This window comes from Ammospiza nelsoni, chromosome 2 (genome assembly GCF_027579445.1).
Source record: "Ammospiza nelsoni isolate bAmmNel1 chromosome 2, bAmmNel1.pri, whole genome shotgun sequence".
In the NCBI taxonomy this organism is placed as follows: domain Eukaryota; kingdom Metazoa; phylum Chordata; class Aves; order Passeriformes; family Passerellidae; genus Ammospiza; species Ammospiza nelsoni.
The window spans coordinates 2,504,996-2,649,174 of record NC_080634.1 but is presented as its reverse complement, the minus strand read 5'-3'; the positions used below and the strand labels follow the sequence as shown (position 1 = coordinate 2,649,174).

Genomic DNA, 144,179 nt, shown 5'->3' with positions numbered 1-144,179 from the left:
TGGAGAGGAGACCAACATACACCTCACCACAATTTTTTTCCAGGTAGTCATAAGATTGTTCTGAGTCTACTTTGCCTCAAAGGACAGCACAAAAGCAGCAGCTGGTTCTGGCATTGTGAGATCTATTAAATACATCAGTCCTTTTTTTTGTTTGTTTCTTTAATCGAGACATGAAATGCAGCTATGGAGCCCATGTATCCATGTGGATGCATGATGGTGACAACAATATTTTAGCTTCACTGGCTATATGAAAACTTTAAAAAAACTTGCACTGTGTGTGAGAAACTGATGGAAAATCTGCATTAGCTGCAATGGGAACTCTTGTACTTTCTGCATTTCCTCTCTGTGAAGCTGAACACTCCTGGTTATGCATTATTTCCCTCAGCCTTAGTCATTCCCATGCCCTGCTGCAAACAGTGCAGTCTGTCATAACTTTATCCACACATCCAGACAAGATTTGGACCTTAAAATTCCATTTCTAATTGTAATAATGGTCAAAATAAAGGTGCAAAGATTTAGCAGCTGGGTCATCCTCTGCCTTCTGCTCACAGAACATGCAGGGAGAAGAAATTCCCTGTCTTTATTGGCAGTTCTGCTGCTGCCAGTGAAACAGGATCACCAAGAAATTTCAAAAAAAGAAGGGTGAGAGAATTTCAGTGAGGAAAACTTCATGCCTCACATAAATAATACCTGAGTTTTCTAAAACTTGAGAAATATCGAAAGAATTAAGGTTATTTACAAAATAGAGCAGTGTGTTCCCAGGGTGCAAAAGGACTTTTGAGACTCTGGTTACTATCACAGTTTAAATCTGCATGCTCACAGGTCAGCTGCACCACAAAATGCAAATACTATAAGAGATTCTGCACTGAAAAGAATTCAAATACATGCCCACTTCAGCAGTTCCCTATCCATGAAGAATAAACCATTCTTTTCTAATTTATTACTGTGATATAACAATTAAAAGCTCATCTCTCTTCCCCACAGCACGTGGATCTGACAAAAATTTTTTCATCCTGTTTTCAATATGAGTGTGCAAGACACTTTAAAAACTGTAGATCACTTTCTATTCTCACTATTAGATGATCTTATGATAATTATTGTGCTCCCCCTTCCTAGCTGTGACATTTAATACAAATCAGGACCTCTCTATTAACCAGCAGCTCCAAGTCAGCCAATCACAGAACAAGAGTGAACCTTGAATTTCAGCTCCCTTCTCATTAACTCCCAATCACTGCAAATATCAAACTGCAGGACATGGTGGGAAACAGAGGCTTTACACTTACACCAAGAAATCCAGATAGTATGGAATGGTATTTGGGAAAATTAGGTTTTGTAAATCTCTCTCCCTTGAAAAAGAAGGCACTGTGTGTCATGGACTCCAGAACACATCACCTCCAAATATCAAATAATTTCTGATTTGATCAAATATCAACAAGGCTGATGGCAACTGCAAGAAGAAAGGTCAAAATCAATGGCCTTGTGAGGTTTAGAGGGAAACAAGAGGGTGTTTGAGGGCTGAAGAAGTTGGTTATTCACTTTTCATTTAAGTGGGATGGGTAAAGAGTTATCTCACTGCTTTTCTTCGTGTTTACTTCAGGTACCAAGGCAACGCTTGAAGTGACCCAGACAAAATATGTGGGGTTTGTTTATTAGGGGGGTTATATTTGCAGTTTAGTCATTGACACTCCACATGAACTTAAAAAATAAATCACACTTTTCCATAACCAAGCATTTTATATGTAAGGACTTGCTGAAATTCCACACATTTTTTTCTATATTATTCTAAAAACGAAAGTTTTCCCCCATGAATACTTCTGAAAGCAACTTGCTGTCTGGAAAAATAATTAATGGAAACCCAAGTCTCCAAGAAGTGTGGAAAGATGTTCACAGAGTTCAACACTGGAAAATCTTCCCAAGGCTGCTCCACATTTTCACCTCTCTAACAACAGCAAACAAAGAATATTTGACTAGTGAGAGGGAAATCACGAGTGCTGAATTATCACCTACTCACACATCACACTGTACAGCAATAAAACAAATTAGGGTTGGTAAACAAAGACTCCTGTGAGCACAACAGTCAACTCAAAAAATGGCTTCATTCAGCATTAACTGGGACTCCATCCCTACACCAGAAAATACACATGTACTTGAAGAATGTCTTATTTCAGTGTCCTCAGAACCCTTCATAACAAATTGGCTAAAATGGCCACATCTATCCTTACTATGAGATGCATGAGGAAATTATTTTACTGCTTTAACTCATCTCAAAACACAGAAGAAACAAAAAATAAAAATCATAGGCATGTCATGTAGCAGATTAACTTAGGCATTAACTGCAGCCCATTGAGAAGAGAATGAGTAATTATCCTTAAATCATTGGTGATAATTCTGGTCTCCAGCTCTCCACTGCCTTCAGTCAAGAGCAATTCTGATCAAGTTAGTCAAATGGAATGAGTCAAAACCAGTGTGAGATCAATATCAAGTTCAAGAACTGATGAAACCTAGGAGAGAGTTTTGGTACAGTCCTTTTGTTTCCAAGGAGGAAGGGCATGGGGAAGAGGGAGTGGTTTAATGTCAGCATTTAAACCTTGGCTCAGGTTCTGTCCTTCTTTCCCCACAAAATACCAGTAGGAAAACTGAAGTCTCAAAGTACGAGTTTTTTTTTAGGGGACCTTGCTGAGATGTTGGGTTTCTTTGTCGGGGGGAAATGGCTGTGCAGTTATTTTTAGTAGAAACTCCAAAATTTCACATTTCATATTTTAAAAAAGAGACATTTTAAGAAAATGTTGTCTACCCTGAAGATTTAAATACAAAGTTATTGACAAAGCTTTTTATTGCATAATGTTATCTTTAAGACTTACTTCACTTCTCATTATTCCACTCTGATATTTTTTTCGTGATAAATTCAATTAACATCCCCAGGTTGAGTCTGTTTTGTCTGTGATGGTGTTTGGTGAGTGATCTCTCTTTGTCCTTAACCCACAGAGTTATATTTTGTTATATTTTCTCTCCCTTGTCCAGTTGCAGAGGGGAGGGATAGACTGCATTGTTTGTCTTTTTGTTGCTGTTGTTTGGGGTTTTTTAAAGTGAATAGCTTGCTACAATGGACACCTGAATCTCAAAACCCTACATGAGCACACATTTACTCCTCAAAATCCTGATGCCTGCTAACAAATTTTCAGGCTGACATTTTCAGAGAATACTTTTGCCTGTTAAAGCTGGCCCTTGAAGAACCTGAAATTTCAAATAGGCTAGAAAGTTTTTGTTTGCTTTTTAAATAAAATTCATTTTTAGCAAACACATTTGCACTCATCACAGAGGTATCACACAAAATTTACCCTTTGCCTATGAAGATTATCGCTTCCACTGTCCACCCTCTCTGCATAGAACTGTAATTTAATGTACAAATTACAATGGTATTTAAAACACTAACATTTATGCTAAGTGTATGTATAATCTCTTGCAAAATTAGATACTGATGTAGACAAGAAAAAGCAAATTAAAATGTTTCAGTTTTGTCTTTTACAACACTTGAAAACACAGATGAAATCACATTCTGCCTGAAAACATCAAGCAACCATACAGAAAAATCCTTCCAAAGGTGATGTGGTGATCACACCATGATCACTGCACACCTTTCTAAAAAAGCTCATTTTTCACAGCACGAGCCTGCTGTTTCATTTTTCAGCCTTGAAAGGACACACACATCTAAAAGTTCAATTTGCTCTGGTAAACCAACAACCAAACCACAAAAAAAGTCTCCCCAACAAAAAAGGCAAAAAACCTAAAACAAACAAACAAAAAAACCCAAAAAAACCCCCAAAAAACAAACAAATTAAAAAAAACCCAACCCACACCCTTACATCAAAGTCAGTGGGAAGAAGATAGAAATATAGACGTTAGGATGGAAATGTTATTTGTTTAAGCAGTCCTGGGGATATTCCCACGCTTACAATCCTGTTCCTTGAAGTGGTTTGACAAACCAGGCAGTGCTTCCAGCATGGGAAGTGTGACATGGCTCTGCTTACAGAGACAATTTCTGGCATGTGCAGAAATTCCTCAGGCTGCTGGACAGAGTCCTGCTTTCCTTGCGGTGGTGTCTCTGAAATACCCAGAGATTACCAGAGAAAGCTGGCATTTATCCTCGCAGAGCTGTTATCAAGTCCTGGTTTGCATCTCTTGCCCTTGTACAGAATGGGATCAACAGTTTTGGGGTTTTTTTTAACTTTCAAGGGAATTGTCATCCCATAGCTGGTGAAAGATAAATCTTGGACAAACACAGGCACACAAAACTTTGCAGTGCACACACATAGTTATTTTCACATTCCTATGCATGATATCTAAGAGAAAATCAAAATGCTTGTTCCTTGCTTCCCCATGAAAAAAAAAACACTGTACTTTCAACATCACATCACATTGCCATATGGGAATTTTTTTACCAGGCTCATACTTCCAAGTAGTCTGTACTAAGGTATATTCTTCAGAACTATGAGGTAGCACTGGGACAAGAAGGCAGAGAAAAAACTGCTTGTCTATTTAACCATTCCTGCATTCTTTTTGGTGTTCATAAGTCATAAAAGCCATCATAACATTTGGACCAAAAGTTTCTCAACAAACAGGTATGCAAAAACTGGTTTTTTTAAAAGAAAATGTGGTTTATTGCTGTGTTTTGTTGGCATTTTAAACAGGAAGAGAAGTGGAACTTTTTTCTCCTGTAATAGCAATAGAAGGTTTTACTTGTTGTTAATGGGAAACATTATCTTACCAGAAAGCTGAGTCTTCTCATTTTCATTTATATAGGAGATTGATTAACACTTAGCTAATTGGCACATGCAAATAAGGATTAGCTGGATTTGTTTTTCTTCACAGCTCAACGACTATAATTTAGATACTTATTTAGATTAAAATCTGTTATTTTTTTGAAGGTAATTATCTGCCTGTTGTCAAAAATAACACAGTAAAATATATTACTAATTGTATTTTACAAGTGTTTCAGAAAATAGTTAATTAACTTTACTAAAAAAGTAAGCACAAATAAAGCAAAGCTTCACAGTATTGGAACCAGGTCTCCTAATGAGAGAATAAAGACAATTTTTTTCCTAGTGAAGTGAGGTCAAGTAAGTAGAGGATAACTCCAGGTGCGAGCACATCTGAAACCATGAAGTTTTCCAGCAGAAAACATCCGCAATATAACTAGAAGTAGGTGAGAATGCAGACTGGCTTTTGAATCCCCACTCTAAATAGATTTTTCCAGCACTGATTTATAAGGAAGAAGTAAGGCTGTTTGGCTTTCTACTCACCTGCCCTTCCATATTATTCACTGCAAGGCCTATTTTCTAGAACAGCTTGAGGGTGACTGTGTGGTTGGATGGGACAGGGCAGTTGTTTCTGAGGCATTTTTTGAGGTTTGAATTTCTTTTTTGGATGTTTTGGGCTGAGTGAGAGCAGGTGGTCAGATGCGGGTGTTCAGCACAGCAGCAGCACAAGAGCAGAGACCTCACAGCAGCCACTGTGTGTGGCTCAGCTCATTTTATGGCTTAGGAAACAATGCAGCCTGACACAGAAATTCTTCCAAAAAACCCTCTCTCTTTGCTCTCTTCCTGCACTGCTACTGGAGGAGCTCATATAGATGTAAATAATTCATTTTACTACTTATTATCTCACATAACCAAAGCAGCTATATCATGTGCATGACACTACAAAGATTTGAAGTTCTATTATCATCTTCCAAGGTTTATTCTGTCACATGTATGAAAATATTTTAGTAGAACTTCTCACAAAGCACCAACAGACCAAAGGCAAGAGCTTACAGGACAATATTTAAAATTCAGAACAAGCACAATAAAGCTACAGTGACCCATAGGGCAGCAGCTGGAATTGTGAAATTCAGCCTCTCATACATAATTTGAATGTTTCTGTGAGGTGTAGTTATTATCTCTCCAATTTTTCCTACAGCAAGTTCAGTGTACAGCAGCCCCAAAACTTATTGAGGTTGTTGAGTTTATCCACCAGACAGTGAGTGGTGACCATAATCAAACAATTATGTAACTTGACTCAGCTTATTTCCTTCACACTTAATTCAATCCTCCCTTCCCACCTCAAATTTTAGAAAGCAGCACATCCACTAAAATTAATCTCCACAGATTCCCTCTTTGGGTAGCAGGACCCAGGTTCCAGGAAGGTGCCATGGGCACATTTCTGTCACAAAGAAGTGCATTTTGCATGATCAGTGCTCACACCCTGCACATCACAAAGCAGCAACCCCTTCATCTGTCCAGGCTTCATTTCTCACTCTCACTGCCTCGAGCTGGAAGCTCCTCAGAAAGCTAAGAGGGGGAAAAGCACTCCTTGGATGATCTCTGGGTGTTTGCCCACTTCCTCTGCTTTGGATCAAATCTGGCTAGCTTGGTTATTTTTCTCTTTAAGAAACAAGGGAAAGAACTGGATAATCATGTCCCACTTTGTGTGAAATAGCCCACCCAGAGCTATCTGGAGAGTCTCTCTTTCCTTTCTTACCCTCTAAAGACACAGGAGAGGTGACATCAGGGTTTTCTCCTGTCTGGCTGCATTCTGGATACCAGGAATGTGTGCACAGAAATGCCTGAGGTGCATCAAGGAGGACTCAGCCTGGCTGCAGCCACACAGACTTCATTTCTCTGTAGTCCCTGCAGAGTTTCTGTTCCATATACCCTAAATCTAGTGCACAGATTATTGGTATTCCATTGGGATACTGCAGGTACCTCTCCAACACCCTGCTAAAGTCAACTTTAAGAAAGACAACACCAAGATAACCAGCTTGAAGTTCCTCTCATGTCCAAGCACATCACTGACATCTGGCATCTAACTGAAACCTAATTGTACTTCCTGAAACAGCTTCTGGATTTCCTCCAGAGCTCAGCATGATCACTCCCTACAGTGATATTCCCACAGTTTAAAGGAGCTGTGATCATGTCACAAGATGGTGCTACCTCCAAACACTTTCACAAAATAAAATATTAAAACTGGGGGGCACATGCTCTAGGAGCAGAGAACTTCCCACTCAACCTCTGCACAGAACCAACAAGTGCCCAAGTTAAATTTAAAACTTCTAAGTTACAAGTGTACAGGGCAGATCAGAATCAAGCAAGCTCCACACCAAACAACTTGAAAACTTTGCCAGGAATGCATAAGAAATATGCACATTCTCCTTAAAGTCTAAAATAATTTAGAAGTTTTAAATAAAATGTCAGCATGTGTCAAGAAATATTAACTTATATAATACTGCACCATTTTACTTGCCAGATAATATTGTAGAAACTTGGCATTCTAAGTGTTTCATGCTTTTCTAAGTGTTCTTACATGGCTACAATAACTCAGCATGATTGAAACAGCAGTAAATCTTCCCCTGTTTAATTTTCACTTTCCATTTTATTCCACGACTGCTATGAGCACAGTTACATTTGGTTAAAATACCAAAGCTGTAATGACTTAGATTAAGGGTTCTTGTTTCCAAATACCCAGGCTAAACTGGTCTTTAAGGGGTTGAACACTTCAGCACCCATTTAATCAAATAGCTCATAATTCTACACTACTAACTTCTATATACATAATCTTATATAAACCTCTGCATCCCTGCATGCCTTGAAAAATAAACATTGACTCAACCACCTTTTTGAGGGGCTGAGTCCACAAGGACCTCACTTTGACAAACACCTATTATCACATCTAAGTTTTCAAAGGAACCAGCCCCAAGACCCTACAACATTTTTGGTGATTACTACAAGAATATTAAGACAGATTAGAGTCCTTTCCTTCAGCATAAATACAAGCTTGAGACATCTGGACCTTAAAACCTGGCAAGGAGTGGACAGAGTTTTATTTAGATTTAAGAAAGATGTTCCATAACACTAAGAATTTGTGAACTGGCTTTGATCTAGGCAAATAGAATATAATAAAGTTTTTTGTTTTGTTTTTTTTTTTTAATTTTCCAGACACCACATGGAGGTGCCTGCAGTTCTATAGCAGACAGTAAGAATGCCATACAGAATTACCCCACCCATTTGCAAGCATCCACTGCATTTTTAAGCGCACTTCATATGTTCCACTCAATGCCAGCTCTGAAATCTTTCCCTGTCTCGGAGATGAGATGAGTGGGAACTGGCAGAGCAGCACTGAGGACTAAAAGAAAGCTCTGTCCTAGAAGGCAGAGCTGGATTTCCACAAATGTCTGTGGTACAGACACCCAACTCCTAGTGGTTTACCAGGATGATCACTTGATACGTCATGCTCTTTAAACTTATTCATAATTTATGTCTGGTTTTTTTGGATCCTGGATCCTGTGCCTGCATTTTAGCTCTCATTAACTACTATAAATTAAATTAATAAATGAATAGTTAAATAACTTGCTGGAAAACCCTTAGGACCGCTAATCAGATATCAGGGTTTGTAACCTTTACTAAACCACTGGGAACAGAACACTAAATAACATTTTTATTATCTTTTGGTTGTTAGATATTTATTCAGCTTTAAAACAGTGACATTCTAAAGGGTGATAGCAAGCCAAAAAAGCACAGCCAGAGACAGCTGCATTCAATCCACATTTCAAAAATATACAGACTTAAATTCAATTGATTTTTTTTAAGTATTTTTAATCTTCCTTCCAAAATGTATCACATAATTAGATATTGTATATTTGAGTTTTTAATAGGAAACAGTGAATTGATAGCCTGACATAGAAATCAATATATTGCTTTCTGAATTTTGCTTTCAGGCTACCAACAAACAAGGGAAGACTGGAGATTCAGAAGGCAGAATTTCTTGGTGGCAGTGTTTTATTTACTGGTAGAGGCAAGGACAAGAAATTAGGGCTGGCAATTCCAGGAATGGGGGTAGGTAAGGTTGGGACTTTGGTTGGAATGAGATGTTCTCCAAGCTCCCTTCCAACCCAAACCATTATAAAATATAACCATTAACCAGAAATGTCATGGGATGGTGAAAAAGCCTAATTAATGAAAACCAATATTTTTTCACCCTCTTTTTTCCCCAGTTAAAAAATGCACATGTGTACGGCCCTGTAACTTTTCAATTCCAAACCAAAAACAAGTTTTTGAGCCAATGTGCTACAAATATCACACCTGGCTTTTTGGTACATGCACCAGCCAGAAGAGCCTAACTCATCAGCCTAGGTGTGAGTGCAGTGAAAACATGCCTCACCCACACCGGGTAATCCGAGGGGTTCAAATCCCATCCCATAAACATTCCTGACATCAGCTGTAAAGAGGGATAACCCTGACCTGGCACAACCAGCACATCTCCCCCAGAAAAGGCTCCCATTTTAAAGGCTCCACCAAAATCACACTGAATGAAAATATCACCAGTTGTGAACAACTTCAGGAAAAATCCACTCTTTTAAAATGGGACATTGTTGGTCATGTGCTGACCAGGTAAGTAAATCACACTGTATTGGAAGATCTGCTTGAAAACATGAGCAGCTTTTACAACCATATTTGTTTCAAATTTGCTTTGGATGAAGATATCTGTGCTAAATTTCAATTCAGAAAAAAATTCCAAAGCTATCATCTAGGTAGGAACAGTGGAAGGAAAACACCCTCCTGTTACAAAAATCTAAACTTGAATTTAAAATGCACACACATAAAAAACCCAACTAAACCTAAAAATTTAACCACACACAAAAAAAGCCCACCTCACATACACTTGGATAAAAAACTAGACACAAGATGATCACACAAAGATTTAATGCTGTCCCATAAATAGACACCACACAAGTCTAAAGTAGAGACTCAAGATGCTGGAATGTAGATTTCTCCCTGTGACACATGCATGTGAGTTCTGAATTTGAAAGCCAAGCTGAATTCTCTACACAGAAAATTCTCTGTTCAAATAATATCAGCCCTCTGTACTTTTTAGTGTTAATGTACAAGAAAAAGTAAAATATTTCCTACCAGAACTCCTATAAGGAAAGCTTGGGAGGGAACCACAATAAACTGTTGCCCATATATAATTTTCTTTTGTTTCTCAAGTAAGAGAGAAATGAGGAAAATCCAAGTAGCTTGGTAGAACTCGATCACAAGAAAGGGGAGGTGCAAATATAAACTTTGCAAGAAAAGCAAAAAACCACAGGGGAAAAACCAGAAAAGTTATATGTTCATGATTTTGAGAAGTCACAGCTACATCCCTTTGTGCAGAGAACAGTAAGAAGAGCAAAGTGTGACAATGCAACATCTCAGCAAACCTCTCTGAATAGTTTTTAAATATGAAGGGAAGATGAATTTGGATCTTTGCAGCTCTGGATCCATGGTGCTGAGGGAGGAGACTCAGCTTGGAGACCTCTTGCCTTGATCTTCATCATGTTTTTACCACAAGGGCATACTGCTGGCGTTCCTTTTACTCAGAATGGCAGTGAGACCCTTCCACCTTGCACTCCTCATTGCTATTCCACCACAAACAGAATTTTTCCTGCCCAGTCAATGCAGTTGTCTATGCATTCACCATGTCTAGCATGTAGCAGCAAGCAGAGTACCCTAAAAAATCATCTACTCTTGATTTTCATATCCTGCAGTTCACCTTCTATGCTGTTGTCAAATCCCAATGAAGTACCAGGCTGTCCTACCTGAAATTCTGCACTCAACTGAAAATGCAATTTCTTTTCTTTTTAATCTCACTTGGTTGTGTTGTTCCAGGGGAAAATTGGAAAAAAACATGATCTGGAACAGTGCTAGAAACCTACTCAAAGGATGAACAGAAACACAAGAGTCTCTTGTAGCTCCTGGACTCCAAACCCAGAACTGCTGAACCAGACTTCTGCTTGCTTACATCTGCTCAGGATTTATTTCACTTTTCATTTTTAGTCTACTTCATTTTTTTTAGCATCTTAATGTAAACATTCTCCTGGAAAGAGTGAAAACTACAGCTAGAGCCCAGGAGGATGCATGTGTGAGGCTAAGACAGCTGCAAAGCTGAGCAAACATTGCTTGTGAGAGCTCATGCAGATCACAGGAGCAGCAATCTGCTGAACCTGCACCCTTACGAGCCATGACACATTCTCCTGTGCCAGTAGATTTCCCTACAAGACAGATGAGTGTATGTAAATAGTTAATAGATCATGTCCCTTTCATAAAGGCAACTCATCTGACAATAATAAACAAAAACGTGCAAACACAGCACATGAGAAAATGCCTGAAGAGGGTCCAATTTACATTAAAGACAGATGTTGTGACCCTGAGCATATTGTCTTCCTAAGGATCTTAGTTTTTGTGTCAGTCTGTCAAGCATACCCATACATTTCACACAAAGTAAAAAATAAAAATTTAAAAAAACATTGGTATTACATTTTAAATCTTGTAAAACAGCAGGTAACTCTGCGGAAATCAGATTTCAGCTGAAGTTGGATTCTTCAAAGTTGTTGTTTTGAATGTAAAGACAATGACAACACTGCCACAAAGACAAATTTTACATGCTCATTTAAATGGGGAATTTCATTCTACTTATCTGTATTACCTCCTTCTTTCACCCAAATAAAGGTTTTGATTGGCAAAACCTTTCAAACTCGAACATTTAGTTCCAGACATATCTGGGGAGCCAGAGGGCAGGAAATAGGTCACTGGTTTTGCAAGACCTTTATTTACATTTTAGCCAAATAACATGTTTGGATGGGATTTTTTTGGTTCAGCTTTGTCATTTCCCATCACCCCTGCCAGACACCACACAGAGGGGAGGGAGCCTTGGTGTGTTCCCATGAAAGGCAGCCTGTGGCAGACACTGAAACCAGGAATGTGGCAGATGTTGGATGCTCCCCCTTCCCCTCCCCTGGCAGGGAATCTGCCCTTACAAATTCTGGAGCAGGAATGGGGTGAGCAGCTGCTCCTGGTGGCATCATTCCAGGTGGGAGCTCCTGCTCCTCTGCTCCTTTACCTTCCTCACAGCCCTTCACTCAAACCTGGATTTTGAGCAACCTGCTGCTGGAGCCCTCTCCTCTGTCTCTCTTCCTAGCAAGATGGATCTCGTACAAAACTTTCCCTGCCATTTTCATTAAGTCTCTGACTGCACCTCCTCTCTTGCCCCTTTCCCACTCACAGCACTCTGCAGCTCTAAGTGGAATGTGCCCTCACACAGCAGAAGCAGTCTCTGTTCACTACCTCCCCCTCAAAAAAGTCCTGATCAATAATAATCAAATAAAGGCTTTCAGGCTAAAATGTATCACAAAAGCTGCACTTTGGGCTCTAGAACAAGCAAAGGTTGGATATATGTGCTCTGAAGTTTTGGTTTTGGAGAAAAGAAGACAAGGGTTTTATCCCCCTGAGTGTGCAGCATAGCCCATGTCCCTGGGAGGCAGCCCCAAGGGAATGCTTGGTCCCAAAGAGAGATTCAGTGAATCCTTTGGACATTCATCCTACTTTTCCCCCATTTTAAGTAAACTGACTGCTCAGCAATTCAGCTCTGGTATGCCTGGTATCCTTCCTGCACTGTAATTTTAATTCCTGCATGGATTACCAGATAAAGTTTCCTCCAAAGTTTTTTCCCTTACAGAAAGATGAAAAATGTCATAACAAGTTTCAACTTTCACTCCCTTAAAATGGGTTAGCAGAAATTAATGTTATCTGGGTATGTTTTGTGATTAGGTCTCCAACATCTTTCCAGATAAAAGGAGTTTATCACTTCACACTTTAATAACAGCTGAGAGCATGAGCCTAAAGCTAAAAATGTCGTCATCATGCCAACAAGAAAATGATCCAGAACCATCTTAGACAAATATCTTAATAAGAAAAGCCAAACTTTTGCCCTCTCACTTCAGAAACAGAGATACACTAAATTACTCAGATCCTCATTACAGATTTATCCGGGAGGAAGGAGGGGAGGAAAAGAACCAAGGCAAAAAGTTGAAGCAGTTTTTCAAAGAAACTTCCAGCAGCAGATTAAAGCCTAAGGAACATCAGCCTTCTCTCCCATCTATAACACAGAAGTGCTGGTTCTGGGCTTGGATTTCAGAGATGACAAAAGACCACATATAATTCCAGTGGCATTACCAGGAGTTCACCTAGCCTAAAAAATTCTTGTGGGGGACAAGCACTCAAAATCCTGAGCTAAACCAGGAGCAAGTCTTAAATTTGCTGTAAATACACACAACAAATTCAGACACACTAAGTACTTCAAAAGTTCTGAAGGTGGGGGAACATGTAAATTAAAATAGGGGGGGAAGTCTGAAATTTGCAAGAGATGGGTTGTTTGAAGCACAAGAACATCAGAAAACTTCACAGTCTGCTTGGCTAGGAGCATGTCAACGGAGAGGAAGCAAAAATATTTCTGCTACTACTTTTTTTCTGATAAACTTGTTTCCGTGAGCTGAAATGCTGCTAATTGCTGCTGTGGAATCCCTCCCCCAAAAACTTCCCTTCAGCCCATTTTCAGCTTTGTTTAATGAACCAGCTTTATAGACTACATAGAAAGCGTTCCTAATGCCATTCATGTTCAAGTCTTTTTTCTTTTTTTAATCCCTGCTGAAGCCCTGTGTCATATTTTGCACAGGCCAAGGAGAAATCCATATGAAACATATGCAGTTATATAAATTGTGGTCAAAGACTTCCTGACATGGAGATCTATGAGGCTGTGGGATATTCTCCCAAAGGAAGTGGAGGAGACTCTAACAAGTGAGACCCTTAAAACATGTCCTAACAGGAGAATGGCAGATATTAACTCTGTAGGAACTACAGGAATATTGCTCAAAGTAGCTACTCCCAGAATTTCAAGTTTGTCATGGTTACTCTCAATAGAAAGGCCAATTAAACACTGTAAAATGCAACAAAAGACCATATAAATCTATTTGCATGGTTTCCTCAATCTTTAATAGGTTTTTGCAGCACAGGAACCAGATGTACTTTTATTGAACTGGGACCTTAAATATGGTGTAATCCATATGGCTAAAATCACTAGGTAATAACAGTGCATTTACTAGAGGACCATAATAATTATAGGATATTTCTCTTTATGATGTATAAGGAAAAGTTAACCACAAATGAAATTTATAAACTATTATTTTCACATATGAAATAAGCTACAGAGTAAGTGGCAGTGGGACTGCACAAAAAAAATTTCAGGAAGAAAAGACATTGAGTATGACTGTAGCTGGATCCTGTTTATCTCCCAACTGAATAGTAAGGAAAAGACCCCCCCCTCCAAGTACAGATTCCCTTCCCATCCAGAGGGAGGGAAAGAAACCCTCACCTCCCAGCATCATCCCTCCCCAAGGCTGGAGCTGCAGGAACCACTGCTGGGGATCTGCAGCCCAAGTGCTTCCAGGTTTCAGCCCAAGGAATGGAGCTCCTGACCACATCCAGGAAAGCCACACGCAGAGCTGCAGCCCTGGGCTGTTTCACAGAGCCCTGAAATCGTTCCCTCCCTCTCACATCGTCAGGGCAGGCTGGAGCCTTGCAGGCAGTTGGTGCTTGGTCTTTCATTCCTTCACGTATTTAATAAAAAATATTCCCAGCCACGCTTGCCTTGCTCCTCCCCGGACTCTTTTCCTTGCAGCTGCCCCAAATAGATGTTTCCAGAAAAAGTAAAAATAATCCCAATCCTGACTTCCATCCACTGCTCTCCATTATTTGTTGTGCAAAAGGCTGGTTGGGAAAATGCCACCCATGATTTTCTTAATTACCCCAGCAAGCATGATCCTTAAAAGAAAACTGTGCTAATACAAAGTTTCTAATCCAAAAGTAAAAGGACAATCTTTAAGCCTAATTGCTCCATTCTTTTATTTTGATGCAGACCAGGGCATAATATAAGGGCTGTTTTCAGTAAAAAGTAAAATTTTTATTTATGCTTTACCCTAGAGTAAGGGTACAAAGTGCTAGGACAGAGTTTCAACATTTCAAATTTAACCTCTTTCTTGAGATAACCCTACACTCAACATGGATTGCTTGTCTCATGTTTCCCAGGATCCATCCCAATTCAAAGTTTTCTGTTTGCTTTTCAAATTATCACTAAATGCTTTTAGGATTGAGGGTGTTTTGTTGCTTTGGGGGTTTCTGCTGTTTTGCTTTTCATGAAATTCAGCAGCAGGGAATGTACATTTCCAGCATCAGATTTTTTTCCTCAAATTTCATCCAGAAAAGTACACCTGAAAAATCCTTTGACAGCTTTCAATGAATTCATATTGCAATAATAAAAACAGTAATTTAAATTTCTCAACTGTACTTGAAACTAGATCTTGGAAATATCTCAGGCTCCTTCTCCCAAGAGTTTAGGTGGCCAAATTAGCCAACCAACCACAGTAAGACAAACTTTTAACTTCTTGTGAGGGTTTTAACTATGTAAAAATTTTATTAAATTGGTTCTGATGCTTCCAGATGTAGTGATAAACTAAAATGTTTCACTCTGTTACAAAGAGCAACATTAACAGGAAACAAAGATTTTTGCATTGTAGAGGGGAGAATAAGAGGAAGCATTTTTTATTATTTCACTTTAGTTTCATTGACTCAAATTATTGAATGACTGATTACAAAAATCCTTTGCAGTACTAACAACTTCTCAGATGATGTCTCTTGAAATGAATTAACACTGTTCCTTTCTGAAAAGCACAATTTAAAGCATATATAGATGTCATAAAAGGGGGCAAAACATGTTAACTTCTCGATTTAACCCCAGAGCAGAGGAGGGGCCATGGAGACCAGCACAAAAACCTTGTGGCAGAGTCTGTGTCCAGCCTTTGAGGCAAAGCTGAGAGCCCAAGCAGAGTCCTGCTGTGCTCCACCACAATTTTTAGGACACAGCTCCACACCCTCCAGGCAGGAGCTGTGCTGGCTCCCAACCAGGCCATCAGCAGCAGCTCCATGGCCTCAACAACTTGTCTGACTTCAGTGGCTGCAGGGGAAAGCTCTGCTCTCCATCACCCATCCCACACCACCTGCTCCTGCCAGCACCCAGCTATTCACTGTGCAGCACTCCAAACAAGAGCCTGCTTCTCTGCCACTGTTCACAATCAATCCTGCAAGAGCAAGCAGAGCTCATAAAGAACAGCTAATAATTAATTACACTCCAATGGTCTTCCAGAGAGCTCCCATACATCACAGGCTGTTGGATGCTTTTAATCAAAATGCTTCATTATCATATAGCCATGTATCACTTTTTCTTTCTTTTTTTCAAATAATAGATGACATTTTTATAGCAGTAACCTTAAACTTTCCAGCCACACATCTTGCTAGCAAAGAAATGCCAAGAACAACTACAAATATTACAGCAAAATATTCTTCCCTTTGGTACATGAAACGGCATTCATACACTTTGGGGATGTGGTGCGGAGAAAACAGTGGGTACAATATAATTTCAACAGAACAAATGTGTATGGAAGCTACTTTAAAATAACTTTACTCCTGCCCCTACCCAGCCAGAGCAGGTCCCTGTTCTGTCAGCAGAGAGAGGTACTGCTGAACTCCCTGGGGCAATGCTAAAAACCAATTTCTATTTGGCATCACTCCACATTCACCAATCTCATTCAATCCCTGACAAAAGTGGTCAAAGTTCTCAGATTCCTGCAAAATCCCTTCCTGAGGGGACACAGCACAGGGGAGAACACAAGACAGGAAACACAACTTGCAAATTTGGGTTATGAGACAGCCGCCAGTCATGAGGTAAGAATCCTGCCTGCTCACCTGAGCCATTTAGTTCTCCATTTTTAATTTCAAAGAATCCTTCCCCCACACGTTCATTATGGTACCAACAACTCTCTGAAATGCACAATAAATGTTGTTTTAATAAAGTCCCTCCTAAAGCATTCCCAGCAGTGGGCTTTCACCCTTCCCTGCCTCCACAAACATTTGTCTCTTTTCAAGGAGTTGGCCTCAAAAAATGTATCACAGAATAATTTAGGCTAGAAAAGACCTCCAAGATCCTTCCCTGGACACACTCCAGCCCCTCAATGTCTGTTTTGCTGTGACGGGCCCAGAACTGGACACAAAACTCAAGATGTGGCCTCATCAGTGCTCAACACAGGTGACAATCACTGCCCTGATCTTGCTGGCCACACTATTCCTGATCCTTGGCCTTCTTGGCCACCAGCACCCCCAGCTCCTTTTCCTCTGGGCAACTTCCCATAAAAATCTTTGCGGTGAGGTTTTTTCCCATTTATTTCTCCCCTGCTGTTAATCTGTGGGTAGTTAATACATATTTTTAATGGGAATTATACCTATTATGGAAACTTCATTTATTTTGAAGCATAGCAATAATCTGCTAACGCACTCCTGGAAAATTAATTGGCCACAAGCAAATACCTCTAGCCTGTCTGTTCAGAAGTCAAGGGTAAATGGCACACAAAATTCATATTCCAAGACCACATGGCTAGTTTCATGTTCATCACACCCTTCCAAACCTGTCTGGACTCCTAATGACAAAAATTTCTCACTAGAAAAATTGTGTGGAATGCAGCTTTAAAGATCTCAGACACTGTGGAAAGTAAAATAGATCTCAGGCTAGACAGATACAACTTATTAAAATAAAGTAAGTGATATAGAAATAATTCAACTGTTGTGCCATAGGACCTCCCTCTTTTCCTTTCCATGGAGACAGAAGGCACACACCATTTTTTCTACGTAGGACACCTACATGGCTTAAAAACTATGCTCTGAAGGTCAGTTTTTACCCAAGTGATGCATGGGTTCAAAAAACTATTTCTAGGGCACATGGCCTTTGCAGCATGGCCAGTGACTGCTCCTATCACAAAGCTGCCAAGGAACAGAAAATTGAGATATTGTGTCTGTCAGTTCCCACAATTTCATACAAGTTAGACCAAATCAAGGAGACTTTCACCAAATGTTAGCATGGAAATGGATGGTTTCCTTCAATTTGCATGGAAATGGATTGTTTCCTTCAATGTGCAATGCCTTGCAAGGAAAAACAAACAGTTCTCATCTCCAGAGCACTTTAAATAGTCTAAGTTAAGATGCCTTTCCTTACATAAAGCTCCTCTGGGCCTGAGCAGGCAGAGGATGGAAGTTTCTGCAGCACCATCCACTGTTGCTGGCACTTGGCCTCAATTCTTGGCTGCTTCTGATAGGAAAATGGGCATTCATCGTATCCAGGAGCAATCAAGATGTAAAATAAAGAGAGGTATTTTAAGGAAGCTTTCTGGTCTACTCTGTCCACTGTGAAATGAATTTTAAATTGCCCCTTTAGCAAAAAGGTTATTTTTACATATATGGGAATAGAAATGTAAGGAAAAAAATAGGCTAAGGCTGAAACAGTGGCACTAAAATTGATGTACTGAAAACATACACATTTTTACCTTTCATCTTAATAAAAAAAGTAATGGTGTTAGCATAAAAACCGATTGGAGAATCTGGAGTATTTTCTATTAACTCAATCACATTTCTTGCCTTATTAGTAATTGTTATCTGAGATCTGATAGCATTTGATTCTCAGACTATTTTTTCTGGAATATTTATAAAGTCTAGCTTCCTACAGCCATTCATAAATATGCTTTCCAATCAGAGATACTGAACAATGAACAATTAAGCTCAAAATCCTCGAGCTGCAGCGTCCAAGTGCTAGGGAACTGGAATGTGCTGCAGTTGGATGAGACAAACCTTGTAGATCGCTTCTAACTGAAAATATTCTGATTTTAAACAGCATCCATGGGGATGCAGGAAGGGCTGCAGGGGGTGCTGTCCATGGTCACAGCTGGCTCTTAGGAAATGAAGATAGGAATTCTCTCCCTAGAAAACCGGGGATGTGAGAACAGCCTTTCCTTAGGCAAGCACACATCCAGCACTGAAACATTAAATTGCCTCTTGAGCTGCCATTTCTCACCACAGTGCCTCCAGCTGATGGTGCCAAGCACACCAGGGAGGTGAGGGAATTCCTTTTCCTCTGTACAAACAAGAAACAAACCCTTGCCCTCTGATGCTGACTCCTAGACAGCTGTGCCCTCTCCACACTGACAGAAAAGGAGGGAAATGTTCGCTTCCTGCCACACAAGCACAATCATGGGACAAAGCTCCTGGGAAGGACTCCCATGACAGGCTAAAGCCTCAAATTTTGGTTCCTGGAAGCCCAGATCCGCTCCACATCTCCCAGCTCACACAGTTGCTGCCTATCCCCTGATCCACAGATTGTGCCCATGTGAGAGGCTTCATACTTGGGATTTAACTCCTTGTCACGGTTCCCTCACTGAGAGCCCTGAAACACCTCGATTTTAAGCAGCCCTTGGCAACTCTTGAAACACCATAATCACCTTTGGGTCCTCTTATTACAAATGTTTAAAAGCTAAAAAATGTTTATACAGGGTCCTGGGGATGCTCAGTGTGAAATGCCAACCTGGGCAATTCCAAGAGTCCTCACAGCAGCCCAGGTTCATTTACTGACAGGCTCTCAGACATTTCCACCCTAGGCAGAAGTGGGTCCATGGGGCATAACTCACCTGCTGAAAATTCCTTCCTTCAGATCTGCTATCTGCCAATTGAGAGATGTCATTATTCAAAACAACAAGCCTAAAGAGGTGGAAGGCAGGGGAATAATTCTGAATCAGGAGTATGAAGTTATTGCCACAAACGAAAGGTCATTTCACCAATTATCTCCTGCACATATTTTGTATTAAATCCTGCATTATTAGGTTCACTAGGCTTTATTCTGATTGCTATAAGGAGAACTGAATATTTATGTAGAGCAAAAGGTTAAATTATAAGTCATTGAAAAATTATGATGATGGACTTCAGTTTAATAAGCAGTGAAATAAGGAATAAAATATATATGCATATACATAAAGTAAATATACTGTGCTTAATTGATTGAAAAGGAAAAAACCTGCTTTCCTATTCTAGGTGATCTCCCACCCCTGCAAGGAAAGCAGCATCAGGAAAGGTTTCAGATTAAGCACTATCCCCTGCAGTGATTAGGTGCTCCACAGCAAGGCAGTTTAAAAGAGTTTAATTTCCTTCACAATTTACCATTCTGATTGATAAGCCTTTTGTAATTCCATTGTGTTAATATAAAACCACCTCCATTTCCAAATGCTGAAACAGAACAGAAGCCACATTTAAAGCAAGATTTTGTGGGTGTTTTTCCTCTCCCCTTGCCCACCTCTTTGAGAGCAGGTCCCTGGTTTTGCAGAGGAGCTGGAGGGCACCAGGCCCACCTGTGAGTGATGGGGCTGGGTGGGGGCCAGGCTGGAGCCCAGGCACAGATCCTGTGGGCTGGCAGTGACAGAGACAGATGCCTCTCTGTAGCTGTGCAGATGGCACCAGCAAGGCATCTCTGGCTCCTCCAACTAGGGAATGTTATCCCACCAAGAAGTGTCTCTGAGCAGAGATAAGAGGAGCAGGGGGGAAAGTATCAGCTTGCCTATCAAGTGGGAGAGATCTGCAGGCAGATTGAACAGCAGAGGATAACAAAATTGGAGTGTTCCAAAAGCAACAATCGGGCCCAGGGGGCTGAAATCTGGGGAGGTGATAAGGAGCTGTAATAGAGTCTATCAGAAGGAGCAGCAGCCTGACACTCAGGGAAACTCACTTGGATGTCTGTTCAGCAACCCTGGGAGCAGGGGAGAGAGGGAGAGAGGAGCAAATGAGAGCTCCAATACTTGAACCAGCACTAGTAGAGGCTTTTCTGAGCAAACTCTACAGCTGAGCACCACTCACTCTGTAGGAAGAACACAGGAACTGATTACATTAAATTCTAAGTGTAATTCAATGTGAAATGAGGAAAAAAGACCAAAAAAAGGAAAAATAAAGCGCCAAGGGTGATGTCACTATTTACTGTCACCAGATCTAAAGCAACCCAGAAAACAAGTCCTTGATGCACAGGGCAGGGAACTTCATCCAAGGATGTTGATAAAGCAGCACAGAGCCACACTGACCACTTGGAATTCACTGGGATAATCTCTGGATAAGTTCCCCTAACCACCTCCAGCTACCAAAAAAATAAATTTAGAGCAAGTACTAGAGAGGAGTTATTTCTGCTCCAGTCCTGACTAACAGGAGAATAGAAGAGAGGCAATTGAGAATCTGACATATGGGAGTAATAAATAACACTGTGGATTAAAGCAGTCCAAAAATAAAAAGCATGAGTATATACATACATAATTATTTTAAGCAAAACAGCTTTTCTTCTGATAGAGAGGAACAGAATGCATAGCAAGACTATCACTGCTGTGCCAGAAAGAAGCACTTGAAAACAGAAAGAAACATAAATCGTATGTCAAAAACAAGTTTACATGGCTGAGGAATACAAAAGAACCAACATTAATCACAGTGCATTAAAGACAAGACACAAAGCTAACTAGAACGGGACAAAATGCATCAGGAACAAATTGCCTCACATCTAACAAGAGGAAACAAAGGCAAGAAAGACATTGTCCCTACATAGAAGATGACGCATTTGCTCCCTTGTGCCAAGGAGTTCACCAAATGGGGAGGTGTCCCCCTCCTCCTGGGGTAACTAATGGGAGAGCAGCCCAAGGGCTTCCTTTTCCTCCCTCAGAAGGTCTCTGAAAGGATAAATAGACAGGTACTTCTCTGCAGTTCTCAGTGCCTCCTTGATCTCCATGGGAAGTTCTCCATTGATAGGGGATAATTAGGGAATTGCACACTGCTAGGATCAGTGGGAGCACACAGCTCTGTCTGTAGTGGTTACAGAGTGGTAGCTTGGCTCCAATAAAGCCTAAATTAAGGCAGCATTCCCCTATCATTATCTTTGATTTCTCTGGGAAACCAAATAGCAGAGAGGGAACACTGAGCTGTCCTCTCCAATCCAGCTGTGTTTGCACAACTGACAAGGACACAGAGACCAAACCCTGCTTGCCTCATAAACACACAGAAAAGAAGCAAACACACATCTGGAAAACAAGGAAATTTTAAACTGTGTTGGGGGCTACATTGCAACCAGTAACAGATCTTGAACACAAGCTGGTCCTGCAGGACATGTGAGAAAGCACATTTTGAGGCAGCAGAAGCTGCTTTTAATGTTGTATCTCACTGATGCCTTGTGTTGATACACTGTTGTGTTGATACTACAAACATTATCGGAGGATTTCTAAAAAGTTTCCTTAAATTTTAAACAAACATACTCTGGAAAATTAAACCAATGGAGGATTTCCCTATATTAGCATCGGCTTAAATCAGTTTTCATAGGAGAAGTACTCCAGGAAATACTAGATTAAGTTTATGTTTACAGAATGCTTAACAGTGCTCACTGCATAAGCAATGCCAGGAATGCACCAGAACCAAGTTTTCAACCATTCACAGTTTAATAAAAGCTGCATTTTGAATGGTTGTTATTGAAATGGTGGCTATAGCCTTCACATTGAAAGAATTTTCCATTTTGTGGAGGGAAAAAAGCAACTCTATCAGAGCTGTATCTCACAAACCCCAACTCCAAAAGCTTGCAACTGAAAATGGATTAATACCATCTGATCAGAAGTAGTAATGGAAGGAGAGGACTTTGGTTCAATGAAAGAGGCTGTAGACATGAGTCAGATTATTTCTACCTTGTGATAGGGCAGGTGGTCCACACATTAAAGGGCAGAGAAGCTTTCATTTGCATCAAAAGCCATAAGAACACATCTTAGGAAGGAACAGCACAGAAAACCAAGCGGCAGCCAAGGATATGATCAGTCAGGCATCCATCACAAATGACTTCAGTGTACTTGATGGCCCTCTGGTGCACTACTTTTTTTTCCAAGTTTCCTCTGCCTTTGTAGTTTGATCAGTCTTATCTCAAGATCTCCTAGAAATCAAGCATGAGATGCTGCTGCTGTAAATCACAATCAGGCACCAGAGTGGTGACATGGGGGAATTTGCTGTCATTATTTGATCTCCAATGATTTTCAATACTGCTTTGCTGTGGCAATAATTTGCATTCTTATTAAGATGAATTAAGATCATCATGTTGTATCATAACATACCCCATTAATTTAAAGCAGATTTGCAGCTTTATCAGTGAGATTCATTTTCCCCAAAAGCCCAACATCCTTGCACTAAAAAGCTTTTAATGTTGTTACCATTCTACTGCATGAACACAACAAATCCTTTCTGTGGCTTCCCTCTGTATTATAAAGTATTTCATGTACATTTTGCTCAGCATCTATTGGAAACACAAGAGTTGTGTCAATACTGCCCTTGTAATGCTCCTGGCTTTCATACCCAGAGATAACACAGTGCATTAACACACCCCACTGGATTTAGTTTAACAGCTGAGCAATGAGAAGATAACCATTTATAGAAGCTGATGTGATGCTGGAGGCATTTGGACCAGGACCAGGCATAGATGCTTTGTGTGATGGGGAACAGGAGACTTTTCCTCTACCCCCACACACTCTTACTTTGACTTGGGAACATGATATACTTTTAAATGCACTCTCTTCAAGTAGCATGGTGGAGAAATTTCCTCTCTAAAAAGCAGGAAGCTATTTTTCAAAGGCTACCTTTTAATTTTGAAAGAGACTGCATTCAAGCCAGAAAATCAGCTACCAATATTTTTTAAGTGATCTAAAGCATGACAAGCTTAGCCAGCAATAGAAAACCCATACAATCTATCCACTATTGTCTGAGGGTTAATATAGTTATACCAAGCCTATTACTTCTGAGCCTCCTAATGAAAAATGTTCTATTTAACAAAGTGAACATCAACATCCTGAAGAAGCTCTTCTGCTATCTGTCTTCTACCTTTAATTTTAATTAAGAAAACAAATGGACAGTAAATTTGAAGCAAAGAATCAACATTAATCTCTAAATCAAAACGATTTACATTGAGATTATAATTAATCATATGCATGAAATATCTTATTTAATAGGGTGATGCCCTCAGTTACTTTGTTTAATCACTAAAACAATTCAATTTCCAAAATTAGAATTTGGAACCATTCCAAACATAACCCATTAAGATTATCAATCCAGCAAGAACAGTGACACTGAACCTCTGAAAAATAAACTCTTCAAAACTTTTTATTCCTATGCTGAAGAAAGTAAAGTGGGCCCAAACAGAGCAAACCTCAATTAAAAATAGGGAAGGGTAATGCAACATCTAAACAAGGAGATGACCCCAAGACACTTGCACTTAAACTTGCTGGTGACATTACTCAATCCCCATTCAAATAAAGGCCACTAGGCCAGATTTTAACCTTCAATAAACAAATCAACTCCATAAAATTACTGGATTTACCTCCAGTTACAATGGGCATGGGTTTGGTTAATTAATTAAGGCAAGATTTTGTCAACATCTTTAATAACGAGCAGAAAGGACACAGTTTTAGCTTTGCAGTTGGGATCAGCAGCTGTAATGGGGGACGCTGCACAGAGATGAAGTGTTGGACAAAGGCACACACTGGCTCTCACCAAAATGTACCAGGGTACACCAGTGATGGCTTCTAAGCCTTCTATTCAGGTTAAACACTTAAAAATGTCTCTTCAGCCACCTTATCCAAAAACAGAGTTACCATCATCATGGTCCACACTCACCTGTTGTTAGGGAGAATCACACATCCCTCACAACAGTCTCCTGTTGTCCTCCAAAACAGGTGGAGGCAGGATTTGAGCAGGCAAACCAAAGCAGCCAGCTTTGATTTAGCCTGGCCATAATATTTCAGCCAGCACATCAAAACATGGCTGGAACACTTCATGGAGACATGAATTTACACACACACAGAGGTTTTTTACCTTCAGCCAAATGCCATAAGTCTTGAGATGCTGCCTCAGCAAGATTAACACAAGACTATTCATTACAGGGATCAATAAGCCTGTCCTCTCAGGAGCTCTTTTCCTCTTGCCCCACTTAGCTTTCCACTCTGTGGCAGGGTGGATTTACTTAAAGGATAAAAGTCTTCTTAGCTGAAGACTGCCCAATGATTTCTGTTCTTATCTTGTATTCTAGCACTATGTCTCCAAAACTAAAAAAAAAAAAAGGAGCAGGGAAGGGAATCAAGAAGAATCTGGGTCATGGTGCTCTGGACAGCCCAAAGTGTGTTTGTATGTCTTTGTGTCACATCTTAACAGAGAAAAGCAGTCACATTCTGCTTTCTTACTTAAATGCCACTTCTCATCTAAAAATTCATTTTTCAAGTAGATTTTCCTCGCTCTGCACGCTCAGAGTCACCCTGCCAGCAGAGGAGAACAAGTCCTTCTGGCTCCCTGCCCCCTCCACGTGCCAAATCTCCTCCAGTGGCACCTCAGCCACCTTCTCCTTTTCTCCCTCACACAGCTCCAGCCCCTCCCTGCTCTGCAAATCCACCAGAAGAGCCAGCCAAGCAAAAAGCACCCCCAGCTCAAAAGCCAGGGTTGGCACTGAGACCTACCCCAGCACATCCCCACCTTCACACAGGCCACCAAGACCCCTGCTATGAGACCTTGATCCACCTCAGCCAGGGACAACCCCAGTCACAAAAGACAATAAAATTCATTGTTACTCTTCAAATCACCAGCCCAGAAGGGGTGAGCAATGCCCCTCCATCCTCATCCTCAGGAAAAAACAAGTTTGCCCATTAGAGCAAGGTTCTTCATCCTACAAACTTCTAGAGGTAAAAATGTACTTTTTATGTCACACAACTCTCTCTGGCAGTTCTTTTTGAGAAGATGGTACATGGCTGGTTAGGGAACAGTCCTACCTCTAACTCTTATTTCTCCTTTGCTGGAAAACATTATTTTGTTACCTCCAGGGACACTACAGGCTTGCATTTGCCTGAATTGCTGATGTGTGTGGAGGAAGTACCTGTAGTTAATGCTAAAATGGGACAAGCTACTGGAGGGGGCACTATTTTATTTCCTTAATAAATAAATAAGTTCTTCTCAGCTTGTCTTCTTGACATATCAACTCCCATGTTGCCTTCAGGCAAGAAATAAAGGATATTAACCAACAAATCAAGTAAACTCATTTTGTGCGCTGCTTTCAGAACACAACCTGATAATGGGTTTCCTAAATAATTCTCACTTTTGCCAGTGCCAAACCAAAAGAAGGATAAATACAGCAGCAGCCCATCTCACCTCTTCAGAGGATGCAAAGGGATTGAAAGGGAGTCAGAAGCAAAGCATTGGACTGCTCTGTTCCATGAAACCCATGGAGAAAAGCTCAGCAAGACAACACAAACACCTGAAACCAAGGGGTGTGACAACAAAGTGACACCTCCTGAAGTGAAGGAGCACTTGTCCTGCCCAGAAGTGCTCATCCCCCTGGAAGCTGTGCCAGCTGCAGCTCCTCGGGGTAAGGACAAGGCCCTGTCCGCCACCGAGCCCATGCTCAGCTGGAGGAGACCCGGCCAGCCACAGCCACCCCACGGGGCTGGGCAGGCCTGATTGATCCCATTCATGGGGAAATGGAACACCTCGTGCTGGGGAATCCGATCCTGCTCGCTGGCAGGAGAGGCGAAGCTGGGCAGGGAGTGATTAATGGAGAAGAACTGATCCTCCCAGCCCTTGCCACGCAGCCTACTGCTGCCTCAGACAAAGAGGGCTATGTGGAATGCTACCAGGCAGCCACTCAAATCATGCCACAGCTTATAATGCCTCCCCATAGCTCCCCCCTTCCTTTTTAACAGCTACTTATGGGCTAAACAAACTCTTTTTCTACACGCTTTGAAGACTGACAGCAAAAAAACATCCCTGAGGTACTGCAGCCTTATCCAGCCAGCTGCCCCCAGATCACGTCTCCTTTTCACTCAGAAACAAGACCACGAGGAGTTTTCAGAAAAATCCAGAAAAGAAACTCTTCCAAAGAACAGAGACAGATGGAGGGACATTTTGTGAAGCTTCCTTGACGAGAGAGCCAACAGGTAAGGAAGGAACAGGAGCATGTGCAGAGCTTCCAGGGCTGAAGTATGCTCTGTCAAAACCCAGACTAGACACAATGAAGAATTATTGTTGCCTTTTGGCAGTATGCATCACATGGGGGAAAAAAAAAAAAAAATCACCAATCTTGATACATTTTTTCCCCTGAATTAATTCCATGGCATGGTGAGGCAGGAGAGTGGCACCAGCCCCACTGTGAAGGGCAGGAGCACACCTCTCCTTCAGGTTCGACCCTCAAATCTCATTAATTGCTGCAGCATCCTCAGGGCCCGATGTTTGCATGCGCCGCTCCCGAAAGAAGGGAGGGAGAGGAGATGAGCACACCCCACACGAACAGAAGGCTGACTGCTCCATCTGGCTCCCTTCCACCCTCTCCCTCACAGTCCCCGGGGCAAAGCTCTGCTAACAAAAAGGGGCTCTGCAAATACCACGCGAGATAAGCACGGTAGCATACACGCAGCTTTTGGCATCTGTTTATCATTAAAGATAACCTCACCTGGATGGCTGGGGAAATGGCCCACCTGCTCTTTAAAGATAGGTTTCATCTCTTCTCTCACAGCAATCTGCCTGTGCTGAGTGATGCTTTAAAAATATACCAAGACATGGTGCTAACACTGAAGCATTTCCTTACCCAGCCGGGCAGGGATAAGATCTGCATCTCACAAAAGGCCAACATATGGTGCTGATAGCTCCCTGATTATGTCAACATTTATTAGTTAAGTAAAAATCACCAGCCTTCTTTAAAGGAAGGAGCCCAGATGCCTGCAATTAATATTTCTCCACTCCACCGAAGAAACTGTAATGCAATTCCTAATGTCTCTACTTGAGAAGGCTCAAAACTCGCAAATTATGTCATTAGAAACTGCAACGGGGTAACGAGAGGCTCGGTATAATGTATTTTCATTAGCCGAGGCTAATTGGAGCCAAATGAGTAAAACAATGCAGGGAGGGCAAAGCAACAGAAATCCTTGGGTCTTTAGGAGCCGAAATAAATGAGGGTAATCAGTGGTGTATGCAGAATACTGCATGTTCAATTAATACAAATGGGAGAGCAGTCAACTGCGGCGCTCTGCCGGGGCACACGCGGGAGCTGGTGGGCAGCAGATGTCTCCTTGTGCTGTGCAAACACCAGCAGGATGCAGGATGAGACAGGGAGGATGCTCATGTCTGAGATACCCAAATCAACAGGATTTGGGGGTGAAAACACCCACAAGGTTTTCCTGAGCAGGGAAAGGAGCACAGACCTGGGGAGGAGATAGCTGCCTGCTTGGGCAACACCCAAAAAACCAGAAATCTAGGGTTGAAAACCCCCACGAATTACCACAAGAGGGATATCTGAGCAGGGAATGAAGCACAGACCTCAGGAGGAGATGGAAAATGGGAGGAGACAGACACCTGCTTGAGGGACACCCATAAAATAGGACTGGGGGTTAAAACCCCAAAAATTGTCAGAGCAGGGGAAGCTGAGCAGATAAACCAGCACAGACATCAGAGGAGAGGGAGAAAGGAGATAGCCAAATGCGTCACTCACGCTATGTGAGTGACACGCAAAAATCAGAACTAGGGGGTTGAAACCCCCAAAAATCACCAGATGAGGGAAATCTGAGCGGGGAAAGCAGCACAGACCTTGGGAGGAGATGGAAAAGGGGAGGAGATGGCCGCCTGTCACATTAGAGCAAAGGCAGTCGTGGCAGCTCTACCCTTGGCAGCTCCAACACTTGCCACCTGCACACACAGATATTTTGTGGGGGTGGATTCTCCGATCCATCCTCCTCCTCCATCTTTTCATCACGTCAGTTTAATTGTTACAGTAACCACAGTAAATTGATTTTGCAATTTAGCTTTCAGACCCTTCTGAAGCGAGAACAACCAACCTTGTCTTTCTCTTCAATCTTCTTCTCAATAAGATCAAGGCTGCTGTCCCTCAATTTTCTCCTCTTTTAGAAGAGAGAATAATGATGAGCTCCCTCTTCAGCATTTGCTTCTGGTCCAGTCTGTGGCAGAGCAACATTTTTTTTTATTGCCATTAGGCAAATCCCCTTTTTTCATATATGCTTTGGGACTTAAAGCTTTAGAGATTATGTTATTTCATAGCTCAAAAGCCACAAAATCCCTATGCTTTTTCAAGTAACTGGCATTTGTGTGGAATTCTTGATACCCTTCTTTTTTGCCCTTCCCAAAGAGGAATTGCCAATAAATTATTTTTCTCCAAGTACAAAGCTAAGAGGGTGACATACCTGTAAAACACTGAATTTCCCTGTACAAATTTCCTACTGAAATTAAGCAAATTATAGGAAAGTTTAGTGACCTACCAATCACTCACAGCCATAGATACCCTGCCTCTTTTTCCTATTCTGGAAAACAATAATAAGGTTCTGCATCCATTAATAAAATTGCAATTTCATGATCAAGTCTGCACTGACTAACCTTGTCTTTCATCACTTCTCATCAATAAATGATGCTCTGTGACTTAAGCACTGTATGATAAACATGTTTTCAGTCAAAGACCAATTTTATCTTAAAGCAATTAATCCATTTTTGTTTTAGCATTTGGTACACAGGTTTAAATTGGGGGTTGGTTTTAATTCCAAGATTCCCCTCCCTCCTTATTCACTCCCACAAAAAAATAGCTTTCACACTGAAGAAATCTGAGGGAAAAAAACAAATTAAATATTAGGAAGGTCAAAAAGCTTTATCACTGTATATGAAAATGAAGATGAGGCAGCGTTTCCTTTTGTGCCCTACTACACTGATTGTGCCTGAGGATTACGACAGACATCACACAGGAGACGTCCATGCCACACAGCCAGAATTAAAAAATAGCCAAACATACAAGATTGCACACCAGGAGTGGATTAGGAAAGAATTAAATAGAGAAGCAAAGAGGTAAAGCAATTATGGGTCCTAAGTCCTGCAAAAGTTACTGATGAGCAGCTGAACATTCATATCCAGGAGCTGTTAAAATACATTCCAAGTTCCTGAAGTGTGCCTAGACATTTTTCTCTTAGCTTGGTTTGTTGGTCCCAGAAATCCATCTATGTATATCAAATTAAAAAACCAAAGATTTTCTACTGCAAAATCAAACAGCCCTAATCCTGCAACAAGTCTTTGAAAGAGGTCTGATGCCCATTATCCCTTAAAACCCAAGTAGAGGTAAACTTCAGACGCTGCTAATGCCAAATCCAGAACAAGTACATGAAATTCACTGAAAAGAAAGAAATGAAGCTGAATTAACACAATTATCAGCTCCTCGGATCCCTTACAGATGCTACAAAAAAAGTTGGACTTAGATTTAAATTATTTTTTTCAGAGAAAAAAAAAACATTCTAGGGATATTTCCCTGTAACATATAGGAGAGGAAAAAAAAAAAAAACCAACAAACCAACAGATTACTAACGTCCATGCGATTTTGCAATTTTTTTTAAGTCCTAAAATTCTGCTCCCTTCCTCCCTCAGTGATATATGACAAGGAGAAAGGAAGAACATACAGATGCAAGAGGAGATTCAATAACTGTGTTTAAACATAAGGAAGAAGCTGTGAGGATAGACAAAACCCACATCGTTTATTTGAGATTAAATCCTGGTCCCTATTAAGACAGTGGGGAAACCTTCAAGAAGTTTATAAATTTGCCTCTTTTGTTTTAATATATTCCTCCCTCCATTTTTATGTAACTAAACACTGAAAAGGTTAAAAGAAAAAAAAAATCCTGAAGCATTCCTGTAAAACAGCCCTTCCCAAAAGAAAAAAACCTCAAACTCATAAAAAACCTCATACTCAATTAAAATAGTATTTTCCCCAAAAGAGTATGAATATGTAAAGCAACATTTAAAAATGCCTGTGTGAATAACTTGATGTGGAGAAACTCTGATGACATTTATTTCCATTTTAGAAATTAATCAAGATGAGTATTTCTATTAATAAATACATATTTTGAGGTAAGAATAATGTTCTAGAAGATGGCAGGAAAAACACAAGCCTAAAGGTGTTATTCCTAAGCATAGCATCCAAACCACCTTCCAAGTCAAATCCTACAGATTTTGCTATTTTAGCAATATTTGGCTTCCACATAAAAGAGTGGGAGAAAGGACAGGGGGATGGTCAGTGAGAATAAGCTGCACATTTTTCAGCACACATTTGTAAACACATGATATTAAAATATCTCAGTTAAGTCCTTACTGGGAAAATCCTAAAGGATCTGCTGAAGGTCAGGTGCCAGGCAGATTTCAGCTCCAGGAAGCCACAAACAGAACACAAACAATTCAGGTTTTCCAGACAAACAGAACTCAGTGAAGAATCTGTTTTCCCAAATGGTAGGGAAAAGTGTGTTCAGTGCAAAACCTGGTTCAGCTTTTACTATATAGGTCAGAGTATGTAGGGCAGGCAACCTGTGGGACACCAGAGGTGCCACTACACAGTCTACCTGCAGCAACTCATTTTTCCAGCAGCCAGCCCAAAGGTTTGTCTGATAGATTGCTTAGGTTAAGCTCCAGCACCCCAACTCATCTTAATGTTCATGTTTGGGCATCAGTGTCCAAATCCTCCCTGTTTCCCACCAACTCAGCATCCTTGCTTTTGTCCTTGCCCTATATTGCCTTTGGTATGGAGGAGAAAGGAAAAGGCTTTCAAAGATGATAACAGGAGAAGGCACAGTCATTGAAAATTACTCTCTCAGGCCTAGATATCAGACGTACAAACAAGAGCTGACCCAGTGACCTTCCCATCAACAGTAGCTAGAACAGAGGTCTTGTATTATTATTTTGTTCCTTGAAAAAACTAAGCTCAAAACACTGATGCTAAACCCACAGAGCCTCATGTCACTGTATAACAGAAGAGTATTTCATGTTGCATTTTACAGCATCAGCACTTCAAGGGCACAAAACCATCCATGAGCATTTCCACTGCACCAGAGACAGAGAAACCCACTGGATACTTCCCAGATTTATCTCGCAGCCAAATAAAATGAAGATTGTTCAGCTGATGTTTATTTGCCAGACTCTCAGCTGAGGGCTCCCCTCTGCAGTGCCCAGCTGAGCAGATTAGCAGGACACCAGTGAGTGTTCCTCTGCAGATGTTCTTTATTTGCCAAGCAGGAGCTGCAGCAGGGGAAGGCCTTTCTGCCATGACAGATCTCAGGCTTTTGGGACTCCTCACATGCCCTTCTTTGCCAGTGCACACAGACCTGGGGGTTGCTCCCTAGCAAGCAGGCTCCCAAAATCCTTGCTCTGGTCATCACTCAAGAGTCTTGCATCTTTTATTTCCAAAGAGGAATATTTATTTTCTCTCTCTCCACTTCCTGAAAACTACATCAATGCTTCACCTTTACACACCCCAAAAGAAAAACAGCTCTACCACATCCCTCCTGAAAACAATGTTATCCACAGTTCATTGCTTTGACATATTTAGGGTTTTCCCTCAGACAGCCAAGTTTTCTTTGGGGGCAGGGGGAGAACCTCAAACGCCAGGATATCCCATGCACACATCTTTCCTTACACAGCTCCTTGGACTCAGACAAGGAAGCAGCACTGCTGGCATCACAGGCATGAAGAAATCCTGAACAGAAAGTCACAGACAGGAGCAAAGGTTGGGGTTTTTTCTCCCCTCGTTGCCACTGAAATGCTGATGAAGTTGCACATCATTCCTGTGCTTTAAACATTAAAGTAGCAGGTAAAGGTCAGCATGGTTCCTATCTGCCCTGTTAGCATGCAAGTTTCAACTCTGATTTCTCTTTTGAAACAAGAAGTGATTCTCTGTCTTGCCTGCGTTTAAAAAAGATTTGCTCTTGAGCAATACCAATTCTAATTACAGTTACACAGAGAGTAGATAAACCAAGGTATGGGAGCAGCAGAGAGAAGAGAGCACCAGGACTTTTTGAAGACACTTATCAGAGACCAGACATAAGGCACTGAGGTTTTGCAGAAGGGTCACCACCTGTGCTAAAGCACTAACACAAACAGAGGCTATATTCACTTCCAAAAAAAGGCAGATAACAAAAAAAAAAAAAAAAAAAAACATGCCTCACACTCACAAACACTAAATAATTTCAGAATACCTTAGCTCAGGCCCATGAGCCCAACATAGGGAGAACAAAAGTTGCTACAGCTGTTGATTGTCAGGTCTCTTCTGAGAGAACTTTCACCACGATCATGAAGACCAAGCCAGCAAGGAGTAACTCCAGCCATCCATCCAACACCACCACCAGCTTTTATTTTCTACTCCAATACCCCACAAACAAACTCTTGTTCTAAAAATGACCAAACAGGCTCCTTCCAGCAATAATCTCCCTGGGCATCATTGCTGTTATCCTGTCAGTTTTGGATACCAGGCCCAGCTCACACAGACTGTTGGGGCGGCCACTGGGCCACACAAAAATATTCTCATCACCTGTTGCTTTCCCCCAGTCTCTGTATTCAATTCCCACAGACCACATGGGATGAGATTTTTGTACCACCTGAAGCAAGACAGAGTTGTTTAAGGGTTCTTGCAATGCTATTAATTTGTTATTCCACCTGATATCACTAGAAAACATTACAGAAATGAGAACTGTCACCAACCTTCTCTGCACAAAGGCAGGGGCACACCACGGTCAGCCAGAGGGTCCTTCTGCTGGGGGAAGAGCTCTCGCCACTCAAACAGGAAATCTTCTAAAACTTCCTCAAAGGAAAATCCCTTCCTGCTCCTGAAAAGAGGAAAAGCCAGCTTCCCTTACTGCCTAATTTTTATCTTACACTCCCAACAGCCCTTGCTATTGACAAGTCAGCTGTGATTAATCAGCCAAGATTCATGAACCGGGACACTCCACAAAACACAGATTAGGAGATTAGCATACACAGCTGACTCCGCCACCTCAGCAGCACTTTACAACCATTAACTAATCAGAGTTTCTTAAACTCCCTTCACCTGGCCCTCACCTGGCTCCCTCCTATCTCTTTCCCCTCCTCTTGCTTGCTTGCATGGAAGCTCCTTCCTCTCCCAGCTGTGAAAAATCTGTATTCTGCTCTACCCACACCTTACTTGCTCCCTCATCTTCTCTTTACCTCTTTTCACCCTCAGGCATCCTTGTTCCAATTAAAAACCCCAGATGGAGCAGCTGGAAGATGCCTAAATATCCTAATGAACAGTGAGATGCAGCAAAAGAGAAATTTAAGGCTTCACAAGGAGGTGCACAGCACAGAGGGAAGGAAATGTGAGTGACAGAAATGGGGTAAGGCACATTTGCCTAAAAATGAGGATAGCAGAGAGCTCAAAAAAGCAGAAAAAAAGCAGAAAAAAAGCAGAAAAAAAGCAGAAAAGAGGAAAAGAACCAAGCCCATTAGCATTTGTCTTTCCTTATCAAGAGGGTTTCAGGTGTGGTGAGTTTCTTGTTGCAAGCTGCCCATGGAGACACAGCACCATGTAAGCCTGTAGGAAAGAGCAGAAGCTGATGCTGACAGGTATTTAAAATGCACTGAAATTCAATAGCTCTGGTTTCATTCCCCATAAATTTCCAGATATCCACAGAATTGAAGTGAAATGTGAATAAAATTCACTTTGTGTTCCAGAAAAAAGAAAGGAAAATTACACAATAAATACCAAAGTTTCATTATAAGTCTTCTTTCTGTTCAGGATGACTTAGAAAAAATTAAAATTACAATAGAAATTTCAAGGAGAGAATAAATTATTTCATTTGAAGTCAATGTATGTACAAAATCCCATTGTAATAACTTCATGGAATCGTGGAATGGTTTGGCTGCTCCAAGTCCCATCCAGCCTGGCCTTGGGCACTGCCAGGGATCCAGGGGCAGCCACAGCTTCTCTGGGCACCCTGTGCCAGGGCCTTACCACCCTCACAGTCAAGAATTTCTTTCTAATATCCCCAAATCTATCTTATTTTAGTTTAAAACCATTTTCCATTGTCCTATCGCTGTCTGCCCATACAAAAGTCAATCTCCCTTTCATATATAAGCCCTTTTCAGGCACTGCAAGGGGCTCTGAGGTCCTCTTGTCTTCCATTTCCAAAGATCAGGTGCAGCACCTTGAACTTTATCACCTTCACTAATGCATGAATAAATTTTAAAGCAATCATTTGAAAGTTTCTAAGAAAACAGAACTTCTCAAAGCAAACAAGATGATGAGGAAACTGTGCTGCCATAGCTCCAGCCTGATAACCTGATGGAAATGGCTGTACAACAAAACACAGAGATCCATAGAGAAAAAGAAGTTCAGCTGGTGATGCCAGACCCCCAGAATCTCTGAGCAGGTTCAGAAGGGGTGAATCACTCTTACCTTCACCCTTGCTCATGCTGAAATAGTTCTGCACTGTCAGGTGCACTGTGAGAGTCCACCATGGACTGGATTCTTCCCTTGAGACACAACTTGCCTTTTCTAAGGAAATATCAAGGTTCCTGTGAGATGTTGCAGACATCAGACACCTCAGGTGGGAATTTGCAATATCATTTTGGTACTCAGTGCCTGATTGTCTGGTTTGGGGTAAGTAAGGTGAGACCAAGGGGTGCCTTTCTGTCTTTAACTTTATTTCACAAAAGTATGATTTAATTTCCTAGAAAAATCTGGGGATTTGCCATAGGCCAATCTCCAAAGACAGTCAAAATGCAGACCGGGACTGTACCTCAGAGCACACCTGCCTTGTTTGCACAGTGGAATCCTGATTAAACACCAACATGTAGGATGGCCGTGCTAGGAGTCTCTCTTGTTTTGCTGGAGATGGGGAACAAAAAAAAGCATTGTGGTAGAATGGCTCAATAAATTACGTGCAGCAGAGTTAATGCAGGTGTGCTTTCTTGGCCATGGAGCAGGCAAGGGACTCAAGAAGTGACTCTGAGGCAGGGAAATTTGAGACCAGCGGTGCTGCCTTCAGCAGAAAACTGGTTATTTGGAATTAATGATAATAAATCTAGCTTTCTTTTCCTATACCACTCCCCCTTCTCCCAGCCCTGCCACAAAGACGCTGCTGGCCGATGACAGTATCCAGCACAAAACAACCCCTTCCCCTTCCTTTGTGTCACGTATTTCCACTGATACAGAACCTTTGTGTCTCTTGCCTGGCTGACATGCCAGCCAGAGCCAGCAATCTTCACTTGGCAGCAATTTCCATGTGAAAGGGATATTTTGAAGAAAGCCTGTGGGCTGGAGCCAAGGTAAAAGCTCCTCACTCTCTCCAGCAAATGCTGCTTTTCCAGTGTGAAAGCATTGGGCCCCTGCCCTCCAAACCACTGTTCCCATGGATTTGCCCCAGGTTGGAGCCTGTCATCATCCCAGCAGGAGTAGGAAGAGTGTTTTTCAGTGGGATGGGGATAGCCAACAGCACAGACATTGTTTCTTCACAAAGGAAACAAACTTGAGCCCGAGGTTTTGGCCAGCAACACATCCCTAATGCAAACAGCCCTCGGTTCTATTGCTCTAGGAAGGGTGACTGGACCTGGCAGGCAGAGGAATAACCCCAGGCAGGGGCTGACAGCTAAATCCAGGTCATGGAAAATGAGAAGCACAGTACGCATTTTTAACAGCTATCCCCTGAAATGAACTGCCAGGGGATGAAGTTGGATGGTTTGGGTTTTGTTTAAATTTTTCAGGTCAAGATTAGGGTGCCCTCCCTGCATCACAAGTTATTGCAAACCTGAGCAAGACTTGTTGAGTTGCAAACACCCTTGCATGGAGCAAGCACTGCCAAAGCATGAAGCTTTGTAGAGCCAGGGTTTCAGCGAGAATGAAATGACCCTTATTGGTACTGCTGTTCTTCTAACTCCAGCCACAGACTGGATTTGGGCTTGCTCACAGTGTCCCTCAGGAGGGACAAGCCCTTCCCAGTCACCTCATCATCCAAACTCCTCTCCTGCCTTTCATCACTGCATGCCACCACCAGGTTTCCTGCCCCCTCCTCAGTGTGCCCATCACCTGCTGCTCAAGGAACGATGGCCGTACCCCAGGGAAATCCCATGCAAGGGTTTTCCCCAGACTCTGGGCCAAAAACGGTGGGGTTTTAGTCACTAAATCTGACTGCTGTAGCCACCCCCTCCGTGCAGGACCTCAGTGCCTCCCTGCTCTACGTGAGGCGAGGCAGGAGAGGAGGGCAGTGCCCTCACGGCTCCCTCAGCTCCGCGATGCTAAAACCAGCCCGGCACAGCTGCAGAGTCCAGGACAGGACCCACAGAGCCCCGGGACAGGGCCCACAGAGCCCCCGGGACAGGGCCCACGCAGACAGCCCCCGGTACAGGACCCACAGAGCCCCGGGACAGGACCCACAGAGCCCCCGGGACAGGGACACGCAGACAGCCCCGGGGACAGGGCACACGCAGACAGCCCCGGGACAGGGCCCACAGAGCCCCCGGGACAGGGCACACGCAGACAGCCCCGGGGACAGAGCACACGCAGACAGCCCCGGGACAGGGCCCACACAGACAGCCCCCGGGACAGGGCACACACAGCACCAGTGCCACCCGGCCGGGCCAGCGGCTGCCACCCGCACGGAAGATGCTCACAGCGCGCACGGGATGCTGCGCCAGGATCCCTCCCGTGCGGACGGAGCAGAGCACGGTATTCACGACTGATCCCGTGGCTATCGCCTGCGGAGCTCGTCCCCTCTTGCCGTGGCACGGGCAGGCTCTCTTTCCTGCCTTTTTCCCCTGCGGAGCGCGGCGGCCGCGCCGCCACCGCGGGGCAAGAGCTCCGCAACGCGGCCGCTGCGCGCACTGCGGATGGAGCGGGGCCGGGGGCTCTGCCCGCTCCTCCCGAGCCCTCCCGCCACGTTCATGGCTCAGGTACCTAAACCCTGGGTGAGCATCACCCTGAGCGGGGGGGCACCACTCCCGTCTCCATCCCGCTCTCTCCGAGCCACGCCTTGCTTTCTCATTCCAGCTGAAGTTTCTTATCCCAGCTTTAGCACTGCCAAGTTTTGTAATCCTGCTTGTTTTACTTCATTTGAACTAGAAGACTCCTGCCTGTAAAAGAAACGATTGCCACAAGGGTTCTGCAGGCTGTTACTCTTCCTATCCTCGAAGTGAATGTCTGTCATTGTTCTGTGCTGGTGGGCATGAACTATATGTGGCAGTGCATTGGCCCTGAAGGAGTTTCTCAGTTTTCTGTAATATGTGTAATTTTGAGCTGTCTTACTACTGTCTCTATAACTGCAGGAAAAATAAAAACTCACCAACAGCATTTTTCGTGTTGGAAAATCAAGGCATTACTTTATGCTGGCCAGGATATTGTTTTGGCCAGGATGTGCAACAGAAATAATTTCATCCACACAGGGCCCGAGCCGTGCAGAGGAAATCATTCCACCACACATCAATTTTACTAGATTTTTCACACACTTACAGAGTTAAAACCCATAGAAATTCATTGGTTCAGTGTTCATTGGCTCCAAGTCACACACTTCTCAGTATTTGGCTTCCTACTGGTTATCAATCTCTTCACCTTTGATGATAACTACGTTCTCATTCCCTGATTCTCTTACCAAGTTTTTTGGGACCAAGTTTCTCTGACCATGCCAGCGGTGGTTTTTGATCATTGATGGTTGTTATCCTTTGTGTACCTTCTGTGCTGTTCCCAGTCTGAGACATCAGGCCTTGAGGGCTGAAACAGTCCTTTGAAAAGAAAGTTAAAATTCCCTTCCCCAGGGGCAAGGGTGAACAAAACCCATGACCAAAGTGATATAAAAATATTTTGAACTACCACTTAACACTAAGGGCCTCCTGCTTGTAGGGCTTTTCCCTACTGACAGGCTGGAGCACACAGAGTATCCCACAAGGAAACACTGCTAGTACATCACACACACAGGGGTTTCCAGCAGCATTAAATCTGCCAGACAGGAGGCAATCCCACAAATACTCTGCACAGCATTCAGGGATAACACATTGCATGCATAAAGGTAAATTTCCCCACTGTGACCCCTGGAAGACCATTCCCTGTGCCTATTCCTGCACCCTCTACCTTCACCCTCCTTCCCCAGCCCCCCAGTGACTCTGCACCCTGTCCCCTTCACCCCCAGTAATCACCAGAGGACCCCTTATCTCTGTGATGATCTCTGGAAATGCCTTTTGTCTCCAACAGCTCATCTGCCCTGCCCCTCACCTGCTGAGATCAGCTGCTTTCCTACTGGGAGAAAAGAATAAAAAATGAACCCTGGGAATAATGAGGAGTTCTGAGAGCTTTCAAGTTCCCAAAATAAATAAATAAAGAGAAGGAGGAAGGGAGAATTGCATGCTTCTTTTGATTAATTCCCTTTCTTCCCACCCCCAAAGACCATGCAGTAAATAAAATGAAGTCCAGTCCTGACAGACACAAACCTTGACTGTCTGTTTATAGATGGTGTGAGTGCCAATATTCCAGCGGGACTGTGCAGAACGAGTCTGTCAGGGAATCGGAGCACATGTTACAGAGTGTGAAGGTACATGCTTCACATTAAAAACAAATCCTTCAGAAAGTGCAGAACACCCTAAATCTACATCTGCCACGCTGGTTATTCCTGTTGCGTTCTTAAAAATCACCCTGAATTTTATTTTCCACATCTTTCAAGTGCTAGATCTGCAAAGCAGCATTATAAGTGCAGCTGTTGTGAAGTTCAGCTCTGAATAGATATGGAGCTGAATGCTGGCTGGAATTTTGATTTTTACCTCTGAATATTTTTCCATCTTTTGGAAGCTGCCCAGTTTGAGAAAACCACCTCTTCTGCCTATGATCACCGATACCATCACATTTCAGGGTGCAATTTTTTCACATCTGACTCAACCCAGCTCTAACACCTTTTCCTAACTGCCTTGATTCCTCAGCACCAACTCCCTGTGCAGCTGCCTTTGCTTCTGTATTGCCATTACTGTGTCCCCAAGAGTCACATTCAGTGCCACTGATGTCATTGAAAATAATGTCAAGGAGCAGCAAGAAGCCTAGTAAATGACTAATTTATTTTTACTTTTTAATCCTTTGTCACCATCACCACCTCCTGACAAAGGAATCAGACTTGAGGAGGGTCTGTGCTGTACAGCAATTTGCAGTGTAAAAATTTTGAGCAAGGCCTTTGATCACACCAGAATTCAGTCATCTGCAAATACAACACAGAAACCTGCCCACTTCTGAGACATGGTTTAGTATCAGCTGATGACCCTATTGATTTATTTTGTATTTTTCATAATGAGCTATAGCTACATTATAGAGTTGCCAGCATTGGATTGCAATTTGATTTTCCAAGTGCCATTTCTCAGACGTGAGGTTTTTATAAAAGCTTTCCTCATAACAAAAGCCACTTTCAATTTAACAGAACAGTGTTGCAAGTTTGTATCTACAGTTCAACAACAAATAAAAACCTTTTTATTTTCACATAAACAGAACCTGGAGCACAGCAAAACAGGCCAGTGTGCTCCCTTTGATCCCATTTTTCCTTGGAGGTGGAGGAGAATAACACTACTTCTCCTCTGCTCCTACACATCAACACTGCTGGAACTTATCACCTCTCCCTGGCTGGACTTTGCCAATAAAAATAGAATAAAACATTCTAGCTCAAAGTTCCTAACTCAGAGCTCTTCCTATAGGACTTTGCCTGAAAAATCTGTTTCCTCAGCAAACAGTTCACCCCCTTCCCATCCTTCACCTGGAGCTAACATCAGACAACAAAGGCATCAGCATGACTTTGCCAGGTCTGAGTTGTGTCTCTGCAGACTGTGCAATGTCCTAACACAAAACAAAGTTTAAAAGAAGTGAAAAAAGAAGAAAAAAAAAGAAGAAAAAAAATCCTTCCACTCTTCTCCCACATGTTATGGATTTCAAACCTTGGTTCACATGTCAATTCAAAAATATTAAAAAAGCCACAGGGAGGGAAGAGCTGGAAAATATTATTTTCCCTAATTTCTCAAAATCAAGGTCCCAAGTACTTGCTGGAGTTTTTCATATGATTGCATGTTCTCCTCATGTGCAGACCAAACTCCCTGGCCCCTGCATTTCCCCAGGGCTCAGAGCAGAGGGAACATTTCCTCGCCCTCAGGTGGGTCACTGGCCCCATCACAATTATTCTGCCACTGTGTTTCCTTCAGGACATTCAGAGTGACCAACACACTGAACAAGCAGCCTGCCTTGGGTGCAAACAGAAAACATCCCTTTTTCTGCTCAGGAACAAGAACAGAGCTTCTTGTTCCATCCCAAAGCCTTCCTTCAAGGAAATACAGAGCTAATGGTGCTGTCAGAGCCCCCAAAGTTTTGTAACTCTTTGGGGACGGCACAATATTGGAAAGCGACTTGATTGGTATGAAATGTTATTTCAGCTGAGAAGGAAAAGAAACACTTCCGTCTGTGCATTAAATAGGAGAACAAATGCATACAGGTGTAACATTTGCCACAAGCAAGGCAGCAATCCCCAGCACTGCTCCAAGAGACAGCTTCCTTCTCCTTCTACTCACCTCAGGTTTTGGCATACACACAAGATTTAAAATGGGGGGAAAAAAAAAGACAAAAGAAAAAGAAGGAAAGAAGGATCCTAATGAGCTTGCAATATTCAACCAATTGTTCCTTCAGGGTATTTCCTAGTGTTCACTTGGTAGTTGAGAAAATACTGACAAGATATTCTCTCAAGAGGCCAGAACAGCTTTACTGGCACTTTAGAAAAACCAAGGGAGTTTGACAAAGGGTTTACCACAACATCCAGTCTACATAAAACACTTCTCAGGGCATTAACTTAGCCCATTCAACTTAGCAAACTTCAAGTCCATTTGATGTTAAGTTACTCAAAATGCTCCAAGAAGGGGGAAGAGGAAGACAGAGAGAGAGAGAGACAAGACAGAAGAGATAGAAAAGCACACAGGCCACATACCTTCAAAGAATACAAGATTTGAAATTAAAACATCCTGAATACCATTCAGGAGTACACAATTCATCAGACAACTTTTACCTGCAGAGATCAAATGACATCACAAAGAAAGTAGTTACAAATAAAAATCCAGTCCAGCAGCCCTTCACTTTTGACCTGGGATCTGTAACCATACTTTTCTGGCTCATTTTTACTTCTGTTTAAAAACTGGAATACTACAAAAAGCCTATCTACAGACAGTAGATCCAGGATTTCCCAGGTTAAAAATAGACATCGAAGGTGTTTTGATTAAACTTTTTTGTTTAAACTTTTGTTTAAGCAACCACTGGGACTGGGAGAAGGGGAACAACCTTCCAGCAGCATAGTTTTCCTTTGGCACACTGAAAATGTCAGGGATTTTCCAACATGTGTTACTATCTTGTGGGGACACTGAGAGCAGAAGGAATCTGGAAGTGAAGTGAGGAGCTCAGAATTTCAAAGTGAAAAGGGTGAAAGCTAAAAGACAAAAGAAGTAAAGCTAATTTTAAGCCCATTCCCTAATTTGTAACGCTCTAGTTGCTGCGAGCAGATATGGAAATACAAAACCTCTGATTCTCCCCAGCCCTGCCCAGCATGCAGGAGGCCAGGGGAAGCACACAGGGAGGTAGAACACATAGCTTCTGATGAAAAGTCCAGATTCAGGGCACTCCAAGTGAATTAGACAAAGGAACTGTGCCAGGTAACTCCATGCAACTAAAACATGGCATGGTTACTAATTAAACTTACACATTTATAGAATCCTTATGGCTCCCAAGACATGAGAAATCACAGCTGACATCCTGCAAGCAAGAGGCAGGACACTTGTGCTTAGCAGCTTCCCACATGTGCAGTCACAAGTCCCATTTTAGGCTAAGTAGACACTTTTACCTCTTCCCAGGTCGTGAGGAGGACAGGGTGGGTGGTCTTTTCCAAAGGGCTGCAGAGCTGTCTCCTTGTGTCACAGGACCACATCCACACACCAGCTTCTCCCCAAGGAGCCCACAGCCAGATCATTTCCATAGCAGGCTTTAAAAAAATCCTATCCATCATGCTTAGCAGTGTCAGCCTGCTGCCAAAGTTTGTCAGCTATAGCCTGGAAGCATCCAACTTTTCTAGGTTGGAATCCAAGCCCTCTGTTCCATATGTAAAAGTTTCAGGGCAAACACAGAGTTTGCACCCACAGTGCAAAATTTCTTGTGGGTGGTTTTCTCCCAGATGCAAAAACAATGAACAGTGTTTGAATTAGAATGTTTCTAACATGTTCATTTTATGATCTAATGGTTTTATTGTCACCACTGACACTGCTCATGCTTCCCAGACAGCTGTAAAGGGGTGGCATCCTGGGCTGAAGCAGGAGCTGCCTTGGCAGTGACAAACCAGGCTCCTTCAATACCTGGCAGATCCACAACACAATCCCAGTCTGGGTCAAAAACATGGAAGACCAACCAGCACTGAAATTCAGCTCACCTGGGGAAGAATTTGCCCTTCTGTTGCTCTGAAAGCTTTATCCTTGCTGTTAATCCCTCACTCAGCTCCAAGTAAATTGTGTGATGCCCTCCTGCCTCCAGCAGAGTCCTTGCCTTATATCTGGGGAAAGCAGCTGCTGGAGACAGCTGGAATGATACTTTTATGATTATTACAGTAGCTGCAAAGTCATCTGTGCCATGGTTAGCACTCAGATGTTTAGCAGTTTCTGTCACCAACACAAATTTTAATGTAGAAATGAATCTGCAGGCAGCCAGGAGACCCGCAGCACCCCATCCCAGCCATGTTTCCAGAGAGGGGCAGCTGGCAACCCCCTGGAAGATGCAGGAGACATGGCTGAGAGCTCATGGTTTGGTCCCTATCAGGATGCCACAGATGTGACATTGTAAACTGAAAATACTGAGATACTTTTAGTGTCATGAGATGCATTTCTAATGGTAGCACTTAAAGAGTTTGTGTCTCATAAGATGATGTTTCTAATTTCAGAGAAAAAAAGTCTGCTCATCTGAGCCTTTCAGATGCACATCAGCCAGCAAGTAATTGAAGACAAAGTGTTTTTCTGTAATAAACCTTCATAATGAAGCACCAGAGGAAAATCCTAAAGTTCAACTCAATAAATCACACTAATCTGCAGAATGGGATTTTCCTGCCACTAATCTTGTTAGAGCTGAGGCACTGTGCAAATATATCCAAACACATAATTACTGTAGAGATATTAAATGGATCGATTTATTTCAATAAAAAATGCAAACTTTGAGGAGAATTCATTAATACTCAAAATCCAGCCAGGCAATAAATAACACTAATGAACTGAGAAAAAGGAATAGATGAACAAGTACTGACATGATGTCTTATGCTTATTGCTGTTAAAGAGGAGCTGACAACTACTCCATTTGAAATATAAATCCTGCAAGGGAAATGCTAGAAAGTGAGCGAAAGACTTGTTAAAAACATGTATGTACATATATATATACACACATTTTAAGAAAGCATTAGGATGAAAACTAATTTAATTTCATCCTAAGGAGGCCATATTACCATTTTCATCACCCTTAAGCTGTGTTTACATTAGCAAACAGTGCTGTGCAACAGGAGCATGAAACAGCTGTTGCTGAGATGCTGCCAGCACAGCATCTCTACATGTGTTGGGGCTTTGCTGCCAGCCAGCTCCAGGGTGGTCCTGCAGCCTGAGTGCCTCACAGAGAGCAGGGCAGCCTGGCCACAGAGCTGCAGGAGCTCCCTGGTCCATTCTGTCCCAAGGGAATTCCAGGGAGAACGCTCTGAAATGTAAATCAGGTGACAAGGATGGTGGGTGTGGCAGCAAACACAGCATTTTCCTCAAAAGCAGCCTCCTGACTGGCACTGAAATGTTTCCTGCAGCAGAGGCACTCAGGGCACTGTAAAGGGCTCACACTAGGACAGCAGAGTGCAACACTCATCCACACAACCCAAACGACCCAGTGACAACCAGGGGTATCTAAAAGAGCCTTTTCAGTAAGGACTGTGAGAGCTTGTCAAGACAGAACCCAAGAACATGTTTTCCCTTGTGCCTGGGAGGTTCTGCAATTTGCCAAGAAGAAAAATCAAAACATTTGGTTTGGTGTTTTGGAATTATAACATGGTATTCAAACAGCACACTTGGAGTTATGCAGGCTGCTTCAGAGGACACTTACAGAGATTTTCTACAGATTCCTGAAAAAGAAGGAAGACATTGAGGGGGAGAGATGTGTCCAGAGAAGGAAACAGAGCTGGGGAAGGGTCTGGAGCACAAGTCTGATGTGGACCAGCTGAGGAAGCTGGGGTTGTTTAGCCAGAAGGCTCAGGGGACATTATCACTCTACAGCTACCTTAAAGGAGGGTGCAGTGAGGTTCTCTTTTCCCAGGGAACAAGACAGAAAGAGAGGGAATAGTCTCAAGTTGTCCCAGGGGAGGCTTAGACTAGATATTATGAAGAATTTCCTCACTGCAAGGGTGGTCAGGCTTTGGAACAGGCTGCTCAGGGAAGTGATGGAATCGCCAGCCCTGAAAGTGTCCGACAAGGTGCGGATGTGGCACCTGCTAGTTTTACTCAATCCCACAGTTCTTACAGCAAAGGACGTGCTGCCATCTGTCCTGGTGGAAGATCCCCAGATTATTCTTCATTCCTTACCTGAAAGCTGCTCCTGTTCATTATCTGGGACAAGAGACTTCGGTAGCTGAGCAGAAAGAAAGCTCAGATAACAAAGATGAGCCTGTTTCATTAAATCACAGACAGGTTATTAAAAATCACAGTCAAGTTATTAAAAATCACCATTTCCTTTCAACAGTCTTAAGTGGGAAAACGCTGGCAAAGCACCCAAATCTCATCTAGATGAGCAGCTCAGGCTTTTACTGGTTATAAAACGAGTGATTTATGTACAACATGATGTTATTTCCCTTGCAATTTATGCACTCAGAGGGAAAAGAAGAGGTAGCTGTGCAGGAACTACACATCCCCTGCTCCTTCCAGCAGATGCCTCTCTGCACAAACACCGCTTCCACAAAAATCTCTGCTTTGTTCTAACCCAGGTCTCTAAAGAGTTTCTGTAAGGGAACTACTACTGGCAACAAGCCAATAAATGTTGTATTTTTGTCATTTCTTTAAGTTTATCCCAGAAATATAAGAGGTTTCTTAGTTTTCATTCTGCTGAGGGATTTCCTTCAAGCTTTCCTTTAGATCAAGGCAAGGGGGAACCTGGCAATTTCAGGGCATTTTGTTGCCAGCAAGGAGTGGGATAAAGCAGCCTGTTCTGCACAGTCTCCTCGGGACTGCAGCTCCGGGCAAGTGATGAATCTGCCACCAGATGTCACCCAGAGGCCACTCCTGTCACCTGCTGAGACTCCAGCAAACCTCTGGATTTCCTGCAGGCAGCAGGGATGGTCACAGCACTCATCACTCCTGCAGTTACACCCACATTTAGCTTTAGATTTCCACTTTGTGCCCTTAAAAACGTAAAGAAACCTTCAAGCTGCAGTACATTTTCAAAGTGCTTTGTAAGCTGAAGTACACTGCAAGACCTAAAAGCAAAATGCTGCGGCTTTTGGCATCTTTACTGGAGACCTGTTTTTTCTCCTTTTACAGAATTTTATCACCCTGCAGAGTTCACCCTTATCCAGCTTTTAGGGGAAAAGGAACAAGCTACTGAGACAGATAATGCATTGCAAGAAAACAGCAAGCAAGAAGCATCTTGTGACAGGGGAACATAAAAGGTTTCCTGTCATAATAAAGACAATTATAACAGGAAAAACCCAAGCAGAATAAAAAATTAAAGAGATGAAGATTATTTGACACCTTTTACAAACTCCTGAATACACTTAAAACATTCATTTCATGGGCAGCATCCAAAGGAAGCACAGAGGGACACGATTTCCATTGCTTAACGTTCAGAAAGTTCCATGTACTTTGCTGCAAATCAGAATTTTGTTTTTTATCAAATTATTTACCAGAGAGAGATCTAGAAAGCACACATTTAGCATTGCAGCTTCAGTGGTAGTGATAGACATAAGAAACTGTTATTGAAAACATTTGTTGTGGTAAGAAACAGAGGAAAATGGATGACAACAGTTATGAAGAAATTTTTCTTCATTTTTTCAACCTCCTAAATACAACTAAAATATCCAGTGCTTCCAATGGTAAATCAACAATTAATTCCTTCAGCTCTGAACAGCAGCTTCTAAAAAGAGGGATGAAATCACTCCTGTAAAAATTTCAGCTTTTTGAAACTTGTCCAGCTCCATTTAAACAAGTCCTAACTTTTCCCTTAAAGTCAAGGTTAAGCCAAAACCTTTACCACACAGTCAATGTTCTTCTACTCTTAAAACATTCTGTCTGTGTCAATGACTTGAAAATTGAATTTGGAACTCTAAGTTTATTCTAAACAATAGAAAAATTAGAAGCCACAACTCAGTTGTTTATTGAGAAAGAACATCCCAACACAGTATATGAACTTTTGCTTAGAAAAGAAATTAATTTAAGGAGAAAGCAAGATTCTGACTGTTCACAAAGATCAGTTCTGTGCATACCCGAACCTTCTTGTTTCCTCTCACCCAGCCATACTTCACCAACACACACCTGGGAACAGTTCTTCTCCTTCTGCTAAAGTTATGGGGAATGTTTATGTTTTCAGAACTTTAAACAGTGAAGACAGAAAATTAAAACAAAATTCCCAAACAATCAAACAAGATGCAGAAAAAGAAGTTTTCACCTCACTTCACCTCTAATCCCCTATAAATAAACACAGCAAAAAAAAATCAAGTTTTACACTGGCAATAATTTAATAATTTCCTATTATTAAGTAGTAATTGGATAACTTTTCTTAGTGTGACCTATCACTGTAACCACCCAGTGGTAACAAATGGACTTTCAGTACCTGTAATAAAACAGCTCAGAGTAAACAAAATACTTATTTTGAGAAAACATACAAAAATCAAAACTATTACATTAAAAACTCTCTTGTAATTACATACAAAATAACTATCAGAGCATTTGGTTCATACAGTGTTGCTGCAAGTTTTGAAATCAAGTTGTTGATCCAACCCAGTCAGTGCTAGAAGTGGGCATCCATCTCAAGCCTGTCTGCTTGGGGACACAGACAGAAAAGATTCTGTGTGTTCAAGACAAAACTGGAACCATAAGGTAAAAGGATAGGAAGCAATCAGTGCAAAGAAGCTAAAAAAAAGACTCCAACAATGCCAAGTTCCCTGCACTGTCCCATTAAAACACATTTAGAACATCCACAGCAGCTGCCTCCATTCACAGTGTTTTGTTTTGGGTTTTCTATTGGTTTTCCTGGGACTCAGATGTCCATTTAAACACGTAGCCCTCCCAGATTTCCACAGCCAGATGCAATGACTTCCTGCTACAGCTCAGGCGAGAGTGTCAAATGGTGTCTTGAAGAGAATGGGCAGTTTGTGAACCCCTCATTACACATGGCTGCCAATCCATATTTAAATGCAACCATGAATAACCAAACTCCACTCTAATAACAGTGCAAAACCTGAAGGAATACCCATGAAATATTTGTTAGCTCTTGGAAAGTGCCTACAAGCATCACTTGTGTTAATACCCTGTATCTCAGCCTGCCACTTAGCAAATCTTACTCAGAGAAGAGAAACTGCATGGCAGCAACAACCCAGCCCCTCAGCCAGCTGTGACAAAATGCTCAGAATTTCTGAGGTTCAAACACAGTCAGTTCATTCCCATCATAGAACTCTCTCAGTTGGTTTGACTCATATTTTATGGAAGGTGGTTCCATTTGCATCCCAGGCTCCAGAGCGTTCTGCCCTACTATTTTAAGGTTCACCAGTTTTATCTTCCAGGTGTTATTCCTCATGGGGCAGCTGATGAGCCCAAAGATTTGCTCAAAGATACCCAAACAAGTGTTGTCTCTGTGAACTGTGCCAGCCACTGCCACCAGCACCAATCCATGAGGGGACATGGCACATTTCAGGCCACTGGAATGCAAATTTGGGTTGAAGAGGAGACATTCTTCTTTAACCAAGGACAGCAGGCGCAGGCTCACCATGTCTGCACCCACATATTGTTCCACGTTTTTTTCCAAAGTGTTGTAACAGAACTTCAGTTTGGCATCCTCCCAAAAGTGCTGTGGTCCCCATGTTGCTTCAGATTTTACTCCCAAAGGGTGCTGAGAGTTCAGGAGTTCAAAGTACCACTGGCAGAATTCTCCTCCTAGACCAACAATGTCATCTTGTGGTGACTTCTGTCCACTTCCATGACTCTGCAGTCAAGCAAATTTTTTTCGTTAGAACTGTTCAGCAAGATTATCATTTAGAAAAACATCAGATCATGCACATACTTAGATTAAACCTTTTAAGAGAGTGCCTGAAGAGAAATACCAAAGTAAAATCTCATTTATTTTTACCAACATGATCATCTAATGTAGAGAACCAGGACAGGTTCTTGGAATTACACCCAGAAAGTGCTTCACTGTCTTGGGCTCTTTACAAACAAAGAGGAAAATCCTGGTTCTACTGAAAAAGAGCAAGGAAAGGATGTAAATTGACATTTTTTGGAACTAAATGTACAGGAACTTGGTAGGTCTTCTCAGTATTTATGACTTGACAGCAAGACGTTTTTTAGAAATAAATCAAATATCAAGTTTGCTAACACCAAAGTCTGGTAAGTATTAAATTGTGTTATAAGCACTAAGCAATTAAGTCTGGAGAATTCTGTATAGAAATGCAGTATTTGCTTCACTACAAGTTGAAATTAATTTCCAATTCTGTTACATGGCTTAGGGCTTCCCATTTCTTCAAAGTGGTGAAGAGACAAGAATTAAGATAAAACAAATGCAAAGAAAGATGTGATAAATAACTCAACTGACTTTCTTTTAAATTTATGAATGTGTTTCAAGTATTTCATTTATGTACCATTAACCACAGAATTTTGTTAAGAGAAACCTTTCTTTTTTCTCTAATTATGCACACAGAAAATTGTTTTGAAAACAATTCACAGCTAAATGCTAACTGTCATCAGTTAATCCCTGAGTGAAAGCTCAGTGCAAGAGATTCTTAACAGGGACAGAGCTCTCACAGCCCAGGAGGTGGGGCTGCTGCCCATGAGGGTTCTGAACTACAGCAAGGGGGCCAACTAGAACCACAAATTAACTTCTTCAAGTTCATTACACCATGAGGATTTGCTAACTGGCAAAAGTTTTTACTTCCAAACAAGCTATTAACGCCAAAATACATTTCCTTACACTGTATTAAGTGTTACAAATTCATGGACAAATTTTGTTCAGCTCTTTCTGCCTCACATGGAATTCATTGCTGCAGCTCAAGAGAACAGCTCTTACTCAGCTGAATGTTTGTTGCTTTTCCTTCTGATCAAGAGACATCTGCATGGACATTTTTTAGATCTCAAAGAGGAAATAATCATCTAAAATACAGGGGTAAGGAACGTGTCTTCTGTTCCCACCAGTGTTCTGTTGTAGGTTTTCCAGATCTTGGGGGCAGGCATTCCTCACTACAGCTCTGAAGAGAGCTCACCATAACGATGAGTTCAGTTGTTTGGAAAAACAGGAAAATAAATGGTACTGACCTGCCACTGCTGGAAACAGCACATTTAATCAATATATAAACTCAGTAAAACCCCAAAGGCCCTTGCAGGATTTCTGTGCCATTCTTACTGTTTTCAGTTGCCCCTCAACTCACAAAACTACTTGTGAATAACTTCTATTTTAGTCTATAAGACAATCTAAAAACTCAAAGCATGGAGAAGACCCCTCACATTAGAGCTCAAACAGTGGGGAAAACAGAACAGACATCTTCACACGTTGTAATTTAAAACCCTACCAAACCCAACTGACACCAAACCAACCAAGAGTTAAAAAGGTTTGGGACCTTCCTACAGGTGCAGAGCCACATTTGCACTGCTCACCCTGTGGAGGCAGCGCTGAGCAGCCGGAGGGTTTCCAGGAGCAGCAGCACTCACCTGCGCAGGAGGTTTCCTGTGCCCTGGCTCCGGGGCTCGAGCCGTGAGCTGCCTGCTCCAGAGCTGCCTCACTCGCTCGATCAGGACGTGTTTCTCCGAGGAGGGAGGCACCGAGATTCCCTGCGCCGCCAAATACTTGAAGATGATTTCTCTGTAGACTTTCCTGCGCCTCAGAAGTTCCTCCACGTTTTGGCTGTACACCAGAATGGCATGAATGGCCTCTGCAAAGAAAGAAATTGAAGTTAGAGTTATCTTCTTTCACAATAAAAACCCAAACCTAAGCTATTTCTTAAACTCCTGAGCTCCAAACACAGCACAAGACAAGGGGGCAGGACATGAAGACAAAAGTTTGTAAACTGAAATCTGGCCTCGTCATCTCAGACACAGAATACACCCAAAAGCTTGCAAATATGCTTCCTGGACAGGAATTCCAGTGACTATTTCAGCAATGCACAGTAGTTTGAGAAAATGAAGCTCCACCTCCTTCCTCCTTCTTGAAGCCTGCTGGAAATGAAACTAAATCTGTTTTACTTCCACACTAATGTGATTACAACTCTCACATTCATAAGAATATGCATCCTAGCACAACAGTGCACTGAGTGGCAACAATAAACAAAATTCAGCTACAAGGCTCTGTGGCAGAAGAAGGAAACATGATAAAACTTAAATTCTCTTTAAAGCAGTTATAGCAGACAGTTCCCACCTGAACTGAGGCTAGCACTTAACAGGGGACCTATAAAACCCCTAAATCTAACCAGAAAGAAATAGCTAAAGCAAAACACAAAAATCTTTTCATTTAACTTACAAACACTGCAAAAAGTAGGGGAAAAAAGGTAAGAGGAAAAAAAAAAACCCAAAACCTACAGGCAAAAGACCTTCCAAAGACATGTATTGGGCAAATCTTACAGGTTTTAGTTACATCACATGAAATATACTCAAGGCTGAGTACAAGCACATATATATTACATATACATACTCATCAGGTGTGTGTATATATATACACACCTGAGGCCACTGGGCAAAAACCCAACAAACCCAGTGGCCACAGGTAACTCATAAAAAATTAATTCTTAGGAAACAAATCTCAACAAAGCAATGGAGGATGGTCACAACTGGAACTGTCCTGCAAAAAAAGTAAGTTCAACGGAGATTTGTATTTTACCCTTTCAAAACCTGAAAGCAAATGTGACTGACGCCACCAGCGAGAGACTCTAGAGCTTTCAATACTTCTAAGCACTAAGGGCCCGGCCGTGCTCGCAGCTCACTGCAGGGGTCTGACAGGACAGAGATGCTCGCGGAGCTGAAGCTTGGCTACGACCCCGTCGCCGTCGCAACCTCCTCGGCCTGAACAGCCCCAAGCTCCGAGCAGCCACCCCCCGGAGCTGCCGGGCCGCAGGAGACCGCTCCCGGCAGCGACCCCGAGCCCTGCGAGCCCCGGGGCAGCCGCAGCCGCCGGGCCCGGGGATGCGAACGCAGGGCCCGGCCCCGCTCGGAACGCCCTGGGCCGGCGGTGCCGGCGCTGCCCGCGCACCTTGGCGGCTCTCCGGGTGCACCAGGCGGTTGGTGACGGTGTCGGTGAGCGCCAGCAGCTCCTCGGTGCGCAGGAGCTCCAGCAGGTCCCAGCACCCCGCCCGCTCCCGCTCGCTCAGCCCCGGGCCCGCCATGGCTGCGCCTCGTGCAGCGCCGAGCGCCCGCCGGAAAGAACGGCCGGCACCGAGGTTCCGCTCGGAGAAACGGTCCGGGGGCGCACAGCGGCTGGAGGCGGGCTGAAATGTATAGATTGTGCGTGTTAAACTCAGTTTAGATCCGAGTCTGTCCTTCCCTTCCAGCCCGCACTGATGTCGTGCTGAGCTCTGGGGAGATGCCGGAGAGCAGCAGCATAGAAAGGGATGTTTGGGTACAGTGGATGGGAGCCGGCCCTGGAGCCAGGGGCACCATCCCTGTGCTGGGGACAGCTTGGACAGGGAGGCGATTGTCCTGGGGACAGCCAGGGGGATTGTCCTGCTCTGCTCTGGGCTGGGACAGCCTTACCTCCAGTCCTGGGGCCCCTCTGGGCACCACGGTTATAAAGCCATTAGAGAGCGTCCATGGGGAAGGGCCTTGAGGAGAAGACGTATGAGGAGGGCTTGGTCTCTTCAGCTGGACAAGAGGAAGACTCTTCTCTCCTGAAGGGAAGAGGAGGGACAGACACTGACCTCTCTGCGGTGACAGTGACCTGAAGTGTCAGGGAAGGTTGAGGCTGGGTATTAGAAAAAGGCTCTTCTCCCCAGCACTAGCCTGGCAGAGCTCAAACAACAGCACAACGGTGCTCGTAGCACAGGGTGTGGCTCTCAGGGTCCCGTGCAGGACCAGGAGTTGGACTCCGTGATCCCTGGGGGTCCCATCCAGATCAGGATATTCTCTGATGTCATCCTATGATTCCTACCACTGGTCACCTCACCTGGACTAAGCCAGAGTCCAATCCACTTGTGCCTGAGGCAAGAACTGCATGTGCCCAAGTGATGCATGGCCCCAGGACAGCATGGCACAGCATCTGTTTAAGGAAAAACAGTCCTATAAGCTAAAGATGCTTTTTGTTACTAAATAAATGCAAGCTCTCAACCTTGTGTTACTCTCCACTTGGCACTGTTTTCTCTGTCAGGGGCAGACAACCAGTGATAGACACTTCATAAAAGGGGAAAGATAGACAAAAGAGGGAGTAAAAGACAGTAGAAGCTTCCACTGAACTAAATATCATAAGCTACACGCTGAGAAAAATAAAGGTGCAAAGAGTGCTTGACCTCTCTGTGGCAGAAAAAGCCAACACTCTGCTCCACGCCATGCTTTAACAGGAATGTGTAAGGAGACCACCTTTTTGTGCTAAAGCTGTCTGTGATTTCAAACCTAGGAACACACAGATCCTGTAAAGACACTCAAAATAACTACATTTGAATTACTGATGATGCTTTTACACAAACAACTGAACTCATCATTTTGGTGGGCTCTGTTCAGAGCTGTAGTAAGGAACACCTGCCCCCAAGATGTGGTAAACCTACAACAGAACACTGCTGGGAACAGAGGACATTCCTTATATCCCTGTATTTTAGATGACTACTTCCTCTGAGATCTAAAAAAAGCCCATACAGATGTCCCAGGTTGATCAGAAGGAAAAGCAACAAACATTCAGCTGAGTAAGAGCTGTTCTCTTGAGCTGCAGCAATGAATTCCATGTCAGCCAGAAACAGCCGAACAAAATTGGCCCATGAATTTTAAATTCAGCATTCAGATAAAAACTCAATCTGGAAGCATCTGGAAAGCTTTAACAGAATAATGCTTATTGTCTGCTGTGCCAAGCTTCCCTTCATGTGCACAATGATTTAATATTCTTGATTAGTATCAATCCTGCAAACTACAAATTAGACAACTCATCTGAGAAATATAAATTACCTTAGCTTCATTTTGCTTATGTTTCAGTAAACCTTTATTTAGGTTTGCAACCTTCAAGGAGTAATGCCTATCCAAATCTTCTGGAATTCAGCAAAACAAAAAAAAACAACCCTCAAGATACCATTTTAAAAATTAGATTGAGATCTTTGCTCTGCTTTCAGTAAGAAATCAGGGGATGGGAGGGGAAGGCAGGGAGAGGTTTCCTCAGCATAGTCACATACCCATTAATCCTTAAGAGAGGAAAAGCACACTGGCATCAGAGATTAGAGACACTTTTCAATATTCAGGACTAATGTCTCCCCACAGTTCCTTTCCTGTTCTAAACCAAGACCAGCCCTGTCAGCAGGATTACCTATATTTACATTTTATCTTACTTTTTAAATCTTCCCCCTTTGGAGGCAATGGGGTGGAAAAGTGATAATCTCAGAAGTAGGTTTCCTTTTTTTCTCTCCTTCTCATAACTCAAAATTCCCTTTAGAGTTTTTATTCAAACTTTTAATTGACTTGAGCATTGAGCAGGAACTGGCATTCCCAAAGGGGAAGAAACAGGAAAATTATTAGCCTATATAAACCAAAAGGCAAACAGTACTCTTGTAACAATAAACTGCTGTCTTAATTCAAGGAGTTACTACAAGGACTGTCATTGTATTTTCTCCCTTCTGTCCATCTGAGGAGGAGCAAAGAAGTTTCTATTTGGTGTTGACATATTTAACAATATACTTATTAAATAGTTTATGTACACATAGCCATTTTGATAAATATTTTTGCTGGCAAAATGCACCTGAGATCCCTTACCCTTACACTGACACTTACTTTCCTCAGGCAAGGACCTCGTCAAAATTATCCACAGTAGAAAACAAAGGTAAGTTTGAAGTTACACACACACAAAAGTCACCATCCAATATTTTCCAAAAGACAGTCAAAACGCTGCAGTCAAAAAAACCTAGGAATTTACAGGGCTGTGAATAATAAATCTAAATTATCCAGTAACTTCAGGTGGCAGTGTTGAACTTTCTGAAGCAAAACAAAACAGCAGTTGCACTGCCTTGCTGTCTGAACTTGACCACCAACCAGAAGCAGAACTACCTTAAAACAGGGGTACCCTGACTTGTTTGTGGCCCCAAATTTGGATGTTGAGCCCTAGGAATTAACTGCTGCCCCCATTTCGAAGCTTGGTCTGTTCAAACCCAAATATGCACACACCTGGAACATCAGGACCTGGCATCTTCACACAGGTGCCACTCAACCATCACATACCAAACATAACACAGCAGCTCTAAACATGACAGCAGCATTTCCAGAGTGATTCTCCAAAAGACAAGATCAGTTTCTATCAACAACAAAGACAATGTTTTATTGAACAAATCTATGTACAGTAAAAAAGGTCTTTAAAATGAAACCCTACTGTCGATTTATTGCAGTTTGATGGCTCAGTTTTAATTTGTACTCTTATATAAAATGCAAAGTAAAATAATTTAACATTCAACAAGGAAGCACAAATTTCCTTTCTTGCTGAACCTGTAACAGCTTTTACAAATTAAGAGTCCCAAATGCATACACTGCATTTAATCAGAAAGGTGTTATACAGTACCAAATAAATTAAGAAAATAGTAACACTACCCCCTTTGGGTCTTTTGTCCATAGCACTGGTGTTAAACAATAAAAGAAATGAGTACAGCTGAACCTTCCATGTGATATTAAAATCACAAAGTTTAATGTTATAAATTATCCAAACTATACAATTCATATAATTTTTATGAATATGGCTAAATAACCAAAGTACCAGTGACCTTGTCCCACAGATATGACCACTTGCAACCTACTTTCAGTATTCCTTTTTTTTGTGAAAGGCGCCTACACCAAGTGGCAGCTTTTTGAAATGAGAAATTCCATGACCTTTACAGTGAAACATGATGGGGTTAGAGGAGACACTCTCAAAAAGAACGCCCAAATCCAACAGAAGGAATGTCATTAATTGCACCAGCTTTGATCCAACAAGGCTCCTAAGCTCATAGAAAACTTCAGGCAGCTTTAGGGTAGCTGGAGGCTTGCATCAGGATTTATTGAATCAAAGTGTTACATCTTCAAGGATTTCCAATTATATCACACAACGTTAAGTATCAGGGGAAAAACTCAGCCAAAAAACCTACAACTTTCAAGACCTGTAACCTGTTTTCAGCCTTAGAAGTTGCAGGCTTGGTATGGGGTAATACTCAAAATTAAAAAAAAATCCTTAAAAAGCATGGAGAATTATTCCACACATGATCCAAGTATCTTTTTGCCTCTGATTAAGGTTGCTTAATACTGCAACTATCTGAGAATACCAACAGGTATCAGAGTAGCTTAAAGAAAATGCAATGTCTTTTGAAGTGAAAATAATTATTTTAAAACAGTACCACCCACTTGCTACTTTAAGTCAATTTAAAAGATTCCTGGATAATTGTTAGATGATGCTCATCTTCACCTATATGTAAGAATTCGTATTTCCTATTCTCCAGAGTGTACACACTGAATACATGAGAGAAACAAATGGTGGTGTCCCAGAAAAGCATCTTGGAACAAAAATAACTTTAATGCAGGTACAAAAAATTATGGTCACAGTTTATGCATGTACACATATGCATTTATCTACACACTTAAAACAAAGATAATACAAGTCTCAATCATATTTTTAAAGCATCTTCAAACATATGGAACTCCAGGGAAAAGCCAAAAAGCACCAAAGATGAAAAGGTATATTAAGAAGATTTTACACAAGCATCTTTTTTGATTTTTTTTTTGTTGACTCACTTTTTAGATTTTCAGAACTGTAATACTTTAACATGAACCTTTTTTTCTCCCAAATATATTTAAGCAATGTCAAGCAAAGAAGGGGGAGCCTGGGAACGTTCAACACAGTACCCAGATCCTTAAAAATTAGTTGGTATCTTAAGTAAAAAATGTGAAAGTGCATTTGTCTGATAAGGAGCATTAACTTGGTTTAAAAAATTTAATGTATTTACACATGTAAATATATATATAGTGTGTATATATGTACATATAATGAATGATGCATTTAAATCAGGTTTTTTGCAACTGCAAAAAAAAAAAAATTCTTTGGTGCCTCAAACATCATACAAATCTCTGGAAGTGGGCCATAACTGGGATTCATGTAATGCACACATATCTGTGATCATAATTTTAGAACCTTTTATGTTAATCCAACTCAAAGTTAAGGCAAAACTCTCCTAGAGCTCAAGAGCATGATTTTGAATTCACATTCTTTTTACCTTGCAGGAAGGGGAAAGAAAGCAGAATTAATGCAAGTATCTGTTTAGTTCCACAGAGGATTATCAGCAGAGGCATTACTGAACTACTGAGTTTGTTCCAGAACTACTCCATAGCCAACCTTACAGAGAAACCCTTGGGTTTGCAAGAGTGAGCCATTGCTACAATGAAGAGAGGGCTTGATGCACCCCCTCATTTTTTACTCATGAACTTTCACCCACCTGTTGATTTAAGCCCTGCACACACTGTGATGAACTCTTCAGTGACAGATGAGCAGAAACAGTTGCTCTGTGCTGTCCTGCATTTCTGGAAGGACTCTGAACATCAGTTTTCACCCCTGTGCCTCCCCCTGCCTGAAATCCTACTATAACTTCCATAGAACAGAATCCCAAATAAAAAACACATGGCAAGACAGTGTGAGACAAATTAAAGGACCAATTTGTACAGTAATTGGACAATGTGCATGTTTGCCACACCTCTGCCTTCGGGTAGGAAGACCAAAAATTACAATGGCATCTTTTTGGTTTCAAAATCTTCTGTATTACAATTTTCCATATAGAATTGAAGAACTCCTATTTCCTGTCTTCGCATTGTGATTGTTCCTATGAACAATGAATTGTGAATAAAGTGCTTAACATTTAAGTAACTCCTTCACCAGCCTCTGGGAAAGCCTCTCCTTTCAAGGGATGCTACTAAATGGGATTGCAATATGTCTTGGGGATTGAGAGGACTCCTGTTTTCTTCTTTCTAGACAATGAATAATTAGTGACAGTACTGAGTTGTGGCTCATCACCATTAAGCAACATAACAGATGTGAAACAGGTTCTTCCTGACCTTTCTGTTCAACCCCAACCTGATGTGCTCTGCCTGTTTGCCTTCTCAAGTTCTTGTCTGTCCTACCAACAGCTGAGGGACCCCTGTGCTTGCAGAATATTAGTTTAACTTAGCCCTCCCAACATTCCAGATTTGCTTCCATCAGCTGCTGTTAATATCCACACAACCTATCACTTGTGTTGGTCTTCCCACACCTACAGCAGATGTTTTACAGGAGCCACTTATACCTCAGCCTTGCAAAGGGCTTCTCTTGCATGCATCCGATTTCCACTGTGTGCAAGTCTTACAAAATAGCACATCAACTCACTTTCTCCTGCTTGTTCTGTACTTCAAGTTTTTGACTATTCCAGCATCCCAGCTAGCTCAAGATTTCCTTCCACATTCCTCTTTGGATTCTGAGTAGAAGTTTATTAAACAATCTCCATTCTTTTGAGCAGATAATGGACTCACATACTCAGAATAAAAAAAAGTAAAAAAAAAAAAAGAACGCATGGTTTCTTTACGCATTTATCCACAAGGTAAGAAAGTAATACCTCCTTGAATGATTCCTTCTCAGCAGTGTGGACAGATAGCCATTAACCACACAAACTAAAGCAGCTTTCAGAACTGGCTGGTTGGATTTCCACAAGGCAATGAACACCTCTGCTTCCTCTGCCTCCTCACCTCTATGCCTCATTGTTCTTCAACCTTCATGCTAGAAAAGCTGTGCCATTAAGCTTCAATCATACATTTGGAATGAACATGGCTTTTTTTGATAACTGGTACTTTGGGGGTTTTGTAGCAACTTTTCTGGACTCAAAACCTGCAGAGCTCCTATTACTCCTTTGTGAGTTTTGTCTAGAAAATGTGCTTTGTCTTTATCAAGGTCATGTTTTTCTACAGGAATTTGAGACTGCTTCATGATTAAGGCCAACTAGGAAACAAACTGACGCTGCTTCATGTAGTGTTTCCTTACACCACTCCTCATCTGATACTTTTCTCCACAACATTGAATCAGGCACCTGTAAAAGACAAAAGATCAGAACATAAATAATTTCTTAACCTAGAAGACTACTTATGTTTTTCACCATATTTAGTTTCAAACACGGAAGGAAAGACAGATTGATTGAATGACCCCATTCTGTTTTATCAGAAGTCTTTTCCCTTAGTTTGACTACAAATTCTCACCACCTCTTTCTTATTCTGGACAGCATGTCCAATTTTAACTTACAATTTAGCAGAGTACTGTGATTTAGTTAGTGTGTGTCTTATCTATTTCTGTTTGCAGAGAGCATTTTCTGATTGACTGCCAAAGAAAGCAGCATGGAAGGACTGGAGGACTTACTTTCATCATCTGAATCGAATCCAAAGAGCGTCTGACACTTCTTTTGTGCAAGGTGAGCCTCAAGTGCTTCTGAATTACAGTAGATGGTCAAGCAGTTGCCACATCTAAATCTTTCTGTTGATTTGCTACAAACTTTGTCTTGTTCAGAGTAAGCATCTACCTCATCAGCCAAAATTTTTCTCCGTTTTGGCATGCTAATGTAACGTTCATCAAGGTAACTGGGAGGCAATGGTCTGACGTAGGGTTTTGTTAAGATGACACCATACGAAGTAGTCTCTGTTGTCTGATTTGGTTTAGAAGGTACTTGTGAGACTGCAGGAACAGTATTTTGTGGTGCATCATGACAATTCTGTAAAACTGGTAACACTGACCCATTTTCTGTCCTTGTTTCATCTGCTACTCTGTCCAAAGGTACCTGGGCCGCCTTGGATGATGTCTGATCTGGGTCACTGTGCCCATTGACCAGTTGGTCACTAACAACACTACAGTTGTCAGGATTTGGCTGTAACACAGGAGTCTTTTGGTCTATCAAACTTAAAACTGGAGCACTACACTCAGATGAACTTTCATTTCCATTGTGAATTACATTATTTGCTTTCTTCTCCACACTTTGAATATATGTCTTTGGTTCTGCAGAATCTTTCCTTGACTTCCAAGTTGGAATTGGTAAATCTACAGTTTCTTTTTCATTAACGGATTCATCATCATCTTGGTAACTACCAGGTTCTGAAGGATCATCTGAAGAATCTTTTTCACTTGCATCTTCTGAACATTCTGGGGTCTTACTTAAATAATGCTGAGCCTCGTGTTCATACAGCAAAGGGAGCTCCTCAAATAGCTCACAGCAGTTTGAGAAATTGCACTGGGCTTTAAACACACTGTGACTTTTTGTATGTTCTGCAAGCTCAGTTGACAGCTTAAATCTCTGATTACAATTAAAGTGTAAACAAAAGTAAACATTTGGATACACATGTCTCTTCAGGTGGTCTATAAAATGTTGGGAATCGGCGAATTTCCTCTGGCAGAAGCGGCATTTTCCTTTATTCCATTTCATTATGTGCTGCTGCACCTTCAGGTCAGTTGGGTGAGTTTTTCTAGCATGTTTGTTGAGGAATCTTATTTTTTTAAACACTCTAGCACAACCATTAGCAGGGCACTTAAAGGTTCCTTCCTCATCCAAAGCATCAATATCCTTTTGAGGGCAAAACACTCCATTCACTTTATGCAGAATGGGTGACTCTTTACTGGAGCTCTCATCATCCTCAGGCAAGCTCTCTGTACTCAAAGCATCAGGAACATTATTAAAACAGCTGTCACTACTGTTTTCAGTAGCATCATCCTGGTCACTTAGATGGTTTTCCACTGCCTCAAAAACCTGTTCTGCATTCTCAGCCTCCTCTTGGACCTGATCAGAACTCAGGGGTACTGTAGCTGCTGTAGCCTCTGGTTCAATATCTTTGGAACCCTCAGAATTCCCATTTTCAAGAGACACAGGAACACTAGAACATTGCACTTCATGAAGAGCAGGAGCCTCCTGATCAGCCTCAAGAGCTGCAGCAAGATGTTGCCTTTCTATCTTCCTGACATGATTCCTCAAGTGCTTCAGCATCAGTCCTTTCTGCCTGAACTTCCTGGTGCAAAGCACACAGGAGAAGCTGCCCTTTTTTTGGTGAGCTTGTGCGTGTTTCACTATGTGATCCCCAAGGAACTCCTTGTTGCAGATCACACAGCGGTGCCTTGGTTCAGTCTGATCCAAGGTTCTGGATGCCTCAAGAGCCTGGTGGTTCTTTCTGGCATTCCCTTTGGAGCTGGCTCCAGAGCCATTTCCAGGGTCAAGCTCCCCATTGCTGACATCTGTTAAACAGCCACGTTCCTCAGCCAGAGCTCTGTACTCTGCTGTTTTCTCTGTGTTTGCAGGAGAGTTCTCCAGTGTACTTTCATTCAAGCCATCCAAGGCTTTATCCCCCAACAAGGCTAAACAATTCTGCTTGATCATCAAGAAATTCCAGAACTCTGGATCAAAAAACAATCCTTTCTTCAAGATGGGCAGCAGCTCGAACCGCACGCGGTTCTGAACAGAACTAGTGCACTCATTGTATTCTTCATCTGCACATTTGTACAAATGCTCAACAGTGTAGTAAGATTCCAAGGTGCGCTCCAGGAAAAAGATGGAGAGCGCACAAATTCTGAGGATCTCCAAGTCATTTGGCAGAAAATGAGCGATTGCTTTATAAATAAGACTTTTCATGTTGGGATCTTCACGGAGGTCCAGCTGTAGGGCACACCCACATATCTCAACACAGATCTGAAGGCCATCTTCACCAACCTGCAGGAAGGAAATCACAGTGTACATAAACAATTCCCAAACATCCCACATATTAATAGTCACCTACTGCAGAACAGGAGTTCAGAAAGCATCCTGCTACTGAACTTGACCCACGGGCATGAACATTTTTAAATATTGCTCAAACAAAGCTAGCAATACAGATACAAAAATGGTTTGCACTGAAAGCTGTAAAGCTACAAAACTTCAGCTCTGCCCCATGCAGCTCTGTAGTTAAAGACAATTATTTGGGGATATAAACCAGAACTGCAAGAGATCATAGCTGATCTATCAGTATCTTCTGCCAGCCTTTACATTACCTAGGCTGCTTCACAATATAATTGGACAGTTCCTCTATATTTTGGCTATCGTAACTTTTTTAGCTTTCTTTACATGAAAACCGTGATAATATTGCTCAGTTTTGAACAACCAGCAGGAGAACCATAACCCATAGCCAAAAAGTCTAAAAGGCTTCATTTTCCAAAACTGATGACCCATCTTTCTAATGAGCAGAATTCCTATTCAACACTTGAAGCTGGGGGCCCTGTCCTGAACATGGAACTCCAAGGAATGATCAGCAATACTCTGCCCTACAGGCAGCAGATTAAAGCCAAATGTGGCACAGGAAATTTAGAAATAATTATTACCTCCCATATTTGGGTTTTAACAAATACAGACATTGCTCCATAAGTAGGGGATTATTAAAAAAATAAGACGATTCAGACACAAAGAGAATTATTAATATCACCACAGGCATTTTAGAATATATACCCTTGAACAGCAACAAATTATTGCATTTAGATCTGGCAAAATAACTTAGAATTCATTTAGGGCAAAAAATATGAAGGAGCTGTTAAGTGAAGTCAATGGTAACATTTGTTGGGAAACAGCTCTCAGCCTATGTGCAAAGCATTCCATGTGACATCTTTGGCAGATGGGGCAGAACAAGACTGAGATCTAAAGTATGAAATACAGCACAGTTTTCTGAAGCAAAAATCAGGTATTCTTCTGTATTATTCTGCCTTTCTCTTTATTTTATATTAAGCCATTTTGTCCAGTTTTTGTCCAGTTTTGATTTGAATTGGTAACAGCATTCAGAATTTAACAAGGATGAAGGGTACATATAATTACACAGATCCTATTTCCTTAAGAGGTCAGCCTGAAAAAAAAAAATCCCCAACCCAATCATTCACATTTATTCCATGGACTTAGCCCTCAAACTTGCTGCAGAAACAGAAAAACCTCAAATCAGTAAAAAAAAAAAAAAAATCTTAAAACCACACAAGCAATCTTAATATTGAAGCCCATTCTGGAACCTGACAAAATTTTAATAATATTATGTCCTTCCCTAACCCCTCTTTTTTAGCTTTCCACCAAAAGTGGTCATTACACAACATAAACATCACTTCTCTTGATTTTAACTGGTTACCAAAGGAATGGTGCATGAGGTAAAAACAAACAGAACTTACTTCATCCTTAATGACTTTCATGAAAGGGAAAATGACTCTGATATTTGTAGCAATTCTTAGAAGCTGGTAGCAGTGGTCCACAAAAACTTGTTTGGATGGGTTAGATTTGAGCTGCAGTTTACTCCAAATGAAGATCAGGTCCCTATTAGGTAGAAAATAAAATATTCCAATTACACTGAGTTTTAGAACACTCTCACTAAGCACAACACATTACTAAGACAATTATTTGCATATTCTGTGATTAAAATCATATTTGAGGGTGTAATACTGACCTAATTAACACCAAGACGTGCACAATGGAAAATACAATTTAATTACTTTGTTAAAGCATTCAGGGTATCTCCTATCACCAAGCAATTAAATATTCAACAAAACATTCATGTATTCAGCTCAGTTTCAGATAAGTGCACAATAAAATCAGATAGAACAGCAACTAGCCCTCAACACTACAGGCAACAAACATCTGTGTGCTCTTGGGATTAAGTCACTTCCAGTAAAAGGATGAAGAGTCCTTAGGAAAAGAAGCTTTTGAATGTGAAAAGTGGAAACAGCATAGGAAGCTCCTGATGTGCCAGGAAATAGTGATGTTCTCCAGTTATTACAGAGCAGTCATACCAAAACTTCAAATTCTACAGCTATCCTACATCTCCACGATCTGCAGTTAAATAACATTCCTGCCTGAGAAAAGGAAATGTAAGAACAGATTAGTGCTAAACTCTGCACATATGTTAGCCTATAAAATAGAGCTACTTGAAGTTTACAGCATAAAAGTTCTGCGCACTTTAATTCAAAGATCTAGGAAGGCAACTGGGCTAACTTTTAGTCACGAGAAGATTTGCCAGCACTAAGATCTCACACAGGGGCAGCTCTAGTTAGGACTCGGGAGAAATCCCACCACAGTGTTACAACGAAAGCAGGACCCACCGACTTTCCTTTTCTGAAGGAAGACACTTGTCTACTCCAGCAATCTCCTCCCTCAGAAAACAAACCTGGCTACTGAGAAAATATTTGGCCGATTTCCAGTGTCAGACAAACCTTTTGAGGTTAAGCTTCTCTTAATGAGCTCAGAGCCTGAAAGAAGGGAAGTGACAGCACAGCCTATGACAAAACCAACTCCGCTTTTAAGTTCAGGACAGCTGTAGAATTCTGCTTGACATTGAGACCTTGACTGGTTTCTTTCAATCAGAACCCAAGAGAACTAAAGTTGAAACAAAGATCACGTCACCCTTATGGGGGAAATTGAAAAACCTATAAGCAGCTCATACACAAAAAAATTAAACTTTCTGGTTTCCTAAAGATACAAACTGCTCACATCTGCATTTACCAAGCTGAAAATCTGAATTCTACATACTTGCAAACTTCATATACAAGTTTGAAATTAGTGTCTTCATGCACTAAACCACTCTTAAGAACTCATTAGAAGCCTCAACCTGAAGTACAGAAGAACTCAGTAATTTTGCTGTTATATGTTACAATTCAATAATCCATCACATCCTCTGGTTTGCCTCCTATCATTTCAGAGCAAGCCATATCAATACTAATCCCAGAGAATGAGAAAAATCAAATTACTCTTGAGAGATTAGTGGTTAAAGGGGCTTGCAGTGTGTTCAGACAAGTGGTAGGTTGGCACAAGGAAAGAGCTGAAAAAGGAGAGCAGAAAACTGCAAGTAGAAGGAAGAGCTGCATGGTTAAAGAACAAGGTGTTACGCACAATTTACCTAGACCCTGACATGAAACAGTATTTTAGTCCTTTAGTTTTATTTTTCTATGTCAATACAATAGCTTTTCCTTTTTAAGTCCATTTCTGACTTTGGAACAATTTAAATTGTTACTGAGAGATCACAGAACTCAGCACCTCCTTACCAGAGGCAACCATGCATTCTAGCCTCTTAACTACCTACAAAATACCAAAACCACTATGTGCCTCCAGCAGCAACATGAAATGATGGTTAACGCTCCCTAACCTAGCTGGATCTAAACAGTTTGCTGCTCTTAGTAAGTAGTGAACACGCTTTGCCAAAAGATTGATCAAACTGTGGTAAAAATTCTTTGACTTAGTAAATTTAATGCATAGAAATCACCTGAGAAAAGCCAAAATAGCATTTAAAAATCTTCTGTCAGAGAAGGAAGGCCATCTGTGCCTGCTTGATCAAAATATTGTCTTCCTGAAGAGAACAACACTTTGATACAAAGTATAATAAATTGATTTCTTGCCATTATTTCACACAAAAAATTTAGTATGACCAAGCACAGCTTGCATGATGATTTATTTTCAGGAAAATAATTTGTTCATCTGAATCTAGAGTTTATTCTTGATATCAGTGAAAATTTGAGTTTTGTGACCAAGCTGCTTAAAGATCATCTTCCTCTAAGATGACAGCTAATGGTTTTAGCTAGAAGATTTCACATAGGCTGTCACAAATATTTGCTATTTACAGCTTTCTAATCTGTTCTTTTGCCATATCTTTGCTAGTAGTGTTAGCAGCTAGATCTCTGTTAGATCTGCAAGGCCCTCAATTCCAGATCAGGTGAGATGATTTCTACTGTGCTGGAAACACTAACATGTTCCCTGGGGAAAAAATAGACACTAAGTTCATTTAACCTGGCTCCTACTACTTCAAAGATTGGACTACAGCATAGTCATGCCTTCACAACCTTTGCTGCAGTTTCCATGAGCTAAGAAGTATTACAGAGTTCTTGTGGAGAACACAATTGTTAAGGCTCAGCATGTGAAGAATAAAACATCTGCTTGAGCAGCACAGACAGAATGGCTCTGAACTCTCTTCCAAAGATCCTCAAGTTCTATATTCTGAATAAATTAAAGTACCGAGATGGCACGATTATTTCCCTGAAATCTAGATATCAAACAGTACTCGAGCCTCTAGCAGAATTTCCTCTTGGACTCATCTTTGACATCTGATTTGCCAGAACAACAAGAGATACATCTTGCTTTGAGCAGCAATTTCAAAAATGGATGATGCAAAACTTGATCAGCTGGGTAAAAGCAAAGTCAACATGTTACTACAGCAAAAGGAGCTTTAATTACAGTATTGAAAATGCATTTCATCAAAGACTGACTCCCCCAATCAGAAAGCATTAATTCATGGAGGTTATACTTGTAATTTCCTAGTAAGAAACAGGGAGATGCAGCTTTTGGGCTGGAATCAGCAAACACGGATTCAATTCCCACTGAGCTCACACAAATGCCATCTTTTGGGTTGAACTTCATCTTTCCTATGGGGACAGTCCTGTCCATCATTTCCTGGACAGACTTGAAAAACGTCAGCAGCCATTGCCAACACATTGTACTACAATGGATGTCATTATCATAATCCCAACAGTTTTGATTGAGCAACTACTCCTACTACAGCCTAGTAGTTAAGGAAAAAAATTAGTACCAAAGTAAACATTATCACATCTAGCTTGTACTAGTTTCTCAAGACAAAAAAGCTTCTTGATTTCCTGGAATCTGGGAACACAGAAACCCAAGGTAGCTTCTGAACTCAAAATTACTTCGATTGATAATTTGATCTCTATCAGATCCTTGCTAGGATGTTTTGCTTTAACTACCTAAACAAAGAAAGCATATTTTATCAAGGGATGCAGATCTTCCTATAGTTACAGAAATTATACAGGCTCAACAGAATCATAGTCCTTAGCCATCTTCCAGTCCTCAGAAAGATGAAATCTAGAAAACACAGACTTAAAACCAAGTCCAGGTATCAAAATAATTAAATGGGTGTGAAGACATCTTCAATGTTCTCTAGAGAACTCCATCTAGGTGATACCTCTGTTCATGACAACCAAGTTGCCATAATTAACAGCACATTTTCAGCACCACACATTCTCTTTTTAGGCACACTGGTGACACACTACAGTTACAGAGCAAAATATCTACATGGTTAAGACTACAGACTGCATTTTGCTAATAATAAATGCTACATTTCTAGGTAGGGTACCTAAAGTTTCACTTTTCTGTTGCTTGGAAATAGGAAATAAAGAGTTATAAACTATTAGGCTACCCTATATATGACTGTGTTAAAGGGCAAACAGGCACAACAGAAGCACCAGGAACACTTGAAAGTCATTTTTATCTTGTATTTTTAAGTTAGACAAGTTTCATTTTGGCAATAAGCATGTATTTTCTGTTCAGCTGCTTCCCCAGAAATAAAGTATTTACCATATACAATACATGTCCCCATTTTGGAGCTGTGGGACTAGGAAGGATTCACAAAGCTGTAAGGCTAAGGTAGTCTTCCCTTCTTTTTCAGTGTTGCAGATGATCTCAATTCCACTCTTGCAATCAGTCCTCAACAAGTGCTATACAATTAAAATAAAATCAATTTAGATCAATTTGCTGACATGAAATCAAAACCAATCAGATCTTGCTCTACTAAAAACTTCAGGAATTGCTATTAACACAGGACATCTTTGAAATGGCTTTTGTGTACACCTATAAGTAAAGATTTTAAAAGGATTTCAAGCTCTTTCATGTTCCGATGGTCATTACTCTAAGAAATAATTGTCTCAGAAATTAAAACACAACACTAAAGCACTTGTTCTTGCCATTTTGGGTAGCTTGTTCTTGAAACAAGGTCAAGAAAACCCCTGTTATCTACCAAGTGCTATTAGTGATAAAATAGCTCAAATCAAATCAGCTCAAGTGCCATTTTACATATTGGGGCATCATTAAAAAGCTTGAACAAAACTATATCATGTATGATTAATGTTAATTAGGCTCAAGTGCTTTTACTAAAACTGTTAATAGTGAAATAGTCAATACACTGAAGTCACAAAATATTTAGGGACTAGATCTACCAGAATACTTGACCAAAAAAATGCATTTCAGCCAACAAGATTTGCAGGCACTTCACATTCAACTTTTCCAAGCTTAAGCCAGCACAAAGTTGAGCAACGCCAATGTGGCTGCCTGATTTTATGACATTTGGTTCCACAAAATCAGAGTCCCACATGCTCCTCTTGACAACTCATACACAGCAAGTATAAAGCACCACTTCATTTTAAAAAAAGAAATGTATACTGACAAACAATACCTCCTGGAATAGCTGATCTTCTAATGGTGACATATAAAGACAGGTGAAAAGAGCTTGATGGAAATACAGATCTTTACTGATATCTGGATGATTTATGCAAGATTTGATAAGAGCCATTGCCTCAGGGATGCGTTCACAGGCAATAAGGTATCTGGCACGGAGTTCAAAGAACAGTGGATTTTCAGAGCTTAAATATTTGTTAACTGCACAGAAAAGAGAGATTTAAAGGCAATTAGAATATGAAGTCCAAACAACAAATATATCTAAATGTAACTCTGTCTTTAATAACAAATAATATTAAGAAAAAATAAAGGCTAAAAAAAGTCTATAAAATATTAAATACCATAAGAAATCTGTTCTGCTTCGAAACAGAAACTGTTATTTTTCTTAAACCAGTAATCTAATTCAGTATTTTGTTTCTAACAAGTTAACACAAGGTGCTACAAAGGATTGGTGAAATTTATATTGTATAGAAGCAGATGTGAGCATTTTAAAGAAAGAAAATTCCCTCCTTTCTAAGCAGTGGAATACGTGTGACTGTCAGAAGCACAGGATTGACATCACCTCCAAAGCTATAATTATAAATATTTTTAAAAACCTCAAGATACTCATTATCCATTAAAATGTAAGACCTCAAACTAGTGAATAAAGTTAACTGCAATTCACAGGCTATTGCCTTAAAAAGCTTTGAACGCCTTGATTTTGCTTGCTTGGGAAACATATCTTCCTCTGAAAGGGTTACTGGGCACAATTCCTATCAAAATCCCTTTAAAATCTGGCTCCTAATTTCTGGAAATCTTTTTTAGCTCTAGAAGGTAATATTAACACTAACATTTGAATGAAAAAAAATTCAAGTGAGATACTGAAAATACGCAACATTGAAGTAACTGGAAATTCATAAATACCTACAAGACATGCTTTGCATCTTTTTTATAAATGATCATACAGATTGTAGTATCTCTGTCAACTACAAGCTAAAACATCACTAGCTACAAGGCTATAACTTGAGTACTTTAGTATTTCATGTTTTAAAGAGACAAAGATTGTCAGTTTAAAGTCAGTGAAGGCAGAAAATTCATCCCTTAGAAAGGATCGGTATTAATTACAAGCAATTGAAATTGATGATTAAGAACTGGTTACTAAAAACTACAATCAGAACAAAGAAGTTTTCTTCCCCCAAAATGAAGAGATTACTTGTACAATAGCCTTTCAGATAAAGCTTTTTTTAAGGATTTAAATACTTTCTTACACTTAAACCCAAGATTTCTCCAGCATCTCTATTTTTATGCAAGCTAGCAGTGTTCCATGCTAATGAACATTTAAGCAGTACAATCCAAGGTGTCAGGTTTGAATTTGATTTGTTAACAGATGCACTGTAAGAAAGAAACATCTCATTCCCATTATCCTTCAGCACTTTGGAGAACAAATTCAGAAAAGGACTAAAAGGCAAGCCAGTGTCTAATAGGGGTGATGAACTGCAAGAAAAACTCATTATATGGAAAAGTCTTTAGAGCCAAGTAAAGGCCTCCCCTTTACTGAATTACCACCCTTAGGATAATAAACTACATCCTCTGTTTTGTATGCAAGCATTACTGAAAAATAAGGCTGGAAGTACTCAGCTCTGCTAAGTGGTAATGGTAAGGAAATGCTGCCCATCTAACAAGTGGCTGTAACACCCTTTCCCCTTAAAGGAGTGAGAACTGCACTGCTCACCCTGTTCCGTATTTCCCACTTGGTGTGGGGAACTCTCAGGTCCCTTCTGCTTCACAAATGAGACTCTGACAGCCTCCTCTCCCAGGGAAGGGCATCTCCACACCCTACACCAGTGCCAGCAGGAGCTCCCAAGGATGTGGGTTCCTACAGCCTCCTCTGTTTCCAAAGTTTTACTGACGCTGCTGGCAAGGCAGTGCTCCCTCCCTGTCCTGGACTGTCCTATTTTCCCAGGGCAGCAGACAGAGCTCTTCTAACCCCCCAAAACAAAGACAACTGCCAACTACAGTAGTGTTTGGCCAAGCCTGAGATACACTAAGAAACAACCTTTATTCCTACCCAGGCAGTGACACTTTGCTTTAGAGCAACAGACACCAAGCAGCAGCTCGGAAACTCATTAACTGCTCCCTCTGACTGCACCTCTGCCAGGTTCTCTTTCAGATGCCCACCTCACTCTCCCCAGTCCATTACAAGTGCCTATGTTTCAAGCCTACTATTTTTCTTTCAACTCCATGACTGCTTTGTTTCCAGCCATCTCCAAAGAGATTGTGACATCTCCAAGTTTACTACAATTCCTGCAGAGACAGACACAGAGAGGTTTGTCTTGGCCTAAGCTTCTCCATGGAGTTAATGAATCCAGGACAGGATTATGTAGTTCACACAAACTGATTTTTGCAAGGAATGGTTGGTGATTCAGCAATAATAGGCAGGTTTTCCTATTTAAATAGCCCCTGAGGGAGCTACATGGCCAAGTTTCAAAATACACACTGCGAGCCTATAAAGCAACACAGGATGTTTGCTTTGTGTAAGACTTCACAAGAAGCAAATTTTAGAGGAAGTCAGAGGAAGACAGAACAAGCTCTCAAAATATAAATTATCTAAAATAAAATGTTTGTCAGTAAAGATGAGATGCGTCAAGGGTGTGTGTGAGGATATCAAGGTAAAAGGAGAGAAAATCTCTCAGCAGAGGGGAAGGAGATGCAGCCTGGAACAAAGGGGAACAAAGTGCCCATCTAGTGATAACAGGCTTCATTCCTGCTTTGCCAGGTTAAAAACAAACATCCTCAAACTGTAACCCATAACAGAGAGGATTCATGATGCCCAAGAGAAACATGACAGCAAAGGACTAAACTAATTCTTTGCTGGAGAGATGGAGATCAAGACCTAATTCCCAATCATAATCACCAAAATCATGGGATGCAGAACAAAACAAGGTTCATCTTGGTTTTCATTTTGTTTCTGTACTTATTTGACCAGAACTTTATGAGATACCTAATAAAACTAATGGGTACATCTGTTGCTCAAGGAGTTGCTTCACAAAAGAGGCAGAACAAAAAAGGGATAATCATGTTAATTTGCTATCAAAACCCTTGTTGTGGTTAAGGAGGCAGCTCACTGAGCTGTCCTGTCTTCAGTGCTCTTCCTCTCTCTCAATGAACACAGTCACAAACGGTGATGAGTTTCTATCAGGCCCTACACCATAATAACTGAGCAGAGCTGGAATTTCCTATCACTACCAAACTAAATAGAACTTTTAAGAGGTCCCCTGAGGAACACTGTTGCTTGACATGTTAGTAAAGACTTCACTGTAGCTTGGGTATTTTTCCTCCTAGGAACTTTCATTAACATACCAGTGATTTTGTTCCCATGCACTGCACCTCTCCCAGCTCCAGGAATTACATACCCATAAAAAGAAAGCAGCTGTCACATGTAGCCACGAGCATCATTGGAAACAGAACCAAGAAAAGCCACAAGACCAAGTATTTACAAGTGAAGAGACAAATAAAATGAGTCAGAGTGCCAGGAGACAAATACACATCAGACCCTCTCCAATCATGTTATTTCAGGAGTCTAAATGAAATCAAGTTGGTCTCCATGCTTTAAGTGAACACTTAGATTCAGGAATTGCACCCTGTGAATTTTATGAACTACTCCATAGCTGCCAGTGATACAAAATCACAAATATGATCTCTAAATTATAAAAGCAAACTTAAAGAAATTCAGCTTCCTTTCAAACAAAAAGGAGACCAGCACATTTTACTACAGAAAAATAGTTAAAACACTGCAATGCCAGCTGATAACACCAGACCCCACATATTTTTAAAAAGCCAAACTGAACACATTTTTTCAGTACTCTGGAAAATGACTGTGATAAATGAAGTACCTAATTCCTGTGACACAGGCTTTGCTTTAAGAATTGCTTGTAATACTGGATCCTCCCATGGTCCACCATCTCGAATGATTCGAGTCACTAGTTCCAGGTTCAGATTCCTGTATTTATTTAGAAGGTTCTGACATTCCTAAGCACACAAAGAGAAACAATTAGAAAGAACAAAAATATGTTGTCTAAAACAGTAAGATTATCCCAAAGATACAAACCAAGAAACCCACGCATGGCTGAATATTTCCTCAGTCAGTAGTTGGAGCTACAAAGTCTTTCACTGACCATACAGAAAGCCCTAAAGCAACAACTGATATTATCTACAAATAGCAATACAGAACTGCTGAAGGTCAAATTCATGGCTTCTACAGCCCTCAGCAAGAGCGTTCCATTTGTATAACAATGCAAAACCAACTTGGACTGGAGGTATTACTGGCACACACTGAGACAAGCCTTCACCTCATGACATCCTGCACAGACTTAGACATGTTCAGCTGGATTTGTGATTTCTGAGGGAAAAACTGATTTAAGCCATGAGTCACCAGCCCTCAAGCAATCATTTTCCTCCAGATCTCTGCGTAACAGGAATTATGTTCGCCTGTAATATCATGGAATGCTTTAGCCAGCCATTAATTTCACATGTCAAGTTCCCTCTCATCCCCATGCATTATTTGCTGTAAAAGTGTCAACAACACCATTAATCAACAGAAAATTTTAGTAATGAGTTACCCAATATTGAAACAAAAAAAGCAGTAGAACAGTGGCTTCCATCCACATACAATTACCTGCTTTTCACTGCCAGTTTGATTACACAACTGCTGCAGCAACAGAGCTGGCACATTAATTTGGAGAAGCAGTAATCGAGAGGTATCAACATAAAAACAGCAAAGGAAAAGCTTTTTCTCAAACTGCAGTTCCAGGAGCAGTGTTAATAGAGACACAACCCAGCTTTTCATCCTTTCTTTGCCTACAGAGCTTCCTCTCATGGTGGCACAAACCTAAAAATCCATTCAGGTATGAAAATAAAAGACAACACAAACCAAACCCCACACTTACCTGGCAAAACAAGTTCTTAATCTGGTCACTTATCTTATGCAGTTTTACACAGACATAGAAAACTCTGTCCCAATCTACCAAAGAACAGACCAATCCATGTTCACACTGATTTGAAGACTTCATTGAGATGAAGCTTTAATTTCTAATTGACTGATTAAAACCAGAGGGGAAATGTGAGACTTCATGTCATGAACTGAACGACATTAAGCTCTAAATAAACATAAACAAGTGAAGTTTCTTTCACTATAATGACACATTTCCTCCAGGTCATACAGTCACAAAAACCATCTTTACATCTACTAAAATAATATTAGAAGTTTATAAGAAAGTAGGCAACACTACCTGGATTGAACCTAGAATATCTTTCAAAGGATCTTCATAGAACTCATCCTTTCCAAAGAACAGCAGCAATTCAAAAAGACTCCTAAAAAACAGAAGTAGTGACAAGTCAAACTAAAAACATTGATTCAAAAAATGAAACTACTCTTAATCTCTTACTTTTAGCAGCATTCAAACCAAAACTAGGAATTCTGTGAATTCTAGACTTGCGCCATGTGGAGTCACTCAAAGATTTCTCGTGGCCAACAATTCCTGTTTTCAGGCACTTACTACAAACACACTATTTCATTTCAGCCTGTCTTGCCATAACTAAAGTCTCTCTATTAAGATGTTGGTTTAAAGGTATTAATTATTTTATCTTTTCAAAAAAAAAAAAAACCTTTTGAAGACTATTTAGTAGAGGACAGCTTTTGTGCAGATATGCAAACAAAATTATGTTCACCTTCTGTGTGGCATTCAAATTCATACTACTTGAATTTTACCACCATCAAGCTTTTAATCAGATCAGGTCTTTGTCCAGCACGATGAATTCAGAAGTGTTACCCCAAAAAGAGGTGGCAGAAATGGGTGAAGAAAGGACTAATACTTTCAAAGCTGCTTCAATTAAAACTGATTTGTTGTCTCCATGGTTTGGATCATCTTAAAATACTGGTCTAGCATTTTAGTTCCTTTAAATCCTGTCACAGAATCAGAGAAGTTGGTAAGAAGCAGCTTTCCAGATCTCCTTTCAATTCAGGTTTTTGTTTATAAAAGCCTCCTTCCAGATAATACAGTTGAAAGAATTCAATCAAAAACTTGGCAGTTGTGGATCTGCAGTGCAACTGTTCCTGTTCTACCTGAAGATTCTGAGAAATTTTATTTCTATTAGAAAAAGTACCAGGCAGGCACTGCACTAATGAGCTGCAATTGCTGATTGACAAAGTCAAGGGCAGCAGACAAGAACTGAGCAACACTCAGAGGAACAGGCAGGACTACAAAAATACTGTGCAAATTAAAGGCATTTTTTCTCCTCAGTAACATTTTCATTAAACATGCGCATTCAAATACGTCTTAATACTCAGACAAAATTAAGTTTTCTAAAGGAATAATGAAAAAGTACCATAAAATTATATTTCCAATAGATTATGCACAAGTTTTTTTTTTTTCTAACCAATGATTAACTACGCCAAAAACAGGCTTAGAGAAATAGACACAAACTTATTATGTTCAGTGACAATTTCTCTTAAGGCTAAGCCTGTGTATCTCAATTCAAATATGCAATGAAAAAACAATCCCTACCCAAATAAGTACATGGTTCTGAAAAAACACATGAACTCATTTCATGTTAAACAAAATTTTGCAGCATACTTGACTCTCAGGAAAGGTCAGCCATGAGTCACATCATGATCTGGCAAGCAACCAAACTGGAACTTAAATAATAAGACAAAACTAATTAGAGCAAGTCATATATGCTTGCATTTAAATTTGTTTTGACTGACTTAAAAAGAGGAACATCTTGCAAAAAAAAAATCTGGAAATCAATAGCAAACAAGTGTAAACTACAATTTTCTGCTTGATCAACGCAGTTACTCACAGGCCAATATAGGAAGCCATCAAAATATTTTCGTTTCCTCATCATCAGTCTCCAGTTACAATTACTACAGTCAGTTCCAACTTAGCTTACTTCAAAACTGTCTGCAGCACTGCATATCCACATTTATATCCATCTATATTGACCACATCACTGCTTTGGCATCAGAAGATTACCTCAAAACACCACTGTGGCCCATTATAAAACCCCCTGATATTAATGCAGATGCTGCTTCATTTGATATGAATAGCAGGGTTATTAAGTATAGGAAATAAACCAGTTGTTCCTGTTAACAGTTTATTGTCTGGTTACCAAGGAAATCTTACTCAAGGATGACAATACAGTCAGGCTGAGTTTTGCTTTCCAAGAACTAAGACCTAATATACACTGAATTTTCGCAAGAGATTTGAGAAGGTTGCCCAGGTAACTGGAGCTACTAAGCCCTGGGATCCCTTCATATTATATCACATGAAAAACTGTGCCAGCCAGGCAGAGGAATAAATAATCTGACATCCTAGAATGGAAGCATATCTCATGGAGTAAACCCAGTCTCAAAAACCAAAACAGACAAGGGTCACAGGAGCTCAGTGAGCAATTTACTTCTTGATGATCCAGAAAGTATCCATCCAAAAAAAACCCTGAATTTCCAGCTTTTTACCTCCCAAGCTTTGCTGTTTAAAAGTACATATAAACATAGTTTGAACTCGGTAGGCTTTTTCCTTAAAACTAGTGAAAAAACCCACTGCAACAGATGTCACTATGTTTTCATGTAACTTCAAAATTTGTGGTCTTATGATGCCATAAATAGTCCTCTCTCAAGCAGTTTCAGACACACAAAACAGGAAATGTCCACAGTGAAGCTTCAGCAACATTTAAAGACAGCATTTATTTTTCATTATGTACTTATTACCCTGACACTTTCAGTCTTCATGTGGGAAAATGACCAATGCATCAAGACAAATGAAATTTAAGCAAAATTTATGAAACAACATCATGCAGTTCTTGAAGCTGAATGTGACTTTGGGTCAGTTAACTGCATGACAAGTAATTTCCAGAAGCATTTCGATGACTCAAACATAAAAATCCATACAACTTCCAAGTAATTGACTTCTTTCTTAAGACACTTATCTTAAATACTTAGCTTATTACATCACTATATGTACAGAAGTAAAAATTTGAGATTATTTAAAATTATCTACTGGCAAAGGTTGGTCTTCAACTACTCCAAAATAAGGTTATGATGATCACTTATTTCTGAATATTATTCATTTTGCCAGACACCCCTTATGACAAAACACCATCATAGCCAACTTGAATATTTAACAAGGATACAAAAAAAGACCAAAATAAACTCTAATAGCCAATTTTTGGTTCTGTGTAGCTATACCACCTGTAAAACCCCTCTGGGGAGCTGTGAGGATCTGAAACCCTTTTGCTGTGCTATGGTAAAGGAAGGAATAACAAAAGAAGAAGTACTCACAAAGCAAGGCTACTCAGCACATACTGCACGTGCTCACACTCGGCTGGGAAGGACACGCAGGCAGACGTGAAGCAGCACAGCGCCGTCTGCAGCACCTGCAGCTGAGGCAGAGGCACCTGCCACCTCCCAGCATAGTCTTCAACAACCTAGGCAAAACCATGGAAATGCACATTATCATCCATGACATTCTCCTTGGGCAGAAAGAAGCAGCAATGTACACTGTACCTGCTTTAGCTTCCCACCTTCTCCCTCAGGAAGAGTTTGTAACTTAAAAAACATGGCTGTTTTCTGGTTTATGACCTAGATCGTGAAAGGAACATCACAAGGAACCTTCAGCTACTCTTTTCAGAGGATAACACAGAAAATACTTTCTTCTTATGCTGTGCCACAGTAGATATTGCACTCTGCATTTAAACACAAGCTTTTATTTTGCAAGGGGATGCAAATTAGAGAGTCTGTAACAACATCCAGACGTTCTCGTCTAAAAAATTTCCAAGAGGGGAAAGAGTAGCCTGCACTCCTCCAGCCTTTATGTCAGCGGAATAACAAACATTCCAGCCCCTCTTCCTTATCTGATCAAATGAGTAAATTTAGCTTTATTTAGACCTAGGATGGATCTAAGGCAACAGCAGCTGAGATGGACCCATACTTATATGTAGATTTGAAGTTTTCCAAACTCATTTTAGTAATTTGTTTGAAAAACTGTTAGCTTAATGCAGCAAATACCTAAGTCATTGAAGAAAAATTAACAGACTTGTACATCAATACTCTTCCTCTTCAGAAGACTTAACACTTTTTTATAGCCCTGCCTCACAGATCTATGAAAAGTTCCCTGAAATACTTTTAGCCAAGTCCCTTTTATAGAAAACCACGAAAGCCTTAGAAAAACAAAGCAGACAGAAACAAAAAAACATCCTTTAGAAGTGTGAGCCTCCAAAAGGTCAAACAAAGGTAGAAATAAAGCATCACTTCCCACAATGCTCGCACCTGATGGGCACAGTATAGATACACTCATAAATTAGTTCAAGCAATAAAGCAACATTTTGTATCCTACTGTACATCCCTCACTTCACCTCCAGCACTCATCTGAACCCACTGTAAGCTCAGTTCGGAATTACTGGGCAGGGAACAGCCTCTCCCCAAAAAAAGCCATCAGTCCCAGTCTGCACCAGCTCCTCTGCCACACAAACACCAGAGCCAGCAAAGAAAGGAACACAGCAGCAACACCACCTTGGCCTGGCAGTTGGTCTGCAGCTCAAATGTACCAAAACAGAAACAGCCCCCCATCCCAAACTGCACAGGAAAAACAGGAAGAGCAAACTATTCCTGAATGTAGATAACCTGAAACCCTGAATTCATCAACCACAGGAAAAAGAACTCTAACTGGTCAATTCTCAGCAGACTTGCAACAATCAGGAAGACATGGGCTGTGGGGAGTGTGTGTGGACAAAAAGCTAAACCAGGTATAAAATAATAAATCCCAAACCACACTTCACACACATTCTGTACAGAAAGAGGGGCAGGAACAATGTGTACTTCAAGGCCTGTTTTTAAGTTCTCATGGAATAACTTTTCCTGTAATAGAAACCAAGCTCATCTTTTGTACTGAATACTCAAGATACCATACTTAGAATGAGAACTGCCAAGTGGAACACAAGTAAAAGTTGATCAGCACATTTTGAACAGGCACACCAATTTCAATACAGTGAAATCAACCAAGAAAAAAAAGAACATAACATTGTCAAAGCACAGTGGCCTTGTTCAATACACAGAAAGCCAGAAGGGAAGCAACCCTTTTTAACATGACTTTCTGCAACAGGTGCTTTCAAAGTCTCTGTTAGAGTGCAATTTTTAGTACCCTTAAAGCATGACCCCTCAGTCTGTCTGTACATGCCTTTGCCAAGAACCATGAAGGGACTGGGCCTTTTTGCTTTCCTTCTCTCATTCAGAGCAGATAAAGATACTAAAAGGAGGCTGAAGCACCTTCCTGACACCAAATCCCCCATTCAGCTCCATCTTTCCCCCACACCAACACACTGCTTCCCCTCCTTTAACAGGTTTTAGTAACTTAGAGGAAAATCCAAGACTCAGATGTGTCCCCCTAAAAAAAAAAAATCAAAACCAGACTCATCAAAAACTTCTGAGCACACAGCTAAGACAGCTAACCCCAAAAATAACAAGGTACTAAGTAAAAACCTGGACTGTAGCAGTGAAACAAGAGCTTTTCTTGGAATTTCATGTTTTAACTGATTAATCATACACATATTATAAAGGATAAAATATGCACATATAAAGTTATTTGGCTGTATTTCAAAGACTTAAGAGAAACAGCATTGCAAATAATTAGATTTGCAAATACACAGGACACAAACCCCAAATGTTTTATGCAGTGCTAGGCTGGAAGGTTTTTTTACAGCTTTTCCTATTCCTCCATACAAGAAAAAAAAAAAAAGAAACTAAAAATGCCACCAATTTTAAAAGTCGATCATTACCAGAATTTCAAGTAAAGTTACTCCCATAGTTTCTTGTGAGATTCAACAGTAAAGTCACCACAGGATTAAACCCACAACAATTCTGTGAGTTTTTCTCTTGATAGTTTTCAGACATAGAAAGCTTCTTGGCAAATGTAATGGTTGTCATTCCTTAGACTAAATATACGTAAGGGTTGTCACGTGACAGGACAAACCCAAAAAGGGCATGCTTAGAAAAACCAAAGTTTCCTGAAAATTAAAATCCTTAATTAAAAGCACTCACCACAGTTGCCTGATCAGCAGAAATACCAGAGCAGCTCAGATACCAAAGTTCAGCTCTATAACTTGAGTAATACTACATTTCCTCTTCCTGGAAACATCACAGCTTTTTAACTGTCTTTTGAACCTGCTTAGTGGATGAAGAGCATTTTGTTTTGTTTCCAAATCCAAACAAGCCAACCATGTCCTTACAAATAAGGATTTTACTATACAAATAGAGAGTAGGAAAAGCCTTATGATTTTAGGATAATATGAAATATTATTTGACATGTAAAAGCTGAAAATGGCTTACACTAAAATATGTAAGCAACGCCTTTACTGAAATTCACATGTGGATATTATATAAGGAGTAACCAAACAATCACACTTCTGGCAAAAGAAAACATCACCCAGCAACAGCATGATGCATCCATGAGACAAGTTACTACTCTTAAAGCTAAATGCTTTCTCCCTACTCTTAATCACCAAAATCTCATCCATCTCCTCAGCCTGCTTCAGGCAAGAACACTTCCCAAGACTGGCTACGTATTTGTCCATTACATTCAGCCCAGCCAAAAAGTCACGTTTGCTTATATTCTGTCACTTGCACAACAGTGAAAACTATACATTAGTTCTAGAAAAGCAGTTTGGACTGATTGGAGCAGTGATTTATGGCTGCCAGATAAACGCACATACTCACAAGTAGAAATATTCCTCCTCATCTTTTGATTAACACCTCACCCCCCCAGATGAAAAAGTCAACTAATGAGAGGAATTGTTTTGCTCACATGTGAACGGGAGATCTGCCAATCTCGTGAACACAAAAATGCTCACATCCCCATCCACAAGCAACCTGTAAAATTCAGTTTAATAGGTATATCAGTGAAGTAGTACAATTACTTTTCCCCATCTAAACAAAAGGACGAAATTCCTGGAGTTTTCTATTAGCTCCTGCACCACGCATGCCTTTTCTAACTTGAACAAGCCCACGTAGCAAAGGCGTCAAACTGAAGCATCACTCACTGGACAGCTTCCCTTTAGGTATAAAAACCTGCAACTCCTTTCTAACTTATAATCCTGATACGTTTTTTCCAAGGAAAAATAACAAGCTTCTTTCCATGCAAAAACTATACTTCATGAAAAGGCATTAAAACCTGAAGAAGCAGCAATACCTAATAGTTGGAAAGTACCAAAGAAGAAAGTTTCAGAGAAGTAAAAAGATGTTACAAAGATCAGGAAAAGCCTACGATGTATTGCACAAACGTACAAATGTTTCTTTTGGAAAAGAGTAACTCCTTAATCCTACTTGTAAAACAGGGAGATCATTCCCCAGGGTAAAGCTGAAAGGACAGCAGGCACAAAAGCTGATGAGAATCACCCTGAGTACGTGAATAAGAAAAGATTTTATGATGTTAATGACAAGAGCACTGGAGAACTAGAAGCCTGGAGGAGTCAATCTTCAGATAAAGAGCTTGCAAATCAACTGCTATTGTGAAATCTCATGGACTGACTGAGGAGCCAAGCGCACTTCACCCACCAAAGCCCAGCTTTGCATGACAGACCCTTATCAGCCTTCCCATCAAGTGCCAGAGGAAGGAGTGACACCACCAAAGCCAGGCCAAGGACATCCTTCTGCACACACTGGTAAATCCTCACCTCGGCAGTAAACCCCACGTGGACTTCCTTTTAAACGTTAATTCATTTGAAACTCAAGCAGCACAATACTAAACTAGCAACAACTAAACTGAACACACTGGTTTCCACCAGTCCCACGCGTAAAAAACACCACGACATGGTAAATTTTAAATTTAAATAGTTTCCAGTACTTACGGTACTCTTTGAAATTTAGCTACTGAAATGTATGAGAGGCCCTTTGCAAGCTGTCATGTCACAAGCAATATCAACATCCAAAAACATGAAAAAAGTAAAATATTACCTACAACAGCAGTCTAAAAATTTGAGCCATTAACAAGGAAAAAGCGTATTTGTTCAGGAAGGTCCAAAAACCCCAAAACAACAACATCACAAATTACTACAGGAGCAAATAAGCGGTGCAAAATTACAGATTGTGTTTTTCAGAGACATACGCTTCAAGGATGTTGAAGAAATCACTTTTCACTGCTAGTATTCATGTGAGCAAGACTTTTGTAGCTGAGCCTTAAAATGGTGTATGTAGATCAAATATGGATCCCAAAGGCCCAAAATAAAACTCTGGCAGAGCCTAAAGGTTTGGGAAGGTTTTCTTTGCCCTTGTTTTGGTTTCATTTTTTAATATAAAAACAACTTAACCACTATTGATCCTAACTCCAGAGTAAGAGACAAAAACAAATACTTCGAAATTTAGGCACAAAAACTGTGAAACAACATTAACCCCAAAGTCAGAAGAACAAACATCTAAAGTTGTATATTTTTTTACTTCCATCACCACAAAGCAAGATGAACAACAGCTGAGTCACAGACCCCTCCCTGTCTTTTTTTACCTGCTAAAATAAATCCAGGAAACACTATCTTCTCTGGTGTGTTACTATATTTTACTACTTAACTTTTTTTTATAAGCCCAAGAATTGTTTTTCCACCAATTAACAGAAGCAAAGGAGGTAATCTTTCTTTCAGGAGGGGGATAATGCTGGAAGGCTGTAAGCTGATGCCACAGGAAGAACACATCAAGGTGTTTACCCCCCACAGCATCACCTTGTTACTTGAGATGAACTCACCTGGTGTTTATTCCAGGCAGTACCAACAACATAAAACATCTAGTCCAGTTATGCAGCCCTGAGAAATGCTGCAAGCAACTTATAATATTAGCATATTAAAGTTATGAGAAAATCTCAAAAAAGAAGTTAATTTCTTTTTCTAGTTAATAAAACTGTACCCACTTCCATTGCAATGAAGGAAGCTACATCCATTTTCCAGCTCACCATTCAAGTTTGTTTTTAAGCCATACAAAATTGGAAGGTCATCCATCCAATTACCAAAGTACTCCCCTTAACCCTCATACCAAAAAAGGCCCCATCTATTCTGTTTTTACTGCCCTTCATCACTTGTATTTCTGTCTCACAGGAACATCTCAATGGCTACAGTTCCTGAGAAACCTCCTGAAAAAATTTCAAATTCTGCATACAAACACAAGCTCAAACTCTTCCAAACACTTAAGCTGAGGGAGTTTCTTCTAGGTACCACCTTTCAAATGTCTTTAACTTACAAAGTAGTTACAGATGCGTTGTTCTGTTGCCTGCCAAAGCTGGGAACAGCAGATTTGCTTTTCCCAACATCCAAGTGGGCCTGGAACTCCACAAATAAGAAAAGCCACATCAGCAAATTGGAGAAAGTAACACAGAAACAGCTGGTGAGATGCATAAGCTGAGCACTTGACTCATCTTCCAACTGCTTTTTTTTCCCTTCCAGCCACAAAAAGCTTGATTTCTGCTTTGCCCATGTCATCAATCTCAAATAGCATTCCAAGAAAACATTTTATTCCATTTTGCCTTGAAAGATGCAGACTGTAATGACTCTCTATGACCACAAACACCTACAAGACCCAGATCCCAAAACTACAAATGGGCTTCAAGATGCCACGTTCCAGCTGCATCTTGGATCACTCAATTGTCATTATCCATAAACTTATGGAAAATGCTCTCATAATCCTGACACCTCATCTTCCTTAACTGGCACTTAATCAATCCAAAACTCAAGTTGAGTTACAACACTCCAGGCCTCCAGAGAACTGAATCTGGCTGTACACAGCAGGCTTTTTACCTTTCTAACATCACTTAAGGATGCAAGATGTGCACAGCAAAGCATTTCAAGCTCTAAGCCACTCTCAAAGATAAATAGGATGTTTTGTGTACAGAAAACATACCTACAGACTAAAAAAAGCTTTATATACCCTTTGCCTCATTTATCCTGTAGTTCTTACTGAGAGATGCTCAGACTTGATCAGCTTAACTACAAGCAATCTAAACAGAATTATTTTCAGGTGACAGCAAGCTCCAGCACCATGTCTGAAGCACAGCCAAGTGTTTTGATAGGTCATTATTCTGAAAATAACAATGTTTCTTTTGGGGAGTCCAAACTCACCACACCATCACTAAGCAACTATTTCTACAACTGCTGCTCCACTTAGGACACAAAACCAGGGGCACAGGAGGCAAACCAGGACCTTGAGAAGGGCCAAATGGGTATAAAGACAAGCAAAACTGTGTTAGCAGTGCAAAGTGCAGTGAGGTAGGAAGGCTCAGGCAGCACAGCAGCCAAACACATCCTCCAGGAGATCTGGATAGAAAACTACAAACATATGTTACGTGTATAGTTACACAGTGTCAATCCCAGGAGGAAAAATGAGCTCATGTGGAGCACATACAACTTCATTTGTTGTCAATCCATGAATGTCACACAGCTACAGGCTTTTCACACCATCACACCCCTTAGGATCTTGTGTTTATGTAGTTAAATCAGCAGAAAACCCCACTACTAAAAAGCATATTTAAACAAAACAGTGATTACCTTGAGCACATGACTGCTGTTCACACCAGGCCAAATTTACACAAAACAAGCAAAAAAAAAAAAGAAACCCTGCGGACAAGCTGTTAATATATAACTTAGACTCATCAGGATTATTCAAACTATGCATTGTTGAAAACAAAGTTTAAGAGAAAAGGAGCAGAGCCCTTTACATACTCCATACTCAGAACATTGGCTGCTTTTCTGGAGAGCTCATCAACTCAAAGTAGGGGAGAGAGTTTGCCAAACTCCCTACACACAAAAATCTGCATAAATCAACACGAGACATATAACACATAAAACATTTGTGATACAACTATTTCACAGGAAAACTCTTCTTCTGCTCTTGTCCTCTTCTGTTTCCTACTAATTCATACTTTGCCCTGGAACTGGCATTAGTACATGATGCTATCAACTTGTCTGGACTTCCTCAACACAACGAATTCAGCATACAGTAAGCACAGAGAGAAGAAATTAAGATAAAACCCCCAGGGTCGAGCAAAAGTTAATGTCTTTCCAAACAGCCAACATAATCAAATATGGTTGTCGTTCCTTACAGTTGTAGAAAATGCCAGACTTCCAAAAACATTTGCTTCTCCTTTTACGGGCTCTGCAATTCTTGAGAAATTATAAAACAGAAGAAAACATGAAAGGATGAACAGCCCCAAAAAGCAACCCATGGACTTATGTGAGCAGAATGCCCCCTGATATTACTCTAAGAACATATAACAGTAAACTATATTTCAAACAGGGTGTTTCACTGAACGATGAAACAGGAACAAAGTGACAACATGGCATCACACTTTTGTAGATGGCAGAAGACAACTGTAGAGGTGAGCTAAGTCAAAAAGTTGATAAAATGAAGCAGTTCTGCATAAAATAACCTCTGGGCTGTGTCTTGGGCAGCAGCAAGTGGCGTGGCTGGAATACACCACCGGTAACTGATGCTCCATCCACACCTGCTGATGAAAGCAACCAGGAGCGGCAACCTGTTGGTGCTTGTCACTTCGCAAGGCACACCTACGGGCTTGCGAGGAGCACAAGAACCCCGGGCCCGCATCGACAAAACGCTGCTTTTCTACGGACAAAACCCAAAAAAAATCACAGAACACCCTGTTCTAATCCGCTCAGGGAGGCGAGAACTGTTCCCGAGGCCCTTCTCGCCTCTCGGCCACGCAAGCGAGGCCACCGGGATCGTCCTGCCCGCAGCACCGGCAGCACCACGCGGGTACCGCAGCCGCCCCCGGCTCTCCCTGCCCGCTCCGGCTCCGGGACCCGCCTCACCTTCCCTCCGTGCCCCCCGGGAACCTCCCTGCCGCCCGTCCGCGCTCCCCCGGGCCGCGCCCCGCACCCGCTCCTCGGCCCGGCAGCGTGAGGGCCCGGCCCGGCTCCCTCCCCGCTGACCCGGCGCTGCCCCCGCGCCGCGGCGCTCACCTGGCAGAAGCGGCGGCAGTAGTACTGGCTGCGGAGCAGAGCGGGCAGCCCGGCCAGGAGCCCCGGCGCCGCCAGCGCCTCCAGCTCCTCGCTGAGCCGCTCCGACTCCTGGTCGCTCTCGTCTTCCGCCATGGCGGCCCCGCCGCCCCGCGCGTACCGAGCGCCCCCGCCCCGCCGGAAGAGCCGCCCCCGCCGCACCGCCAGGCGTCCGGCCACGCCCCCGCCGTGCCGCACTCCCATTTGTCTGCCTTAGCTGCCAATCAATGCGCAGCTTACTTCTGGCTCCGCCCCTCCGGAGAAGCCCGCTGCGATTGGTGGAAAAGTCTCGTCGTTACTTCAGTCCCGCCTTTCCACTGGCTGCTCCCCCCGTCTGTTACGCCCCTCTCCGCAGCCGCCCGCCCGATGCCCGTCCGCTGAGCGTCGCCGCCCGCGCTCTGATTGGCCGGCGCACGCCTCTATCAGCGCTCTCATGCCCGTTTCCCATTCGTAATTGGGCCCAAACCTTGCCCATCTCCGCGGCGAACCAATCAACGAGTGACTTCCGGCGGCGGGGGCAGGCCGGCGGGGTGGGCGGGGCCGTGCGGCTGCGGCGGAGCGGCGCGTCCGGCCCGGCGGGGCCCAGCGCGGAGCGGCGGCGGCGGAGCAGCCCCGGGCGGGCGGCGCGGCCGCTGCGGGTAATGGTGTCCGGCACGGGGCCGGCGGGTCCGCGCGTGGGGAGGAGGCTGCGGGGCCATCCGGGAAACACCCGCGCTGCGGGGAAGGGCCGCAGCCGCGGGGCCTGGGCTGTGCAGGGCCGGGCTCCGCGCGTTTCACACGGCGCCGGCAGCCCGAGGGACGAACCCGGGCGAGGAACGCACCGAGTGATGATCCCGGTCCCCGGGCGGAGCCCACCCCGCGCTTGGAGATCCAGGCTCGCTGTGCTCCTCTCCCAGCGTCTCCGGTGCGGTGACAGCGGCCACAGCCCAGACCCCGGAGCGGATCCGTGGGCACCCCGAGCGGGGAGGCAGCAGCACTCTGCAAGGAAACACGCCAAAACTTGCTATCCTCTCCCCAAACTAGGCCTACCAAAAATCCTGTGTTCTGCTGCTCTCAGAATCCCGAGGGATTTTGCTGCAGTAGCACTACAAACACCTGTTTGGTGGGGGAAGTTTTTTTGGCGTTTCAGAAGCCAAAGCAACAAGTTTGTGTTGGGTTAGGATTTGCTTTCTGCTTGATTTCAGCAAATGGTTGCTTCTGAAGCTCATATATAAAGCAACAAAAAGAAGAAGGTTACATTGATGATGGATAAAGTTTGTTTATCATTGTATCAGACTAAGATTTCTAGGTCTGCAAAGCCACAGTGAGAGCAAACAAAATTCACGAGGAAAGTAGCTAATACCAAGATCTTTGTTTCATTTTTTTGCAGAAGCTTGTAATCTCTTCTTGTAGCAATGGCTTAAGAAAAAAAGGCAGTGTTGCAGACAGAATTCTCTATTCCCTTAGTTCCAAGGCAGGCAAAACCCATTCTGGACAGCAGAAACTCTATGCAACCTTTTTTTTTTTTAATATTGCTACAGCAAACTGGGTAACAAAAGCAAAGTACAGAGAAGTACATTTGGAGGTACCAGGAGAATTGAAAAGCAACATGGTTGCCTTTTAGGGGTTATTTTAAGGAAATGGGTAGCTAATGTGGTGACCATTAATTTTGCTCAGAAAACCTCAAAGCCGAACAAAGCTGTTACTTGACTTCAGCTTTACTTTGAAAACTCCATACCTCAACAACAAAAGGACACAGGTCCTTTTAATTTCAGAGCACTTTACTGGGTTATTGCCGGCTTTGGTGACACAGTCTAGTTTAGAGTGATGCTAAACCTCTTTGAAAATACAATTTCTTATTTTGCATTGCAATGGGAACATAGGTTTGCTTCTATCAGGCTGTTCCAGCAGTGACAAAATGATTTGCTCTAAGCTCCAGGTTTAATCTAAGAGCTGTGGTTTAAAAACGTGGGCTGCTTCCAAACAAGTGCTGGCAAAGCTTTGGTTTGGGATTTTTTGTTGAGATTTACTTACTTTTAAAAATGACAGTAATCATTTTCTTGCTTGATATGGAAAAAATACAGAGAAAACATGAACTCAACATAATTAAGAGACTGTCAAATATGTTGAAAATGCTAAGAAGAAAGTACCCTTTGTCCTAATGTATAAAGGGTAGAAAAGTGTCTTCATGAAAACCCAAAAGTGGTTTTTTTTTTTTATTTTAACTGATTACCAGATTGGGTTTTGAGAGTTCTGTTGAGTCACCAAAATATTAGTGGTGTAAGGAAAACTTCAAACAATTATTTAAAACTACTTTCTATAACTGCATTCTAATACCCTATAAGAACATATATATATATCCACCACAATCTCAACAGCTTCACAATACATACTATTAAAAAAATCAAATAGAAAAAAACTCTCACCACATTAATAAAAACTTATACCAAAAGTGCAGATAGTCTCTCAGAGGAATCCGTTGTCATCTTATCACAGGGGTCCCATACTGTTGTCTCCTTATCACAAAAGTATCATACCTGCTTGGTGTTTCTCCTGGGCAGCTCGCACAGCAGTGGCTTTTCCTCACCCAGCAGCCAACAAGCTCCAGTCGCCTTCTCAAAAGCCCACCCCACTCTTTTATAGCACTCTTCTTCTCATTGCTCACAGCTGTGTCCTGCTAAAGTCAGGCCTGGTCCTAATCTCTGATAATTGGCCCAGCTGCAACTCCTTAGGGGTAAGATTACTTTCTACACTATCTTTATTTTCTTATGTTCTATCCCCCTACAGTAACCCAAATAACAAAACCCACTCCTCATCATAAATCTAAAAACAAAACCAAAAAAGAGTGGAAGTGAAGGAACTTCATTCTCCCATTTATCTGGACTTGCAGATGAAAATCCTTTCACTAGCAGTGTCACAAACGTGTCTAACATGTAGCTAATGACATTTCAGGTGTCAGCAGGTGCCAGGCTGCGCACTGAATGAACTCTGGTTTGTTCCCCAGCTTTGCCATGGAGCGGTTCGGGGTGAAGTCGGCGCCGTCGCGGAACCGCTCCAAGACCGCGCTGTACGTGACGCCCCAGGACCGCGTGACGGAGTTCGGCAGCGAGCTGCACGAGGACGGGGGGAAGCTCTTCTGCACCTCCTGCAACGTGGTGCTCAACCACGTCCGCAAGTCCGCCATCAACGACCACCTCAAGTCCAAAACGCACACCAAGAGGAAGGCGGAGTTCGAGGAGCAGAACGTCAGGAAGAAGCAAAGGACTCTGACTGCCTCCCTGCAGTGCAACAGCGCTGCCCAGACAGAGAAAAGCAGCGTGATCCAGGACTTTGTGAAAATGTGCCTGGAGGCCAACATCCCCCTGGAGAAGGCCGACCACCCCTCCGTGCGGGCCTTCCTGTCCCGCTACGTTAAGAACGGCAGCTCCATACCCAAGTCGGAGCAGCTAAGGAAAGCCTATCTGCCTGATGGCTATGACAATGAGAACCAGCTCATCAACACTGAAGACCGTTGAGAAGAGAACAGTTTTCATCCTTGTTGTGAAGTTTTACATATTGATGGTGTGGTTTATTTTTATATTCATGCATATATACAGTGTTACATATTGATTTTACAAGCTATTTTGTATTCTTGTAGAAATGACAATCTACTCCTGACCTTAGCGGTGTGCCACAGATTGTTGCTAACCCTGCTGTGGACTTCGGAGCTACGCTGATGCAGAGCTCGTGAGGAATGTAGGGAGCATCCCTGGCATACACCCGATCTCTGTTCAGTCCAGCTGTAACTGAGGCTGAGAAAAAGGCACTTGAATGGAGGACCCCAGCTCACAGTGCATCCAAGAAGATGGTGTGGTAGGGATTGCTGCTCGTGGCAGTGGATTGCTGAGTCCAGTATCCTGTCCCTGAGTGACCAAGAAGAGGGTCTGCACCTTTGGAATGCAAGAAGCTCTAGGATGGTTAGTTAAAGTATCACTGCTCTGTTGGGGGAGGACTATTGCAACTTTCTATTCAAGCTTGGTTTACGTTTTGAAACAGGAAACATTTTTCTTCTAGAACTCTCTCTTATGCTGTTTGGTGCAACTGTGGATGTATTCATTATCCAGCTTAACCAGCCAGTCTCTTGTACTGACCTCTGAACTCCACTATTCTCATAAGGCTGGGAGTTCTGCAGGTTTGCCATGTCTGCTTTTCTAAAATCACCGTTCCTTTGTCTTGGTTTCACATGCCCCCTTCCACTTCAGTGCCAATATTTTAAAGCTGAGTAGACAAACCAGTAACTGAGTGTGGTTTGCAGTGCAGCTGCTGTCAAGTGAAACTTATGCTGGACCAAGTTCTTAGCAGAGATTACTGCCTTTTTCCTACTAGCAGGACTAAGCTAAATCTAAATTGGGGATGGTAGAGGCACTAAACTAAGGAGTTGGAAAGTTTTTTCATTGTGCACAGAAGAGGCTGCTCCATCTTTCCTGAAGGTCCTTTACACATCTGGCCTCATCATCAGCCTTTCAGTCAAGGGAGGTGAAGTGATTAAAATAAAACAGTTACTGCAAAGGTCCTTCAGTACTTGTAAACACAAGTAGGAAGGCAGATACACTTTGAACTTATAAGGGAATTACAGACCTGTATTTCTTACTCTGTGCCACGGCCACATCTATTGCACTGGCAGAAAGCAAAATGGGAAATTGAAGAATTTAAATCATGTTACTCTCTCCAAAATCTAATTAATAGTTACTAAGCTATTCCAAATGCTGATGCCAAATAGTTCACTAACACAAATGTTCCATAAAGGTTTGGAATGAAATGAGGGAGTACTGTGCAAAGTGCTGGAATACAACTGACCTCTGCCTGCTTTAGATCTCCTGGAGATGCTCTGGGTTCAGACAGGTGCCTGCATCTCCTGGGGGCACAGGAATCCTCCCTCTCCATGGATACAATGGCATAAGGATGCTTTAACTCCTGAGGGTGGAGCCAGTTGTCCAGCTTCCTTCCCCAGCAGAGTTTCACAGCAGTTTATTTACAGTGATACCAAGAATTGCTGAAAAGAGACAAAATAACCAGATTATTTTGGGTTTAGAGCTATTTCCCACCTGTATCCAGAGCAGTCTCCTTTGCTGGGCTGAGATTTAGATACTTGGTAACAACTTTTTTTTTGTGCAATTAGTCTGCAGAAATGCACTTGTGTTTCACGTCCTGCTATGAAACCTGCTGGAATAGATGGACAAAGCTAAAAAGCAGAAGGTTTCCTACCCATGTGCATCAATCCAGGGGTGCTCAGCCCACTGCTGGTCTAGGACTTCAGACAGAAATAACAGTAGCAACTTTTTAATCTAATCCTAGAGATCAAGATATGCCTTCCTAAATATAATTTTTTATTGCACAAGCTTGGGTTTACCTTAAAATCCTTAACTGCCTTGGGCTAGAACTGTTTAATAAATCTTCTGAAGCCAAGTGAAAGGTAAACTGCCAATAGCCTTTTCTGTCCTGACAAGTACTGAAAGTATTTTCTCACTGTTTCCTTACAGTGAAACAACATCCTTGCTTTAACTTTTAATCTTTATTGAAACCTCAGCAATGCTATCTTAGAATTGAAGCAAATGGAGAATAATGGGATATTGAGAAAAGAAAAGCAGCTAGAGAAATAGGATGGGCAAGAGGAATTTGGGCTAGTTCAATCAGTTTTGCTAACATGGGATTTTATGGCTGCAACCCATAACAGTTTTATATGGGATTAGATGCTGTGTGTTCTTCCCTTGACTGACAGACTGACAGACATTTTGAATGCTTCATGGGAACATTAAATAGGTTCCTGCATAACTGGAAAAAAAAAAGAAGCAAAAAAATCAAGTTGCTTTCAAATTTACAGTTTTACATAAAAATGAAGCAATTGGCAAGTGTAATGGACTCAATTTGCAGGACACTGCTGTCCTAATAATAGGATATTTTCATTTAAAAATAAAGCCACAATGCTTTTCAAGCTTTTTTGAAAATCAGGATGTTGACCATTGCAACAAACATTAATAATGGAGTAAAGCTATGAAAAATAAAGCACTTGCAGGTAATCTAGAAAGAATGAATAAGTTTAAAATCATGAACATAACCCACATAATCAAGGCATTTTTAGAAAAAATATGAGTAGGTGATTGCATTCTGTCATGAAACAGAGTCCTGCAAACACTAATTCAGAACATAATTTTGCCAGTATGGCTGCAGATGGATGAAACATGACTTCATTTTAATTGCTGTTGATCTTAGGGAAGATTTACAGCAGAAGTTTTCTCATCTATCTAAACCTAAGGAATAACGAAATCCTAGTTTTGAGGCTGTGATGGAGTTGTTTGAACAGTCTCCATGGGGGATTAATTTCTTGTGCAAGAATGTATTTCCTGTAAAGAAGAAAACTCTCAGAAGTAAAGGGAGGATGGTAACAGTGTCAGCTTTTCACTTTACATCCAAATGTGGAGACAAGCTCTAAGGGATACTTTCTGCCCTGTGGTTTTAGGAATATGTTTGAACTCTAAATGTAACAGAAAAAAAATTAAAATAAATATTTTCTTCTCTGACCAATACTTCAAAACTAATTTAGCCAAGTTAGCTGAAATTACTCCCAAGTGCTTTTTTTTGAAACAAAACTTGCAAAGAGTAAAATACAAACAGGAGCATTCTCTGTTGCGTGACTCCTTATACAGACACACCATGATAGTTTCAGCTTGTATGTTCCTGGAAAAACAGGAGCAAGCTTCAGAAGTTTTAATCATTTTGAAGCCTGTAATTTGGCTGGTCCCATGGGAAGGTGAAGCATTCAGCATAATAAAAGGGAATAGTTTTTCAGTGGAGAGAGAAACTTGTTCTGCACACTATGGGATATTCTCATGATAGAAAGGCTGGTTTTAGTCAGAGCCCCTTTTAGCAATTCTGTTGAACTGAAGAATGAGATGCTCCCTCTTAGCTTTTGCAGCATAATGAGCTGATTTTCAGGAAAAAAGAAAAAAAAAGCTGGAAGTTTGGCAAGGATAATCTCTATTTACATTTACATACAAAAAGAGGCAAGGCTTACTGTTGTTACATTCACATTGTACTCACTGCTACTTACTCTGTGTAATTTGAGTGCTTGTTGTCTTTGTACAATTTTAAAGTCGTGTCTAACTTTCAAAATATTTTTATTTTAACAAAGTTTCTCACTGTAATAGTGCTGTTTAGTCTCTTTTGGTCTGATGAAGATGCTTTATTTTTGTTTTGGTGGTAGGGATGTTTTGTTGATGGTGAGTGGCCACAGAAATGGTTTTATTTAAAAAAATAAGTCATGAACTTATGATTAGATACAAGAGTGAGGCTGAAGAAACCCGGGTCCTGCAGTGCCACAAGACTTCCTGTAGGAACAGTAAGACCAGAGTAAGTGATTTAAGTTTTTATATTAAAACAATACTGAAGAGAAATACTTTACATTGTAAAGTTTTCACTTGGTAATGAAAAAACGGTCTCTTTTAAAAAAAATAAAGGTATTCCTTTTTTTATAGAATTTATGCATAATCTCTTATTTTACCAATTAAGTCAATTAAGAACTTGTGGTAGTTCCCATAGAATGGTGTAATATAAGACACAAAAATGGATGGGGACAGGAAAATTTAAGGAGCTGCTGCTGTAGCCTAAGGTAACATCAGATATTGAAGCATTTGGTTGATTTACCTGTGCAACGACACTGAGTCTGTTTCAGGACTGGTTATACAAAACCTCTGCTTCCTGTCACTCCTGATTTTCTTCATGGTGACAGAAATTCCCTACTGATGCCTTCTGCTCCAAGTGAATACCAGTTGGAATGATTTTTGTACATTTTGACACTGCAGTAAACCATTTGTAGTACAGGATCTTGCAGCTACCCAAGGCCTCAGATCTTTGCAGGAAGGGCTTCTGCAATGTGGAAGAATTCAAAAAGGTCACAGTTTGATTTCTCTCCCTTGGGGACTTCATGAAAATTGAGCAAATAACATCAACCCATCAAAAATTATCATCAAGTGTGGGTTTGATTGTTTACACATTTCTTTTCCTGAATTCTGACCTGTCTTGACATCTGAGGATGGATCCATGATAAATTCAGGCAACCTCTTGACCATCATTTTCTCATTTTCAGTCATTTCCAGGTCATAGCACATTAAGATCAAGTGCTTTTTGTTGTGAAATGGAAAAGCAGAATAGAAATAAACATACCCTTTGTAAAATTTTCTTGTGTGGACTATTTGTGTATGAAACAGCACATGCACACTTGCAAAATCAATGTATCAGTCAGGATTTCTCTAGAAGCTGATGCAGAACCAGGTGAAGCAAATATTTAAAGTTCAGTAATTAGGCCATGCTAAATTCTGATGGTGACATTTTACCTTTTTAACTGAATCAGGGCAGTTCAATCCATATCCAGGATGCAGCAGGGTCAAGTACACACAGCTTTCGGGCCACAGTGACATTGATAATTAGGTCTGACATTCGTTATTTGCATAGGCTGAAGGAGAATCTCTGACAGTTCTGCTTTATTTTTTCCTCATCCCACCACTTTTTTTACAAGGGGTTTGGAATTTGTGCCTTGTGCAGCCACCTCTTTCATATCTACAAGCACATCTCAGGTAGAAGCACAAAGTGCAGGATGAGAGTTGGACTACAGAGAGCTACTGCAGCTCAGGTGAAAGTACTGTTCAGTACTTCTGTTCAGAGTGGACAGAAAAGTATTTAGGGACTTGAGAGGTTTTTAGGAGGGGTTTGTATATTGGTATGCCTCAAGTGTTTTTTTAATCTGTCCTCCAGTGCACAAAATAGCTCCAATTCAGCATTGAATTTCACTGCAGTAACTGACATTTTCTCACCTCAATTCTTCTATAATTAGCTTGAAATTGCTTCCTCCCTCCCCTTATTTCTGAAGCCTGTCATTACTCCAAGACAAATCCAACAGCTACAATACCCATGGCTGCACTTAGGGAAGTGTTTTACAGACAAAAATCCCCCAAGTGGAGCTTTAATCAGCTCTGGACAGAATTAACTGAGCCCCATCCTGAGAGCACCCAAGCTGGGCCGACAATCCAGAACCTGGCTCAAGATGTGTGCTTTGGTTTAACAAGGCTCAGCTCACCTCCTGAAACTGAAACTGCTGAGGGAAAAGTGGGGAGATGCAAAAAATCTCATGTTGTGAAGGACTTGCATCAAAATGAAGGAGCTGACCCCTCCTCTAACAGGAAATCACAGGAGTAAAACTGCAGGGGCTACCTCGGCTGGTGCAGCAGCAAATCCTGAGCTCTGAGACCACCAGTGACAGGCAAGGAGCTGATGGGACACTGGAACATGGCTGCTCCTTTAAGGCACTAAAACCTCCTTCACGCAGTGTTAAAAGGTAATTTTCAGCAGACTTCCTGCAGCCCACTCTCAGAACGCTGTGTCTCACTCTGTGGTTTCCTGCAAACAGGAAAAATGCAGCCCCAAAATAGAACTTTGGTCTTTTTCTTCTTGTCAGAAGAAAAACTGAGGTGGGACAGAAAGAACATTGCATAGATTACGGTTGGGTTTTTCTTTTCACTTGCCTTCAGCAAAGTAGCAACAGCCCTGACAAAGGAGACTGAGTCAGGTGAAGTTTCTATTTATAGCAATCCTCAGGTCTGAAATTCACCCCATGTTTTTGGAGCCTTTTCCTCCAAAATAGTATCTAATACAGAGAACTGTTCTAGTTGTGTTTAAATGGAAGAGATTCTTTGAATTCAATTGCACTGAGGGTTTTTAAATACCTGATATCTCTTAGGATTCAACAAAGAAGTTACGGAGTTATTACAGACAATGCTCATATGGTGACATCTTTTTCTGCCATTTCCCTTTCCTAATTATAGTTTAGGATTAGGACTCTCATTCCTTACCTTGCAAATACTTATACTTATTTAGCATTTACTATACCTTGAAACGTGCTTTTAAAGCAAAACTATACTCTTGCAGTATCTCAAATCCATGGACTGAGTTAAACAAAACTTAAAAAACTAAATTACCATTTGGAGATTGAAAATATCTCGTTTGTATCTTAATAATATCATAAAAATAGAATGGCTCAAGGGGGTAATTAAGTCTCAACAAGAGAAAAACTTCCCTGAATAACCAATTTTTCTCTCAGAGCTGACTGTGGATGCAGCCAGCAGGTGTCTTCAGTGCACAAAAATGCAATTTGTGGTAGAAGTGGTTTGGCTCAAGAGGAGCCCTGCTGTGTGTGCAGTTACACTCAAGGTGTTCTCTTCCATAAATATTTCCCATTTAGGCTGGATTGGAGCTTTTATCAGGCTTTTTCAGCTCCTCATCCTGCACCAGTAGGATTCTCCTGATCACTCCATCTGAACACAAAACTTTCGACAGGAAAAAGAAATCCAAACATAGCATTTCAGAAAGTTGTTCCATTATTTTTCCCAAAATATTATTCTAGAAAAAAAACTTGATAATTTAGACTTTGGTAAGCATTTCCATCATAAGCAGAGGTGACAATTGCTATATACAAAATTCCTGTTTGCTTTCAATTTGGTTCTAACTTTATGAAGAAACTCTGCATGGGCAAAAGTTTTTGGGAAGGTTCACCTAAGTGCTTCAATGTCTTAAAAACACTTAGGGAAAAAAAATCTTATAGACATGCTGAGAAAGAAACACACAAAATCCAAATTACTTGTCCTTATGAAGATGCTGAGAACAAGCAGCAGAAACAATCATCCCTTACAGTGCAGACTTTTGTGTGAAGAGTGAATTTTTTCAACTTCTTAATTGATTGATGTTGAATTAGAGTCATGCAGAAGCACTGAATACATTTAAAGTACTGCTTTGTATCCCTCCTCTCTATCTTGCTTTTGTAAAATCAAAACCTCACATGCAGGAGGATGTTTAAAAACCAAAAAAACCCTGCAGCTTTGTTCATTACTCTGTGAGGGGAGACAGGAGCCAGAGAAGGGGAGATGTTTTTTAGACCCTCAGGATCACCTTCTCTTTCCAATGCCCAGACAATAAAGGTTTCTCCAGTCATGTTGATAAAAAGGATAATCCTGTAGATTCCTCAGGTAATGCTGGCTCAGAGCAATTATTAAATTTACAATAAGATGTGGCCTCATAATTAAACCTGTCTGTAGCTATTAAACAGTACAGGTGGAGAACAGAAGCCAAAGCAGTGCTCAGTGCACCCTGCAGATAATGGGTCTTATCTTACTACCATAGCAGAGCCTCCTAATTTAACTGAAGAGGATGATAATGATAATAACTGAGAAATATTCAGTAACTGGCCAGATAACAACTCCCGCACCTGAGGACAAAGTACTTTTGAACCATGGCCAAAGGTTTTGGTAGCATTCAAACCTGAGCTTGCAATCTGGAAATCCTACAAGCTCTAGGTCCAGTCTGCAGTCAAATTATCCTTAATTTGACAGTGTATCTGCAATTATTTTGCTTAGCCACATTTAATTATCATCCCACTTTCAACTCTAAATGTTTTTGAGTAAGAGGCTGTGCTAATTTGGACTGATGTGAGGACTACACTGTGCCCAGTACCCTCCTGTGATAAAGCACTGCTAAAATGACACAGATTACTACAAATATCAAAATAATGTTTATAGGAGCATTACATAAAACTCTTGCAAGTCAGTCTCTACAGAACCATGATGGAATTTTTTCTTTTATGCACTTCCATCTTACCCCTTCTAAACTTGTTTGGTTTTTATTTTGCTCAAAAGTAAGCTGGGAGTTGAAGCCAACTTATTTAAGCTTTGTATCCACAGACAAAACAATGAGAGCCCCAGAAAACCCTCTAGTGTATACCAGAAAATCTACATTAGTGTTTCTTTAAAATGGGAGGGAAAAAGTGAAAAGGACTAAAATTCAATTTCTATTTGCAAAATTGTATTCCTCAAAAGAATTCCCAATGGCAATATAAATACATACAATTACTAAAATAAAATTTTCCATCATTCCTTGAGAAGCCACCTCTGAAGCTGAGGGAAGGTGTCTAATGGTTTGCAGAGCTGTTGTGCTCATAACAAGGGATTGAAGAATTGGAGAATCCTCCTTATCTGCTGCTGGAACATATGTTGGAAGAGATGAGAAGTTCAGTACCCTGAGTAGTAAAACTCTCACAGCTATGTGAGAACAAGTGAAACAACTCCTAACTCTGCCTTCACATTTTGCATTGTATAAAGTGCCACTGTATTTCCATCTGTGCACTGATCCAAACTTCCTCCAAATGCTTTTGTGCTGAACTCTGAGCATCTGTGTATTTTAACCAGGCTCTTTCTTCTTCTCTGAAGGTCACAAGGACATGGAGGACTCTGGTCCTTAGTCAAGGCCAAAGTGATCCGTGCTGAGAACGCTGATCCTGGGAGAAGAAAGAACTTTTTAAGCCAACAGAAGGATACCTTAATGCTGCTGCTTGTAAATTTGCAGTTTGTGGTGAATGCTGATGGTGTCAAATGATCCTGGTTCTGACCAATGACTACAAATTGAAGACTGAAAGACTACAAATTAAAAACTGAAGACTACAAATTAAAATTGATATGTGTGCATGGCTTGTAGAAGTGAGACTCTCTGCTCTCTGGTGTGTGGCATTGGTTATGTCAGAGGATATTAGATCATTATGAACCCATTGATATTTTGTTCCCTAGCTCAGTTTTTGAGTTAATTTCTTTCTTGATCTTTTGCTTGTATGAGTAAGTTCCTGCCACTAACAAAGGGCAGATTGCATTCACTTCAGTGTTTACCAACTGACAACTCTGTGTTCAATTTTCTTCATGCCTACTACCTGGCAGGTGAAGAGAAGTCATCAAGATTTCCTAAATCTGAGGATTGTCAGCATCTCTTGTCCTGCTCTCCTGGAAAGCACTCGTGTGCCTTTTAAGCCACTTCTCTTCATTGTTTCCAGAATTTCATCTGCAATGGAAAGTGCAGCGTTTACAAATGAGTTGAAATTGGTTATAGAAGATAATTCTAAAATATCTGCCAAGCTGTAAAGCAAAGTTTATAAACTCTGTCCTTCTACTCTTTCAGGCAAAAAGTTTTATGCAAAATAATCTCCAACCAAACTCTCAACTTACAAACTGAAGTTTAGCGTTTTGCTAGAATTCTGTATGAATTGCAGGACAAAGTGAAATTTGTAATGCCTTCTCACAAAAGCTGCCTAATAAATCAGGTGTGAAGAATAATCCTGACATTACATGATAACTTGTGGCCATCAAGCATTAGATCAGAAGGAACAATTCAAAATATTTTCTCTATACCTGTAACATGAAAGATATCACATTTCCCACTAAGCCTTTTCAGCTAACACCACCATTCTCTTCCATAAGAAAGAACTGGCCTGGCATCATTAATTAATTCAGACTTAATTAATCCACCTTTCAGGCTTGGAACTGAATTCCTGCAGAGCTGCGGGGGTCCCCCACACTTTCACTTTCCAAACTAGCTTGGGGAGTTCGTAGTTTTGATAAATTTGCTTGCATTTTTGGTCTAGCTGTGATCAACATTTTGATTTATACCATAATAACCCTGGTTAGGCCCATTAGAATGTCCAAGGACAGTGCTCACCTGGATTATTTTCTTTAATTGTGACCAAGTAGAATAATCCTCCTGGTGAAAGCAGGTCTGGTACTAATGAGAAAACTCTATCCATGACTTCTCTGCCCTGTTTGCCCCCAGCCCAGGATGCCTCTATTCCTTGGCTTTTCACCTAGGAAGAAGGAAAGCAAAGATTGTTATAAAACAGAATGACAGAACTGTCACAACAACAGACTGTAGCAACACTCTTTTTAATGTGTATTTCAAAATTTTCCTACCTCTTCAGATGGTGTTACCACATATGGTGGGTTAAACAGCAGCAGATCAACCTTCCCATTTAATCTTGAGGATAATCCTTTGACCTGTAGGTGAAGTTGATGATTGTGTGGGGTTTCTTTTTGGGAACATGAAGAGTGCAAATGTTTTGTAAAAGTACAGTTACATAGTTCAGTTGTTCAGCTATTTTAAATCCCATTTATTGTGGCCTACCGACATCCTCTTTTATAAACATATAAAAGGGTTAAAGAGAAAAATTAGCTTTGCTCCATATCAATTTTTTAAGAAACTAAAGGTAACAACAGACACAAGTTCTAATTAAATCAGAAAAGGTTGAGAACTAAGAACTGCATAACTTTAGACAAAGGGCTATGATAATGTCAGGCCACTATAGAATTCCTCATCCAGCACTTTCCAAACTAAATCTACAGATTTATTTAATTAATACAATGAATTCTTAGCGCTTAATTTTGAATTTTATAGCTTGAGTAGTTGGTTGGGGTTTTTTTGGCAGTGGGTGATGTCCAGAGGTCCCAAACTATTGTGTGACCCCATGATCTCCAGTAAGTATTAAAAAATTACAGAAACCATGAAAGAGGTACTCTTGAAACCTCTCTCTTACCAAGTCAGTGATGACAGGCTGCAGATGAACATTGTTCAGCAGAGCAGTCTCCTGGGTACAGTAAGCTGCCATGGGGTTGATATCTGTGCATCTAAAAGGGAAATATTACAAAGTGTAAGTTATACGTTACTGTACCTTATGAACCATAAGCTAGTTTATAGAATCACAGAATATTTCAAGTTAAAAGGGATCCACAAGGATTAAACCCAGCAAACACAAGTGTAGGTTTATTAATTTGTCTGAGAAATGAGAAAATGGATTTCTAGTCACAGCACTACTCATTTACTACAGAACCCGAAGTAAATAATTCAGGCTGCACAGCTCTGAAATGCTCAACAGGCTCTCTTTGCTTTATGTATCTATAGAATTGAGAAAAGAGTAGTTTTTAAACTGTGAAAATGACAAATATGCATGAGAGGGCTAAGCATCCTGGGCTAGGCATCCTTTATTATTGCATGCAATAGTTTAGGTGCTGTTATACTTACAGGTACAGTACACCGGGTCCAAGGATAGAAGAAGCCACAAATGTTGAAACCACACCAGATCCAGATCCTATTTCAAGGCAGATCTCGACTCTGAAGAGAGAACAGTCTGGATGACTTTAGTTTGTAACAGACAACAGATTGGTCAAGACAGCATTATAGAGCACAGTGTCCTCCCAAACATGTTGAAGTACAGAATCACAGAATGATTCCCTGAGCTGGAAGGGACCCCCAAGGTTCATCCAACTCAAGCCCTGGCCCTGCACAGACACCCCAACAACCCCACCCTGTGCATCCCTGGGAGCGCTGTCCAAAGACTCTCTGAGCTCTGCCAGGATGCTGCTGTCACCATTCCCTGGGGAGCTTTGTCCAGTGCCCCACCAGCCTCTGGGAGAAGAACCTTTTCCTGATATCCACCCTAACCCTTCCCGACACAGCTTAAGGCCATTCCCTCAGCTCACACAGAGCAGGACCAGCGCTGGCACCTCTCATGAGAAAGCTGCAGACAGCAACGAGGTTTCCTCTTCTCCGGGCTGAGGATGCCAAGCACCCTCAGCCTGTTCTCCATCTCCGCACCCCCACTCCAATGGCTCTCCAATGGCTTTAACACCCCCGTGCCAGCAATTCCCCCTCAGCTCACCCCTCCCGGCCCTTCCCCATCTCCGCAGCCCCTCTGGAGCTCTCACATGGCCCCTGTGCCAGCAATCCCCCCTCAGCTCACCCCTCCCGGCTCCCGTGCCCGCCCTGCCGCACCGAGCCTCCCGCAGGCTGTCCGCGTCCCGCTCCAGCGCATCGAGCAGCAGGAAGGTGTCCTCGGCCGGCTCGTACACGTCCCGAAAGGGCCCCCGCGGGCCCAGGTGCTCGTAGCGCGGGGTGGGCAGCGCCATCCCGGCCCGCATCCGGGGGAAGGGGCGGGACGGGGGCGGGAACGGGGCGGGACGTGGCCGCACCTCCGCAGCATCGCTGGGTGACGCTCGGATGTGCTCGACGCGAAGTTGCAGCGGTGCGGTGGCATCTTATGGCCTCGATCCAACATTAAATACCATCGGTGTGGTTAATGTGCGATCCCCGCCGCCGGTGCCCCTGCGGGCGGAGAGGGAGGGTCGGTGCTGCTGCTGTTCCTGCTCCTGATTTCGGTGTTCGCTTCACAAGTGGTGTTCCCATCACCAGAACGACCACAGGGAGTCAGCACAAACCCGAAGGAGAGAGCTGCTGAGGAAGTTTCTGAGACGCACGCGGAAACCCTGATATTGATATCCAAAATACCTCTGTTTTCTAATAATAAAAGCTCTATTTTCTAATACTTCTGTGATTCTTAGCCAGCAACACTAGACAGCATCCTTATGTACCAAGCATCTGAACTTCAGAGTCGCAGAAACACGGATTGGTTTGGGTTGGGAGGGACCCTTAAGCTCATCTCATTCCATCCCTGCCATGGTCAGACACCTTCCGCTGTCCCAGACGGCTCCAAGCCCCGTCCAGCCTGGCCTTGGGCACTGCCAGGGATCCAGGGGCAGCCACAGCTGCTCTGGGCACCCTGTGCCACAGCCTCAGCATCCTCACCCAGTAAAATAATTCCTTCCTAATATTCACTCTAAAGCTACTCTCTATCCATCTGCAGACGTTCCTCACTGCGCTGTCACTGCAGCTCCTTGTTAATAGTCTCTCTCCATCTTCCTTGCAGGCTCCCTTCAGTGACTAGAAGGCTGCAATTAGATCATCCTGAAGCTTTTCTTTTCCAGGCTGAACAATTCCAGTTCTTTCAGGCTTTCCTCCCAGCAGAGCTGCTCCTTCCCTCTGATCATCCTGGTTCCTCCTCTGGACTCTCTCCAACAGTTTTTTCCCATGCTGAGACCCCAGAGCTGGAGGCAATAATTAAAGATTGAGGAAAAATTTCAGGCCCCAGATCAGATTAATGATTTTTCTCCATGAGACCCAAAGACATTCTGATCAAAAGCAGAAGGAAGAGCTGAACATATTCTAATTCCCATTAAATGTCTCTGTTGGATTATCAATGCCCTGAACACTCAAATTCTGAGTAAGGTGACTCTCTAGGTCAGTGAAGGAAAAAGATGATGTTAACAAAGTCAGTGCAATCAGATATCCAGAGATTAATATTCACAGATCCAAATATGAGGTTTTGACTCAAGGATTGTTTTTGTCCTGTCATGGAAATGATACCACCAAGATTTACCTTAAAATAGGCTTCTTGATCCACTATCTTAAAAAACAATTGTAGAAACTCTTAAGTTCAGAAAATTTCGGTTTCCAGAGTGAATTTATTCATGGACCTGATCTTGTACAAATATTACCTTTTAATTTAAAATGTTACATTCTCTTCAGGAGACAATACCACCTTTTCTTGGCTCCAAAGGAAATGTAATAGATGCTCCTTCATTTCATCTGCCTTCCCAAAGATTTGCTGCTGTTCCAGAGAAACAAGCACTTGTAAAACATATTAAGCTTCCATAAAATTCCATTCCTTTGGCCAAATGAAGTCATGTTAAGAGACAGAATTTTGCACTGTGCTCATATTAGGAAAATTAATTCTTTGGATATATTTTTTTTAATCTCTCCAGGTGGTCAAGCTTTAGAATGCAGTAGGAGAAATTACTTCACCTCCTTCAGCTGTACTGCTTATTATTTTTGGCTGTTTCATACTTCATGAAATCTAGTTAATTATTATTGGGGGCTTTTTCTAATACTTCTAAGTCCTTGTGGGTTCATTTTATAAAACATTTATTTTTACTGCTTACATAACTACCTACCTAAAATGTTTTCCTTGGTAGCCAACTGTACTGTTTTTGCCAAAACAGATTCTCTTTCAATTTTGGGAAATTGTTGGAAAGCTGATATTCCCATTTTTCAGTCGTGCCTGTGCCATGTTATTAGACTGGGCTTTATGGAGATGAAAAATTGATCTTGACAGGAATCATAACCATTTGTTTACACTAAGCTGTATGGCTCCATCCCATCTGGAATTCAGTGCCATGCCTCTCATACAGAATCCTTAACCCATGATTTCCTGTCAGCCCTCAAAGACTTCCTCTCTAAAATTCTCAAACATTTCACAGATGCATCTGCTGGAAGAGACCTAGGCCTCTGCTGGACCTGGGAATTCTCCTGTTTTGCTGCATTTGAGGAAGTAGAGCCCTCAGGATAACTACAAAGAACAGAACTGCTAAGGGAAGGCCGGAAGAAACCTCATAATTTATTTCTTCAACTGAGCAAGTGTCTCCCTAAAAGTAGATAATTTTCTTGCCATCAGTACTTCTAATCAAAAGATATCACTTTAGTGCTCTAATAATTAGAAACCTTGTAGATCCTGGCATAAATACAGAGGGGATAGGTTTTACATGCAGTCTTCTGGCAAGTATGTAAACTTAAGCAATTCTTTTCACAGTTTTTCTTAGTGGATTTGTAGGCAAAGAGAAGTTTTCATCAACCCTTGTTCTGCTTGACTAAATAAAACATGCTCTTAAAATTTTCCTGTCACAAGACATTATTTTCATTTCTCTTACCACACTTCTAGACATTCTGCATGTGGATTCAAGTCCGACTTCACCCTGAATGTGACTGGCACAAATATTACAGTTAATACCTTACGGATGCTTTGCATAATTTACATGCTTCATTATCTCTTGTGGAACTTTCGTGGTACATGCCAGGCTCGTGGTTGCACTTGCTTTGCAGAAATGTTTTTTGCCTTTTTATGATCATCTGGTTTTCCTAAGTTTTTCTCAATAATTTCCAAATAACTGATCATAAGGTGAGAATTCTGTAGCATTTTATTGATTTTAATAGTTCCCTTTTTGCATGCCTGTTGCTCACATGCTGATAATTTCATTTTAAATTGATGTCTCCTGATGTCTTGTTGTCATAACAGTGTTGCCAAGGGTTCTGATGAAAACACTAAGCACGATCAGCCCCAGGACTGAAATTTCAGGAGTCGCCAGTAGTGACTGAATTAGTCACTATTTCTTTTCACTATAGTATGTTACTAACTTATATTCAGTTTCTTGTTCACTTCATGCTCCTGCTGCCAATTCCAGCTTAGTTCATGATTTTCCACGTAACATCACATCTCAAGATGTATGGGAGCCTAGGCAGATTAATTTTTGGTGTTTAAAAATGGAGACAGACACTGCAGTAATGTAGCAAGGTGTCCTGCCTCTGCCACATGGCCAAAATTGTCACTCAGCTGTTATTTTTAGTTGTTATCCCATTTCAGTGGTACAGAGGTCCTGCTGTTTTCCTTCTTGTCCTCTGGAACACATCCAAAGCTTTTTTGCTCCAGTATTTAATATCTTCAATAGAAATATAGAATAATAAAACTCTTTTGGTTAGAAGGGAATTTAAAGATCATCTCATTCCAATGCCCTGCCAAGGACAGGGACATCTTCCATTAGACCAGGTAACTCCAAGCTCTGTCCAACCTGGCCTCAAACACTTCAAATTTTAATCATTCTTATTTTACATTATATATTTTGTAAAATAAGCTTTTTCAGTAATCAGTCTTTTATCCTATTTCTTTTTGACACTATCACATGCTTGGGGTGGTTGTTTAGCCAATATCATTGAAGACTATTCCTGCTCTCATTCATTCCATCTCTTAGCTCAGTCAAATGCTTTCATCCCTTTCTGGCCTTGGCACCCTTGAATTACATGGTCATCACTTAACCAAGGCCAAAATAATATAATCTTTTTACTGCCTTCCTGGCTATTAAGGGAAGAACTGGTGCTGATGTTGATGTGAAAACCACTTGGATGTCACTCATTTCTAGTCTCTGGATAATTCACTTCTTTTTCCAAGTGTCATATCTCCCAGGGACCCTCTCTAATCATACCGGAGTTTCCAAACCTACCAAACAACAAACCTTGGGGTTTATCCTCCAATAAAACTCTACAATCTCCACAGATACTGTCAAATGAGTCAAATCTGGGTTTACACACAGTTCTGTTGTATTTCTAAGGTGAACAGCTCAAATCTCTTATCACTTCCCTGCCTCCCTCCTGATTGATCCAAGTCCTTGCCCTTACCTCATTCTGCAGTACATCATGGCACAGCTGTGGGATTTTTAGACCTGCTAAGGAATGGTCCAGGGATGACATATGAGAGAGCAGGAATGCTGGATGCTTGTTTACAACCCCTCCTGAGAAGGTCCTGGAGTGCATATTAGACTTTAAAAACCAATTGCAAGGTCTTGAAGGAATTATTACATCACTCCAACACTGCAATGCAGCTGCCCCAGGGGAAAGGCAGGGAATTTTTAACAGTGCATAGAAGTATTTCAGCACTTCAGGAGAGAAAGTGAATAATGCCATAATCAACTGAGCAGAAAGGGAATGTTTAGTAAGTAGTCACATATAGTTGTTTTAACTGGATTTAGGCCAGAAACCTGGGAAAAACCTGCTGCTAATGGCAAAAATGGAATTGGGGTTTTTAAGTCACCAATGACCAAATCTTTTGGATTTCATTTGCGTATTAAGCCACACCACTTAAAGCAGCAGAGTTGTGGTGGATTTTTTCTTTTATAACTGGTTACCAACATTTCCTCCTTCAGTGAGCAGGAATGATGTCTGATTTCCCCAAAAACTCACAAGAAATTAAGTCCTATTCAGGCCTGTACAGAGAAGCAGCAACACCACGGTCAGTTGGTTATTTCAATTATTCAGTGCTAGAGAAAGCAATAATTAATACCAATTTTGTCTCATCATAGGCATCTGAGTGGATTTAAATGCGCCCCACTAGGTCTTTACCTATTTTAATTTATAATTTTATTGGCTTCATCAGAGGTATAACCACTCTAGTGTCCATAAACAGAAGATAGAAAACCTAGAAAACACAGTTATAGTTGTCCTTAGACATTTCAGGATAAATGTATTGTCATCAATCAGAAAATAAATCAGCATCATGGAAAATCAGCAAAAATGTGTTTGAGATACCGTAAACATACCTTAGGTTAGAAGGAGAGGAAATAAAATTGGAGATATTATTGTATTATCATATGTATTGATGATGAGATATATAAGCGTACAGCTATTTATAATGGCAATTTTTAAAATGGTATTTCATGTAATATGTGTTACCTGATGATGTATATATTTTTAATATCATATTTTTGTGTCCTGGTTTTGTAAAGAAGCTCATTAATGGGAGATGAAAAGCTGTTGAAGCCAGGAGAAGACTTGGACTTTATGGAGAATAGATTAGGATGGGAGACAAGTGAAGAATAAGAATAAAATGTGATTGGAGCTTTTAAAATAGTGAATCATAAAAACTACATCATATGAAAGGAAGAAATTGAAACTATGAGTGAATTCTTGGGAACTCAAAAAATTAAAGACAATAAAGGTTTTCCTGTCTGTATTTTAGTATAAGGAGATATTAAAAAGAGTTTTTGCTTCAAAATAACCCTTGAAATGTCCTTCATAATTACATTTGGAAATCGTACGTTGTTCAGTCAAAACTAGAACAGCAAAATTTGGGAGGGATGAGGGATTTTATGGCAGTACAAGACAGGAGCAAACTGCCACCAACACAATCTGAGTGCAAGGGACTATGAATGAGAGGCCATGTTTTCTCTGGCTTTCCATAACTGTATATCAAGACTTTAATTACTTTTCTTAGCTTTTTAAAAGGAAGAGAAAAGAAAATACACAAAAAACATGACTAAAAGAAGAAACTGAATATATAATGAGAATATATGTTAATCTTCAGATTAACATATATTAAGAAGATTAACATATTCCTGGCTGAGTTAGCCTCATCTACAATCAGAATGTGAGATTTGTGAAACTTTTTTTATTTTTGGATTGTAACATTTTCGTTGGACTGCACCCAAACAGAGCCTTTGTCCAGTAACAACAACCTCCTTAAGTTGTCTGTTCTTCACACTCACAATTGGTAATATATTTTAAAGGAAATACTAAAAATATGTTACAAGTAGAGACATAACATATGTCAGGAGGAATGAATGAGGTGATTTAGAATTCAGACTTTCAAGGTGCCTGGTTGGTGAGCCATGCTCCAAAGGCTGACCTCAGGAAAATTGCTGTGATGGTTGCTTGTCACTCCTTCTCCCTCACTTTGGTCTCTTAGTGTGGGACTCAAGTTTGTAAGAAAAGTTGGAAAATATTTTGTGATGTGGTGGTGAGTTGAGTCAAAGCTCTGGGGATCTGCATCTCCTGTGTGTAAACTTGGAGAGCTGAACTCAAAGATTTTTGTCCCTTTCAGCAGCAAATCCCCACCATGGGGTATTTAAATTACAAAAGCTGAGAAGATGAGGAGCACGTCACAGGGAGAAGTTTCCTAGCAAGAACACAAAACAAGCAAAGAAAACAAGGAAAAAATGCTCTTTGTTTTAGAAAGATTTCTCAGATTGTGTAAGATGAATTGCATTTTTTCCCCTTTTGCTGAGTCTGTAAATGTTTTCATTAGCTGTCACCTGTATCAGTGGTACTTTGGAATATGCCAGAATATTTGGGGGATATTTGAGCTCCTTGGCATCTTTGGTGCCTAAACACAGGGCTGCCAGTGTCTAGGGGGTTTTTGGGACTTATTTCAGGAAAGGGAGTGCTAAGGTGAAGTACTGCTTCTAAAGGGAGTAAATCTGTAGTATCCTCACTGTGCAAACAACAGCCTTTTGAAACATGTAGGAGTTAGAATTTGGGAAGGGAATAGAAACCTGTAAATAGATACACAAATCAGGTCACTCTTTATTAGGCTCACAGCAATTACACATGGGAAAAAAAATTGTTATAAATCTTTTCTGACGTTACATATGTTAAAGAAAGTAAAACTAATCAATCACTGGGAGATAGGCTGGTGGTCTGATTAATTAATGTAATTCTCCCAAGTCAAATTATTTTTTTTTAATATGCTAGATATTACCATGAAACCTATCAAATTAAAATTCCTACAGCCATGGGTTTTTTCATTTCCAGCTTAGAATAACAATACTGACCTTGGAATGAAATATTTTTTGAGATTAATGACCAGTTTGGGTTAATGATCCTTGGCTGTGCTGCTGACCTTCATCCCCTCTCAGCCAGGCATTAATCCTCAGGAAATTTACTGCACTTTGATTTTTGTTGCTCACAGATGTACAAGCCTCAGGAGCTGGGGCAAACATGTATGTTGTACATTGCATCAAGAATTCTTACAGCAAAACCACAGCAAGAACAGCTTGGAACCTCTGAAAAATCAGAAAGGCAAATCATCTGATTTTGATCAAAGAATTAGTAACAGCCTTTGCTGTGCACTGTTCTCTCTGTATGAGTCTTGGAGCAATTATTGAGGAGTATTACAGAATACAAAAAATGTAGCCCTTGGCATTGACTATCAGGATCAGGCATTTCTGAAACTGCTATCAACTCTGAATTTGAATGCCAAATACAATATTTTGCCTTGATGCAATTCTTCCAAATACCATCCATCCTCCTTTCACTGGAAATGGTGCAAATCAGAACAATGCTTTTATGAAGGTATGAAATGAATGGAAGGTTTTGGCTTCCATTTTTCACTACCCACAGGTCACATAATTAATTCTTGCACTTAGCTACAGCTTGCAGAGGGAGATGATGAGGCAGAAGTTTTGCACAAGATCTTACAAAAACCCATATGTAGAGTTATAATTTGAAAATGAGATGTTTCTTATTAATAATGATGTTGGTGTTCATTCCTGAGGACTTTTTTTCTTCTCTGTGCTAAGGATGTGATGTTTATATACCTAATGATGGTGTACAAATTGGATTTACCTTTTCTAGCACCAAGGATTTCATCAGAGCTCCAGATATAGAAACAAATAGGAATAAAAATGTGATATGATCCTCCCTTCTACAGTTGTTTGAACTGGCAGTTCTGGGAAAAAAAAAATTACACAAACCCCATGGCTGAAATCAGACATAAATACTTCACTGTATCAGAGGTCTTACTGTTAAATTTGGATCTAATTAAGCTTCTTCCTTCTGAAAATGAACAAACAAGAAGTTTGAGTAGGAAGACATCCTAGAATACTTTAGCCACGTCAGTTAATGCCTGTAGAATTTATTTAAGCCAAGACATTTTTCCTTGAAAATTAATGGGTTTTAAAGGCCTTGGCAGATCCATTTTCTTCCATTTTCTGTGATTTTCTTGTCCCAGTTCTTTACCAGCCTAGGCTCTGCATTGCCTCCCAGCAGTGTTCTGGCTAAGGGAAATTGTATGAAAACCTTGGAAATGCTGTATTTTAACCAACTGTGCAGATAACCAATGTCGCAGGTTTATTTCCCCCACAAGCAATTCATCACAACATCTTCCCAGCATTCCCACATCTGGCAGTCTGAGAGGCAAAATACCTGAGGAGCAGGAGTAAAACTCCACCAAAATGTTTTATTTACAGGATAATTTCTGACTGTGCCGATGTGGATGGAGCAAATGAAAGAGTGGTTTTCCCAAGAGACTAAAAAGAATCAAAATGCTTCTTAAAGGACTTCGTGAGGATTGTTGGGCATTTTTTAAATGACAATAAGTAGAGTCATCTTTCTTGCCACACAATAATAACTTTGTAAACCTTCCATCAGAACTCTTTGCATGTTACCTAAGCTACATCCAAAAATCCAGTGAAGTCTTAACAAAGTGAACATTTTATGGATATTTTCCCCTACTATGTATTGATAACACAAAACTGCAAACAATGTAGCCTTTCTCTAGTTCTAAGAGGATTTTGCTAAGATAAAATGAGAAGTTCAGCAGTTGCTCAGAACTCTAGTTTTAATGTAAATTTTGTGTCTTGCAGTGCAGAGGAGAAAGAAGGAAGATGTTCAGGCAGATTGAAAGAACTTAATATGAAAATAACTGAACTTTATTGTTTTGGTCAATCCCTGACACGAACTGAAATGTTTTGTTCTCCAAATCTCTTTTGACTTTATGGCATTTCACCAACATTAAATTTATCTAATTTTAAAATATTTGTTCTAGTATCACACTGACATTGGAATATGAGTGATCTTTTTATAAATAGCAGTGCAGGTAATAAACATTAATGATTTAACTAAGAGTAAAAATTTATGGATGGCTCATCACTCACCACTATTCCAGCTCTGTCTCAATATCCCATACCTGAGGCAAGAATCCTCAAATATTTAGTTATTGATTAACAACAGCCAGCTTGGAAAGATTTTGAGAACTGGAGAGCTATTGACAATGAGGACAAGAGAACCAGAAAAGGACAAGAACATCAGACCAGGGCAGGAGTGGGAGGACATTCCCATTACAGTTCTTTGTCTTCCAGTATGTATAAGGCATGGAAGGAAGTGTTTTATTTTCTAATCTCCCAAAATTACCAAGCAACATCCATCCTGGGCAGATAGTCCAGCCTGCGCTGCTGGTGGTGGGAGAGCAGCTGTCACTGCTGTGGCACAGGGAAGGACAGCTTTGGGCTCCCTCTGGTTCTCAGCCTGCAAATTTTGGGGCCACAGAGGGTCAGGGGAGTGGTGAGGACAGGCTGCACACACTGCTGGCCTGATTCAAAGCTACACAGAGCACCTGGCACAGCTGAGTCTTGGACAGGCCTCCAGAGGGGTTTTCTCTGACCTGTTTTTGTGAGGAAATAGAGAAAATGCTCAAATCTGCCATTACACCCACTTCCATCCACCTGAGGGATTTAGACTATCCCTTCTCCCAGGCAAGGAAGGACCAGAAAGCCACTGTGGTCATTCCTGATATGTCCTTAAAAATATCCATGACACAGGTTCCAGAGTTTTCTAGGCCCTCTTTAGCACTTTGCGCTCTTTTGCACTTTTCTTAAAATTAGAAAGGACTTTTCAAAATGCCTGTCCCAAACAGCTCTGTTTTCAGTTCAAGCCTGAGTCTCCTTGTTTCCACCAAAGAAATAAGATAACTCCTTGCAGTGTGTCCTGCAGTGAAAGATTGTTGTCATGACTGCCACTTTGGGCACTGTGGTGTTTAACATCAGCTGGAAATTCGACTCCAGATAAGCTCCTGCCCTTCCTCCCTGTTCCCTTCAGCTAGAGGGGAACAAAGGCAGAGACCGAGGGCTGAGATAATTTACTGAAAGCAAACAGCAATGAGGTGAGGAAATGCACAGCAGCAGCAGCAACCTGTTTGGGTAGATCAAGATTAAACACAATCAGACCTGATTCACTCTCTATGTGCCAGAACAAAAGGACAACAATCAGTCCTTCTCTCTATTCACATCACATTTACTGCACAGAAAAAGTTCCTTTCTTTCGTGCAGGACCATTTTTTTTCAAAGTGTTTCATTTTTCTCTCTAGCCCTGCCAACATTCCTTTCACATGAAGAAATTTGAACAGATTTAAGCCCTTGTTCAGAGCACAGTTTGTAGTACAAACATGCTACAGTTATCAACTCACAATGCCCAAACACACGGGGGCAAAAACAGACTGAGCTCCCACAACTTAATTTTAGAAAATGGTACAAAAGTAAGTGTTCCAAAAGCAGATCACTATTTTGTCATCTATTCATGAAAAGTGGTTAAACTAATGTGGTCTATAAGATTTAAGATATATACTCAATAATTAAAATATTCAATAGAAATATAAATGGTACAAAATAAAATACAAATTACCTCAGCACACTTTTGCTTTGTCTGCTTGGATTCCACAGGTTAGCTTTATAACACAGCCAAGGAGACAAGAGTTATTATTGCAATTCCACCTGTCCCCACTGGTATGTACCCAAAACTGAGGCCAAGTCTAGCTTGATGTCAAAATGGATCCACTACACAAGAACAGAATTAGCCTAACTGACAGCACTTGATGTTATCCAGACACTCTTAGAAAAAGGAGAGAAGCTGAACTGGACTGAATTTTTGCTAGGGAAAATATGCAAAAACGAGGTGCTGAGATTTCTGCTGAGTATTCATCTCTGAAAACTATTTTTTTAGCCTTCTCATGTAGAGTGGGACACTGCCAAGGAAGGGGATGACAGCAGTGAATACACATCTTGCATCCTATTTGAACAATAGGATAAATTCCAAGGTCTTGGTGCACGTGATTAGAGTGCAAATTCGTGGGAGCCTTATCTTGTGAGATGACAGAACAAACCCACAATCATTCAGATGTATTGCAGTGCCAGTCCCAAGGGGGTCTTCTAAGATAACAAAAATCTCTTTTTGTTTGCATGTGGCCACTCATATTAGTTTTTAAGCTGTCTGAGTTTTTGTGGAGACTGGTTTTCTGCATAGCGTGTCTGAAACAGGAACTGTTTGGAACAAAGTACTGGGTTAGATTTTTCAAGATTGTTTAGATTTATCCTTAAAAAAAAGAAAAAATGAGTAGGCTATTCACAATTAAACTGGCAGAGAAGGCAATCTGAACCCACAATACACTGGGGTTTTGGTGGCCGTGGTTCCATTAGTTCCATTAGTGGAGAACTAGGTTACTAAGACAAAAAGATTGTCACCACTAAATGATTTAATGGATGATTTCTGTTTCTCTCCATTCAATTGCTGAGTCATCCCTTTTAGTGTCCCTAAGGTTTGTTAAGGTCAGAGCTTCTTTCTGGTGTCATTTTGCAACTGAATTGATTCATGTAACAATTAACAAGAAACTCATGAATAGCTATTTTTCCCCTGAAATAGGTATTTAAGTGAGGACGCTCAATTTAATTTGGGCAGATTTATCAAGAATTCAGGACCAAGAGAGAAAAAAAAAAAAGGGGGAAGGAAAAAAGTTCCAGTATTCCTTGGCAGATAGATCTGTAATGACTAATTGTGTCTGATGGTTGTAGTAGCATTTTGCTAAACAATGTTTATAGTTCTTGTAGTGTATAATTTGGCAGGACACTGCTGTTCCTTGAGAACGTGGAATTCAAATGCCTCAATGTTGGAAACATACTGTAATTAAAGCTGCTGCTTCATTAATGGCTGGTTTGTGAGCTATGTGATCCTCCACTCCAGCAAAATTGCAAATAGTCTCAACAATTATGCCTGAACTGAAATAAAACCTAGAAATTAAGCATAAGTGCAGTGAAAAAGCAGGGAAAGCATCTGCATGGGTCACAGAGTATAAGCATGGAAATATATGAGATTTTGAATTGAAGCTCAAAGAACAGTTTTAAAAACACAAGTAGTCTGAAATCTGCATAATTTCCTTTGCCAAGCTATACATGAGATCATCCTTTAACATTTTTAGGAGGGCACTGATGAGTTCCAGAGGGAGCTGTGTCAAGCTTCAGCATTCCTTACACAGTGCCACAGCACAGGCAGTAGAAGGTGCTCTTGTAACACCAAAGCTTGATTTGACCAGCTCAGAATGCTCCTGCCCCTCATGCATCCCGTGTTCCAAAAGCCACGGAGCCAAAGGATTGCACAACCTGATTGCTTTTAATCAAGCAAGGCCAGCTTTAGCCACACTGAAGTGGATAGAGAGGGAATTCCTTCATGGTATAGAGACTTATCCCACTGCTTTTGTTCCCTCTCTCTACAGCAACTAGATTATCCTTCAGCCCTGTAAATTCTGACAGCTCTAATGGTGCAGATTATTTCTCTATTTAAATAGATTAGAAAAGTTAATTTCTACTACATATGGTTTACCTACATAACAATTAGGATGAAACAACTTTTACTGCTTCACAGTGTCAGAAATTGGGAATCCTATTGCTGCAGTCTTCAGGAAAGGGAGCTGAGCTTTTTCCTGAGCAGCTGTTCATGGTGAATGAGAGAAAACGCAACAGTTTTTCAGTTGTTTTGACATCCTGTCTGTTTTTATCTGAGCATTGCAACTACAAGAGAGCTAGCACTTTCCATGCCCTTTCAAATGCCCAGGTAAAACAGAGCCTGAAATTGTGAAAAAGGATCTTATGAGTGGACAGTTGTTGATGGTTCTGGTTTCCATTGCTGGGACATGGATCTCAGCACTCACAGAATGAGGTCTGTGGATGGGAAACAGATAAGTAACACAGGTTCACTTAACTGGAACATTTGAAAAAAATGTTAACATTTCTCTTTAGACATTAATGGATGAATTTCAATTTGTCCCTTCAAGACTTAAAAGAACTTACAGTTGTTATTCGCTAGAGGGAGGCGTATTGTAATCCTTACTATGCCCTGGAAATGACTGTGTGTTTTCACTCACATCTTAGTATGAGTAAACTGTACTACGAGAATCATTCTTTAAATAAGTCCTATCTATGGATTTTTATAGTTCATGGTGATTCCCAGTCTGAAAAAGAGGAAGTGCTAGTGAGATTTTCTCTGAAATTTAAAGGAAGAATTATCTTGAGTATCTTTTACAGTAGTGTTTCCTGATTAATGACAATATTAATAGCCAGACAAACCAACAGGGCACATGCTGTAAGACGCCTCAAGCATCACACATATTGATTAATACATAAGAACTTGAGAATCTTTAGAAGAAAAAAGGAAATGGATGTTTTGAAGTCACAAGTTTGTTTCCTTTTATGTCTTAAATGTGATTATTTATTTACAGCCCACTGCGGTTGTGCTCATTAGTGATGACTGAAAATCTGTGCCAACAAGTTTCCATTAAAATTAAATCTAAATACAAAGAAGGGAAGAAGCAATATAAAATTACAGGATCACATACCTACTTGGTTGTTTCTGAAATGGGCATTGCAAGGCACAGAATTCCAGATAGAGATTATCCCTGTAATAATGTTGGCCTTTAGGCTGGCACAGTAACCCACACACACTCAGACTGTACCACCAGAGAGCTTGATGCTTTGTTTGGCAGAACATTTGAACAGAGAATACATGACAGGTAAAAATGATTCATTCACCCAGAGAATTATCCCTTTCTCCTGAAATACAACCACACTTGTTACAAGCCTAGTCACTGCAATTATACATTCTAGAAACTGAAATTATCATGCAGTAATAAAATCACAGGATAGTTTGGGCTGGAAAAAACCTTCATTATAATCTGGTTCCAACCACTCTGCCATGGGCAGGGATGCCTTCCACTAGATTATGTTGATGCTTAAAGTACCACAAATTCATGGAAATGATGCAGTGCCCAGACATGGCAGTGCCCCTGCTGCCTCAGACGCAGGACCAGTAGGGACCAGCATGTCCCCATGCTCTCAGCAGCTTCCATTTGCTTTTTCCCATGTGTATTCCTCCACACAATTCACTTCTTAAATGGCTCTGACATTCCCCCAGCAACCTCCCTCCCTACATCCCATCAGAGGATTGTCACCAAGGCAAAAGAGCCAGGCTGGGCTTTTTCTTAGATGGATTTTTGGCGTATGGGCAGACAGTTTTGAGCTTCAATGTTATGAACTGCAGTTGCCAAGTCACAAGGCATTTTCCTGATCTTCTTGCTCCTCTCAGCTCTGTCTGATACAGAGATTTAGGTGCAGCTTCTTCGTGATGCTGCATTCTCTAGAGGCACATTGCTTGCTGTCACCTTTGCCAGCTGACCTTGGGTCTCGGGCTTCCAGCATCCTCCTCCTATTCCTGGAAAATTTATTTTCATCATCCAGGTGCCTGGGAAGCGAGTGTGGTTTTAGTGCATTCAGTCCTAGCAGCAGACAGAGGAGTTTCAGGAAGATTCATTGGCCTTTTTGAGCCACACATGATGAGTGGACATAACTGCACTGATCAGAGGCAGACAGGAGCCAGGAGAAAGCAAGCACTGTGCAAGCCCCACACACATTGATGTCATGGATCCTGATGTCCAGAACCCTCTTTGACCTCATATTCCCCTTCCTTATAAACACAACCCACCAGCCATGCTCCACCAGGCAATGTTTTTGCAGTGGGATCTCTGGGTCATTGATGACATCATTGAGATATCCCAAAAAACAGGCAGGCTTTGCATCTTCACATCTGGAAGCTCTAGGCTTGTGCTTGAAAGCCCCCTGATATCTCCCAGAAATGCAGGTTTGCTGCCTCCCCTTTCTGCTTTCCAAATTTGACTTTCAAATGAGCAGAGCAGTAGGAATTTTCTTTTGTGCTTGGTCTGGGCATGTCCAGTTCAGCACTTTGTAATTAGTTAGCTGATTTCACAGAACACTGCATGTGGCGTGCAGCAAGTGATTGCAAAATGGGTTATAAATGAATCCATAAAAATGTGGAGCTTTGGCCCATGATGAATTTCCAAACAAAATCCTTGGATGCTGAATGTTATTTTGATTTTTAACACCTGTAAAAAAATGAGATTTATTTCTCCACCACGCTCCTGGCCTGGAGATTTATTTTGCTTATATTACAGTCAGGCTTATCTAGGGTGTAAGGTTTAACTTCTGGTTAGGTTTCCAGATGCAATTACTGTTTTAAGATGGGCGGTTGTACCTATTCCAGTGATACTGTGTTGCTTCAGCAGATTTTTAATTCTCATGCATACATTTATTTTGTAGTATGTCTTGGCCTTACAGGGAACATTGTTCATGAATCTCATGAAATCCCAGCAGCCTTCACCTTTATAGGGCTTTTACATGCATTCTTATAGGAAAGAATTCCTGACAGGCTGTAAGAAGTCTGATAATTTTATTTCTGATCTGGACATTTGGGTTGGGCAAGTGTGCTGTAAGAGGCTCTCCTTTATTTTCCTGTTCCTTTCTACGCAGTGAGCTTGCTGTAATTACCACATGTGACATCTGAATTTAGGACTCCCCCGGTACTCACTAGAGAGTGAATTGATGTCACTACAATGACACAGGAGATTCTTTTGTTTGCAATTCTTTTGTTTTAACATGCTTTTTATTTTAATATATTTTTGTTCTCCTCTTGCTTTCAAACTATTCCCAGCAATTAGAGAAGAACATTGTAAATTTGCTTCTGATTCATGGAGCTTGAAATCATTTTCTCCAGTGGAAATTATCCTGCTGGTTGTATGGTCAACACATGTTAAACACTTACTCTGAAAAAGCACTGCGAAGCTCATTAAACATGGGAGAAAACCCCCAAGAATTTAGTAGAAACTAAAGTAACAATGTTAATTTAGAATAAATGGAGGGTTCAGTCAGTTTTAAAATGGATAACTTCAAAATATCTGCAGGTGGATGGGAGGCTGGATATGCCCTGGCTGTGTGCTCTGGGAGCCCAGAACCCCATTCTATTGTTGCATTTTAATTACTGCATTTATTTAAAATAGGGACTTTCTTCTCCATGATTGGGCATTCTTTTACTTTTAAACAAAAGAGTATCTTTGCTTTTCTTCAATTTTATTTTAAAATGCTGTTTGTTAACTGTTGATTGCTTGTCTTGGAAAACAAGCTTCAAAAAAATATCCAAAACAAAAAGATTCTGTGCAGCCCTTTAGAGTGAGGATACCAACAGAGTGACCTGCAGTCTTTAATTAATAGACACAGTTTGTTATTTATGGACTTGTAGATTTAATTGGTAGTGCTGTAGGAATTCCAGGAGTAACAGAAGATTTAAATTCCTCCATAAATATGTTGCCAAGTCATCCTGCCTCAAATCTGCAAGAATGTTTTTGTTTATTCAGCCTTTAGAGTGCTTCATGCACATATTTCTAAGTGGAGCTGATCTGAGTTTTTGCTGAGGGACAAGGTTCTCTCCAGACCCTGATCAGAGCCACACCACACGTGTTTGCGTGCAGATGGATGTACAGGAGGCAAATTCAGTCTCCTGAGGCAAGGAGGGAGCGCTGATGCTGCTTGGTTCAGGTGCAGTGTGAACTTGCCCTTCTGTACAAAGAGGAGAGCTGGCTTTTGTCTAAGAGGTTAAAGGGATTGTACTGGAGTGTCCAGTTCAGTAAAAAAGTGAAAACTCAGAAGACAACGTGGCTTGAGTTGCGTTGAACATGAAGTTCTGTGATTTGTGTTCCAGCCTGAACAAGCCCCAGAAGGTGTCCTGTGGAAATTTCAGCAGAATTGTGGCACAGCGTTCCTACCTGGGTCACCTCTAGTAGGAACCAAGGAAATAAAGGAGCTTGTAGAACTTGTGGAGATGGACTTGTTGGCAGTGCTGGTGCCACCTCCCTTTCATCCAGGCACTGCTGTTTTCTGCAGTCCCACCTGCACACCCAATTCCTTCAAGTCACCTTTCTTCTAATTTTTTACCCCTGCTCTTCCCTTTCTACTTCATCCCTTTGTTTTTGTCACCCTACCAAGACAAGAGATGGGCAACCTGTGAACAGCAGATCATAAGATCACAACAGAATTTGCAGAATAGGACTTTGCAACATAAAGTGCCTTTACTTGTTCTGGTTTTGAGCTCTGTCTTGTGGGAAAGACTGCACTTGCATTTGTGCTTTTTCAGTTATCCCTTTTCCTGTCTAGGGAGAGCTGCCTGCTCTTCTCATCATTCCAACTGCACAGTGCTTTTGTCCCTGTTTCTCCCTGTACATTGCTCTGCTTTCTCAGAGAGCTGTGATATCTCTGCACTGTGATGAGGTGGAGTGGGACACTTCATAACAAAAGACAAAGTTGTGTTGGGTTTTCTTGGCCAGGATTGATTTCAGAATTGGTGAGAGAAACAAATTTGAAACCAGGATGTATCTAGGTGGGTCTAGACTTCAGCAGCTGCTGAACAGGCAGGAATTTCTGCAGAGATACAAAAAAGCAGTTTATATTTCACGTTTCTTATGAAAATGGCAAAAAGTTCAAATCAACTAAACAAGCTCCCTAAAGCAATTCCTGATATTTATAAAAACCCTAAGACATCAAGTTACAAAATTAAGCACCTGGTTTAGGAAGTGCCAGTCATAAGATTTCCTGGTCAATCTCAATACAGCTGAAATATGAATTGTGCAAGAATTCTGGCTCATGTCTCATTTGCATGTGAAACACTGCAAAGTTGCATATTTCACTTATATGTGTGTAAAAGAAGAGTGTTTGTATTTTGCAAATTAAGTGTTCATCTCACACTAGTTGAAGAAAACTGCAGATGTAGGGTCCTAGACGATGCCTGCAGTTTATTACATGCCTCCTGCTGAAGAGTGAATTAGTTCCCTGTCCCTGCTGAGCAGCTTTGCCTTGGTTTGCACAGAGGAACCTTCAGCAAACTCATATTAACCACATTTAAATGACATTTTACTGAATTGAAACCCTGGCAAATGTTGCGTACAGAATCTCAGCATGGCTCAGGCTGGAAAGGGCATCTGGTGCCACCTCCCTGCTCCAACATCCCAGAGCACAGGGCACAGGAGTGTGCCCAGATGTTCTGGAATATCCCCAGTGAGGAGACCCCACAGCCTCTCTGGTCTGTGCTCAGGGCTGGGCAGTTCTGCCTCCCGTGCAGGGGAATTGCTGGGCTCAGTCTTTGCCCATGGCTGTGGTGCCACTGTTGGCCCCCAGAGCAGAGCCTGGCCCTGCTCAGAGCCCTCCCTGCACACAGGGACACCCAGAGATACCCAGGGACAGGAGGGACCACCAGGAACACCCAGGGACAGAAGGGACACGCAGGGCTGAGGTCCCCTGTGAGTACAATATCCCCCCTACCATCACAGGGCTTCCTCAGAGCAAGCTGTGACACTGGACCAGACCTGGATCATGGACATCCAGGGACATCCTGAGGACTCCTGAGCTGGCTGCTGACCGTGTTTGACTCTGTGGAGTTTGTCCAAGCTGGGATCCTGGTCTCCCATGGCTGCAGCAGATCAGTAACGTTCTGCACTCCTTTGCTGGCGCCTCCTCCAATCTGGAACCGTGCCCAGCTCTATCAAGTCCCCAGGACTTTTTGTTCAAACTGGCAGAGGTTTAGCCTTTTTTAACCATTAATCACTAAATTGTGCAAAGTGGAGAGTGGGAGACAGGACATTGTATAGCCCCAGACATAATAAATAGTTTACCAAGGATATTGCGTGAAGTCACATGGAGAATTCTTTAGTTATTTATCTTTACTACGCACCAGCTGAGAGCAGACTGGAGTGCATTTGCTGACAAGATTTGTGTGCCATCAGGAAAACATTTTACAGACCTACCACAATTGTCCAGATATTATGCTAAGAATAATAATGACAGCACTAACAGAGTACCTGAAGAAGTTCTTCTAGCCATAGGATGCTTTCAGGTGCACAGATGGAAAAGATAACAAATATGCCTCATCAGGAAAAATTTGAAAGCCAATTAAAATATTTTTCCTTTGCAAAGATTGTGATTTGGCAGCTGATTTTATAAATGTTCTTTAACTCAAACAAAACTGTTTTCCATTAAAAAACTCTTATTCTTTTGCTCTCAAGTTGCGTAAGACAAGCCTGAGACAGACATTTTATTGCTGAAGTCTGTTTAAATTTATCTTATGACTAATTGGGCTTTGATTAAAGTATAATAAAACATTAAGTGTCTGTAGGCTGAGTCCAAAAACTACTTTTCCTTTTTTGCAAAAGATGATTTTTGAGCGTGTGTGACTCAATATTTCAGTCTAAGGAACTCCTGGTACTGTAAGTACTTGCAAATGGCACTTAAAATTTGTGGTTACTCCTAGTGTGTAGCAATTTGTGGTTACTTGCAGAAGAAAACCTCCACATAATTTACCCTATTGCTGTGCTATCTTTATAAAAGCTTACCATGGTTTGATTAGCTTGTAAGAAACAGCAAATCTTTACTCTCAGGGTGGGAGCTGGGAACTCCACATCTCGAGGACTGTGAAGGATTGGAATTGTCTCTTGCTCAGAGCATCTGCCATAAAATCTCCTGACTAAGCCCCTAACTCAATGTTTATTGCCATTTATAGTCTGCTTGTAGTTGCCTTAAGATGAAAGGTGCCTATTCTGGTTTCCTACTGTTTTCATAAAGAAAGAAAGGGATGTAAATAATACAAATAAATATTTATTTCTTGCACTCCTCCCCTGCCCTCACTGAAATAAAACTAAGTGTCCAATAGAGGAGCTGGACTCAAGGTCAATACAGTATTTGGGATAATGCTTGATCTCTCTTCTATTATTTTTGCATCTTTTATTGACATTTTGGTTTATTTTCCTGACTTTCTCATGGGACTGATATTGTGCCAGTAGTAAGGCTATACATAACCCATTCAAATGCAGTTTTCCAGCTCTGCCCACTGCTGGCATCCATCTGCAGTGAGTTTTCATGTGTGCTGCTGTCCAAAAAGCTCAGCCAGGCAGAACAAAAATCTCTGCCCCAAAACCTGCAACTGTGAAAGTGTCAATTCATTGCATACATTGGAAGAGCAATTAAAAAATTTAGATGCACAATCAGATTTTTTATTTTTTCCATTCTCTGGGTTTTTTTTTTTTTTACCAGAAGGGAAAATGTGCTGAAAGGCCTTCTATATTACTGACTTATACTCTGAACAATAGCACAGAAAATATGGCATGATATAGTTTCATGCCTATGTAACAGCAGCTTTTATGGCATTTTGTTGAGTCCACAAGACAGATTTGTCCATCTTCCAGTTCTGCAGGCTTCTGATCTTCTTGAAATTCAAGCTGCATTCCCCTCGACTTCTTCCTGTCACGACAACTTCCCACCAGCCAAACCATGTCTTGTATTGCATTTATGCAAGCACACATTCTTCAGATTCTGTTTCTGGTTAATCTTTCTCATTCCTTGTCTTGCAGAGGCTGTCTGGAGAGACAGGATTATGGCCTTGGATTTGGAACATATTGCTACGTGATGCAGAACAGAAATCCATTAACTCACAATGCAGAACAGCAGAACATATGGAAACATGATGCAGAGCAGAACTCATTGTTCCTTAATGGATGTGGCTTTGCAATACTCAGAAGGGGCAGAAATAAGAAGAAATATCCACTTCAGGAAGCAAAAAGTATTATGACTCTTAATATCAGCAGGAATATATGGTTTTTACAGATCTGCTTGCCAGAGCACAAGGGCAGCTCTTGTTACATGTTAGTGTACTTTAGAGGCTAAGGCGGGGTAGTCCAAAGAATGGGATCACAATAACTAAGTTTGCTCATCTCATTATGCACTTCTATAATGCCAAATAACCTTTATTCTGTTGAGTTTTCCAGAGGATCTGTTAAAAGCATAATGATGATCATGCAGAAATTGCAAAATTCATGTTTCAAAGGTGGTTTTCCTAGAAATGTTTCCTTCCAGGCAGCAAGTTGGTCTGTGTGATATTGAAATTTTTCTGCAGGGTTTTGCTCCTCAAAATCCAGGGGTTATTCTGGTCTGTGTACAGGAGGTTTCTCTTGATGGCTCATTGGATGCAAGGAGCATCGCACAGCATTTTAATTGTATGTTTCTTTCATCCTCGGGATTTTGCAATTCCCAGGATCACAAAATGGGTCATGCAGGAAAAGACTTTTGAAAGCATCTAGTCCAGCCTCCCTTCTGAAGGAGTCTGCCTTCACTGAGTGCTGACTCACACTAATGATGCCCTTACACCTTGTGCCAGCATTTGCAGGAATATTTAACACATGTGAAGGTGGATTCTGCAGCTGTTCATTGAGGGACATAATTTTTCCTCAGTGTCATAGAGTAGTCTGTCAGGAAAATGGGGTATGGGATGTGCTGTCACCTTACTGACTGTCCCCTACAGTTTGCAGCCCCACAAAAAATGTGACATCACCTTACTCCTCATTGCTCAGCATCTGATATCTCTTGATATGACCAATATTTTTGTAGGCTTGGTTTGCTTGTTGGAGTCATCCCTTGAAGGTGAGGAGTTTGAAGTGTGATGTGTACTGAGGTATCAGTGTGCAAAATTCATAAAATTTCCTTTTTCTCTGGTTTGTAGCCTGATTTAAGAATGGAGGCAGGGAAGAGTCTGGCCAGTGCAGAGTGTCAGACAAGGCAGGCTGAACTCTCCTGTTGGAGAAGATGTCTGTGAAAGCCAATTAATTTATGAGTGGCATGTCAAAATGCTAAGGAAGGGGAAACAAAGCTGAATCAAGAAAGAGAAGGGAGAAGGAGCAGTCCTGAAAGCAGTATGTGATTTTGGCCTTGCAAAAGTATGAAACTTGACAATAGAGAGAAAAAGCGTTGCAGGTGTGAAGAGCTGGGTGGCTCTAAGGGTTCATAACAGAGAGGTCTTTGAGAGGCAGCAAACATGGAAGGAAAGCAGTGAGCAGAAAAGAGTACAAAGGATGAAGGAAAAAGGGTGAGAAAACTAGGAAAAGGGAGCAACATGAGTACTAAAGAGTGAAATTAAGAGTTAATTAATTCCATTTCAGTGGGTGAAACTGAAAGTGATAAGGCAGCACTGAGAATCACCAGCTGGAAAGGACTGGTGAGATAGAAAAATTGCTGTATCCAAGCTTCACACTTAGGGTGACATTTAATTACTTTACTACTTTATCATAGTGCACTATTATCATATTGTTCTAAGCAAAGTTAGAAACTTGAATTTTTTGCTTGGTAATCCTGAAGGTTTTCTCTTGGCACTCAATCTTTGTCACACTCCAATAACAAACAAAGCATCTTGCCATGTAAATGCAGACATTTATCTTCTAACCTTTTTTTAAAGTCTCCTGCATTTCCCTTATTGGAATAAGAGCTAGAATTTAAAGCTGGAGCCCACAGTACTGCTGATACAAAACATAACAGGGTGTGACCAGAGATTTTTGGCTCTCACTGAATCCATTGGAAGATTTACTGTTGACGTCAATGGGAGGAGAGCTGGGCCCACGGTAGGAGCTACAGTAGTAAAAACATTGCATTTGACTTATTTAGCTGTATCTCTGCTTGCCAGTGGCCCTTTGGGCACTGCATGTAAATGAAGACAAAACAATAAAAGAGAATAAAATGTCTCTGATTCCAGCAGATTTAGAACAAACAGTGACAAATCAAAGTATGCAGTGGTGCAAACTGAGTCATCACTCTGTTTATGCCAGGCCATCCCACACTCCCATGAAACCACTGCCTCCTTAGGGTTTTGCTAGCATACAAATCAGCACAAAAAGGTGGATATTGATAAAAGAGAGTATTTTTAGGCTTTGAAATCAGCCAGAGTCAGTCAAATTCTTGGCCTCAGCCATGTGCTGCTGAGCAGTGTCAGATGCTCACACATATACAAATTGACACTTACAAGGCACACTGTGCCTAGTGCCAAGTTAGAAATAAATTGCCTCTTCATAGGTTCACCAGGGCCTCCTAAGTACACTAGAGCCTCCTAAGATTCATTTATTGTTTGCTACTGGAGGGATTGGACTGCTCCTGGGCAGAGAATGAAAATGAATTCAGGGCAGCATCAGGGAAACTGCATAAAATGAAGTGCAATAACTGCAAAGCTGCAGTTTCATGGGATAATGTTTTGGTTGTGCTGCATGTGGAAGATAAGGTTTGACTGTAATTAACAACAGTGTGGGCTGCATAATTAACTCCAGGGGAGTGCTGCTGGAAACCAACTAAAATAAATACCAGCACTTACTGGGGAGTGTAGGAGAGGCTTTGCTTGTGCAGAATTCAGCCCTGAAAGGATTTCCCTCGGCTGAACAGAGCTGCTGACTGCTGGTGAGTCTCTCCAAGAGCACAAAGTATTTTGGTGCTGGAGGAAGCTGAATATCTTCATTTTGCCTCTTCACTTGTCCAGGCCAAATGTGATACTAAGTTCTGCAAGTCCACCTGAGGAAAAATCCATGCATGTTTATAGGACAAGAAGGAGGAGAACCTCACCTGTTGGGATGAGCCATTGGTCAAAAATCCAGTGTGCTGTCGCTTGGCTGTCTGATACAGCTCATGGTAGCACAAAAGAAACATAAAATTCACTTGGGAAGTGCTGCACACCAGTATAGGACGTAACAGCTCTGAGCTTACATCTCAGAGCCAGCAAACCCACACCTTGGACTGTTTTCCCTCCTGGAGAAGGTGCAGGCCCTGACTCTGCTGGTGAGGCCAGTTCTCAATAGCATTGTCTTTCTGCAGATAATTATAGAATGGGTTTGGACAGTTAAGAATTATGATCTCTACCACATGTTGATGTAACAATTAACAAGGGAGCTGAGGGAGACAAAGCTTTACCACAGACTCCCCAAATGAGTCAAGATGGTGCCTGTGGTGAGAGGTTCTGTTCCCTGACACAGTAACTGAAAACATTGCAAGAGGAAGAAGGACAGAGGCCTTATTTGTAGTCATCTTTCTAAAAAAGAGCTACAGATACATAATAAAGAGAATACATGTATTGTGCTGGCTTGTCTGGTTCTTCAGACCTGGGGCAGGCCTTGAGCTGTGTTGGTGCCATCAGCAGTTTTCCTTTGGTTGTGATGGTCTCTCCTGACTGAGGGAAGGTTTCTAGGGAGAATCTTGGGGTAGTTCATACACATGGGAGAAATCAGACAAGATTTAGGACAGCCAAGCCCCTTTGGGTGAGAAGGGCTTCAGCTTTGTGCCTGTTTATTCTGGTTTTGTCAGTAGGTCTAATGTAAGGTGTTGTCTCACCCTGAAAACCTTGCTGTGCTTGCTTCTGTAGTTCCCAGAAGCTTCAGTAATGCTTCCAGGAGTGTTTACCCTGTTTAAAACTGGCCTATGCAACTTCAAGCCCTGGTATGAAGTGCTGAGAGCATGATCTTGTCTTGGCTTTAGCAGTACCAGTGCTGCCAGCTGTGGCTGGGGGGGCTGCTCTGGTTTTTAAGAAAATTCAGAGGTCTCCAAACACTGCTCACTACCTTACAATAGTGATAGATGAATCTCTCAGTCTTTAGAAAATGCTTGTGATTTAAGGGCTTGTTGTAAAGACAAATGAGAAATAAGAAATGGAATGAGCTACTTTTCTCTTTAATTCATGGCTGTGGGAAAAGAAGTGCTTTGGGAGCAGAGGGCAGAGCTGGGAGAGCTCCTGCAGGCATGGTACCCCCTCACCCACATAGACCTCCTGCTTTAAATACTCTGCTTTTAAATATTTGTCCTCTTTTGGGGCCAGAATTTTGGATTATTTTGTGGGAAAAAGAAAGGAATCTCTTGAGGGACATGTTTCCCCCCCTTTGCCCTTCCTGTGCAAGAACTGGATGTTTTATAGGCAGAGTTTGTTTAAAATGCAAAGAAGCTGAGAAATGGCTCGGGAGCAGAGTTGGGAAGGATGGGAACAGCCTGGAGATGTGAACACCAAGCACTGCCTATGGGTGCCTTAATAACTGCAACCAAATAGCTCCCACTTTTATCAGCAAGCTTTATGTGTTTAGGGCTAGGCATCAAACTACAATTTGGTGTGAATGTCAGGTGTTGATGAAGAGCAGATCCCAGATGGGGCAGAAAGGACATTTCATGCAGGCTGAGTTAGAGGTGCAGGAGTGGAGCTGTGTGGGAGACTCTTGGCTGAGTTTATTGCTCCAGGCCAGCTCAAGCTGCTGATTCCCTGTAACTTCAGCTGGAGTCATTTGATGTGCTTGGGCATGTGGCTGCAGTCTGCCCTCAGAAACACCTCTCTTAGCATGGTGACCTTAATTCCTCCCCTTCTATTCTCTGTGTTAAAAATAAGGAGGAAAGAAATCCAGCTTTTATTGGCAGAGTGCTCTGCTTGTGCCACTTGTCCTGGGGGCACTACACCCACACTGAGCTCCCAGTGCTTGGGTGTGGGAAGCCTGAGCCTGAACATTTGCCCAGGCATCAGGAGTGAAAGGTCTTGCAAAGATAGTTGGGACATTTCCCTTTTAGTTTGGGTCAACCCAAGTGTCCTGGGTTAGGAGATAGGTCTCACTCCTTCTTCATCCTCCATGGAGAAAGGGACAGATGATGACTTTGGATATTTCCCAGCTTTAGGTGTGGTCTTGCTGTGAATTGTTCTTTGGAAGCATGCACAGCATTTATGGCATTAGCAGCTGGGACCTGTTCATAAGAGGAGCCCCATTTTGTCTCCATTTCTGTAAAATTCACACTGCAGGTGCAGGAGACATTCAGTGCCCTCAGGCACAGGGTGTGACCCTTGGGGTGTCTGTGCAGGGCCAGGAGTTGGACTCAGTGATCCTTGATGGTTCCTTCCAACTCAGGGTATTCTGTGCTTCTACAATTCCAAATTTCCTGGCTGCAACCAATGGATACAGTGAAGAGTCACACTCTGTTCTGCTGAAGAAAATGTGTGTAACTTTACAGTGCCCTAACAAAGTTAACTCCCCTCAGATGCACGCTCAGATGTCCTGCACAAACCACAAGATGTCAGTCTGGCTACATGAAAATTCAAGCACAGTCCTGCCCAGGCTCATGCAGTATTTTAAACTCTAATGTCTCTAGTAACACAATCTCTGCATATACCACTACAATTTGTCCTGCCACACAACCATAAATCTTCTTTTACTCTGCAGTGACTCTTTCACATAGGGCAAAATATTTAAAATAAAAAATTATGTCAGGGAATGTAATTTACCTCTTGTTAAAAATAGCTTTTAATACTGAAGTGTCCTTGATCTTTATGTTCTGGCTCTGGTTTTGCTGTGCTAACACTTGCAAGGACACACATTGGCAGGTGGGATTAGTTGTACCCTTACAAACCATTTCCTTGAAGCACTTTGTGCAGAAAGCACTTTAGGTATTAAACAAGTCATGGGTCACTTTTTCTCCATGTTTCCTTATTTGACTGATCCCTGTGCTACAGTTTCAATTTCCACATGCATTCCCTCAGACCTTTGCTCTGGAAATTAAATGGAGCAAGTCCAGGGGAGGCCATAAAGATGATCCAAGGGCTGGAGCATCTCTCCAATGAAAATCAGCTGAGACAGAGTTGCGGCTGTTTGCTCTGGAGAAGAGAAGGTTCCAGGGAGAGCTCAGAGCCCTTTCCAGGGCCTAAAGGGACTCCAGAAGAGCTGGAGAGGGACTGGGGACAAGGGATGGAGGGACAGGACACAGGGAATGGCTCTAAACTTAAATAGAGCAGGTTTAAGTTGAATATTAGGAAGAAATTTTTCCCTGTGAGGGCAGGGAAGTCCTGGCAAAGGTTCCCCACAGAAGCTGTGACTGCCCCTGGATCCCTGCAAGTGTCCAAGCCCAGCAACCCAGGCTGGACAGGGCTTTGAGAAACCCTGGGTTGTGGAAGGTGTCCCATGGATGACAGAGAATTGTATTGTAACTAAATAATCTCTAATGTCCCATCCAACACAGACTCTTCTTTCTTTCTTTCTTTTTTTCTTCTTCCTTTTTTTTCTTCTTTCTTTGTGTCATTGTTATCTGGGGAACTGCAAGTGCTCAGTTCAGGGTGCCCAACTTCATCAGCAAAGGGGCTAGATCTCAGTTTTGGAATCCTTCTTGCTGATTTCCTCCATGTGACATTTTTCCTGGCCATGTGCCTGTGTAAGATTTGCCTCTGGCCCAACCCCTGCCTGGTAAGAGGCTCCTGGGTCTGTTTCTAAGCACTGTGACTTGACCAGGCACTGGGAGAAGCCTTTGTCCCTTGAGGTGATGCCATTCCCCCTCTGCATCACAGGGCTGTAGGAGGATGGCCGAAGGCAGGACCTGGCCCATGTGTGTGCTAATGAGACAGAAACCTTTCAGAACATGACAATCACCCTAATAAATTTCTTGGAATGGTGGATCTTTTCAGGTTTGTTCTTTATTTCAGATCAAATCCTACCAAACCTATTTATATTTCTCTGGCAATAGATGTTTGGGGAGATATTCAATTAAACCCCAGTTTAAATGTAGTTAAATGAATTTAAAACAATTTCCATGTGTAGTTAAGTGTATTCTCCACCACTTCTAGAAGAGTCTTATTTCTGTGTATTACAAATCTTCTGGGTTAATAAATATGTTTCACTTTGTATCTGACATTCAATTTCAATTGGCAAAGACAGAGGAGTAGTGAGATAAAGCACAAAGTTAAAAAAAAAGCTGGAGAAAGAACAAACACAATCTTGAAAAAGAGGAATATTTTGGTTATTGTAGCATGATAATATTAGTGGAAAGAAAGTCTGCCTGCCACTGAACACTCCTAGTGTTTACAGGGAGGATGCTGCTGCCAATGTCGATGTGAGCCTGCTCGCGGAGAAGTCCAAATATTGTCAGGCAGCTGCAGATGGCAGTGCAGGACTGTGCATGGAGAGATGGCCACTCTCAGGGGTTGGGTCTGGTCCAGTTTTGTAGCTAAACTTACTCACTCTTTGCTACTATGATGAAACCCTACTGTAATCCAGGCTTGCTGCTGGTGTTGCTCACTCTTGAGGGGATTGCAGGTGATTTTCCCTCATGGTACAGTTTTCCTTCCAGGCAAGTGTAATAAATGGTAACAGCTGAAAAGTGCAATATACTTTAGTAAAGGATGTAAAAAGGGATTTAGATATTTTTCATTGGGGTACCACTGATCCATACATTCATATTTCTCACTATTTTCACTCATTTTCTGTTGCTGTAACAGAGCGTGTTGGGAGACTGAAAAGAAAACGGGGCAGCTCTCTGCCCAGGCTTTGGCACACCTTTAGGTTTCCTCCTAAAATCCTTCTGAGATGTGGCTTAGGGGTTCAGAAGATAAATAACTTCTTATAAGAATGACTGAAAACAAATCTAGGCCTCAGTCTTGCAGCCATGTGTTTTAGCAGTCTGACTTCAGACCCTGCGTAGGATCAGTCATGTGCAGAAAGTATTTATGGAACTGGTGCCCTTGATGGAATATAAAAACCAGAAGACCCTGCCTCCAAATAATAAAATAAGATGCATAACATTTTTCTTGCATAGGATACATTAATTATAGAGTTGTAGTAAAATTGGTGTTTAAGAGACCTGGATTTGAATTCCAACTCTTTCACAGAGTTCTTTCTGTGACCTTTGAGCTGGGCAGTGAGGTGTCACAGAAAGCAAGGCTCTTGGAAACAGTCCCTACAGCTTGGAATACTGATTATTTGGAATATTGATTATTTGGAATACTGATTATTTGTTTCTAACAGGTTTGGCAGTGGGAAATAAATTCCCAAGGATCTGTGTGTGTGACCTCTGATGTTTTGCCGCTGCAAGCAGGGTGAGGCCTCAGAGCTGCCTCGTTTGACCCAAAAGTATAAAAAGCTGCAGGGAAAACCCCCCCCACACACCCTGTGAAAGGTTTTGTGCTCTCTGTGTGTCCCCTCAGCCAGTGCAGTGACATCTGTGGTTCTCTCCCTTTCCCAAAGTGCTTCCCGTGGGTGTTGGGAAGGCCAGGAAGGCACCAGGCCCAGCCAAGCCTTTGACGGCGCCTCCACCTACGAGAAACCACAATTTGTGACTGGGACTGGTGCTTGGAGAAGCCTCACTTTTGTTGGACTGTGAGATTTTTGTGAAGCCAGAGCCAGGATCGTGTGGTTTGGAAGAGGCTTTTGGGAGATTAGCAGCAGATCAGTAGGTTTCTCAACTGCCTCTGACAGCTATGAGTAGGAGGGACAACAGCCTGGGGTTTAAGAGAGTCAGGATTATGTCCCTTGATCTTTTACTTTCTCCTCTGTGACCCCAGGGCGTGGGACTGGAGCCCAGGTGAAGATCCAAGAACCGGAGCCTGGGAAGAGAGCAGAGGAAGAAGATAAAAGTTGTCATCAGGCCAGTTTCAGTGCAGGTGTTACCGTGACCTCAGAGGTGTTCCTTGGAGGACACAGTTGAATTCCCTAGGGAGTCAAGTTCCTTGTATCCTTAGGATGGGAATAGGTTAAGCTGTGTGCCTGGTTGGTTATTTTAATTTAAATCAGAAGCCAAGTTCCAGCTACACTCAGCACTGGGATAGCACTGGAGACTGTACCGTGAGGGGTCATGGGTGTGCTTTCAAACTCATCCTGATCCTATATGAGATAGTGGGGAGAGCTGAAATGGCAGGGCAGACATGGTAAAAATTCAAATATTGACACAGGCTACCACCTCTGAACAAATCCCTGGATGTGAGAAGATCCAAACTTCAAGGCTGTGAGGGCAAAGTGCTCTGTTTATCCACAGAGCAGGTCCTGCCGTTGAACAATTCTTTATGTCTCCTTGGCTATGTGCCACCACTTTGTCCTCTGGGCGCCACTGGTGAGCAATACCTGTCCAGGACCTGGCATATGGCCTTTAATTCATGGCACAAGATGTCTAAACAGCTACTGGACTGGATGTGTCCAAGGCCAGCTTGGGTGGGACTTGGAGCAACCTGGGATAGTGGAAGGGGTCCCTGCCCATGGCAGGGGATTGGAACTGGATGTTCTTTAAGGTCTTCCAACCCAAATCATTCTGTGATTCAATGAAATGGGGATTTTTTGTTTGTTTGTTTGTTTGGTTGATTTGGTTTGGTTTTGGTTTTAGCACTTTTTTTTGCTTAAGAAACAGCTCGTGAAATTGTGGTTGGCAAAATATTGGTGGTCTTTATGTAGGAAGGAGTTTACAGTCAAAATATACCGATGGAATTTGGAAAATAATGTTATATATAAACTATGTAGTACATGCAAGTAATCGGTGGACTACAACCAGGTTGTCCAAGTGATACAGCACACCAAGAAAAATATTTTTATGGACTGATTGCAGAGGCCTTTGATTTTCTTGAACTCTACAAACTCACCATAATTATCAACTGCAACTGGAAAGAAGCTGTTAATTGGTAAAAGGTGTTCTTCTCTCCCCTCTACCTGTAAAGGTTTGAACTGAACAGTTTTCCAGTTCCACCCATGTCTTGGAGAATTTGGAGTATTCAAAACTACACTTCATTAAACACCTCATGTAATCTCTGTAAGAGTACATTGTATGTTTGAAAATGCCCTATTTAATTTTCTAAAAACATTTTCCTTTCTTGTGTCAGAAACTTGTTTAATTTTTAGTCTGAATTGTCACTGTAAAATTTTTTTGAGTTTTTGATGGCTGTGAACAACTGACCTTCTTCCACCTCCTTATGATACTACAGCAGCTTTAAAGACAGGACCTCTTTCAGCTGATTTGTGGAAGAAGCTGGGCTGATTTAACAAATTTTAGGAAATAACTATAAAATACCTGACCTGCTTGACCTGAGGCTGGTAGATGTGAGCTACATATGGAGTCTGGCAGCTGAGAGGAGGAAACAGGCAGAACTTGCTGGGAACTTGTATTAAAGTTGTTCTGCTCAGTCATGACCTTCAAAACTGTAATTCAAACAAGGGATCTGTTGCATTAAGAACAGACAGCTCAGATCTTGATGTCTCCACTACCAATGCTGTTTTTACCCTGTACACTGAAATAAAAATAATGGACTGGCTTTCCAGGGGTGATAACTTTATTGAATTTGCATCCTAAATCACTGTTAAATAAGAACAAGTGATAATGACTTTGTTTTGGAGTACTCTGAAATATTTATGGTGATTAAAATAAGATCTGTAGAAATTCACAACATTATAATGCTCAATCAGAGTTTTGTCATGAAGATTTGAAAAGATCTTAAATATCAGAGTATTTTATGTCTCTAAGAAGCTTTTAGAGTCACATAACTCTCTGATGTGAATCAAAACACCTCCACTGACATACTTGTATTTTTCCACTGAGAATTTAATTATGATAAAGCAAAATTCATTGTTGAACTATTCTCTGTGAAATCCAGTAGTGGAACAACAATATATTCACTCCCGCAGTCATGCAGCATTTCACAACCTTAATTTCCTTTTTAAAGACTGGAGATATCCTGCTAATAGCATTAAACCATCCTCAGACAATTAAAAGCAACAACAACAACTTCTGCAAGTACATAATTGTGTTAGGGTGGAAAATGATCTGCCACTTATACAACTTAGCTAACACAAATAACCAAATAACAGCTGCTGTCCTCTTTGTCCTTTTGCCCTTTTCCAGCTGCTACTTTGGATGTTTTTTGTGTCTAATAGTGTGAGCATCCACAGAGAGGCCCAGGCTGCTTTTTGGAATGATAAATGCTAAAGGTGAAAAGTGGAGTATATAGTGCTATATGCTTCAGCTTTGAATTTCCAAGCTGTTCTGAGATATTCTGCATCTGAATCACCCTGTGAAATACCTCATTGTTTTTGTTCAGAGGGTATTTTTCAGCTAGAAGAACAAGAAATCTAATTTCATCATGACACAGGAGCAGTGGATTACAATTACCCAATGCTAACCAAGCTCACTCTTGCTCCAGACCTTTACCACTTTCTTATTAAATTTTGTACAGGGTTTGAAATATATTTTTCAGTACACAGTTAAAAAAAAATGGAATCATCAAGAATATATTCCATTTGGAGCTCTAGATATGTCTGGGAACATTTATGAAGAGAAATCAAGTAAAAATTATAAAGAAATCTCAGGGTCACTGCAAGGATGCTATAGGAACCCTCATAGTGGTGTCTCCCTTCTTACTCATTCTGTCTCTTTATCTCCCCCCTGCCTCTCTCTTCATCACATTTGCTGATCAATAAAATCCATATTATTTACTTTGACCTATGGTTTCATTTGCACCTTAATTTGGGCACAGGCATCTTGTAATAATCCAATCCTACCAGGTCTTGGCTTGAGACTGCAGTCAATGCTGTTTGTAGCTGATTTAGTGATTTAGCACAGTGAGAGTAGGCTTGTTTTTTCTTTTCTTTTCTTTTTTTCTAAATTTATATGCTATTTTTTCAGATAAATGGCCAGTTAAAATACTCTTGATAAGGAAGCAGGCATGAGACATTCAATCATGCTGAATTTCAGCTTTCTTTGGGGTGAAAAAAAAGACATCTGCTGACTACTTGCATTGCCATGTGACTGCTTTCAGTGCTTTCCATGACTTTTTTCCTGGAGCAGGTTTGTTTATAAGTGATGTATTTCCTAGCCAGGAATTTTAGCTGTGCTCTCTCCATCCCAGTCCAGAGGCACATTGCGAGATTCCGTCAGAGCAGCTCGGGCTCTCTGAGAGCTCCTTGGCTGGAGTGCAGTGCAGGCACATATGGAGAAGATATCATCTGCAGAGATTGCACAGGCCCCCAAGATTTTATTTTTTTTTTAACTGGAGGCCTATTTGAAAACACCCATCATTTTTGTTTTTAAATGTATTTATGGAAATGCTCTAAATCCCCTACACGTTGGTTCAGTTTGCTTCCCGAGGCCGCAGCAGATCATTTACGGGTTAGTTACACTCCTTGAGACTGAAAAGCCCGTAAAGAGTCACAGCAAGGCCTGGAAATCTAATTATTACTTGCTTACAGCTTCCAAGGGTGAAACCTTGCTCTCAGGTCCTCACCACAAACTGCTGATTTTTAACAATTATTTATGTGGGCATGGGGTTTTGGGTTTTTTTTGGTCAAGAGCACACTTTGTCTGATCTGGACAATTTTAGCTGGGGGCTGAGGTAGTCAAGTGCTTCTTTTTGTGGGGAATATTTGCAGCAGATCCAAGGACTGGACACCTAAGTCATGAAAGCTGTGGTTTGATGGATTTCTTTTGCTCAGCATTTCAGTCACTTCCCGATATTGGAGCTTGGTAGCATCGCTCATGGGCACAGCAGTGTCCTGCATTTTGTGGGACAAAAGTAGCAGTGTATTTTTCAAGCTGGTAATTTCTCTTCACTCAGAGTTCTGCTACCAAGATGAGGTATAGAAAGATGTCATGCCATGCATTTAGTAATTTAATAAGCTTTGGGTTATGCTCTGATGTCAGCAGGAAATAAACAAGAAAACTTATTCATAACTGGCTCTCAGCAAAGAGCCAACACCAAGTTATAAAGTAAAGGCAGCCTTTGAGCAACCTTAAATTGCTTTCACACTTTACCATCACTTGGAGAACTCCAAGGCAGGCAGTGAGAAGATTTGGGCAGAAAAGTCTATCTCCATAGTTGATCTCCCAGATATGTGTGAGCGCATGACTCAGATAGTGTTTTGTTTAGGGAGTCAGGACTGTTGATGTAAAGACTTCTCACAGGTTTGATCCAGCATCATTGAATTAAAGGTGAATTAAAGAGTATTGAATTAAAGGGTATCTTGCAGTTTGAATTTAAAATAAGAATCAAGAGAAGTCCTGATTCTTATCTTCTTTCTCCTTATTAAACTTTATTATCCCAACCAGAAAATATATTCATTTTAGTCCATTAGAAGAAAATATCCCTATGTGAAATAATAATTTCCTAAACATGGTGGATGATGATGTTAGTACAGATAAGAAGTACGAGGCTGGATCTATCTTATAAGCTATTTGAAATCTCTCAAATAGATTTTTATATTGAGCCAGGGAGAATTTGAGAGATAATGTAAGAAGCTTCTTAAACTTGCTATGTATTTTACATCCGCTTGGGGAAAACCATGGTAATTCCAGTCCAAAGATGCTGCAAACTGCACACTTAGCAGTATTACCTGTTTTTTATCTTAAAAGAATTCATACTCAGTACTAATTTATCAGTGAAACAAGATGAATAAAGATTTATCAGTGAAATTATTCCCTTGGCAGGAGCCAGAGGTGACTCTGGGCACTACTTAAATATGGCTCTGCCCCTGCATCACAACGTCCAGTGACTTTTAAATGGTGGCCAGGCTTCTGACTGACATTCTCCATATGGAAGAGTTTCATGGAGGATGAAAGAAAAGGGACATCTGTCTTGGAAATTGGTTTCCATCCCCCTGCATGCAAATCTAACCACCAGAAAGATTTAATCAAGAGAGAATTAAAACTAAGAAGAAATTGCCCACTCCATAAAATTCAAAACTTCTGATTGCCAACTCTTCAGGAAGTCATAGAATTCCAGAATAAAGATAGAGAAAAGTAGTGGGAGATTTCAGCAAACTAAACAGGCAAGTATTACATATGCCTTCAATTATGTACAAATATATTTGTATACGTAATATTTATTTTAGTCACTCAGCTGAAGTCTATTTTTTATTGAGAACAGATTGAAAATCATCACTTATTGCCATTAGTAGATGTAATTGTGGAGTGAGATTCTTCCCCAAACGAGCAGAGAAACCACATAAGAAGCTGGCTTTGTGTTGTCAAATATTAATTTGTACTTATTTCTGTTCTATCACACCACCTTTACACTGCTGTACTCCAACTCAAAGGCCAGATCAGAAAAAAAGTTTGCCCCAAAAGCTAAATGGTGATTTTCTTGGTTTTATGTTAAAGAATAGTAAACAATCTTGAGTTTTTGAGGAAAAACCTGTAGCAAAATATAAGTAGGAGGCTTTTTCTACTGTAGGATATGAGTAATTTCTTTTCATGCAAATGGGTGTTGCTTATGTGCAAGGTTTTGGGACGTTTGAATAATTAATAGATGCAATTAGACACTATTATAGAGAATAAATGAAAAAACAAAAGCAGAACACTGTATTTGATACATGCAGGGGGTCCAGTTTAAGATATTTTATATTTCTTGTTCATCCTTTGGAGGCATCTCTGAAAATACTGTTTCTGAAGTGAAATGGAATTATAGGAGCAGAAATGAATGTTTATATTCACATGTGGACAAACCCAGTTCAAAAAAAGCTCTCTTATGTTAGAGATCACATGAAAATCGCAGCTGGACCTTAATGCATCCCAACAGATGATTAGGACAATATTTGTTTTTACAGAGGCAGTTACTAAAAAAATCCCTAAATGGGTGAGCTTTGGAATACAGTGGTTTAGTTTTTCAGTGTCAGGATCGTCAGACAGCTGAGCCTCTGGAAGAGTATGGAAAAGACAATGTATTTACTCTCAGGTTTAAAGAAAAGAGACTCCTTTGAAGGCCAAGGGTAATTTTACCAATTGTATGATGAATACAAAAGGACAAAATAATATTCTTCTTTTACATTCAGCAATTTTTTGTAGGATGGTGTCAGGAAAGGGCTGAGCTGTGCTAAATCTTGCTGAGAAACCTTTCTGGATCTAGAAGTCATTAGATGTACACTACAAACATCTGAACAAACTCTGCAAGGTGCCCTCTGGATCTCACAGCTCGTATTTGCACTATTTCAGATATTTTTGGCCCCTGTTTGGGCTGTGTAATGGACTATAATGTCAGGATTGCATAAAATCCAGTGTTTTCCTTGGAGTTGGTGAGGATTTCACGAGGCCTATGGATTTGCTTTAAATATACAAATATCTCTTCAGACATGTGGCTGCAGGGAAATTCAGCCCTTAGTGTCTGAGCTCTTCTGCTTTGCAGCCTGTGAGAAATTCCAATCAGCTGAGGGCATTTGTTTAAGGGTAGCACAGCTTGGAATTTGGATTATTCCACAGGGATGCTCAGTAGCTGGCCATATTTGAGCTGTTTCTTCTTGTGTGATGTCCATAACACAGCACAACTCCATTCAATTTCAATCAAAACAAAATGCTCATGCTGAGAAAAAGAGAGAGAAAGAAGAAGGAAGGAAAGAAGAAGGAAGGAAAAACAAGAAAAGAGGAGAGTAAGAAGAAGAAAGAGATAGATAAAAAGACCATGCACCAAGAAGAACTAAGGCCTAACAAAAGTGTTATTCACTGCTGAGCTGTAATACCTTATTTTAGCTTCTGATTCGAAATCCTTTGACGTCAATGAACTTTCTTTGACTTTAATGTGCTCTGGCTCAAGCCTGTCATGTGGATCTCAGACTTGCTGTCTGTGAATTAACATGAATCCATGGATTAGTTTTCCAGAACAAACAAATAACTCTACAAGGTAATTATGCTGGTATTTCAACATTAGCTGGTTACAATACCCAGGTCCCTGAGCAGATATGTGGGGTGATGGGTTTGAAGGGTGCAGGATGAAGTAATTTCTCAGCAGTGTGCTTTCTGGGGGGGCTAACAGAATTTAGGTTAATGGAAAACATGCCTGCCTTGCACAGTATTTCCACCAGAATTATTGGAGTCTGAACAAAAACCTTTCCCTATTCTGAAAAACATGTGTAGCTGCAGTAATGTGCTTTTTTCCTTTGGTGTGTACACCTATTTAACTGAGTATATCCATGTCATTATGATGTGTACATGCAGCATCTCACATTATATAAATACATTAAAATGTAGCCATATCTACCTTATGTATTTATAATAAATACTACTTTTTATTCCAGAAAAAGGATTTCTTCAGCTCTGCAGCTGGATCTTAAATATTAAAATAAAATATTAAAATAAAATCTTAACTGAGAATTTTTGTTTTCAACACTTTTATCCATATGTCATTTTTCCTTTCAAGGAGCATTTTCTGACTCAGCAAAATCAGTAAAATCTTAAGATCCCACTGCCACTCAAGAAGTGGTTTAGTTTTAATATAGTTTATTTTATGGAACAGTAGTGGATGTGTTTGTGTGCATATAAAGAGGATAAAGAATTCTTTTGTTAACCTGATAGAGATAATTTTATATGGTTGATGTTCTGTATTATATTTAAATCTGGAACTACCTATTTTAAACCATTTACTGATTTTGTCTGATCAGTGTCCCAAATGTTGCCATTTCACGTGGCCAGATCATATTATACTGCAATTTCTAAATTGTGCACACTTAAAAATTCTGCCAAAGTATGCAATTTAGTATACAGAAATTAATGGTTGAGGAAAAATATATGTAACAGTTAGCATATTGCATGTCATTGCTATAGATTTTATACTTGAATGTTTTGGCAGAAGCAACTAGAGGGAGACCAAAATGACACCTATTGAGTAGGAATGAATTCCAAAGTCTCTGTGTTGTTATTACATGTTATTTAAACTGAAATAGAGTAGGTTTAGATGGGATATTGGGAAGGAATTGTTCCCTGTGAGGGTGGGCAGGCCCTGGCACAGGTTCCCAGAGCAGCTGTGGCTGCCCCTGGATCCCTGGCAGTGCCCAAGGCCAGGCTGGATGGGGCTTGGACCATTCTGGGATAGTGGAAGGTGTCCTTGCCATGGCAGGAGTGGAATGAAATTCATTTTGTTTTGGGGGTTGTTTAGAGCCCATTCACATTGTACCCCTTTAAATTCCATTCCCATTACACCCACATAGTTTTTGTAGTCCCATTAAAAGAGAGAGCCAAAACACAGCAATATAGTTTTATCCTTGTATTTGGAGGGAAAATATCTGTATCTAGTTCAGGGCAGAATCGGGATTTGTCCATATGCTGGGCATTTTTAATTCATTTTGGTCAGAAAAACTATCCTGGAAAGGCTGGAGGCCACTAAGGCTCAGCCATAAGCCACATTCCTCTTTCTATGCATGTATGCATTTGTGGTGTGTAATGTAAAAAAATGATTATGCTTTATTCAAACAGAAACTAATCCATGTAGCAGTGTAACAGGGAGCCATCAGAAAAAAAAAAAGGAAAAAAAAATCTGTGTTCTGAGGTTGAAAGGGAATAGTGGTTGGTGTGTTTAAAACAAAGACTCATTTTCTCACTGCACGCTCTTGCACAAGCGCCAGTGACCACAATTGAAAACTCCTTGCCTGGGTGATGTAACAATGCTGCTCTGAGCCCACTGCTCTGATGTTTTCTCCTTATAGAGGTCAATCACAATTGCTCTGTTTCTGTGGCTTTCCTTCAGGGCAGCCTGACTCCTTGCTGAGCTCTGTGACCCAGTGTCACCATCACTGTCATGATGATCTCCTAAAATATTGATGGGCTGAATCCAGTGCCCTTTGAGACGCCCTAAACAGGACCAGGGTCTGGCTGCTGGACCCAGGAGCAGAACTGAATCCTGTTGTTTTTATTACAGTTTCTAATATTTTTCTTAATTTGCTTAACCAGAAAACCTAACTCATGCTCAGAGCTAATGGAGTAATATATGTATTTATATATAAAACCCCCTCTATGTATATATGTCTGCAGTTATCATTCAAATTTTAACGTTGTGCTGGGTTTGGCTGGGGCAGAGTAAATTATTTCTAAATGGGAAATGAGAAGAACCAAGTGCAGTGTGGTGATGCAAGAGAAGGAGACAGGGAAGCACCTGGCTTGTACATCTGTTTTTACTGGGTTTTACACAGCAGGGAGGGAGGAGTAATTTCACACAAAAAGAAAAAGAATTGACAGAATTTTCTCTGGATATGGAGGAAGGAAGGAAAAAGAGAGAGAAGCCTAAAGCATGAACAATGTCTAACTATGAAGACCTGAATTTCTGAGTAACTAAATCACTGCCATTTTATTGAAACCAGATTTTGTGCCGCGTCCCACCTCACAGGCACCCTGGTGGCCATTTCACCTGCTCTCTGACATGTGTGACCATGTATTTTATTCCCTTTCTAAAGGGTTTTTAATTCCTTTCCAGATGGTCCAAGCCCCAATGGACCAAAGCGCATTCAGCCATTGTGGCACAGAGTTTTGATACCAGTATCGCTGGCAAATTTTTGTGTTAAAAAACTGACTTTGGGTAAGAACTATGGTCAGAAAAGAAGATGAGGAGGGGTCAGAAGACCATTTCACTGTATATTAATTTGGTATCACTTTGCCTGGGACAAATTCAGTGAGTGCCTCTCTGAGGGCATTGCACATGCATATAATGGGTCTTAATTTAGCCTAATTGGCACCAGGCACTTGGCACCATCAGGAGACAACACTTCTGGGAATCTAATTACAGCAGCAGAATGTCAGAGCTCCCAAAACTGGAACAGCATCTTCCAGGGCAATAACATTAACAGCCCCAAAACTCCTGTTAATCCATATTATTTATCTGTGAGGGAGCAACAGCAGTAGGTACAAGGATGTTTTTATCACTCATGACAAATATCTGCCCCTTAGGACAGACCCAAAATGGAACTGGACATTTACAAAAACATCTGGGACTAAGAAATTTCAGGATCATTTCTAGGCCCTGCTAGAAGAAGTGACAGAATTCCCATGGGGTTTGGTGCATCTGGAATGCTCTCAGGTGGTGTCAGGCTGTTTGTGATGGCTCTGGAAGCTGTCCTTGAAGAGATGCTGCTGGGATAGACAAAGCTGTAATGTTCTGAGTGGAGAACCTTGGGACAGGAGAAACTTTGGGATGAAAAACAGCAACCTTATTAAGCAGGGAATTTCCCTTCTCTGCAGAGGGCAGCTGGCATGGAACTTGTCTGAAGTATCCTAGAAATGGGCAAGTGTTGGTTTCCTGTCCCAGCCCCACAGAATGTCAAACCCCTCTTTCTCTGCTTTTTGCATACTATAAACAATAAAGTGATAGATAATAATTTTTATCCTTTCTCCTCTTGCCTCATTTTTTCATTTGGGCAGTCACAAAGTCCCTCTGTTTTGACATGAACAGATTGTTTCTTTCTCTGTTCCTGTCTCTTTTGGTCTGCATTAAAAATGTGTCTTCCTGAAAATAGAAGCCTTTGCTTGCACATTGGCTGTGCTCTCTGTATTTTGAATTGCTCATCCTTTACCCCTGACTTGGCCTATTGGAGATGCAATCAACAAATCACAGTATTTCCAGTCATTTTTCTTGCAGAGCTAATCTGGGAATGGTTCTTTCCAAACAGAATGTCTGGGACCTGCTGCTGGATTATTTCCTCTCCCTTTTATCACCTCCTTAAGCAAATAATAGCAAGGGTAGGAACAGAAGGGTCCTGCAGCAAAATTAGCTTAAAAATTAGCTGTAGTATTCTCTGATGAGAGGACCAACTGTGAGAGATGCTGTATTTCTCTTCTCTGCATGATAATTAAAACTGATTAACAAGTGGTTGTTTTTCCTGTTTGCCATACAGAACCACATTCAAAATTTGAAATAGATGCTGCTACTCCTCAGCAGTACCTGTTAATTTAGCACAAATTGTCTCACTGAATCCATTTTAGTCACCAGTTCTAAAATTGCAAAAAGGAATAATTTATGAGAGTACTGACAAGAATCTGTGTTAGATGGAGTCAAGGAGGATAATAAAGACTGTATCTATGGAAAAAAAGGGCCATTCTGGGAAAAATTGCCAGACTTGACTCATTCTAAGCACAAAAGGTTGGAAAAGATATGAAAATTCAAGTCGGGAAAACAAAGAGAGGAAATGACTTTGCAGGACAGTAGCCAGTGAGTTATTTAGTTCTTTGTAGGACTGAAATACAAAGCAGCTTTAGTTATGGGACTTGGACAAGACTGAGGCTTAATTTCCAGACATAACTACCTAAATCCATCAGATGTACTTCAGGCTTTAAACTATTTTATTTTTAAGCTTTCTGCTTTTTCCCCAGATATCTATAAATCTTGGGGTATTTAATCAAGACATATTATAGCACTGTGAGAAGTTATATTCTCAATAATGTTTTGATGTTTGCTTTCAATTTCAGTTTGATATGTGGTAATGGGCTGAAAAAAGAGGCATTTTTGCATATGAGAAATAAGCAGATACATTAAAAAGTGTGGCTGAGTTTTGGGGGTTTTTTTCCCCATCATTTCAAAGCCAGTGACAATATCCTGGCCATTAACGGGATGGAAAAAAAAGGAAAGGGAAAGGGAAAGGGAAAGGGAAGGCACAAGAGTGTTCTGGAACTCTTGTGTATCTCAAATATACATTAAGGGGAGAAAATAAAAAAAATATACTTTGACGATTAGGTCCCTGAAAACAACCAAGATAGAAACACAGGCCTTGTGAAGGCCATGACATTTTCTAGCCCAGGGCAATGTTTGGTGTTCACCATGGAGATAATTTAACAGGGAGGATTATCTGCTATCTTCAGCTGGACACCTTGGGGCAGACGCTCAGGGAGAAGGAACAAAACTGAATCCTAGGTCATGTTCCAGCTGGGAAAGTACAAAAGAAATCAAGAGACAGCAGTCAGGTCCTTGGCTCATGGTTTAATTACAATATTTTGCTGCTACTGGCAGCTCTGGTGGCTTTCCTCTGCATCCAGCAGTCTCTTAGAGCTGCAAATGCTCATGACACCCTACAACATAATTTGGACCCCTCTGCTGCCTCCCTGCCATGGGCAGTGGGGAATGAGGACTGATAGCATCATGAGGGTGTTTTTCTCATGCCCTACTTAATATTTGCTTCTCCCGTAATTTCAACTCATTCCTTCAGGATTTTGCCTTTATTCTGTGTGAACTTTTAGTTGATTATGGAATAAAGGGCAAATATCTACCCATCCCTCAGAATCACGGCTGTATTTTCCAAAATAGGGTCAGAGGACGTGACATTTTATTTGTGCAAATCAGTATTTATTGACACTGCAGGTAATTATTAATTTTTTAAAACTGCGTTATTAATTATGTGTTTCCAATACAAAATGCAGAACAAGCCTTTAGTGCTGGAATTGACACCTAGAAAAGTATGATTGTGAGTTTTCAAAAACACAGAAATAGTTCAGAGATTCTCTGGTTCACTACCAGGTTAAACTCTAGAAATAGGTGATAAGGATTGAGTGAACTGAGAATGGTTATCCATAAATATAACAATATTCCTATTCTAACCTGGCAACATAAATTGAAATAACATATACATATATGTAGCTATTGGAACCCTTCATGCTAGCATGAACTTCCTTCAACAAGATCTTCACTGGTCCATTCAGCTGGGAATTTTGGTGGGGGACAAAATTGATGAATTTATAACTATGCAAACTTGCCAGGCTCTGTGTAAGCACGGGAGGAAGTAGCAGTACTTTTGCAAATGCAAACTGTATCTGTCAATGCCACTTCAGTTTTCCTTCAGCTCTTGAGAAGTTTTCTAACAGGCTGCTGATTAATGTGATGTACATCTAATTACTGAATGCCTATTTCTAATCCTTGCAATAACTGACATTAACAAGAGTGCTGTTGACAAGAGAGTGATTTGCAGCCAGAGCGTGATGGTTTGACTGAGCTTGGCATCAGGCTGTGGGAGTCAGAGAACACCTGAATTTTGTCCTGCTCTGGGAATCATTTGGTCTTAGGCTTGGCTGGCCTTTGGCTTATTCTCAAAAACAGAATTGCCAGGTGTGGGAAGCAGTGGCAGACTGATCCCAGCAGAGGATTGCTGGGCAGCTCCTTCACACTCCTTTGCTGTTGTGTCCCTAGGAAAGAGCTTCTTTTCTTCATTTACACCAGGCCACCAGTTTGTGGGCCCATCAGAAGGCACAGGTAACATCTGACTCTCCCAGGAGATCTTGCTGCATGAGGGGTCCTTTGTACCCCTCAATAAAAGATGTGCAGACCTGAAGGGCTCTTGCTCCTCTATTGCTGCTCTGATTGCTGGGCACCATCCACAGGGATGAATTCAGAGCACCATGATGCTCCCATGATCACTGCAATTTTCTACACATGAGCTGCTGGGACAGCTCATTTTGGGAAAGCTGTGGGACACAACATGAGAAGGAGCCACCTCCTCTGCATTTTTTTGCCAGGCTCTGTCCACTCACCTCAGTAACTCACTCCAACCTCCAGAATTTCTGCAGGACGGAAAGGAGGTGGCTCAGCTCTCATGTTGCTGTGGCTCAGCTCCCAGTTCTCCTCCAAGTTCCTTGGCCAAGACATGGCCCTGGGTGTCCCTCAGCTGCCTGAGCTGCAGCATAGATGCATTAAC

General features: G+C 41.2%; 4 protein-coding genes across 5 annotated transcripts; 1 reads left to right on the top strand and 3 right to left on the bottom strand.

Annotated features, from left to right (window-relative positions):
* Positions 1–46,977: 46,977 nt before the first annotated feature.
* On the bottom strand, positions 46,978–52,183 carry C2H3orf38 (chromosome 2 C3orf38 homolog). Its single transcript, XM_059466199.1, has 3 exons — positions 52,051–52,183; positions 50,520–50,740; positions 46,978–48,804 (listed from the first exon to the last, which is right to left on the bottom strand). The coding sequence occupies exons 1-3, from the start codon at positions 52,181–52,183 to the stop codon at positions 48,229–48,231; spliced, it is 930 nt and encodes a 309-aa protein (XP_059322182.1). The 3' UTR covers positions 46,978–48,228.
* Positions 52,184–55,273: 3,090 nt separating this feature from the next.
* On the bottom strand, positions 55,274–85,328 carry ZNF654 (zinc finger protein 654). The gene is made up of 9 exons (XM_059466362.1): positions 85,196–85,328; positions 76,533–76,678; positions 73,486–73,567; positions 72,091–72,226; positions 68,217–68,419; positions 67,343–67,482; positions 63,163–63,304; positions 59,371–61,696; positions 55,274–59,047 (listed from the first exon to the last, which is right to left on the bottom strand). Exons 1-9 carry the CDS (start codon positions 85,325–85,327, stop codon positions 59,040–59,042), a joined length of 3,315 nt encoding a protein of 1,104 aa, XP_059322345.1. The 5' UTR covers position 85,328; the 3' UTR covers positions 55,274–59,039.
* A 438-nt stretch (positions 85,329–85,766) lies between these two features.
* CGGBP1 (CGG triplet repeat binding protein 1) lies at positions 85,767–97,664 on the top strand. Of its 2 annotated transcripts, none has more exons than XM_059466363.1 (2): positions 85,767–85,869; positions 88,215–93,420. In XM_059466363.1, the coding sequence occupies exon 2, from the start codon at positions 88,222–88,224 to the stop codon at positions 88,723–88,725; it is 504 nt and encodes a 167-aa protein (XP_059322346.1). In that variant the 5' UTR covers positions 85,767–85,869; positions 88,215–88,221; the 3' UTR covers positions 88,726–93,420. The 2 variants fall into 2 exon arrangements, 1 of the variants encoding a protein (XP_059322346.1); XR_009417841.1 differs by lacking the exon at positions 85,767–85,869 and adding an exon at positions 97,498–97,664 and having other exon boundaries at positions 87,982–89,166.
* Positions 96,781–101,034, bottom strand: N6AMT1 (N-6 adenine-specific DNA methyltransferase 1). Its single transcript, XM_059466364.1, has 7 exons — positions 100,874–101,034; positions 100,124–100,213; positions 99,639–99,729; positions 99,019–99,102; positions 98,771–98,912; positions 97,989–98,116; positions 96,781–97,565 (listed from the first exon to the last, which is right to left on the bottom strand). Exons 1-6 carry the CDS (start codon positions 101,017–101,019, stop codon positions 98,010–98,012), a joined length of 660 nt encoding a protein of 219 aa, XP_059322347.1. The 5' UTR covers positions 101,020–101,034; the 3' UTR covers positions 96,781–97,565; positions 97,989–98,009.
* Positions 101,035–144,179: the final 43,145 nt, after the last annotated feature.

Coding starts and splice junctions, on each gene's coding strand:
- ZNF654 (XM_059466362.1), bottom strand. CDS start 85,327: ATGGCGGAAGACGAGAGCGACCAGGAGTCGGAGCGGCTCAGCGAGGAG. Junction 76,679..85,195: donor ACTGCCGCCGCTTCTGCCAG/GTGAGCGCCGCG, acceptor GGTTTTGCCTAG/GTTGTTGAAGACTATGCTGG. Junction 68,420..72,090: donor GCCTGTGTCACAGGAATTAG/GTACTTCATTTA, acceptor TTTTCTGTGCAG/TTAACAAATATTTAAGCTCT.
- CGGBP1 (XM_059466363.1), top strand. CDS start 88,222: ATGGAGCGGTTCGGGGTGAAGTCGGCGCCGTCGCGGAACCGCTCCAAG.
- N6AMT1 (XM_059466364.1), bottom strand. CDS start 101,019: ATGCGGGCCGGGATGGCGCTGCCCACCCCGCGCTACGAGCACCTGGGC. Junction 100,214..100,873: donor GACAGCCTGCGGGAGGCTCG/GTGCGGCAGGGC, acceptor TTCTCTCTTCAG/AGTCGAGATCTGCCTTGAAA. Junction 98,913..99,018: donor TGGTAACACCATCTGAAGAG/GTAGGAAAATTT, acceptor CCTTCTTCCTAG/GTGAAAAGCCAAGGAATAGA.
- C2H3orf38 (XM_059466199.1), bottom strand. CDS start 52,183: ATGGCGGGCCCGGGGCTGAGCGAGCGGGAGCGGGCGGGGTGCTGGGAC. Junction 50,741..52,050: donor GCACCCGGAGAGCCGCCAAG/GTGCGCGGGCAG, acceptor CTTTCTTTGCAG/AGGCCATTCATGCCATTCTG. Junction 48,805..50,519: donor ACAGGAAACCTCCTGCGCAG/GTGAGTGCTGCT, acceptor GCTTGACTGCAG/AGTCATGGAAGTGGACAGAA.